Source organism: Octopus sinensis, linkage group LG1 (genome assembly GCF_006345805.1).
Source record: "Octopus sinensis linkage group LG1, ASM634580v1, whole genome shotgun sequence".
NCBI classification, from domain to species: Eukaryota; Metazoa; Mollusca; class Cephalopoda; order Octopoda; family Octopodidae; genus Octopus; species Octopus sinensis.
The window spans coordinates 183,685,106-183,795,725 of NC_042997.1; the positions used below are offsets into that span (position 1 = coordinate 183,685,106).

Genomic DNA, 110,620 nt, shown 5'->3' on the forward strand with positions numbered 1-110,620 from the left:
TTAATCAAGGTGCCACGCAGTGGAACTGAACCCGGAACTATGTTGTTGGGAAGCAAGTTTCTTGCCACACAGCCGTATGGATTGATAGATGGATTATGCATTTTTATGTCGAGCGGCTGCTAGAATAATCCTCGGCATACAGTTACCAGCTTCTCTATATTCATAGGTTTCCTTGCCTATGTCAGCCAGTTGCAGGTTGGACGGTGCTACTGTGGGTTGCATAAGTAGCCCAGGCTATCTGCTGACACCCAGGGAGAATTAGAACTCAGACCACAGAGATCCGATACGAACACTGCAAGGTATTCTATCCGAAACGATAACTACTCGTTTGTGGGTTGCACGCACGCACTTTAAAGCAAATACAAACACAAGTTCAATGTCACATGCGTATACATATATCTAGCATTGCAGACACAAGAGTACACGTCTACATCTGTGATAAGTAGAAGTCTATACAACACGTGTTCTCTTCACTTTTTCATGTAAATAAGTTCTCCCGCTCAGTTTCTTTCTTTCACTTTCACATACACTCACACAAACAATAAACACACTCTCACACACAGTAAACAATTATTCGCACTTACACGGAGAAGTCAGGTATCTATCTATCTATCTATCTATCTATCTATCTATCTATCTATCTATCTATCTATCTATCTATCTATCTATCTGTCTGTCTGTCTGTCTATCTACCTATCTGTCTGTGTATGTATGTATGTATGTATGTATGTATGTATGTACAGGGTGCGGCAGAAATACCTCCCACATTTGAAAGGTTCACAAAAGGAAAAAGAAACAACATTTATGAAAAATTAATTTTACTTTTGTTTAAACAAAGGCTTACAGTTTTTGTTACATAGAAGCATGCAAATTAGTAAATACATATACTTAAACGACATACATATACAAATACTAAAATGTTTAGTCAGCATGCTTTCATCTACGTAGCTAGTATATTTTGTATGCATGTATGTGAGTGCGGGTGCATTTCAAGAGTGTTGTTGCATGCGCGCGCTTGTGTGTGCATTTTAACAAAATCAAAAAGAGAAAAATCTCACGTTTGTGAAGATGCCCTCGAGAACATGTGCATTAAGGCCAGCTAGGAATTCTTCGAAACGTGCAGACGTTTCACGCATTTCAAAATAGCTTTTGTGGACATTGACTGTTACACACAACACAGATGCATAAATAATATTCATCGAATTTTTTTTTGGAAAATCGAAGATTTAACAAATGCGCTCAGACATTTAAACATACATACAAATACAATGTGCTTATATATATATATATATTTTTTTTTTGTGTACGCAAGGATTCTTTTTTGTCCAGGTAAATATATATTTTTTTTTGTCGCGTGTGCTCATGCACTTGAGTGTATGTATGCGATTTGTGTGTGTGTGTGTTTATGTATGTGTGTGTATGTATGTGTGCTTATTCGCGCGCTTTTATTTTCGTGTGCGTGTGATGAAGTAGCGACAGTCTGTGCGCAATATGACCGAGTGAGCGAACGAATTAATGAGCGCCATACATAGTTTCTCTCAAAAAAATTGTTTCAGGCTGAAGCTGCGAACAGTCCTAATCAAAATGAAAAGCAAGGAGATACTGGCAGGGCTTTTTAAGAAGAAAAAAAAACGTGTAAAAATGGGCTACACGGGTTTTAAGAATAGATCCCTCATTCCACGAGTAATAGAACGTGATTAACTTGTTGCTCCGGTAAATACACGTCGGCTGCTTATCTTGTCTATTTTGCTAATAGCCGAGAGGGGCGTGCTATCAACAGGCGCGTTAATCGTAATGCGAGAAGTGAGTGACTGCGGTAGACAGATGGTCTCGCAGCCAATACTGAAAAATATAAATAAATCCAAACATATTTAAAACATTTATATTTATAGACCAATGCACACGTGCACGCTTAAAACATCCTTATATTTCTTCTTCTTCTTCTTTCTTCCTTTTTCTTCTTCTTCTTCTTCTTCTTCTTCTCCTTCTTCTTCTTCTTCTTCTTCTTCTTTCTTCTTTTTTTCTTCTTCTTCTTCTTCTCCTCCTCCTTCTTCTTCTTCTTCTCCTCCTCCTTCTTTTTCTTCTTCTTCTCCTCCTCCTTTTTCTTCTTCTTCTTCTTCTTCTTCTCCCTCTCCTTCTTCTTCTCCTTCTTCTTCTTCTTCTTCTTCTCCCGCTCCTTCTTCTTCTTCTCCTTCTTCTTCTTCTTCTCCCTCTCCTTCTTCTTCTTCTTCTCCCTCTCCTTCTTCTTCTTCTTCTTCTTCTTCTTCGTCTTCTTCTTCTTCTCCCCCTCCTCCTCCTCCTCCTCCTCCTCCTCCTCTCCTCCTCCTCCTTCTTAGCTTTGTCATTTCGTAATTGGAACCAAGATAACCAAGTAAAATTAATTGAAATAGAAAAAAAAATAATAATAATGGTAAGTAAAAATCGATAATAGCCAGCGGTCAATAAATTACAACGCTTTGCAAACTTACAGGAATGGGATGAAAAATGAATTTAATTAATAAATTTAACCGTGCGCGTGCGTACGTACGTGCGTGCGTGCGTGCGTGCGTGCGTGCGTGCGTGCGTGCGTGCGTGCGTGCGTGCGTGCGTGCGCCTTAGTCTGCGCAAGTATGTGGGTGTAACGATAGACTGACCAGTTGGCGACAACTTAATTTAATTTACATTAAGAAATGGCGGGGATGGAGATTGTTATTTTTAGCTTCAATCTTTTTTCTTTTCTTTTTTTCTTTCTTCTTTTTTTCTTTCTTGTATTTATCTGGTAACATTTATGCCAAAGAAAAACAAACCTGGATATTGTTGGCATAAAATACCATTCGACAGAAATAAATGCTATACAATTTTGTAGTGTGGAGCAACGAACGTAGCTAATTAGATGAATGCATTGATAAAGGCACATATTCACATCTTCGGTTACGAAAGAGATAAGTATGAATGGCGGTTCGTTACAGAAACGTGGCTTAGTGGTTAGGGTGCTGAACTCATGATAGTAAGAGTGCGGTTTCGATTCCAGGACTGGGTGACGCTTTGTGTTCTTGAGCAAAACACTTCGTTACACGTTGCTCCAGTCCAGGTTGTTACGTAATCATCACAACAAACATGAACAATCAACGTTGCCCATTGTCTCCCTTGATACAAGGACATTCAGTAGGTTTCCCGCCACAACAAATACCTTGTACAACAACGGCAGTCTAATAAAGTATCTCGTATCGTTAACACGTTTTTTCAGTCTCTCTCATTTTCTTAATCTTTCATACTAAGTACTCACTACTTCCTTTAATACTCAATACATTATATATATATAACAACAACACAAGTGAGGAATTTATACGCCGCGGGGAAACCGGCCCTTATGAGCCGGCATGATTCGAGAAAGTAACGGGTGAGTAGAAAAGTGTCTAACTGAAAGTCTGTTAGGGACTTGGTAATGTTTGATCTGTGGATACCAAATCTCGGAAAATTTTAATTGCTTTTCTCTGTTTTAGTTGAATGAAGTTGGGAGCTAGTTCGTTGTCCCCAAACTAATCCTCAAGCTCAGCTGCCCCCGACTGCCATGCCGCGAACCAATACCGGGTCGCAAAGAAAGAATAGCTTTTTTTTTTAAATTCCACTTCTATTTTATTGACTACCGCAGTTTGCAGCGTGTTATATATTACATTTAGTATATACGTATTATACATGTAATAATTAGATTATATTTTGACTTCAAATTTTGGTATAAGGCCATCAATTTTGAGGGAGTGACTAAGTTGATTACATTGACCCCTAGTACTGAACTGGTACTTATTTTATTGGGACCGAAAGGATGAAAGGCAAAATCGACTTCGGTGGAATTTGAACTCAGAACGTAAGGACGGACGAATTGCCGCTAAGCACTTTACCTGGCGTGCTGACGATTCCGTCTGCTCACTGCCTTAACTAGATTATATTATACACTTTATTGTGATTTGTTATACGTGTGATACCCCGGTTGGTGGGGAAATTATCTTGGATCAAACCAGCTCGTGGTGCAAAAAAAAATTAACTCGAGCTGACATATTTGGTAGCACTAGCGTAGCCAGAGGGTGTGCCACCCGGGGCGGCCCTTCCGTTTGCCGCTCCCGGACCCCACAAAAAACACTTATTGCCTACGGCAATAACCTGCAACGGGAAGTGCCGCCCGGGTCGAATCACCCCCCTACCGCCCCCGCCCCCAGTTACGCTAGTGTTTGGCAGATTAGAAGAATATTTTGTTTCTATACAGTGTGTACTGATGAGTGTAAATTTTCCTGAATTTTACCGCTTTTTTATGCTTCAGTGATTTGTGGTTTAATCATCAAACACGCATAGACCCGCGAATAGGGTGTCAGGGGTGCCAGCGCATCCACTAATTTTTTTGGTGGGGAGGGGTATCGCAAATGCTTTGAACATCTTTGGTTGCACCTGGGTTTGCATCTCCTAGGCAAATTTCGTTCCCGCACTTATCCAAACACGGGATTGTAATGTCAATTTGTACGTGTACTGTGTAGGCTTAACTTGGAAGTAGACTTAAACCGTCTCAGACTTTAACACTATAACTGGCCTTGGGTGTCTTTAGTGAGCACACTCTGTAGCAGTTTGGATAAGTATATTCTACGATAACTTCGGATAGACCAAAGCTTTGTGCGAAAAATTTGGTAGACGAGAATTACATGGAAAGCCTTAAGGAGAGACTGCTCTTGTTCTTAGGTGGTAAAGTTAATCCGTTGTCTGGTTTAATACCACTATCCGACCGTTGGGTGCCTTCAGCAAATTCCACTTTGTCGCAAACATTTGGGTTAGGCTTTTGGTCTGAGAATTACTTTTTCTCATTAAGTTCGGAAATCCTGAAAAGTTATGGAAGCTGACCCTCCTACAATTAAGTAAAGCAAAAAAACAAAAAAAGCGGGGGTGGTTATTTGAACCAGGTCTTGGGTCCTCCTGTCTTACGACGAATTTCAGAAACCCGGCAAAAGGTTATGAATGTTGCTCTCTCTCCACTGACTTAGTCATATAAAAAAAAACGTATATGCAAAATAATATAGCTACCTTATAGAACTACGAAGTTTTAAAGTCAAAGTCATGTTATCATAACTGATACGTTTCCCTACATTTTTCGTCAGTTTAAATATATGTATGCTTTTGAAATTCAACTTTCTACTGCAGTAAATTTTACCCTCCGCCTCTTTGTAACCGAGATAAAAGTGGACACGATTTAATTAATAATTAGTATTCCACCTCACGAAAAAGGATCATGTCGAAAATAATCATTCAATTTTCTGTCATAATGTCAAACGGCTAAGATGCATTTCAATTACGATGCTTTTAAAACATTTAGTATAAAATGCTAATTACTTCCTAAAATTCCATATAATGATAATAATCATAATGATTACTATAGGCACAAGGCCTGAAAATTTGTGGGGGGGGTATAGTCGATTAGAGTGCCCCCCAGCGCCCCCAGTGCTTAACTGCAACTTATTTCATTGTCTCTAAAAGAATGAAATGCAAAATCGACCTCAGTGGAATTTAAAATCAGAACGTACAGATAAATGAAATGCTGCTAAGCATTTCGTCCGGTGTGGTAACGATTCTGCCAGCTCGCCATCTTTAATAGTTGTTTCAAATTTTGGCACAAGGCCAATAGTTTTAGTAGGATGGAATAATCGATTACATCGACCTCAGTATTTGAGTACTTTATTTTATCGGCTCTCGAAAGGATGAAAAGGAAAGTTGGTCGGCTTCGGTGGGACTTGAAATCAGCTGCAAAGAATCGGAAGAAATGCAGCTAAGGATTATATCCGAGGTGCTAACGATTATTATAGTTGTTGTTGTTGTTGTTGTTGTTGTCGTCGTCGTTGTTGTTGTTGTTGTTGTTGTTATTAACGATGATGATGATGATGATGATGATAATGGAGCCCTGGGAACAGTGAGCAAAAATCTGGAGAAGTAAGTGGAACAAACAGGGGCTGCAATAATGGTGGAGCACTTGCAGAAAACAACTCTGCTTGGAACAGCTCGAATACTCCGGAAGGTGCTCGAAAAATAAGAGGTGTTACCTTAGTTCACTGGCAGTAAACAGCTGTCACGTTAGAAGCTGTGCAAAAACAAGGGTATGTCAGTTTTTGACCTTAACGAGTTGAGCATGTCCCTTAGTGGCTGACGATATGTGCATCTCTGATCACGAGCAGAAGTAGTGGGGAAGCATCATAGCCATGTGTTGAGAAGGATTCTTTGGGGTTTGAATAATTCACCTCTGGAAACATGGGTGTTTCGTTCAACGTCCTTAAACAACCCTTATTCAGGGACCTTTTGAGCGGGATGGGTTACTCGATCTGAAGAAAATTCTAACTGGGCTCCACCTGCAAGGTCATGTGCTGTTTATCTTGATATGAGATCACCATGTCGCGCACATATGGTTGTGATGCATGTGCCTGGTGTACCCTTATCAGACGGGTAGTCATGATGGGTATACTGGGCTTCGTATATTTTTCCCCAGTGTCACTTTGATGGCATGCTCTGCTCGCTCACTCAATAATAATAATAATAATGGCAAACAAATATGTAGTTCGATGAAACAGGGGCCATTGTGAAAGCAAGACAAATAAAAATATTAGCCAATCCAATGAAATCTCCGAGTTGCTATTGATACAAATATGACCCTTCAGTCGCTGGTTGATCTGGACTTAAATCATTATAGCAGCTCAGGATCTTAAAAATGGTGCTAATCCTTCCTGCCGTTTTTATAGCTACAACCAGAGAAAAAAATTGACCACCCCATCTCTGGCTGTTCTATTTTGGCCTCAACTGGGTATGCTAGTCATTATGATAGATTTGGTTAGTATTAGCGGTGGGTCATATGCCGTCAGAGTAGACGATATGGTAGAAAATTAAGACATCATTCTTTTCACACTTTCGTATTCAAACTGATCAAGCTATCCAGGCCAATTGAGTAGATACTGTGGTAAAAGATAATAATGAAATGTATTCAGCAACTTATAATAATGAAGTTATTGTAAACAGTGCTCAACGTGTTTGTTCACAGATATGGAAATCCCAGGAGACTGCACACCTCTGTGAAAACGTTTTGAAGAGTGAAGAAAAATGAAGGGCTTGAAATAGCGGTCTCGATAATGTGGCGTCTAAGAACGGAGCTTTGGAGATAATATTAGAATTAAATGGCGCTCTTAAATACTAAGTTCAAATACAAGGAAATCCAAAAGTATCAGATCTATAAAAAAAAATTGTTCCCATGGGTACAACCTACATCTTAAGAAAAGCGCTGTCCATCTGAGAATATTTCAATCTTTTAAAGTCTTTCAAACTCGCAAATGTTGCAGCAAACTTCTCACGAAATCTCATTTCTCAGCAATTGGTTTTCTTTCCCTGAAATATATCATTGTTGCTCATGAATAATACACACAGCGAAAAGGGCTAACATTTTTCTTAAGGTTTTTGTGTAAGACTTGGAACAGCATGAATAAAACAGAGCAACAACAACGAAAGCATAATAATATACTCTTTTAGTCTTTTACTTGTTTCAGTCATTTGACTGCGGCCATGCTGGAGCACCGCCTTTAGTCGAGAAAATCGACCCCAAGACTTATTATTTGTAAGCCTAGTACTTATTCTATCGGTCTCTTTTGCTGAACCGCTAAGTTACGGGGACGTAAACACACCAGCATCGATTGTCAAGCGATGTTGGGGTACAGACACAAACACACAGACACGCGCATATATCTATATACATATACTTATATACGACAGGCTTCTTTCAGTCTCCGTCTACCAAATCCTCTCACAAGGCTTTTGTTGGCCCGAGGGTATAGTAGAAAACACTTGCCCAAGATGCCACGCAGTGGGACCGGACCCGGAACCATGTGGTTAGAAAGCAAGCTACTTACCACACAGCCACTCCTATATATATATAGATATATATATATAGATAGATAGATAGATAGATTGATAGATAGATAGATAGATAGATAGATAGATAGATAGATAGATAGATAGATAGATAGATAGATAGATAGATAGATAGATAGATAGATAGATAGATAAGTACAAAATGGCAAAGATAAAATTAATACGCGGTTGGATTTAAATACAAACAGAAGATTTAGATATAAGCATGTTTTTCTATGGCAAAATGGATTTAGAACAAGAAACTGCGCACAATTGCATGCAGTTAGTGATAATAAATGGTTATTGTGAAGAAGTAACTGGACGTGGCTTACATAAATTTGATCCAACAAATTATAGAAATAAAAACATAGAAACCCGCTACTAGAACAGCGAGGTAAAAAAAAAAAATAGCAGCTTGAATCCGAGCAAGAATCTGAATTGCGAGAAATACAATATTTATTTAACAAATTGGAATTAAAAAACGGAACGTAGTGAACTTGGCAGGAATATTTGTCTAGTTGCTATGGAGATTTTATAAGGTAAACAAAATTAGTAATACTTTGGTTATATCTATACATATTATGTTGGTAATAGTGAGAGAAAAGATCTTGCGCTATCACCATGACAACATTTGGTACGAAATTATAAATTCATCGGTTTGTTAAAAGATTTTGAGCATGTGTGCTTCTATATATGTATGTATTAACGTATGAATACACACACATGCACCACACACACACACACACACCACACACACACACACACACACCACACACACACATGCATACACACACACACACACACACACACACACACACACACACCACACACACACACACAGAGGAAGAGAGATGAGCCTCTCTTAGGACTAAGACTGCATTCACAAATCATTTATCATACTTCACGGGATTCTGACGCTGTATAGCACAATCCCTACAGGGATATATTTATAAATAATGTATGTATATATATGCATGTATGTATGTATGCATATACATTAGTAAATAAATGGCAAAAGAACATTATGTAATCACATTCATTGCCTTACAGTTGTTTCCGCTATAGAGAGCTGTGCACTCAGGTAATTGATGGCGTAACATCTAATAGCTTTACCAGAACTATAATTTACATTGTCACACCATCGTTCACACCCGAATGCACAGTTCCTTCTAGCAGAAACGGCTCTAAGCCAATAAATGTGATTACGTAGCTCTTGAATTTTTTTGTCGTTTACTTACTAATTTCCAAATGATTTCCGTCTGCTGCATTTCATCAACGTAGCTTTGATCGGCCTGAAGTTATGGTCTATTGCAGCCCGAGACTATACATATATACCTGCAAACTGCTGTAGATTTGCAATCAATTGCATATTCTGTCAAATGCATATTCTGTGTTCTAGGGTGTTCAGTGATGTTTTCATGCGAAAACCGGTTGCATATGCCCCTCTGATGAATCTTAATCTATCTTTTGACTTACATCAAATCACACGATCATTGCAGAGCAACTAATTCTTGATTTGCTATATGAAATATTCTGTTTCGTAACATCAGCAATAAGACTCTTCCCCAGAGATTTATGGTATAGAAATATGATTGCCATAGCATATCCTCAAGTACTGCGTTTATTATATACGAATTGGCAGACTCGCTAGAGTTCCTTACTCTTTTACTCTTTTACTTGTTTCAGTCATTTGACTGCGGCCATGCTGGAGCACCGCCTTTAGTCGAGCAAATCGACCCCAGGACTTGTTCTTTGTAAGTCTAGTACATATTCTATTGGGCCCCTTTTGCCGAACCGCTAAGTTACAGGGACGTAAACACACCAGCATCGGTTGTCAAGCGATGTTGGGTGGACAAACACAAACACAGACACGCAAACGTACACACACACACACCACACACACACACACACACACACCACACATATATATATATATATATACGACGGGCTTCTTTCAGTTTCCCTCTACCAAATCCACTCACAAGGCTTTGGTCGGCCCGAGGCTATAGTAGAAGACACTTGCCCAAGGTGCCACGCAGTGGGAATGAACCCGGAACCATGTGGTTGATAAGCAAGCTACTTACCACACAGCCACTCCTACGCCTTGCGGTATTTTTTCCAACACTTTACATTCAGAGTTCAAATTCTAAGGGTGTCGATAAAATAAAATACTAGTCTAAGGCAGAGAATTAATGGAATTGCTAGCATTTCGGGGAAAGTGGCCTGTTATATTAGTTCTAACTTTTTATGTTCTGAGTTCGAATTCTGCCGATGTCCATTTCGCCTTTTGTCCTTCAGGCATCGATAAAATAAAGTACCAGCCGAAGTATTAGGTTGCAGCCCTCAATCCCTCCTAGTATTATGTTTTTAAAGTTCAGTTAATGGGAAACAGTGCGAAAGAAGGTGTCAGTGTCGGTTTGGAATATCAAAGATACTTAAAACACGAGCGAAGTCATAGTACGATTACGAGTGACAGCCGAGTTTATTATAAATAAATAAATATGTAATGAACAGCAACAGAATAGCTAAGTGTTGTTAATTTTATATAGCAACTAGCAGCATAGCCCGGCGTTGCCCGGGTATGTAAGAGCCCCTAGTAGGCAACGACTAATCCCACTCTAGTCCTTTCCCTCTAGGGAACGAAGGCGCATGTGTATGTTGCAATGTCTTCTCTTCACTCGAATACTTCTGTGTATACGAATGTTCCTAGCTGTCCCTTTGGGCGATAAAAAGGTCGAGTTGTGTCCCCTAGACAGATTGTGTTTAATACACAAATCGGTTTGCTATGTGTGCCATATATGATTTAATTAACCGATTTTTTCCAGAACTGGGGGAACTTTTAGAAACTTTCGCTGCGTTAGTTTTGAATTATGACATTGGGCTATGTGTGTGTTAAGTTTCATCAAAATCGGTTGAAAGCCGTGGTCAGGGTGAGGGTACAACCTGACAGACACACAGACAGACAAACTGCCGTTTATATATAGAGAGATGACTAATATCGCTTTCAAATTTTGGCACAAGTCCAGCAATTTCGGCGGAGGAATAGATCGATAGGATCAACCCTAATGCTCAACTAGTACTTATTTTATCGACGTCGCTTGACAGCCAATGGTGGTGTGTTTACGTCCCCGTTACTTAGCGGTTCGGCAAAAGGGGCCCAATAGAATAAGTACTAGGCTTACAAAGAACAAGTCCTGGGGTCGATTTGCTCGACTAAAGGCGCTACTCCAGCATGGCCACAGTCACATGACTGAAACAAGTAAAATAGTAAAAGAGTAAAGAGTCCGGGAACGTTTCGAGTACCATCTCGTACGTTTCAAAAATGGAATGCGTAACAAACTCAAAACATTCGTTGGCAAAGCATATTAATTAACTAAAATACTGAGACAGCCAGTATGAGGATGAATTCTAAACGAATTTATTTGTGTTTAATAAACATATGTTCAGTTCCACTATATAAGAAGAATTTGTTTTAAACTAAACGGCTCTCTCTCTGCTCTCTAGCTTTTCCTTAGAGATTTGTTGCATGCAAATCTTCTTTTAAATGCCTTAGCATATCTCGTAGTATTGCAGACACACACACACACACACACACACACACACACACACGCACACACACATACACACACACACACATACACACACACACACATACCCATATCCATATGAGATGATACTTAAAACATTTAGCTATACAAACACACACATAAACACGGTATTTAAGAGCTCAGTTAATAATACATACATACGCCCACACTACAGCCGATTTCCCGACAACCAATGATTCGGCATTTCTTTTAATCGGGACATAATTGTGCAAGGACACTGACTTTCTCGTAGTAACTTGTCCGCTATCACGTTCTGAATTCAAATTCCGCCGAGGTCGACGACTTTTCCTTTCATCCTTTCGGGGTCGATAAACTAAGTACCAGTTGCGTACTGTGGCGATCTAATCGACTGGGCCCCTCCCCAAAAATTTCGGGCTTGTGCTTAGAGTAGGAAAGAACTTTTCCGCTATCAAACCTTCACGTTATACATTTGTTTATTCGCCAGAACCATAACATGAATGTGGAAACACTCTCCCTACAGTTAACTATAATAAACAAATGCTAACCCTCTGAGGACCTTCTTTCTGTGAAGAGCAAGACATTTGATAACAACTTTCCAGCGTAGAATTACAATGTCCCAACATGAAAGATGAAAAGATAAATATACACCCTTTGCAGTTATGTTTCTAGAGAGGTGGGGGACGGTGGGAGCCCATTAGTTAGGAGATTAACGGGTGGTAAAATATTTTTTATTTTAAATATTTATACCTTCATGTTGTGAAGGCGCATAGTTTAGTGGTTAGAGCAGTGCTTTTGAAACTTTTTGCTGGAGTGGAACCCCAAGGAAACATTCCACTGGCTCGAGGAACTCCTGTGCAATAATTTAATAGCCTTATGCACACATATCTGCACAGGAGAATTAAAAATTACTGCCGATTTTAGCAGTTTTGTAACTTCTTGCGGAACCCCTGGACTCTACTGGCGGAACCCTGGTTGAAAGCCACTGGGTTAGAGCGTCGATCTCACAATGATGAAGTTGTTAGTTGGATTCCCGGACCGGGATGTGTGTTGCGTTCTTGATCAAGACACTTTATTTCACGTTTCTCCAGCTCACTCAGCTGTAGAGAATTGCAACGTCACTGGTGCCAAACTGTACTAGCCTTTGGATAACATCGGGGACGTAGAGAGGAGAGACCGGTATGCATTGGTGAAAAGCGGCGAGCTGGCAGAATCGTTAGCACGTCGGGCGAAATGCTTAGCAGTATTTCGTCTGCCGCTACGTTGTGAGTTCAAATTCCGCCGAGGTCGACTTTACCTTTCATCCTTTCGGGGTCGATAAATTAAGTACCAGTTACGCACTAGGGTCGATGTAATCGACTTAATACCTATGTCTGTCCTTGTCTGTCCCCTCTATGTTTAGCCCCTTGTGGGTAATAAAGAAATAGGTATGCATTGGTGATCACCTGGACTTGTACCTCGGAGGAAAACTTTCTAGAGGCCCTAACCCCACCCCGAAGGTAGGGTATCTACCTTCATGATCTTTTAGCTGAAGAACTGAAAGACATGAATAAACGAAGGTGTATCGTGAAGGTTTCGTTACGAAAAAGTTATTAATAGCGTGGCACCAAATCTACTATGAATTTACATTGAATTATTACTATGTAGCTTCTGTTAATTCGCCAAAACGATTAATCCAGCAAAGGTCTGGAACCAGGGATACCGGATAATAAATATCTTTCTTTCTCCCTCTTCCATGAAGAACTAGGTACAATCACTGCACTTGCGAATTTTATCAAAGAGGATTCGAAAGCTGAGCTTAATAATGGCACAGATGCATCGCTTGTGATAGAAATTTTGTTGAGTGATACCTTTGTATAGAGGGAAAATTATTCTACCAACCAATGTGTACAATTTAAAACGACATACATATATCAATTAAGGAAAAAGTCACGCCCATTTTTGCCTTACTTTCAGTGCAATTCTTGTACGTGTACGTATAAGTACGTGTACACACACACACACACACAACACACACAATGTATGTATATATAGTGCATATTATGTGTACGTGTGTTTATATTATAATTCTCCAATTCACCTTCCTCAATACTACTACTACTACTACTACCAACAACTACTTCTACCAACTACTACTACTAATAATAATAATAATAATAATAATAATAATAATTGTTTTAAAATTTTGACACAAGGCCAGCAAGCTCGGAGGGAGGAGGCAAGTCGACTACATCGATCCCAATGCTCAACTGGCACTTATTTTATCGACCCACCAACTGGTGTTGGTGTGTGTTTACATCTTCATAACTTAGCGGTTTGGCAAACGACCGAGAGAATAAGTACCAGGTTTAAAAAAAAAAACAATACTAGGGTCGGTCAATTTGTTGGACTAAAATTCTTCAAGGCGGTGCCCCAGAATGGCCACAGTCTAATAGCTGAAACAAGTAAAGGTAAATAAAAAAAAAAAAACTTCGGTCATGAATGTACCTAGAAAGTTCCCCTCCGAGGGACAAGTTCGTAAAAGGTTGCTTATAGAAGACCAGCGGTCGCCCATGCACACCATGCCTCGTCTCTCCACGACACCGATGTCGTCCAAGGGAAAGGCCGATCATAGCTTGGCACCAATAACATCGCAATTCGTTTCTACAGTTGAGTGAACTGGAGCAACATGAAATAAAGCGACTTGCTCAAGAACACAACACACAGCTCGGTCCAGGAATCGAACTCCCTATCTCATGATTAAGAGTCCAACGCTCTAACCACCGAAACACGCGCCTTCACGAGCAGAAGCAACTAAAATGTAAGATATAAAGATATGCATGTACACATCAGCGCGCGAACACACACACACACACTACGTTGGTGAATGACAATGCATGCACTAAACTACCTTTTTATCACTGTCAATACCTCTAAACGGGTATTTATGTAATCTTACTCTTTTACTTGTTTCAGTCATTTGACTGCGGCCATGCTGGAGCACCGCCTTTAGTCGAGCAAATCGACCCCAGGACTTATTCTTTGGAGGCCTAGTACTTATTCTATCGGTCTCTTTTGCCGAACCGCTAAGTTACTGGGACGCAAACACACCAGCATCGGTTGTCAAGCGATGTTGAGGGGAACAAACACAGACGTACAAACACACACCACACACACACACACACACACACATATATATTAATATATATATTATATATATATATATATATATATATATATATATATATATACGAGGGGCTTCTTTCAGTTTCCATCTCCAAATCCACTCACAAGGCTTTGGTTGGCCCGAGGCTATAGTAGAAGACACTTGCCCAAAGTGCCACGCAGTGGGACTGAACCCGGAACCATGTGGTTAGTAAGCAAGCTACTTAGCACACAGCCACTAACATTTCACCAATTTTTTGAGTGATGGTGGAAATCACCAACGGATTGGTAGGAGCATAACTAAGAGGTGTTTCTACTTGCGGAATCCACACGCACTTGACCTGACTTTAATACACTACGAAGTTTATTTAAAGGTCAACCAAGACGTTGTTTACAACAAACCGTTTCTTTGAATGCGTTTGCTCCTCAGTTTCGCTGAACAATGCCTCTGTGTGTGTGTGTGTGTGTGTGTGTGTGTGTGTGTGTGTGTGTGTGTGTGTGTGTGTGTGTGTGTGTGTGTGTGTGTGTGTGTGTGTGTGTGTGTGTTGAAAAGGTTAAGAGGTTTCGCGCACGATTAAACTTATATTAGAAAAGAGGAGAAAACAGAATATGTTTTGAGAACTGTGTACTTACAGCAACATGTGAACTTCCAGAACTGATATCATGGAAGATTAGTCTAATTTGATTTATTTCAATTTATCTTCTCCTTTTCTTTATTTCACCATGACTAAATCGTCTTTTTAAAGCGATTAAAACCGGTAGCATAAAAATGTAAATACTTTTTTACTTTTATGCATGATAAAGTTCTGAAAGTATTTTCTTCTTTTTTGTTACATACATACATACATACATACATACATACATACATACATACATACATACATACATACATGCATACATACATACATACATACATAAAGTGGCAGACTGGCCAGGTTGCCAGCTTGCCCGATGGTAAGTGGGCCTCTGCACCATTAGAATCCATATATGGAGGCCCATGTTAGCATCTAATTATTTTAGCCTGGCTGTGTTTGTAGACAGTTGAAAATAATACCTTTAACAAAGAAAAAATTAAATGATAGCATTGTAGTTGCGAGTGGGCCTCGATGAAGTTGCGGGTGCCCCCCCCCTTGTAGTTGCAGGTGGGCCCCTTAGTCTCCTGGCAACCAATATTTTTAGATCCAGTTCGCCACTGCGTACATACATACATACAAACATTCATACATACATACATACATACATACATACATACATATATACATACGCGCGCACACGTACATGCGTGTGATTAGATGTATACAGATGGTGGAATATATAGCCCTTGGAATCCTTTTAAATACACATAGTTACGAATTTATAGGTCAGTATTGTATATATGTATACTGGTATGTTATTTAATGTTGCTGTAAATATTAGTCAGTAATCTTTTTAAAAGTCATATGTTGTAAAGAATATCAAAAAAAAACAAACAAAAAGATCTATTTAAAAAGAATCCTGCTCTCGAATATGGCTCTTGTCTATTTCGATTCAGATTGTTATGCCGAACGCAACTTTTGAAATGAAATACACCTTCAAGATATGAGCAATTCTTCCGAATTTGAACTCATTGTAATTACTGCACATGTTATTTGAGTAATGAAAGACAAGAAAGGCATTTTGAGATGAAATCCAAGTCGCGCTCATTCCGAAATTGAATCTCGTGTAAACTGCATCAATGATTCACTCAAGAAAGCTTTTGCAACGAAACTGTTTAAGTGAATGAGTGTGTTACGTAATTTTCAAATTTCCACCATCATCACTATCACTTTCTTTCCCTCCCTCCCTCTCTCTCTCTCTCTCTCTCTCTCTCTATCTATCTATCTCTCTATCTCTCTCAACGTCTCTTTATGTTTATATAAATGGTTCGCTGATTCTATCTATTCCATTATAAGAGAGAGAAAGAAGGCGGCGAGCTGGCAGACACGTTAGCGCGCCGGGCGAAATGCTTAGCGGTATTTCGTCTGTCGTTACGTTCTGAGTTCAAATTCCGCCGAGGTCGACTTTGCCTTTCATCCTTTCGGGGTCGATAAATTAAGTACCAGTTTCGCACTGAGGTCAATGTAATCGACTTAATCCCTTTGTCTCTCCTTGTTTGTCCCCTCTATGTTTAGCCTCTTGTGGGTAATAAAGAAATATATAAGAGAGAGAAAGAGAGAAAGAGAGAGAAAGAAAGAGAGAGAGAGATAGTGAAAAAGAGAGAAAATCGGAGAAATATGAAAAAGAGACTGTAAGAAGAAAATTGAGTTTGACGTATAGCCTCCATCTTTCTCTCTTTGATGTGTCCCCTAGATTCCCAATATCTTTCTATTGGACTCTTCCAGAGAGACACAAAGAGCAACAAATATTGTCATTACTATTCCATTTCAGCTATCTGTCGCAGGTCTTACATCGGAGTTTCCTTCTCCTAAAGAGATGCCTAAACAAAGACAAAGGGTCTCTCATTTTCAGCTTGTAGGGAATACGACCGTACGTAAGTAGTTGGTGACAAATGTTTCCTCAAACAGATAGGATATCAGTCAGGCTACAGAGCCTCCCACCAGACGTTTTGTCGTAGACAAAATGGCGATAAAATGGACATTCTGCAGCGAAGATGATATCCGAACGGTTGGTCAAATAAACTGGCACTAGGTCAATAAATGGGACGTTCGAGTGAACGTAAGGCCCGTGAGAATAATAATGACTGCATGATTAAAAACGAGGGCCACCAGTGTAGAGAATACGACCGTACGTAAGGAGTCTCTTCAAACAGTGAGGATATCAGTCACGCTACAAGTTGTTTGATGGTCGTTTAGTCTATTGAACTCATTCTCCCTTTGTCGTGTTTTGTTTATCGTCCTACATGGTGTTCAACGAAAACCACCCTCGTTATTGAGCAGACTTAGTAGGGGACAGCTCGACCATGCGAGAAGCTATTCTGAGTAGCATGTTACATGTCACCAGTAGCACTAAGGGTAAAGTGACATACACATATACATATGGTATTATCTACCGATGAGACATGATGTTGTAACTAAAACACTGTATAATGAGATCGGTTTGAAGGATAACCCTGAGGCGAAAGAAATAAGAACCCACAGTATGGTAGAAGCCATAGCCACTCATAATAAGTAGGAGTACTGGTGGGATGTCCTGGTGAAAGCCTCAATAAAATGTAAGCATAACAGACCTGACATTGTGATTTGGGATAGACAAGAGAAACGGTGTACAATTGTGGAAATCAGCTGTCCAGTAGATGTTAACATAAAACTAAAGATCAGCAATATAATCAATATTGTAAAACAATAGATTATAAGAAGAACATCTACTTGTAAAAGCCATGCCAAAAATAATGGCAAAACAACAATGGTTTGCTCTTTTTCTTTGTTGCACCATGTACCAGATGATGTAGAGCCGTGACAGGTAGCTTAACGCTGTGAGACCCGTCCAAGCCTTATTAGCATAGGTGTCTAAAAATTGGTGATGATGATGATAAATGGTAGTAAATATTTATGTGTATGTACATGTATGTTATCAAAATGAGGTTTTCGGGTTTCTTTTATTTTTGAAGATTCAAGTTTTCGCTTCAATCACGAAAGAATTTGTATTCACTTCGATCAATCACAAGACTAATTTTTATCCACTGTAATCTCTCTCTCTCTCTCTCTCTCTCTCTCTCTCTCTCTCTCACACACACACACACTCTCTCTCTCACACACACACACACTCTCTCTCACACACACACTCTCTCTCTCACACACACACTCTCTTTCTTTCTTTCTTTCTGTCTCTCTCCCCCTCTCTCTCTCTCTTTCCAGCTACCTCCCTCTCTCTCTCTCTCTCGTCTCTATTTAATTATTTTCATTAAAAACAATTGATTACAAAGTTTTTCTTTCAAACACTTTGAGAATATTTGCGAAAAATTTTACACAATAATTTTATCACATCAAATTACGTACAATTTTTCATCGCAACAGCGTAGGGATAGAAGGGTAAGTGAATCAGTGCAAAACAGGGCAAAACAACTGAAGCAAGTGTTAAAATACTCGTAGGCGTAGAAAATATGATTGTATCTGCTACACATGAGAGACTGACTAGGATGTCTGAAGAAGAGAATAATCTATTTCAAAACAATGCACCGAGCCAGCGTTCACAGTCTGTGAATATTCAGGTGCCAATTAATAATCAACGTTAGATGGACAGGATATACAGACAAATATCTCATGCTAATAGAATAACATACATTTGTGAAGAAATAATTTTTTTTGGCACATTTCAAGTAATGTAAGATAGAATGATAATTGTGAGAAAACGACATTCAAAAGTTATTTCATTGCATAACCAGTTTAAATATATTCTTGTGTGTAGGCATATATATATATATATATATGTAGTATTGTATGTATGTATATATATATATATATATAATATATATATATATATATATATATATATATATATATATATATATATATATATATATATATATATATATTGGTCCTGGTTGTTTCTCAGCATGGTCTTGATGATTTCCCAGCAATCCTCCTCAAATCGTGGAAGCGTGCCCTGGCAAAACCCTTCCAGATTCTCTTCCAGAGCTTTCTTGCAAATGGCAGACTGCCAAGCAATCTGAAGAAGGGAATAATTTGCCCAATCCATAAAGGGGGAAGCAGAGCAGATGCCAAAAACTATAGGCCTATCTCTCCGACTTCACACATCAGCAAAGTCATAGAACGGATAGTCAGAGGGAAACTAATCGCATTCCTTGAAGAAAATAACTTTCTGAGTGATACCCAGCATGGCTTCCGACCAGGTAGGGGCTGCCTGACTCAGCTCTTACAACATTATGACAGGGTGTTGAGGCAGTTACTCAACAACTCAAATGTGGACGTAATATACCTTGATTTTGCAAAAGTTTTTGACAAAATGGTTTATGGTATGATATGCCACAAACTGCGTGATCTCAGCATAGCTGGAAACCTTGGAGAGTGGTTACATGACTTTCTGAAAGATAGTAGTCAGGCAGTAGTGGCTAATGGATCCACCTCTATGAACACACAAATAGTGAGCGGTGTTCCACAGGGCACTGTCTTGGGACCACTGCTTTTTATAGTGGCCCTCTCAGATATGCCCTCAAGTGCCCGGATAGCCACCCTTGCAAGCTACGCAGACGATACGAAAGTCTCGCAGAAAATACAGAACCCCAGCGATGTTGCACATCTGCAGCAGGAGTTGGACTCAATTTACAGATGGGCTGAGGATAATAATATGCAGTTTAATGCTGAAAAACTGAATATGAATATGAAACTTACAGGGTACACTGATCCACAGGGAATTTCAATCCCAGAGCCTAAATCAGTGAGGGACCTGGCTATCGACATGAGTGATGATACCTCTTTCCAAGTGGCAACAAAGTGCAGACGACTGGCTGGATGGATCCTGAGAACATTCAGAACCAGAGATAAGGAAACCATAATGGTCCTATTGAGGACATTCGTCCTCAGCCGCTTGGAATACTGCTCCCAGCTTTGGTCACCCAACAGTGTAAAATTAACAGCGGACCTTAAAGCAATCCAGCGAAGATTCACAAAGAAGAATGTCTTTTTGCAACTGCTCAGCTACTGGGAAAGGCTGAAACAGCTAAGACTCTACTACTCCCTGGAGCGAATATATATATATCGTCTTGCTTTTTTTTTACCCCTCTGCGAAAAGATCTCAGAATTTTAATTGATTTGCTTTTCGCGGGAAGGAATTTTTCTTCGAAGTATACGTCTCGCTTTTATCCTTCGAAACGTTTAGTAGATGAAATCTTAGCGACTGAAGAAGGGGATTTTTCTTTGTGCTTATTGTCCTGTATCTCTCCTTTTTTTTTGCTTGTCTTGTTCCTCGGTTTGTGTCTATGTGTTTCGTCTCTCTATGTGTTCGACGTCTTTTTGGTGTCCTGTACACATATATGCGTGTATATGTACATGTAGAGGTAGGTACGTACATATATGTTTATATATATGCATATGTTCTATTTTATTATTACACGATAACGTACACGACTAAACACGCACCCTATTAAGTAAGATTGTTCTGTTTATCAAGTTAGCCTTGATATAACTCTCACGCGACTCTGCATCTTTCTTTCTTTCTCTCCCATTCCCTTTTTCGTCTTTTTTTCCCTCACTTAACTTGTCTCTTCCTCTCTCTCTCATTCTCTCTCTCCCTTTCACCATTCTTCATGGTCTCCTCGCACCATTCCCCTCTTTCTCTCTCTTCCTCTTGCTCCTCCTACCCCATTCCCGTCATCCATCTGCGACGATACTTCCGTCGTAACTGCTATCCTGTCCTTTCTCGCCCGCCTTGTAAGGCTTCTGGTCGACAAATTTTCCCTCTCTCGTCTTCCACGATAATCCAGCGTTTGCAATACTTTTTTCGTCTGGCGTTACAGCCCTTCTTATCTTGTTCTCCTTGTCCTGTCCTCACTGTTATAATTTATTTTTCCACTGTTTATATATATATATTTTACTGTTTATATGTTTGTACTGTCGTTACCGTCTTGCTTTTTTTTACCCCTCTGCGAAAAGATCTCAGAATTTTAATTGATTTGCTTTTCGCGGGAAGGAATTTTTCTTCGAAGTATACGTCTCGCTTTTATCCTTCGAAACGTTTAGTAGATGAATCTTAGCGACTGAAGAAGGGGATTTTTCTTTGTGCTTATTGTCCTGTATCTCTCCTTTTTTTTTGCTTGTCTTGTTCCTCGGTTTGTGTCTATGTGTTTCGTCTCTCTATGTGTTCGACGTCTTTTTGGTGTCCTGTACACATATATGCGTGTATATGTACATGTAGAGGTAGGTACGTACATATATGTTTATATATATGCATATGTTCTATTTTATTAACATATATATATATATATATAGGGAGAATTCACAAAAAAAAACAAATGACGAAGACGGGTGGTGTAGACAACAAACAGGTGTATTAGTATAACGCTCGAGAAGTGAAAAAGTCTTTGTTTCGAGCCTACGCTCTTCCACAGAAAGGAACACAGAAAGAAACAAGGAGAGAAAATAAAGAATGTGTAGTGGCTAGCGATCACATTGATAGGCCATTAAAATAAACACACCAGGTTGTTCATTTGCAGAATCAAGTTATTGGAGGGAAAACGAAAGAAAAAAAGACAAAAGTGTACATGGGTTGTAATCGTTCTCACAGTGATAATGCTCTTCTCAATACGTGTGACGTACCAGTTAAAACAATTTTTTGCACCTATTGCATGGATGGTAAGCCAGGGATCATTCTCATAATTTTCAATAATTTTTCTTTTTTTAGGCTGTATGGTAAGTAGCTTGCTTATTAACCACATGGTTCCGGGTTCAGTCCCACTGCATGACACCCTGGGCAAGTGTCTTCTACTATAGCCTCGAGCCGACCAAAGCCTTGTGAGTGGATTTGGTAGACGGAAACTGATAGAAGCCCGTCGTATATATATGTGTGTGTGTATATATGTTTGTGTGTCTGTGTTTGTCCCCCCTCCCAACATCGCTTGACAACCGATGCTGGTGTGTTTACGTCCCCGTAACTTAGCGGTTCGACAAAAGAGACCGATAGAATAAGTACTAGGCTTACAAAGAATAAGGGCTTACAAGAATAAGGATAGAATAAGTACTAGGCTTACAATCGACTAAAGGTGGTGCTCCAGCATGGCCACAGTCAAATGACTGAAACAAGTAAAAAAGTAAAAGAGTAAAGAGAGTGCTCCTACAATCACTGGTATTGTAACCGCTTTGGAATTCCATTTTTTTATTTTTTTCGATTTCAATGAGAAAATCTTTATATTTTCTGAACTTGTCAAATTCTTTTGCCGAGATATTATGATCACAGGAATACTCATGTCGATCAATAAACAAACTTTATTGTTTTGGTCTTTCACAACAATATCTGGTTTATTAGCTTTGATGTTCAGGGCGTATGTACTGGAAAGTTTCAAAGAATCGTTATATTTTCTCCTTCAGTTACAGCCTTTGTGGGGGAAACTTATACCACTTTTCAACAGTTTTGGTTTTATAATGCCAACATATTAACTAGTGTAAATACTGACCAACTCTGTCATGTCTTGAGTTATACTCCACTGGTGCTAAAACTTTACATCCAAAGATTAGGCGGACCACTGTTTCAATCTCATGATTGTAGATTATTATTATTATTATTATTATTATTATTATTATTATTATCATTATTATTATTATTATTATTATTATTATTATTGAGTGAGAGCAGTGCAGTTCATGCTATCAAAGTGACACTGGGGTAAAATATACGAACCCAATATACCCATCATGATACCCGTCTGATAAGGTACACCAGGCACATGCATCACGACCATATGTGCCGCGACATGGTGATCTCATATCAAGATAAACAGCACATGACCTTGCAGGTGGGGCCCAGTTAGAATTTTCTTCAGGTTGAGTAGCCCATCCCACTCAAAAGGTCCCTGAATAAGGGTTGTTTAAGGATGTTGAAAGAACCACCCATGTTTCCAGAGGTGAATTATTCAAACCCCAAAGAATCCCTCTCCATACATGGCTATGATGCTCCCCCACTACTTCTGCTCGTGATCAGAGATGCACATATCGTCAGCCACTAAGGGACATGCTGAACTAGTTAAAGTCAAACAAATGACAAGCAAATCTGTGGTATAGAGCAGAATATTTGCTGTAGCCCATCTTTTATACGAAGACAAAACAATGTACATGATAACACTTCCAATCAGTTAAGATCAGAAGCCATGAGAGCCACTGCCTGGTACTGCATCAGGGCATTTATTATTATTATTATTATTATATTATTATTACGACTTTACCTTTCATTCTTTCGGGGTCGATAAAATAAGTACCAGTTGAGCACTGGAGTTGATGTAATCTCTTAATCCCTTCCCCCAAATTTGAGGCCTTATGCTTCCAGTACAGAGGATTATTATTATTATTATTCAGTAGTTTTATTTTTATAGCGTGCTTTCACTTCACTACCGAGCGCAGCTCTGTGTGCCTTGGGTATGTGCTGTGATTTGTTGTGATGCTCTGATGGTTATTGTATGGAAAGTGTTCTGCGTAGGATGTGTGCAGTGCCTAGTAGTGCAATTTTCTGTATGTTATATGTGTTTGTAAGTCCTGGTGTTTTTGTTATTATTATTATTATTATTATTATTATTATTATTATTATTATTATTACTATTATTATTATTTAGGCGACGAGCTAGCAGAACGTAGCGGCAGACGAAATAATAATAATAATAATAAAATAATAATAATAATAATAATAATAATAATAATAATAATAATAATAATAATACTCTGTACTGGAAGCATAAGGCCTCAAATTTGGGGGAAGGGATTAAGAGAATACATCAACTCCAGTGATCAACTGGGCGAAATGCTTAGCGATATTTCGTCTGCCGCTACCTTCTGAGTTCAAATTCCGCCGAAGTCAACTTTGCCTTTCATCCTTTCGGGGTCGATTAAATAAGTACCAGTTACGCACTGGAGTCGATATAATCGATTTATCCGTTTGTCTGTCCTTGTTTGTTCCCTCTGTGTTTAGCCCCTTGTGGGGAGTAAAGAAATAGGTATTTCGTCTGCCGTTACGTTGTGAGTTCAAATTCCGCCAAGGTCGATTTTGCGTTTCATCCTTCCGGGGTTGATAAAATAAGTACCATTGAAGGCGGTGAGCTAGTAGAGTCGTTACCACGCCGGGCGAAATGCTTAGCGGCATTTCATCCGTCTTTACATTCTGAGCTCAAATTTCACCGAGGTCGACTTTGTCTTTCATCCTTTCGGGGCCGATAAAATAAGTACAAGTTGAGTACTGGGGTCGATGTAATCGACTTATCTCCTCCCCCAACTTGCTAGCTTTGCGCCAAAATTTGAAACCATTGTTATTATTAAGGCGGCGAGCTGGCAGAATCATTAGCGTGTCGGGCAAAATACTTAACAGTATTTTTTCAGACTCTTTACATCCCAAGTTCAAATCTCGCTGTGGTCAACTTTGCCTTTCATCCTTTTTGGGGCAATGAAATAAACACTTAAGCACTGGGGGCTCAATATAATCAACTAACACCCTGCTCTTAAAACCGCTGGCTTGAGCCAAAATTTGAAACAATTATTATCATTATTGTTTTCGTTTGCACTTCGACTACCATTTCCTCATTATCATTCAGCTTTTGAATTAGTTTTTTTTTTTTTTGGTTTTATCGTTCCTTTTTCTTTTTCTTTTTCTTTTGCAAACAAAATATATAATTGTAGAGTTCCAACGTTAAAGAACATAGACTCTAATTTGGGTCGCAATTAAATGAGGCGGAAAATAACTAACATGCTCGAACTGGCAAGTTTACAACGCTGGGCTTATATGTTTTTTACGTCAGCTTATCGCGTGTTTTTCGCCTTATGAAAGAAAGCATCACCAGAAACTCTTTGATTATTACCTGAATAGCGTTACCATATCTCACCAAAAATACACAAAATTTGGCGTCTGTTCATTTCTTCACTTTTATTATTGGTTACATATGATATTATTGGCTACATATGTTAAATTTGCTGGGGTTTTTTTTTTTTTTGTTAGTAAGCTCCATCTATTTCATTTCTTCCATAGAAATTTGTAAACTAAATGAACTCGGCCCCATTTCTTCATAAAATCACTGTTTAAAAATTATAAATTAAATTTTATTATTTTAAATTCTGTTTTGTAACAACCATCTCCGCAATAAACGTTCTGCTTTTGAAGAAGTTCATACTCACAGAAATTCAAATTAATACATGGATTCGTTTTTTTTATTTCTTTATTGCCCACAGGAGGCTAAACATATAGGGGACAAACAAGGGGACTAAGTCGATTACATCGACCCCAGAGCCTAACTGGTACTTATTTAATCGACCCCGAAAGGATGAAAGGCAAAGTCGACCTCGGCGGAATTTGAACTCAGAACGTAACGGCAAATGAAATACTGCTAAGCATTTCGCTCAGCGTGCTAACGTTTCTGACAGAGCGGGTTCGTTTTTAATAGGATCGAGACTGATTTTTGCACGGAAGAATATAAATGATTGGATCATTGTTACTAGTGCTTATTTCATCGACACCAAAAAATTACCAGCTCAGTCAATTTCTGGAGGAATTTCATCTTAGAAAGCGAAGCTAAACAAAGTTCTGTAATGCATTTTTGTTTGAATTTGTTTTCGATTCTCGGTTAGATTTACTTCACTTTACGTGTGCTGTTTATGTTAATGGAATGATACGAACATTACAATATCTGTTTCAGTGTCTTCCATAGAGTAAGGGATAGGTTCTCGAGCTCTCTCTCTTTTACTCTTTTACTTGTTTCAGTCATTTGACTGCGGTCATGCTGGAGCACCGCCTTTAGTCGAGCAAATCGACCCCGGGACTTATTCTTTGTAAGCCCAGTACTTATTCTAGCGGTCTCCTTTGCCGAACTGCTAAGTTACGGGGACGTAAACACACCAGCATCGGTTGTCAAGCAATGCTAGGGAGACAACACAGACACACACGCATATATATATATATATATATATATATATATATATATATATATACATATATACGACAGGCTTCTTTCAGTTTCCGTCTACCAAATCCACTCACAGGTATTGGTCGGCCGGGGCTATAGCAGAAGACACTTGCCCAAGATGCCACGCAGTGGACTGAACCCGTAACCATGTGGTGGTTAGCAAGCTACTTACCACACAGCCACTCCTGCGCCTATTGACTTTTGCTGAGCAGTTTCAATTCGCCCATACCACTAATTACAAAAATATTGCATAACAACTTATTGCTTTGCTAGTAAAATTATATAACTTGACTCTTGCAGAATTAGTATAGCGGAAAACTTATGCGAAATCATTAGTGTCGAATTTTCCAATTGATTTGAACTACCTACTAATAATTTTATTTAATGATGGTAGACTTGTTTAAAAACAAACAAATTAAATCGACAGAGATTGTTAAAATTATATGTGTCTACAATCTATCGTTGACGTAAGACAGCGAGCTGGTAGAATCGTTAGCACGCTGGACGAAAAATGCTTAGCGATATTCCGCCCGTCGCTACGTTCTGAGTTCAAATTCTGCTTAGGTCAACTTTGCCTTTCATCCATTCGGGGTCGATAAACTAAGTACCAGTGAAACATTGGGGTCGATATTATCGACTAATCCCCTGTCCCAAAATTTCAGGTCTTATGCCTATAGTAGAAAGGATTGACATAGCAATGAAAATGAATGTGGCTTTAATAACGGAAACTCCATTGCAACTTACACGTTATACTGACACAAGAACACTTTTGCCAAGCGAGGGATTGCTCTACGTTTTCTAAGTTGTTTATCTAATTGTAATATAAATCATTATTATAATTTTTGTGTAAATCTGTCTTTTTGTAACTCGCAACTCTCCCTGCTCTGCCGCTCTCTCTCTCTTTCTCTCTCTCTCTCTCTCTCTCTCTCTAGATATATATATATATATATATATATATATATATCTATATATATATATATATATATATATATATATATTACATTGGCGTAGCTAATAGGGAAGCAAGGTAAGTGACTGCTCCCTACGAGCACATTTTTCAAAATTGGCCCCCTTTCAACATTTTATATCTTAGATAACTTAGATTGGTTTCAGCCATTATCGGCCCAGACCATGACTAACTCAATAGCGCGACCTGCAAAAGTCTTTTAGTAAATTATTTCGGGAAACGCAGAGAGGTGTTGTTGGTTGAGACGTACCCAGGTGTAGGTGGTAACTACTTATATCAGTAGTGTATAAGTTTCATACATAATGACACAGTTACTAAAACGTGAAATTAATGAATATACAATTTCGTATATTATAACTAATGAAGTATTTCGTGTACAATATATGAGAAATGAGCTTTCTGTGGTTTTAGGGTAGGGTCTGAAGAGAAGGGAATAACATATAATTCCTTGTCGATTATTCAGTTTACCAATTTCTCAGTTTATTGCAAAATGCACCATTCCCTCTTCCTCCTTCCCTCGCCATTTTGGAGAAACAGATTTGGATGCTTTCATAAAAGGAAGAAGTTTAGAGCATTGAAGTTACTTAAACGGTTAGTGAGATCAGTTAATTGTAGCATACATCTCTCTTCAATTAGAAAATTAACTTAATCTATTTTTGTTTTCGATTTTTTTTTTGTTTTGTTTTTTTTTGCTACGATAAAAATTTCAATTTTTTCTTATCATGAAATTCCATATCCTTCCATGAAAATTCCAACGTGACTGTCATTTAGTTTTTTCCGTGCATCAGTAAGGTTTTGATAGATTCCACTGTTTTGTACAAGAATAAATCCTGGGGTCGATTTGCTCGACTAAAGGCGGTGCTCCAGCATGGCCGCAGTCAAATGGCTGAAACGAGTAAAAGAGTAAAAGAATAAACCTCTACAATACACAGCATATTTTAAACAATTTTTCATATAATTCCTAATATTTAATCATAAAATATAATAGTTGCTTTTAGACATTGAAGGACAATTAGGGTCCTTCAATGTAAAGGCCCCCCTAGTAAAATAAGGATCAAAGGGGTGCATAGATTAAAAAAAGAAAAAAGAAATGGTTGAGAGCCACCGCTGTAATGAAATGATAAACATTTGTTGAATTAGATTTAATGAAATTCACGATCTTAATAATCTGCATAAAACCTCTCTCATGCAATTGTTTAAATGTGGTACACAAACCACCGTACTTTCCTGTCGTGTTAGTAGCACCGTCTGTACATATTACGGTAATTATACTCACATGCATTGTTATCCGTAGGAAAATGTAAAAGTTAGAGAATTTCCCTTGATTGCAGGTTGCAGCAGCAAGGCCAAACGAAACAAAAGGTCTTCGTGAAATTTATTTCGATAAAAACTCTGTAGTGTAATGGTTAACACTCTAGACTGTATTCCAGCGGTAGAACCTAAACGTCTATATCATTTTTATAGGCGTATGCGTGGCGGTGTGATAAAATGTTTACTTCCCAGTCACATAGTTTCAGGTTCAGTCCCACTGTGTGGCACTATGAGCAAATGTTCTCTGTCATACACTCAGGCCGACCAAAGCCTTGCGAGTGTATTTGGTAGGCGGAAACTGAAAGAAGCCGTCTTGTGTATATAGGCGTAGGAGTTACTGTGTGGTAAGTAGCTTGCTTACGAACCACATGTTTCCGGGTTCAGTCCCACTGTGTGGCACTTTGGGCAAGTGTCTTCTACTATAGCCTTGGACTGACCAAAGCCTTGTGAGTGGATTTGGTAGACGGAAACTGAAAGAAGACTGTCGTATATATATATATATATATATGTATCTATATGTGTGTGTGTGTGTGTGTGTGTGTGTGTGTGTGTTTGTGTGTCTGTGTTTGTCCCCCAACATCGCTTGACAACCGATAGAATAAGTACTAGGCTTACAAAGAACAAGTCCTGGGGTCAATTTGCTCGACTAAAGGCGGTGCTCCAGCATGGCCACAGTCACATGACTGAAACAAGTAAAAGAGTATATGTGTGTGTGTGTTTCACCACCGCTTGATAACGGTGTTGGTGTGTTTACATCCCAGTAAATTAGTGATTCGGCATGAGACACCGATAGAATAAGCACCAGGCTTCAAAAATAAGTACTGGGGTCGATTTGTTCAGCTAAATCCTTCAAGACGGTACCCCAGCATGGCCACAGTCTGGCGAATAAAACAAAAGGTAACAGGTAAAGAAAAGGTATTGAATACACGTAGCATAACGCGTATACTTGGCTTATAACATCGGTGCTCTTATCTGGCTATATCACAAAGTACATAAGTTGTGGATGTAGAGATCACAGATCTAGAGTCAACTTAGAACGATCTTGAAGATCTACTAGTAAAACCTTTTATATGGTATCTTTTAGTTGTTTCAATGATAGGACTGCAGCCATGCTGGGGCACCACCACCATCACTGGTTTTGAGAGACATTCCGCTCAAACTAGAGCACAAGAAAGCATTGTCTGTATACACGGACGACATCATGATCGAATTGCTAAAGATCTCAGAAATCAAAGTGATAAACTCTATTCTAAAAAGGAATACGAGGTGGGGATGTTTTCGGTTTGAACAGCAGTTTTTAAAATAATTTCCACGTAACTAAACACTTTTAAACTTCGTATACTGGTAGAATGGGTTTATAAAATATCTTTTTCTCTTGGCTTTATTAAGAAAATTCTATAGTTTGTAAGATATTTGTTTTTCTTCAATTTCTGCAATTTCAACCAATCAATGACGTCTATTGAGGTGAAAACATTCTGTACCGTATGAATATGTCCCTCGTTTAAGAAACAGATCGGGTTTATTTACATTTCTGAAGAAAAAAAAGATACCCTTCCCCCACCCCTAACTCTAAAACAGATTGAAATGCAATAGATCGATACTAGGGTCATACTTATGGGTGACAATTTCATATGACACGGCTAGAAAAAACTGCCGTTCAAACCGAAAAGATCCGCACCACCACCATCACTGGTTTTGAGACATTCCGCTGAAACTGGAGTGCAAGAAAGCATTGTCTGTATACACGGACGGCATCACGATTGTGTTGCTAAACATCTCAGAAATCAAAGTGATAAACTCTACACTAAAAAGGAAAACGAGGTGGTTAAATGAATGTCTATTAATCAGGATAAATTAGTGGGCTTGCGACTCGATAAGTGGGCCCACAAGTCCATATAAGCCAGTGTCAGTCACTCAACTAATAAGGTGATTATGGTTTGACTTTGTCCAAACTTCCAGGCTGAAAATAAATTATCCTTGAAATGTGGTGGACCAATACATCACCACCATAATATATTATCGTTTTACTTCCGACTTTGCCCCTTGTCACATCTGATCAAAGTGGAACGTCAGCTCTTTCTCTACCTTTAGGAACTAAAGTTACGACATCTGCAAGGATACACGTACTTAGACCAGGCGTGGTCGTCTTTTATCAATCATGTTTACTTTCCTCCCCTTCCGCAGCAATAGGGAAGACTGAGATGCAAAATTAGTGTTGGGTCGCTAAGTTTTGTTATGGTGAAAATAAGTATTTAACCATTTCAATGCTATGCAAAAACGGTTGCATTGTTTGTGATAAAGCGCGTGCACTAAGGCAGAAAGATATGAAAGTCGCTTGATAGATGAGAGAAACGCAATGCGGTAACAAATTAGCCAATAAAGTCACTTGTGGTCATTTGGAAACTGTAGTGGGTGCGTTCTATCCACTCCCAAGATGAGCCCTGCGATATGAAGTGACTGCTGCAGCATGTTGCTGGCTATTCTCCACGGCAACGTCGTCGCGGTCATTACCGCAGGACACTGCTGAGCACACCATTTGTCCTGGGTTATGCGAACCACTGCTTTACCCACTCCCTTTTTTCTCTTTCTTTTCCTTTCTTATCTCTCTTTTCTTTTTTTTCTTGTTGCTTTGTATTTAAATTGTGTGAATAATAAATATTTCGCTAACTGATTAGTGGGCCCAGTAGACTGAAGATAGCAGACTTCAAACCCTACTTTTTCAGCAGAAGAGATGAACTCTCTCTTTTACTCTTTTACTTGTTTCAGTCATCTGACTGCGGTCATGCTGGAGCACCGCCTTTAGTCGATCAAATCGACCCCGGGACTTATTCTTTGTAAGCCCAGTACTTATTCTATCGGTCTCTTTTACCGAACCGCTAAGTGACGGGGACGTAAACACACCAGCATCGGTTGTCAAGCAATGCTAGGGGGACAAACACAGACAAATCCAATCACAAGGCTTTGGTCGGCCCGGGGCTATAGCAGAAGACACTTGCCCAAGTTGCCACGCAGTGGGACTGAACCCGGAACCATGTGGTTAGTAAGCAAGCTACTTACCACACAGCCACTCCTGCGCCTATACCAACTGTAAGAAGAAAATAAAAAGTACATTTACCAAAAATAGTAGCGAGTTAGACGTGGCTCGTACAAGGTACAATCACAAGAAGGCGCTTGCTTTGAAATTGAAAGACAGAATTTTGTGAGGTATCATGATTTGCACAATGTAGCTTCTCTCTTTTGAAACAGTTAGATATCTATCTATCTATCTATCTATCTATCTATCTATCTATCTATCCATCTATCTATTCATCCATCTATCTATCCATCCATCTATCTATCTATCTATTCATCCATCTATCTATCCATCCATCTATCTATCTATCTATTCATCCATCTATCTATCCATCCATCTATCTATCTATCTATTCATCCATCTATCTATTTATCTATTCATCCATCCATCTATCTATCCATCAATTTATCCATCTATCTAGATGGATAGATAGATAGATAGATAGATAGATACGTGTGCGCGCATGTGTTAGATTTGTTTATCTTAATGCAAAAATCCCACTGTTTATGTTTCATCTTTGCAATGCAAATAAAGAAATCAACACCATTATTATTTATTTGAGTGGTTGATGACGGAACTGGGAGTGCAAAATGCCAAGTTGTATTTAATTACATCTCTCCACTGTGGATTTAAATCCTATCTATACCAACTTTGTTACTTGTTTTCCACACCCCAAAGTAAATAAAAACAAACCAGCTACACGGGTTGATATAATCCTTAAAAATCACCCAGTGGCCAACGTAAGAAATCTGTTTTATTTATTAGATAATCGTAAGGCGTCACGCTGGTAAAATCGTTACCGCGTCGAACAAATATTCATAGTTTTATTTCTTCCATCTCTTTGCATCCGATTTCAAATGCCGCCAAAGTCGACTTTGCCTTTCATCCTTTCAGAGTCAAGTACTTGGGGAGGATGGGGGTGGTGGTTTCGATGTAACGTAAATCCTTGAGTATAATACGCAGGGGATTTTTAGGGGGGGCTGTACCTCTGAAAAACCTAAACCTTGTGTATAATACGCACCCCTTCTCTAACTTGAGTCGTGCGTAATTAAGCCAGCAGCAAGCACCTAGTCGAACAAACACTTCTGCGCATGCGTAATACAATAATGGTGATGTTCTTAACTGTTATATGGGAATGTAAATATGTTTGCAAATTGTTTTTGTTATATGTTATTCTGTGTTCTGAATACTTTTATTTTAATAAATGATGCTTATTGCAAGTTATGGATGATTCTTTTATGACTTCATTTCTTTCAGGTTCAGCTTAAGGTATTTTCGCGCCCGACATCACAAAATGCGTCTGAATAAACATTGCCGGACAGCAAATAGAGACTCAGGCATTGCTTAGAAAATATTTTTCATTTTTAACTTCGTATATAGTACGCACTAGGGATTTTGACCTTTAAATTTTGAGAAAAAAATGCGGATTATATTTGAGGATTTACGGTAATCGACTCTCCCACTTCCTTCAAAATTACTGGCCTTGAGCCTACAATTAGAAAGCACCCACAACGACAATACTTTCAACCCACTATTTGACAAGTATTTTATTTTATCATCCCCCGAAAGGATGTAAAACAGTGTTAAGACTTGGGGAGATATGAACTCAGAACGTAGAGAACCAGAAGAAATACTGCAAAACTTTTCGTCTAAAACTCTAAAATTCTGTGAAGTACCTGTAATTTATTTATTTAAATGTTTACTTCTTTTTTTTTTTTTAGAATTTCGATTCACGTTGACAATCCAAATTTAGTTCGTGGTGGAGACAATTTCATTTCCATTACAGTGTCAGTAACCTAACATTTTAAAAGGTGATGATTGAGAAATGAATATTGCATTTCCTTTCTGCATCCTGCCTCCGGGATGTGAGATTGTGACAAGCATTACAAGTATATGATTTTAATGTAAAAAAAATTACAGAGGTACAATGATATGTTTCTATCGTTTGTGTGTGTGTGTGCGTGCGTGCGCGTTTCTGAACCTTTGCTAAGGTTTCCTTGAAGACCATAAAATGTTACTCAGTAGAATTTGTTAAACCAATAAATAAAATTTATTCAAATAAAATTCTTTACACACATGCATCTTTCTCTCTCTCTCTCTCTCTCTCTCTCTACATACATACATATGTGTGTGTATATATATATAAATTAAATTAGAGATAAAACCACTATTAGGCAACTCAGTGATAGACATAAACCAAAACTTAAAAAACAAAAATAAATATAATTAATATAATATACAATATATATATAAAATATAAAATATTAAAATTTGAAATTTTTAAATTTATATTTATAAATTTTTATATTTAAACATTTTTTAATTTCTAAACTTGAAAATTTTTTTTAACTAACCAAAAAGTATAAAAAAGTTAAATATAAGATAATATATATATATATATATATATATATATATATATACACATACACACACATGTATACATATATATATATATTATATATATATATATATATATATATATATACACATACACACACATGTATACATATATATATATATATATATATATATATATATATATATATATTATATATATACTTTTCCCCTTTCTCATAGTGTAAAATCAGTGCAGTAACTGTAAATATTATAAACATGGCAACATGCCTCCTCTGCAATATAAACCTCCAAGCTGCTTTACATTGAAATATTTTTGACTTGGGAAAATATAAAGATTACACAAAAAGATAGTGAAAATAGGATGATTTCAAAATATTTTTGCTAGCTAACTTAGACAAAGATAATTACATCTTGTTTATCTTACTTGGAAAAAAAGACAAACCTATCACTTTTTAGTGATGTTATATGGAGTACAGGCGTCATATTAGAAATGTAGAAAAATATTGACTCAGCTGCACAGATGCAGCTATTTGAGAGAGTTGGGTGTTTGTCTACTTGATAGAAAAGCTTGATAGTGCAGTGTGCCACAGGCAATTGTATCTAACTCTCGGTGCCTTAGTTCATATAGCTTTTATTGTTTAGTAGCCAGGTCAGCCCTAATTGAGCAAACCTATGATCAAAGGCATTCTAACATGATTGTTTTGTGTTTTTATAGCTACATGGAACTATATCTTCCTATTATCATTTCTTCAACCAAGACAGCATAATGTTATTTGAGAGAGATTTGGCTATCATTTCTAGCAAACACACAGAGGTTTCTTTGTTGGTTCATTTGCATATCTGTTAAAATACAAATGAAAAGCTCACTGCTGTAATGAGTGGGAAGACTGCATTACTGACAATTGTTTCATTAACTTACAGTACTGAGTTCAAATCTCAGCAGAAAAAATCCACAATAGAACAGATTTTGCAATTTAGAGAAAAAAATATCTGATTTTTTCAAAAGCTGTAAAGATTGGAATAAGTTCCATCGTGCTTTATCTCTGAACGCAAGGATCCTCTGAAGAGCAAGTAATATGCTCAAATATTGAAGCTTCTATTCAGTTATTACTATGCAGAACAAATAATTGCTCCACCTCTGTTTCAGTTATTCCCTACATTAAGCAGTGAGTTGGCAGAATCATTAAATCAGCATTTGTTATGACTTTGTACTCAGAGTTCAATCCTGCTGAGGTCAACTTTGTCTTTTATTCTTTTGGGGTTGATAAAAAGATACCAATCCTGGGTGGTGAAGTGGCAGAAAAGTGAGAGCATTGGATTGGATGCCTTGTGGTATTTGTTCCAGCTGTCTGCATTGTAAGTTCAAATCTCACCATGACCTATTTGTGTATATAACAAGGTTTCTACCTAGATTTGAACCATCTTACTCAAATTTTCAGTTTAGAACCACTATTTTTATTGCCATAAAAGGCAGGACCCACTCTGTGGATGGAATTATATCACCATAAAAGGTATGAATATCTACATAAGCATGATTTGACCTATCAATATTGGCTAGCATGTAACCAATAAAGTAGTAAACTTAAAAGAAAGTTGAGTGGATCGCGGTTTCGATTCCCAGACCAGGCATTGTGAGTGTTAATTGAGCGAAAACACCTAAAGCTCCACAAGGCTCCAGCAGGGGGTGATGGCGATCCCTGCTGTACTAAGGAAATGGCGGTGCCCCAGCATGGCCACAGCTTGTGAGCTGAAACTAGATGAAATGAAATTGTATTTCCAAAGGTTCTAGAAGTTTTCCTCAAGGTTATAAAAAGTTGGAGTACCTAACTCCATGACAGAATTACTTCAAGTGCTACATGAAACTCTATCATTCAGTTCTATGAAAGGTGGTCTTACTTTCTTCTACTTGTTTTGCATAACATGCTTTGTATATCTGATCAGCAAAAGAAAATCTACCTTGTGTGGGAATGCTGACATAAATACCTATCTATATAGATGCAAATATCTTTCCATATAATTACTTGCTCTGTTCTGTTTATAATAACTATGTACAATTATTATAAAACATTATTAAATGAAGCATTTTTTCTATCCAATGCAGAGTAAACATTTAAATGTTGCATATGCATGATCTTCAAACTTTGAGTCCCACAGAGGCAATGACTTGCTATGCTTGAGAGGACCTGTCAAGTCAAGTGTGCCCATACTGGTGGCACATACAGAATACATTCCAAGCATTGGGCCTCATAGAGGTAAAGTAGCTGAGTTCCTTTCAAGTGTTGGGCCTCACAGAGGCAAAGTGGCTGAGTTCCTTTTGAGCATTGAGCCTCACGGAGGCAATGACAAAGATCTTTGACATTATGTAGTTCTTGAGAAGACCCATCAAAATTGCAGTTGTGACAGATTCCGGTGTCATGTAATTTAGTGATTTGGCATATAACATCAATAAAATAAGTACCAGACTTTAAAAAAAGTAATGGGGTTGATGTAAACAAACCAATACAAGTTGTCAAACAGTGGTGAGGGACATACATAAAGACACAAACATAGATGTATATACATATATACAACAAGCTTCTTTCAGTTTCTATCCACCAAATTCATTCACAAAGCTTTCATTGGCCCAGAGCTATATTAGAAAACATCTGCCTAAGGTGTCACACAGTGAGGAAGACAGAAACTTTTTGAAAATTGTTGTAACAGGTGACAAATTATGGGTCTATGGATATGAGCCTGAAATGAAGGCAAAAATCAAATCCCACCTGAAAGGAACAAAATTTCAAGTCATTGAAGAAATCCAAGAGAACACAACAAGACAACTGCTTGCTATCCCCAAAAAGAAGTTCCAGGAATGCTTCCATCAATGGAAATAACACTGGATAAAGTGTATGGTTCCAGAAGGAGACTACTTCAAAGGAAATTAAATGCTGAATTGATATGGGTTGTAGTGTTTTTATAATACCAGTCCCGATACTTTTTGATCAGACCCTGTATTGCCCCCCCCCCCCACCCATTCATTAAAATCTTTCCTGGTCTCTCCAGTGAGTGAGCCTTGAGGTTTGACCTCACACATTTTCCAGTGTCTTCCTCTTTCACGAGTACCCTCTATCAACTGCCCTTTTTCACAAGGTACTACTTGTTTTATATGTGGCCAGTATTACAGTTCACTTATGGCCAAGCTTTCAAGCAGCCTAATATTACACATCCACCAGATCATGATCTCCTCCGTACATCTTCTGTATTCAATAATGCTCTTAATACCATCTCATTTTTTTACATTCTATTATTCAAACATTATGCCTTTAACCCTTTCGGTACCATATTTATTTTGAGATGCTCTGTGTTTCTTTCTATTACTTTAAATATAACAAAGAATTTAGTAAAATAACTTCGTTATCATTCAGCTAGTGTTAGGAACATAAATTGTGACTAAGGTTTGATGGAAGATTTTAATTCAAAACTTATGAAAACAAGACATTTGTTTCAGTCGGGTTGGTAACAAAAGGGTTAATACGAAGGCGAACCTTTTATAGACAGCAACTTTCTAATCATTTTTCATTACCCTGGCAACTATGCTTTACACTGAGTGCTAATTAGATCACCTAAGTAACTATCAACCACATTTAGTGAGTAGTCCATAATACAGTATACAAGAAAGGAGACTGCACTGGTTTGGTCATATGATGTGGATGGATGAGGAAACTTGCATAAAGAAGTGTCAATCACTTAACGTGAAGAACAATTGTGGAAGAGGAAGGCCCAGGAAACACTCAAAACACTGAGCCTTATAAAGGAAATTACATAGGATTAAGATATGTGGCACACTGCTGCACTCAAGAAGACCTATTTTTTTACCACCCACAAGGGGCCAAACACAAAGAGGACAAACGGACCAAGTCGATTACATCAACCCCTGTGCATAACTGGTACTTATTTAATTGACCCCGAAAGGATGAAAGGCAAAGTAGACCTCGGCGGAATTTGAACTCAGAATGTAACAGCAGACGAAATAGCACTAAGCATTTCGCCCAGCGTGCTAACGTTTCTACCAGCTCAAGAAGACTTGCCCACCACAACAGAATTAAAATCCTAAGGCAAAGATGCCATGTAAATAGCATTGGTATGGGTGCCAGTGCCACATAAAAAGCACTGGTGTTGGTTGGTGCCATGTAAAAAACACAGGTGATGATACCATGTAGAAAGCATCCAATACACTCATAAAGTAGTTGGTGTTAGGAAGAACATCCAGTTGTAGAAACCAAACCAAACTAGACTATGGAACCTGATGTGGCCCATGGCCTTGCCAGTTACTGTCAAGCCATCCAGCCCATGTCAGCATGGAAAACAGACAGTAAATGTTGATGATGATGATGTACTTCTAGTGCTTACTATTCATGTACAGTATCTCATTTAAATGCCTGGTTCTGTCAACCTGCTGAAAATCACACACTCTTTGTTACTACCATGCTGGTCTTTACTCTGTGTGCCTTAAATCATGCTCTAGACCTCTAAACTATATTTTCCAGGTATTTTTTGTTCTGAAATTAGCCAACAGATTCTGTCATGAAAATGAGGTCATCAACAAATAAAGGTTCCCAAGGACGACTGTGAAAGTGAGATCCTGACACTTTTGTAACATTGACATAATTCTGATTGCATTATTATGTGAAACAATAAGGAAAACAGCTAAACAGAAAGCAATCACACTTCCAAAACCTGTATTTCTGGAAATCATAAGCAAAATCCAAAGTTTGCGTTAAATTAGTGTCTAAAATTAACTACAATTATCACAAAATAACACAGGATAAAAATACAAATAACGAGATAAATAAATTAGCTATATTGAAATTATAGATTCAACTTTTGATACAAGGCCAGCATTTCCGGGATAGGAATAAGTCAATTACATCGACCCCAGTGCACAACTGGTACTTATATCATCAACCCCAAAAAGATGAAAAGCAAAGTTGACCTCTGTGACATTTGAACTCAGAACAAAGTTGGAAGAAATGCCACTAAGCATTTTCTCTGGCATAGTAATGATTTTGCCGGCTTGTAGCCTTAAGCTACATTGCTGTGGTTTTCAACCAAGGTCTATTTAAGATTTTGTTGTTAAAATTCATTTGCAAGTAGCATGCTTACAAACCACATGGTTCCGGGTTCAGTCCCACTGCCGTGGCACCTTGTGCAAGTGTCTTCTTCTATAGCCTCGGGCCAACCAAAGCCTTGTGAGTGGATTTGGTAGACGGAAACTGAAAGAAGCCTGTCGTATATATGTATATATATATATGTGTGTGTGTTTGTCCCCACCAACATCGCTTGACAACCAATGCTGGTGTGTTTACGTCCCCGTAACTTAGCGGTTCGGCAAAAAGAGACCGATAAAATAAGTCTTGGGGTGGTTTTGCTCGACTAAAGACGGTGCTCCAGCATGGCCGCAGTCAAATGACTGAAACAAGTAAAAGAATAAACTTCTACAATACACAGCATATTTAACAATTTTTCATATAATTCCTAATATTTAATCATAAAATATAATAGTTGTTTTTAGACATTGAAGGACAATTAGGGTTCTCCTTCCCAGCAGCCCCCCCTAGTAAAATAAGGATCAAAGGAAATAACAATGGTTGAGAGCCACCGCTATAATGAAATGATAAACATTCAAAATTCAACAATGCGATGTACTGTCAGGTTGTCTCCCTTGCAGATGTTACAGCAAGATTATTTTCCCTCATTTTTGGATGTTGGATTGACAGAATCATCAGTGTTGAACAAAATGCTTTGCAATATTTGTTTGGAGTTCAGGTTGATGTTATATGCCAGATCACTAAATTACAGAGATGTAAACAAACCAATACCAGTTGTCAAATAGTGGTGAGGGACATACATAAAGACATCAATCCTGCCCAGATGATTTGTTGATTTTTGCCTTTCATCTTTCTGGAGTCAATAAAGTACCAGTCAAGTATTAAGGTCAATATAAATCGAGTGAAACCCACTCCCAAATTCATGGCCATATGTCTATGTAAGAAATAATTTTGCTGCATTTTCATATAAAAAAAAGCAAAACTTGAATGGGAAAAAATCTTCCTAAATTGTTTCTACCAAGCTGTCATTTCAATTCAAATATATTTTAACGAACATTCATGTGATATTTTATAGTTTTTATTTTGTTAGTTTTTTTTGTCCTGTTGATGTCAGTCTACTTTTCATTCCCACCATTCTTTCTTTAGTCTCTCATTTAGCAAAAGCTAATAAACTTAATACCTCAGTAATTTTCAGACACTTTCGTAAAGTAGAATATAATAGACTGAGAATGGTTTGATTGAATATCCCATTTCCATAACAATTCATCCTGTATTACTCAAACTTCTAGTTTACCCACAACTTAGACTTTCAGTGCAATCACAAGTCATCAACCTTAAAGCCAAAAAAAAAAAAAAAGAAAACCTATTCACACTGATGGATAGCTGGTCCAGTGAGAGCCCTCTTACAATGTCAATGATAGATGGTTGAACCCCGACCTGGTCTCAGTTGGGGAACAACTGGGCTTGTGGCTTTTATAGTAAGGTATAACTAAAGCTGGCATTGTATGATACAATCATTATGGAGAAGAGAAAATTATTTTCTCATTGCTCAGCTAGAAAAAAAAATACAAGCGAGGCTGTCAAAGTGTAGTTACACTGGTAGAGCCTACAGAACATCTAGACATGAACATTGCCCTTTTCAAGCCTAGCTAGGTTCATGGGCCTGGTTTCCCGGTTTCTGTGGTGTATATATTCCCCCCCCCCAGCTGGATGGGATGCCAGTACATCACAGCGTTACTCAAGAAACAGGAAGAGAGAGTGAGAGAAAGTTGTGACAAAAGAGTACAACAGGAGTTGCGACCACCCCCTGCTGGAGCCTCGTGGAGCTTTTAGGTGTTTTCGCTCAAAACACACAACGCCTAGTCTGGGAATCGAAACTGCGAGTCCACTGCCCTAACCACTGGGCCATTGCGCCTCCACAAATAAATGCGCCCTTTTAAAAGCTTAGCCAGGCTCATGGGCTCGGTTTCAATGGCGTATGTGTTCCCCAGCTGGGCAGGACGCCAGTCCATTGCAGCGTTACTCATTTTTGCCAGCTGAGTGGACTGGAGCAACGTGAAATGAAGTGTTTTGCTCAAGAACACAACACATCGCCCGGTCCAGGAATTGAAACCACAATCTTACGATCATGATGCTGACACCCTAACCACTTAGCCACGTGCCTCCACATCTAGACATGAACAAGATACTAAATAGCCTTCTTTAAATAACAGGCAAAATGCTGAAGAGAATGTTGTATTGTCAGACAATGCTGTGCACTAAAGGCATATTTAATGGATTACAAGTTGTATACTGTATAGAATGGCTAGTTTCAGGTGTGGTTCATCAGCTCACCTGTATGACGAGTGCTTGGGCTGTGGTTTGTTTAAGATCATCCCTCAACTGTTTCTGAAATCTGATGAAATCCATCTATTCAGTGGCAGACATAAATATTTGATTTACAATTAGAACTTCTTAAATAAAAAATAATATTCTATGTTAGCCAAATTCATCTTAATAATACCAGTCATCCTTTAAGGCTATGTTGTAATTCTGACATTTTTTTTCCAGATTGCCAATGAAAATTTAATCAATTTAACCATCACCTCCAGCTTTCCTGTGTTTGTATATTTTCTTTATTTTAAAGTTTATTTTTTTAATGACTGGATGTTTTTCATGATGCTAACCCCTAATAATATCTATTTTGCAAGAATCTGAAGCAAGCAGAGTTATGTACCTTGTCAAGTTCAGTATTACAGCATCTGCAGTATATTAACTCTCGATAATCCAGAGTGTATCTTGATTGTAAAAAAGGAACACCAGATACTGGCATGCTGTAAAATTAAAAAGCTGACAGTAGAATTATCTGGCAGAAAAAAAAAACCCACCCTGCTTCAAAATTGAACCCATTCAACCTGTGCATGCATGGAAAGACATAAAATGATCACTGTCTAACATCTTAATACATTCTTCTTCTTCGCCCTTTTCAAGCCTAGCCAGGCTCATGGGCCCGGTTTCCTGGTTTCTGTGGCGCATGTGTCCCCCCCAGCTGGATGGGACGCCAGTCCATTGCAGCATTACCCAAGAAACAGGAAGAGAGAGTGAGAGAAAGTTGTGGTGAAAGAGTACAACAGGGGTCGCCACCACCCCCTGTCAGAGCCTCGTGGAGCTTTTAGGTGTTTTTGCTCAATAAACACACACAACGCCCGGTCTGGGAATCAAAACTGCGATCCTCCAACCATGAGTCCACTGCCATAACCACTGGGCCATTGTGCCTCCACTCTTAATACATTAGAACCCATTATTTGGTAGCTCACCCAGCTAGATATAGCAGCCAAAATATCCTTCGAATTATATTTTACTTTCTTCAAAGAACAAAGGTTCACTGGAAAATGCATTCTCTGGCATATACACAGAAGCAATTGTTATCATTTGGATGAAACAAACAACGTTACTGATAATCCAAACCAGAACGTATCGGAATATTTATTGGTATTTAAATAACTTAATTTTAATGTCAATTGAGCTAAAGGAGAGATAATTGACCTATGGATGTCAACTAATCTTTTGAAGAACAAAATTTCTCAAAGCTCTTTTGAAAACTATCATTAAATCAAGTTTGACAAAATATTTTCAAAATAATAATTTCAAATTTTGACACAAGGCCCGTAATTTTAGGGGAGGGAGGTAGCTGACTGCACCAACCTGTGCTCAATTGGTACTCGTTTTATTGACTCCAAAAGGATGAGAGGCAAAGTCAACCTCTGTGAATTTAAACTCAGAATGTAATGATTTGAAAGAAATACTAAGCATTTTGTTAGTCACTTTGGCAATTCTTATTTCTTTATTGCCCACAAGGGGCTAAACAGAAGGGACAAACAAGGCCAGACAAACGGATTAAGCCGATTACATCGACCCCAGTGCGTAACTGGTACTTAATTTATCGACCCCGAAAGATGAAAAGCAAAGTTGACCTTGGCGGAATTTGAACTCAGAACGTAACGGCAGACGAAATACGGCTACACATTTCGCCAGGCGTGCTAACGTTTCTGCCAGACGAAATACCTATTTCTTTACAGCCCACAAGGAGCTAAACACAGAGAGGACAAACAAGGACAGACAAATGGATTAAGTCGATTATATTGACCCCAGTGTGTAACTGGTACTTATTTAATCGACCCCAAAAGGATGAAAGGCAAAGTCGACTTCGGCGGAATTTGAACTCCGAACATAGCGGCAGAAGAAATACCGCAAAGTATTTCGCCCGGCATGCTAACGTTTCTGCCAGCTCATCACTTCAGCAATTCTGCTGGCTCAAAACCTTCAAAATATTTTAACAATATCAAAACTAAATTTTACTGTTGTGACCAAGTCAAACTGTTTTGTGTTTTATGAATAGTATTGGGACACATCTCTAGAAAAGATGACAAACCGCTCTTGCTTACTCAATTAACTGAAATCAAAATAGATACCATGCTAATGCTACAAGTAGCAAGAACATAGTGTAACTGAAGAGTTTATTATTAGCTTAAGTATTCAGCTCTAATCCTCCTCCTATACTCATCAGTGACTAAAGTAGAAATGGTTTGACTAGTTTTATTATTTTATCCAAAAATGGTCAAAAGCAGTATCCAGATGACTTAATATTGAATCAGAACCATCAACTAATGAATAAATAGACTACTATATAAATTCATATATAAGTCACACCCATTTTATGTTTGGCTTCAGCCTTTCTCCCATACATGTCTCATGTTACTTTTCATGAATATAATTTGCACATTTATAGGTGCAGGAGTGGCTGTGTGGTAAGTAGCTTGCTTACCAATCACGTGGTTCTGGGTTCAGTCCCACTGCATGGCACCTTGTGAGTGGATTTGGTAGATGGAAACTGAAAGAAGTCCGTCGTATATGTATATATAGGCGCAGGAGTGGCTGTGTGGTAAGTAGCTTGCTTACCAACCACATGGTTCTGGGTTCAGTCCCACTGCATGGCACCTTGGTCAAGTGTCGACTACTATAACCTCGGGTTGACCAAAGCCTTGTGAGTGGATTTGGTAGATGGAAATTGAAAGAAGCCTGTCGTATATATATATATATATATATATACATGTGTGTGTGTGTGTGTGTGTTTGTCCTCCCAACATCGCTTGATAACCGATGCTGGTGTTTGCATTCCCGTAACTTAGCAGTTCGGCAAAAGAGACTGATAGAATAAGTACTAAGCTTACAAAGAATAAGTCCTGAGGTTGATTTGCTCGACTAAAGGCGGTGTTCCAGCATGGCCGCAGTCAAATGACTGAAACAAGTAAAATAGTATTTAGCTGAAATAATCCAAATCATTGCTAATACAGTCTAGCAGCCTCAGAACCAGCTATCATAGCAATGTGTCTTTGTAACCTGCATCTGGAACAAACCAAGTACTTTTAAACTTTCAGTCTTGATTGATCAATAAATTGCACATCCAATTGACCAACAGAAAACTGTACATATGTATGTATATCTTACCAGCGTCGCCTTGCTGACACTTGTACCGGTGACACATGAAAAAACATTCAAGCGAGGTTGTTGCCAGTGCCGCTGGACTGGCTCCTGTGCAGGTGGCACGCAAAAAACACTATTTGAGTGTGGCCATTGCCAGTACCGCCTGACTGGCCCTCATGCCAATGGCACGTAAAAGCACCCACAACACTCTCAGAGTGGTTGGCATTAGGAAGAGCATCCAGCTGTAGAAACTCTGCCAGATCAGATTGGAGCCTGGTGCAGCCATCTGGTCCGCCAGTCCTCAGTCAAATCATCCAACCCATGCTAGCATGGAAAGTGGACGCTAAATGATGATGATGATGATGATCTTGACACGACATGACAGTTGAAAGTAAGTGCCACCATCATTCAAGTAGTGTCATATTTCAAATCTATTGACATGCTTACACATATCTGACCTTGAGAATATATTACCTTGCTTGGAAACATGTGAGGGTTGGTGAGAGGAAGTACATCTGGCTGTAGAAAATCTGCCTTAACAAATTCTGACCCATGCAGCATGGAAAAGTAGATGCAAAACAATAATGATTATGAACATTATTAAAAACACATTTACAATGACTTTATGACTCCTCAGAATTATTATTGACAGTCTATTGGTCAATCACTGCTATCATTTCTTTGATGTAATGCGAGCCTATTTCTGTTCATAAATCTTGAGGAACCTGTGTAATATTATACTTGCATCAATGAGTAGCTGTGTGGTAAGTAGCTTGCTTACCAACCACATGGTTCTGGGTTCAGTCCCACTACGTGGCACCTTGAGCAAGTGTCTTCTACTATAGCCTCAGGCCAACCAAAGCCTTGTGAGTGGATTTGGTAGACAGAAACTGAAAGAAGCCCGTCGTATATATGTATATATATATGTGTGTGCGTGTATGTTTGTCCCCCTAACATTGCTTGACAACCGATGCTGGTGCGTTTATGTCCCCGTCACTTAGCGGTTCGGCAAAAGAGACCAATAGAATAAGTACTGGACTTTATAAAGAATAAGTCCCGGGGTCGAGTTACTCGACTAAAGGCAGTGCTCCAGCATGGCCGCAGTCAAAATGACTGAAACAAGTAAAGAGTATATGACAAGGAAGTCCATTCAAAAAGAGACACGGTAGCCTGGTGTAGTCTTCTACCTGGTTGGCTCCTGTCAACCATTCTACCCATGCATGCATGGAAGACAGGATGATAATGATGATGATGATACTATTCTGTCAATTGTAATGCTTATTAATTCATATTGTTTAGAATTAATAATTAATAATAATCTCACCGGCTCTAGTCAAACCGTCCAACCCATGCCAGCATAGAAAGCGGATATTAAATGATGATGATGACAGTTATCCTATCCAAAACAGAAATATCTTTCTAAAAAATATTTCTGCTAAAAACCTGTTAAATATAATTTAAGTCTCGATAATTATTCAAATAAAAAAAGACAAACACATGCATACATTAAATTATATATATTTAAATATTATATCTTTTTTATCTTTAACTGTCTGTATTTCCAGTTTGATTGGGCATTTTAAGATGTAACTAAGCATTTCTTCAGTGTAGCCTTGCAAAAAATATATTTTTTGTGGTAAGAGATTTTGAGAAATTAATGCTGCAATGACAATTAAATTATGGCGCCTCTTTATGATAACTTCTGACATGAGTAACTGAGGCCATGTACCGTGCATAAATCGACGAATGAAGACATCATCAACTGTGACTTCAGAAGCTCTTCTTCCTTCCTCGTGAAGAGTGGCTGAAAGAGAAGAAAACATGATTAAGTCAAGTTCAGTATAAATATCTTTATTGGTAAAATTAATTTAAATGTCATTAGAGGCAAAAGTGACAAAGCAAGTACATATTTAAATTATTGATACTCATTTTCTTACTGGGCAGTTTTGTTCTGAAATCCTTAAGACAATAAGTCTACAAAAGATTTGTGGGATCTTTTCGGTTTGAACGGCAGTTTTTTCTAGCGGTGTCATATGAAATTGTCGTCCATAATTATGACCCTAGTATTGATCTAATGCATTTCAATCTGTTTTAGGGTTAGAGGGAAGGGTATCTATTTTTCTTCACAAATGCAAATAAACCCAATCTGTTTCTTAAATGAGGGACATATTCATACGGCAGAGAATGTTTTTCACCTCAATAGATGTCATTAATTGGTTGAAATTGCAGAAATTGAAGAAAAACAAACAACAAATATCTTACAAACTATAGAATTTTCTCAATAAAGCCAAGAGAAAAAGATATTTTATAAACACATTCTACTAGTATACGAAGTTTAAAAGTGTTTAGTTACGTGGAAATTTTTAAAAACTGCTGTTCAAACCGAAAAGATCCGATTTAGAAAGCAAAGATATCTCTTAGACAATACATAAAAAAGAGAGTTCCAACACACCACATCAGCCAGTAACAGGAGTGAATAAAAGAAGCAAAATTTAAAACACACATACATATATACAAGTATAACTGAGAAAGTGTCACTCTTTAAATTGACCTAAGTCTTAGAAACAAGCAATACATTTATTCATTCAGAAATAATATAAGCAAACATTATGTGTGTGAGATGACCCGGCAGGACAAGTGAGACCATAACCCGTGGCCTCTACATGGGATGTAGCCAGTCCACTTATGCATACCTTTCCTTCTTGGGACACAAAACTCTACTTGTGAAGACTTGTTGAGGCAAGTGAAAATCAAAATCGAAATCGATCAACATCAATGGAATTTGTATCTGTGATACCAGTGTCAGTGGTACGTAAGAGAACCATCCGAACATGGCCGTTGCCAGCGCCGCCTCGACTGGCCTCGTGCCGGTGGCACATAAAAAGCACCCACTACACTTACGGAGTGGTTGGCGTTAGGAAGGGCATCCAGCTGTAGAAACACTGCCAGATCAGACTGGGCCTGGTGCAGCCTTCTGGCTTCCCAGACCCCAGTTGAACCGTCCAACCCTTGCTAGCATGGAAAGTGGACGCTAAACGATGATGATGATGATTATCATTAGCATTTTAACATTGGTTTCTCCATGCTGGCATGGCTTGGCTATGTCCACAGTACAGCATGTCATTATGATTTTCAAGATCTTATCTTTACCTCCAGAACTCTCCAATGAACCCTCATCATCTCATTACATGACATGTCCATACTAGGGAAACCATCTCATGTATACTTCAGCTAGGTGTTTTCATGTTTTTTTTTACCAATCCTGTGCTCTGCCCTCTGTACAAATTATGTTGGATATCAAAGCAATCATTTACTCTCTGCAGTTTTTCCAGTCACTTCAATCCATTATCTCTCTTTTTACACAAGCTTCATTACAGTCTGCCTTTAGCATGGAGAGAGTAAGGAGAGAAAGAGAGAGAGAAAAGGTTTGCTGGTGTGTAGTCCTTGCTTGTCATGTAGTGGTTGACTGAACAAATGATGCAGTCCACAGATGCAGTACCTGGATAAACCATACCTGTTTCTGCTTGAGGACTACTTGTCTGGTATAACAGACATCTTTAAATCACTGAAGAACAAATAATGCAATTTTTATGGCACAATTTAAAACTGCATTACTTTATCTCATTAACTGATTGCTTCTCAGCAGACTATTTCCACAAGGTTCCTTGTGGCAGAAGCTGAGCTGGCAGAAACGTTAGCACGCTGGGCGAAATGCTTAGCGGTATTTCGTCTGCCGCTACGTTCCGAGTTCAAATTCCGCCAAGGTCGACTTTGCCTTTCATCCTTTCGGGTTCAATTAAATAAGTACCAGTTACGCACTGGGGTCAATATAATCGACTTAATCAGTGTGTCTGTCCTTGTTTGTCCTCTCTGTGCTTAGCCCCTTGTGGGGAGTAAAGAAATAGGTAATAAATGCTTATTGGAGTTTTACTTGTGTTTTGCATCAGACAATTGTTCTAGGACTGGCATCTGTTGCCAAAGCTCAATGAATGCAAAACTGAAAGACGTCTATTCAAAATTCTATCAAAACAATATTTCAGAATGCTCTTTTCAAAGATATCTACTGCCAATATAATACATATTTCTTTACTACCCACAAGGGGCTAAACACAGAGAGGACAAACAAGGACAGACGAACGGATTAAGTCGATTATATCGACCCCAGTATGTAACTGGTACTTATTTAATCGACCCCGAAAGGATGAAAGGCAAAGTCGACCCCAGCGGAATTTGAACTCAGAACGTAGCAGCAGACGAAATACTGCTAAGCATTTCACCCGGCATGCTAACGCTTCTGCCAGCTTGCCGCCTTATAATACAACCAGATCGCCTTACTGGCACTTGTGCTGGTGGTATGTGTAAAAGGATTCGAGCGAGGTCATTGCCAGTAACCGCCTGACTGGCCCCCATGCCGGTGGCACATAAAAAGCACCCACTACACTCTGAGAGTGGTTGGCATTAGGAAGGGCATCCAGCTGTAGAAACTCTGCCAAATCAAGATTGGAGCCTGGTGCAGCCATCTGGTTCGCCAACCCTCAGTCAAAATCGTCCAACCCATGCTAGCATGGAAAGCGGATGTTAAACGATGATGATGATGATGATTTCATTAATAATCTGACTACAAATTAGTATAAAACCATTTCATGCCAGTGGAGTCAGTTCTCTCTTGCCGTTCAAAGGTTTCATCTCAGGATCTCAACTCCAACTTACAAAGTACTCCTGAAAACTTAATGGAAAGGCTCTCCCTCATAAGCCAATCTTGTAAAGTGTTGTATACGGTCTAGCTTTCATCACATTTAGTAGAGTTGCTTTAAACTAGCGCTAATGTTCATTTATACCAAGTAACTAAGAAATCAAAAGAACAATCACACAACAGATCTGACAAATTTCCATCAGCTTTCAACCACTTTTCTTCACAGTTACTGAAAATTTTAACTCTGCAACATTGCATTACTTTGAAAGCTGTTAGAAAATAGATACTAATTTTATTTCATAACAGAGTAGTAAAAACTTGGTGTGCAGCTTAAGAAACTAAGTCAATTATACGACATGTAGAAAAATAGAAAAATAACTAAATCACTCACTAGTGTTCCAAGAATTCCAAGACTTTGTTACACCAATTAGGTAAGGAGGTTGAGACTGTTCATATGTTAAAGGCTTGTCTTGACGGAGTGAAATTTTTGGCTGACCAGCACGTACGTTTTTGGTAAGAACAGAAGATTTGCTGAATTGTCTTTGGATGTTATAAGTTAATCCATGATTACTCAAAGTTTGGGATTTTAACTGAAACAAAGAAATTTATTGTAAGTAGAATTCTAAAGAATGAAAATTATTATAAAACCTATGCATGCATAAATTGTAATTCTTCAAATTATTCCTATAATGATGGAGTGGTTCCTAATTAAGAAACAGCTCCGTTATTTCAATTTAAACATTGAAACATCAATAATTGTTCATGGTTACATGCTAACCCTTTTCTGAAATTTTGCACATTTTCACCATTTGGCTTATAAATTGAACTTACAGAATAAATGTTCAATGGTTCTAATCTTGGAAAACAAGCTTAAAATTACTGATTTCTAATAATGGTACAAGGGTCACATTTGAAGGAGGCTGAATATAGTAGGTTAAATCAATCACAGTAATCAGCTTCCTCAAACAATTAGTGAAATCAAGTGTAAATGATTACAAATCATCATTTAATGTCTGTTCCAGGCTGGCATGATTTGGATGGTTTGATAGGATCTGATAGGTTTCAAGACAGCATTGTGCTCCAGTGTCTGCTTTGGCATGGTTTATATGGCTGGATGCCCTTCTTAGGGACAATTTTATAGCATGTACTGAGTGCCATTTTTTTCTGACACTAGCACTAGTGCAGTCACTATGCATAGTGCAAGACAAGATGCCCTTCAACTGAATGGCACTACAGAAGGGAGGGAGGTAACTTTATGTTATGAGAAAGAGAAGAGGCCAAAACAGGTTTCTTGCTGTAGGGGAGCTACGCAGCTACTCACACTACAGAAGAGAGAGTGGAAGCAATCAGGGTGGAACTGGAAAGCGATGAAAATAGTGATGAGATGTCAAGGTGAACTCTTAAGACATGAGGTGAGTAGAAGTGAGAGGGAACAGAACAGGAAGTGTGGGTGGGGTAGAAATTGCAAGAGTGTATCGGAGAATAAGAGATTGTCAGAAATAGGGAATGGGTGAGAGGTTGAATGTTATGAAGAACAAGTGTTGAGGAATGATGACTAGAGAAGGTAGGGTAAAGGAAAGAATAAGTGTAGAAACTGAGTAGGATTGAGGGGTGACCAATGATACAGAAGTTGAAGTGAAACAGGAGAGAAAAGATGACTGACAGTGCGGCAACGGTGGTGGGGAATGAAGAGCAGTTGAGTAGTAACAAAAATAAGGATACAATGGACAGTAAAAAGAGAGAATGAGCAAAAGGGAAAGTGGGAGATGATGAGTGGTTGAGTAGGTTGTTTGGGATAGAGCAAGAGAATGGGGAGACTTATGGTGGATGAGAGTATTAAGAAGGAAAGGTGAATAACAGTGAAATGGTTCCAATAATAAAGAGGGGTAAGTGGTAACAGGAAAATTCTGAAGTATGCAATTCTGTTCACACTTAATTACAGCAGCAGAATCGTGCAGTTTGAGGGATGATGATTGGTAAGAATGTGTTAAAGAAGAAACTCGATGTGATGGGCGGAGGAGTTGTGCATATTTGTACACACAGTGTCTCCAAAATCTCAGCTTCGCTGAGGTGAACAAGTCTCCTAAAGAACAGTATACTTCTAGTCATCCCAGTCCTTTGCCATTTCCATGTGAGATTCAAGGTCCTGCAATCAGTCTTCACCACTTTGTCTTCCTGGGTTTCCCTCTTCTGCAAACACCATCCACAATGAGTGAGCAGCACTTTTTTATGAAGGCTATCTTCATCACAAAAGTCCATACCAGCACAGTCTTCTTCCTTGTACACTATATCTAATTCCCCTTATGCCTAGTTTTTCTTTCAATGCATATATATTTTGTTGTTCATGTACACTTACTTTGCACATCCAGTGGAGCATGCTATCTTCATTTTTTTCCCCAGTTATATCATGTCCTCTGCATGCAGTATCATACATTCTGTCCTTCACTCTTTGGGAAAAGACCCTTGTTGTCAATAGTGATGATACCTCAGTGAATTTTTTTTCCATCCTGTTCTTATCCTGGCTGCTATACTTTCAGAGCAATCACCTCCCCCTGCTAATTACAGCTCCTAGGTAACAGAAGCTATCAACTACTTCTAGTGAGCCATCTGGGCAGTTAAGAGAGACTATTTTTGGTGTGCTCATAGTATGTATCTGTCATTTATGAACCTGACTTTTTCTGTTAGTCTGCCTGTGATTCTACTACATCTCTTGTGTGTCCATAGTTTACATTAGGCATAGTGTATGGAGTATATAGCTACTCCTTTTCTGTATGCATAGCAGGACCATTTCCCTGAAGATACCAGAGTCCTATATTCTTTCCTACATAACCATATGTGCGTAACATGGTGATCTCATATCAAGATAAACTGCGCATTACCTTGCAGAATTTTCATCGGGTTGAGTAGTCCAACCCACTCAAAAGGTCCCTGAATAAGGGTTATTTAAGGATGCTGAATGAAACACCCATGTTTCCAAAGGTGAATTATCCAAACCCCAAAGAATTTCTCTCAGAACATAGTTATGATGCTCCCCAACAACTTCTGCTCATGATCAGAGACGTACATATCATCAGCCACTAAGGGACATGCTCAACTTGTTAAGGTTAAAAACTGACAAGCAAATCTGTGATATTGAGCAGAATACTTGTTGTAGCCAATCTTTTATACCAAGACAAAACAATGTACATGATAACACTTCCAATCAGTTAAGATCAGAAGCCATGAGAGCCACTGCCTGGTCTCACTTAGGAAATAAAGCTTTGATAATTTGATATCATCTAGACATGATGTTAGCAAGTGTCTGTGCCTAGCCCCAAGTAAGATGCATTTCTCTGAGCTTACTCTGAACTGTTCTATCACAGTTTTTCTGTAGTCGTCCAGATGTTCACTTCCAGGTAATGTCCATCTTAACATTACCATTGATATCTTCTCTCAGGCCATTCAGTGTGTGTAACCTAGCCATCTGTGCCACTGGAATTTATTCCAAATACCATACTACTGCAACCAATTTTGCAGTACAGCTCCTCCTTTAACACTTTGCTGTGCCCAAAGATGCAACATATTTTCATCAGGCACCTACTGCAGAAAGAACTAATTTTTTTCATGTCTTCCTTTACACTCTCTAGCATTCTGACTCCTAAATTAGAACAGACTCACTGTTTTTATAGGTTCAATCTTAGTCCAAAGCCCATGAGCTTTGTTAAACCTTGCTTGGATGTCTCTTTTTGTTGTTAACTACTGATAAGGCTTCCTAGATATGTCAAGTTCTCCATATAGACTAGTGGTTCAGTACTGGCAGTGATAGGTACAGGGTTCCTGGATTTTTGAGGTACACATGTTAGAACTTGTCTGCCTTGCATAATTGCTCAGCCTTCGGTAGGTGATCTTTCTTTAAGGAGAGGGCTACCAAATCATCCACATTGTCAAGACTTTGCAAATGGAGAAGTGTCAACTGGATGCCTTAGCCTTATCTGATATGGTTTTTACACATGATCCAGTTGATGATAGAAACATCTTTGTCACACACTGGATTCCACTGAAAAATCATTTAGAGAGTACTATGTTGTCATTGACCATACTGCATTCAAAATAGTTATAGAAGAGATTTATCAGGATAATGATCTTCTCAAGGACTTCAAATGAATCTTTTAAAAGTAAATGACTACATTTGGTTGTTTCTTTCAATGGGTTTCCCCAGTGCACACTGCCAAAAGCCTTTCTGAAGTATATCAAAGTTGATGAAAGAAAGGACATTCTCTTCAATGCAAAGATCTGATCAAGCTATCAAATACTTTTCCTAGATCCCTTTTTCTCTTCCCTCAGCTTGTGTCAATTGCTGTTTCAACTTGGAGCTTTTAATGGAACTGATGTATTCAGTGACTACAAGAGTTACAGTGAGGCTGAAAGACCACAAGGTGAAAAATGTTGAACAGCAACAAATGTATTAGGCTATAAGAATAAGGGATGGTTAGCATCTAAAATATAGCAGAAAATGGGAGGAAAAAAAAACAGCTGAAAGCCAATATTTTGGACACCAAGTTTATAAATTACAGAAGTTCCAGGAGCAGATTCAACAAGGATATAAGACCAAGGACAAAGAGGTGAAAAGGTGTGTCACAAAAGATTAAATTTCTTTTATTGAGAAAGTAGTAAGTGAAGCTGAGCAGGCTGCAGTCAGTGGGAGAGATGAGTATTTTTTTTATAAGATCAGTAGACAGCTTTGTGACAGCTATAACAGCCAGTCAGCCTTGGCCAGAGTCAAAGATGGCATCATCACAATACTGGAAAATGCCTGAAAGTCATGATGAAGGAGGAAAGTGGACAAGGATGAAAAAATTTAAAAAACAGAACTCATAAACATACAATAGCCTTCAACCGGCATACACTACACCATCATTTTTATGCGCTACATTACATAGGAGATAAAACCTACATAGGGACAGGGGAACATTAAGCCTTTGGAGGTGTTCATGGGAAAGACATCTGATAGAGGTCAGAGGATAGATAAAGACTTCCTGTACTGGGGGTGGGCACACTGCAAAACAGCAAAAACTCAGGCTGCCAGTGTGAGAGAATATCGATGGTAACAATGAGATAGAATTGGGCATTTGAATTCTTAATTAGAGCTGTAACCAAGAGTTTTCGGTCAGCCAAACTGTGACAAAAATAAATGAACGTGAAAGAGAGGGAGAGTTGGCTCAAGCAAAGGGATCTTAAATTTTTTTTTCTTTCTCTCTAACTATACAGCGTGGAAGACGAGAATAATGAAATGAACTAATAAGGTAATTATAATCTATGCTGAAAAAAGAAGTTTAGATGTGTACAAGGTTGCTTATCTGAACATCTGATTTTCTACTCCTTTTGGCGAGGTGTTCAAATATGAGGTAGGGAAATCTGAATGAGCTAGTTTATATAGGATGGGGGAGCAGAGGTAAAGTATTGGGAGAAGTAAGTGGTTATCATGGGCCGTGACTGCTGAGGACATGCATAAGCTTGCAAGGAATGAAGCCAGTATACTCCACTGGATGTGTAATGTCAGTGTGCATACACAACAGAGTGTAAGCACACTGAGAGAAAAGTTGGACTCAAGAATAATAAGATATGGTGTGCAAGAGACACGACTGCACTGGTATGGTCATGTGTTGCATATGGATGAGGACTGCTGCGTGAAAAAGTGTCACACCCTAGCAGTAGAGGGGCACCTGTGGAAGAGGTAGACCCAGGAAGACCTGGGATGAGGTGGTAAAGAATCGCCTTCGAACATTGGGCCTCACTGAGGCGATGACAAATGACCAAGACCTTTGGAGATATGCTGTGCTTGAGAAGACCCAACAAGCCAAGTGAGTTTGTAACTGTGGCCTATGCTAGTGCAGCATAACCAGCCCATTTAAGAGTATCCTTCAATCATTAGGCAATAAACTGCACTTACGAAGACCTATTAAGGCAAGTGAAATCGTTGTTGTGGCCGAATACAGTGCTGCCTGATTGGCACCTGTGCACGCAAAAAGCACTATTCAAGCGTGATTGATGCCAGTGCTGCCTGACTGGTCCTGTGCCGGTGGCATGTAAAAAGCACCATTTGAGTGTGGCCAAAGCCAATGCTGCCTGACTGGCTCTTGTGCCAGCAGCATGTAAAAAGCACCATTCAAGCATGGTCGATGCCAGTACTGCCTGACTGGCCCTCGCGCCGGTGGCACGTAAAAAGCACCCACTCTCAGAATGGTTGGCATTAGGAAGGACATCCAACTGTAGAAACTTTGCCAGATTGGATTGGAGGCTGGTGCAGCCTTCTGGCTTGCCAGCCCTCAGTCAAACCGTCCAACCCATGCCAGCATGGAAAGCAGATGTTAAACAATGTTGGTGATGAATAGTATAAAATGTTGAAAAATACCAGGAAAAAAAGATATCAAAATTTCATTTTCTTTATAACAGCTATTCTGAAAGTCTAATCCCAAATACTGTTGTAAATACATTTTGGGAAAGGAAATCTTGTAAAAAGAATTCTGATTTCCATATATCCTAATTCTGTTTGGGTACTATCTTTGTATGATATATTAAATGCCCATTAACTAACACTGCCATCCTACTTCTCTTTCAATTAGGGTAACCATGTACCTTCCTGACATAAAGCTACCTTCCTCAATACTACCCCCACTCCCACCTCAGTTGAGAAGTTTTGAGCCAATACCACATAAAAAGCACCAGTACATTCTGTAAAGTAGTTGGTGTTAGGAAGAGCATCCAACCATAGAAACCACGCTAAAGCAGAGACTGGAACTTGTAGTCCTTTTAACTTGCCAGCTGCTGCCAAACTGTCCAACTCCATGCCATCAGCATGGAAAACAAACATTAAATGAATATCCAGATATTCCTTTCTCTGGAACTTCTCTTTGGCCATATCTTTCCATATTAATCTACAACCATGTCATGATTAGTTGTATTGACTTCATACTGCTATCCAACCCTTCAAAAACACAGGGTTATAAAGGTTCCATCCAAACATCACATATATTTTACTGGTTTCAGTCATTGAACTGTGACTGTACTGGGACACTGCCTTCAACACGAGCATATGACATAGTGGTTAAGAGCACAGGCTACTAACCCTAAGATTCCAAGTTCGATTCCAAGCAGTGACCATAATAATAATAATAATATCGAAAAATACCTTAGGAATGAGAACCCAGGTTGGAAATTTCCCCAAGACACTTGATGAAGGCTGGAGGTTATATCAGCCGAAACGTTGTGTTAACAACAAACAAGATGAGGACAAATAACTGTCAAATGTAGATAATGTAAATCAACTCCATTACTTATTTTTTAAAGTCTAGAACTTATTCTATCGGTTCCTTTTACTGAAATGCTATGTTAAGAGAACATATATATAATCATCGTCGTGTGGTAAGTAGCTTGCTTACCAACCACATGGTTCCCAGTCCAGTCCCACTGCGTGGCACCTTGGGCAAGTGTCTTCTACTATAGCCTCGGGCCGACCAAAGTCTTGTGAGTGGATTTGGTAGACGGAAACTGAAAGAAGCCCATCGTATATAAGTATATATGTGTGTGTGTCCCCACAACATCGTTTGACAACTGATGCTGGTGTGTTTAGGTCCCTGTAACTTAGTGGTTCGGCAAAAGAGACCAATAGAATAAATACTAGGCTTACAAAGAATAAATCCTGGGGTCAATTTGATTCGACTAAAGGCGGTGCTCCAGCATGGTCACAGTCAAATGATTGAAACAAGTAAAAGAAAATAAAGAATATATATTATCATCATCTACTTCTCCATGATTGCATGGGTGAGATGGGATCTGTTGGGGTAAATTTTCAACGGCTGGATGCTCTACCTCTTGCTAACCCTTACCTACTTCCAAGTAAGGTCATATTCTCCATGATCAGGAAAGTTTTCAAGAAAGATTGGAAACGAAAGTCACCGCTTGTATGAGTGACATTTGGTTACACCTATCACACGTAGTCAAGGCATGGAGATAGTAACCAACACACACTACATGCTCCCATACAATTTCTGTCAAAATTCATTCACAAGGCATCGGCCAGTCCGGAGCTATAGTAGAAGATACTTGCCCAAGTTGTGCAATGGGACTGAACCTGAAACCTCGTGGTTACAAAGTGAGTTCCTTAACCACACAGGCAATACTTAATATTCAGTGAAGATTGTCAATTTGTAGAGAACAGGTGTTTCTGAGATTCACACAACAATTTCGTCTTAAGCCTGCCTTCTGAAAGCGAGGTGGTTCTTAGAGCAGTACAAATACCCCAAAGTTTGAGGAAATAGAGAAAGAGGGTAGCAATGAAAGGTCCCAGTTTTTAACTCAAATATATCAGCCCGTGCACAGATGGGGTATAAGTCTCACAAGATATTTAAAATACTTTTTTTTTTTTGCAAAGGAAGTTTTGCTTAAAAAAAAAAAATTGTCCTCTTTTAGACATTCTGAAGAGAAAAAAAAATGTATGAATACGAGATTACTTGTTTCTGAGCACCTCTTAGATGTTGGGATCGATTCAGTTCCAAGATGAAATTCGTAATCTTACGTCCGAAGAAATGAATATCTTACCCGCGTTGACGAACAGAACATGGAAGCATCGAGAACGACCGTTCCATAGTAACTTAGTTCCATTGGCAAAATAGTAAATTGTAATACAACTTGTAGGCAATCTTTCGTTTTGGGTCTGCGAGGCAATGTTGGCAATCAAAATTACTCAATTTGTGAAACAACAGTTCTTACGTACGGTCATTATATTAGACCAGATTTTGAGTAATACCGGCATAAGTACTAATTCTTAGTAATGCTTAATATTTTACAAACTGAGTAATAAATTATCAACATATAAGAAATAATTAGCAGAACTGAATCAAGTAATATTTCTGATCCAAGAGTTCACGATCATCAACTGTCTAGTTCTCGTAGGGTCAATTGTAAATAAAAAGGTTATGCTACAATGTCCAAAACCGGCTTAATCCTTATATATATATTTAAAAATAAAAAAGGCACTGTCATACTTTTAGTTGTCAGAAGACTTTCCTCCTGACAACTAAAAGCATGACAGTGCCAAAAAAAACAAGTTCACGTTTTCTATGGATACAATACAAACTTATGGTTTATTAATTATTTTGCTATCAACGTTATCACTAACTGCCCTTGAGCAAATGAACCTAATACTGTGAGTAAAGGGCACCTCCAGGCTGCAGTATTCACAAAAACCATGCCATCAAAAACTTTGTGCCAAATGCTAAGCACCCTCGTTAATTTTCTGTCCTTTAGAAGCATTAAAAAAATCAAAATGACAGAGGTGTGATACGATATATCCTTTTGATAACAGTAATATTTATTTAGTAACGAATCAAATGTTATTAGAGAATAAATAATGAAATAACACAAAATAAACATCAAGCAACAAGTATAAACATCTTTTAGGTAATTCAGAAGTTTTACAATAAGCAATACATAGGTACTAGTAAAATACATATGCTTTATAATAACCAATCACCTCCTACGGTATTACATAATTTTGACGCTTTTTTTACTCCGAGTAAACATATAACAGTAATAAAAGGACTTGGAGTAAGACTAGTTAAAAATACCGTAGTTTATACGCAAATTATGTTACATAATATAAATTAAAAAAACAATTATAAATCGCGTATAGAGTGTCGGTTTAGAGCAAACGGTGAAATTCCCACAATAATTTAACGAATACGAATGTTAGTTCATTTTATAACTTACCGTTCTCATGAAAGAACTGCAAAGATACGAAGACATAATTTCAGCTTCGATTACGTTTGCCGATCGCTGACAATATTGAGAAAAACGCATGCGTGTCAAAGACACGTTGGTAGCGACAGTGTGCTACGCTACTTACCATTGGACGAACGGAAAATATCGACCAATAAAATTGCTTCGCTCAAATTCACTTCGGTCCTCGCCTACAATTAGTGCAGCCATTTTGTTTTGATGTGCAAACCCAACGAAAGGTAAATGAATTAAGTCGCTTCACAATTTTTACACAGAACTTTGTGGGATTATTTTTTGGGGCCATGAAATAGCTGTTTTAATTCTTGTTAATGTTCATCGAGTATTTCCTATTAATAATTTCGTTTTAACTTAACGCTTTCTCAAATTTATGCTCTATATTAGTCCGATAATTTAAAGAACTGTTGACGTACATATGTATATATATATATTATATATACATATATATCAACAGATGTAATTGAATACATTGAATATATCACTAGTTACCTATACCTTACATATATTTATCTATCTACTCAAAAGAAATATTTAAAGTTATGTAATTATCTAATTAAAATGCTTATGATCATACCAGTTCTTCATCTCAATTGTTTTAAAAATAAAATTCAGCTGTTTCCTCCTCTCTTTTGTTCTCGTTAAATTCAAAATATGACAAATATTTCACCACATAATTCGACCTATCTCTCCTCTTCTCGTCTACGTATGTATTTATACTTCACTTGCAGATAGAAGCTGTACATACGACTTAGGATTGGGTGTCAACTTTAGAGATTGTGATTCGTAACTGGGCGTACGCTAAAATATTTCGCCAATACGTTTATTACTTTACTGAATTATAATCTTTGATTATGAGACATGTTCTTGATGAGCGAATTAGACAAGATAAACGATCAGTTACCAGACTCATTAAACGCAAACTTCTGTTTAATTTTTGGCAAAAGTTTCTTTTCCCCTTCATGAATATAAGTGTCAAAAAATTCATCTTGTGATTGAATTCGTATCTAGTTTTCAACTTTGAACTTTGTATACGTATTTGAGTATCTCTTTTGTTCATGTTAGCTGAGTAACATATAAATTATGGAAATTTAAAGGATTTCCATTCAGTTGTATTTCAAATTATTTTCGGAAATTCCTATTGAAACTAATTATTTTGTGGCTCTCCTTATCTAATCTAAACAGTAAACGAGAATTGTAAAGAACAAAATCTGTTATATGTGAATTTATTATTCTTATCTTTATATATATAACGTTCATAGTTGATATAATTAAATGAATACTTATTACTGTATTGTTAGTTGCTCTCTTCAAAAGACAATTCTGGTGAAGATCGCCTTCGATACTAACTTTTTGACGAATCAGCATAAAAAGGGGAAATATCCCCACCCTACACTGTGATAGTAATGAGTTAAGATTGTTTACAAACAGGTTTAATCGTATACAAGATTGTCGACAAATCGTAAATTGTTATTCAGTCTCCGTTTTACTTATGTCAACATGAACGCCTATCAATTTCATTACGATTAATCTCAATATCGTTTCTTTTACTTTTTATTGTTAATTCACTGTGAACTAGGTTGTATTTTAGATGTGTTTTGCTTTAATTTATGGGAAATTGTTAATTTATTTTAAACAATTATTTGCAGATGATAATTATACACTTCATAGTTATTTCTGTCACATTCATGTGAAAATAAATATCAGTTGCTCAGATGCAACTAGTTTTTAACCAGATTTCATTACCTTATCACACTTCAGATAATAATCCAACTTTTTTTTTTATCATTTTGGCTGAATGGGTTTAAATATTTTCAATTTTAATATATCGCATACTTAAATTTGTGTCAATAAACCTAAATTCTTTGCATTACAGCATTTCTGCAACTAGCTAGTCAACTTCAGTTGTCTGTCATCGTTTAGTTCATTACACATCTTTAATAAAGGTTTCTTTTTGTTTCCGCTAATCCTGTCACGAGTATAACATAAAAAATTCGAGTTATTCAAATTATTAAACTGGTTTTCGTAAATCTCTTTGTACGTTTGTATATTTACTTTGGTATAAGAACTTTTTTTGTTTACATTGTATAATTTTATATTTTATGATTTATATTCATAATTTCATTTTATTTTTACTATTAGGTCTCAAGTATGTTTATGATTGAATGGATTACCAACATCCTAAATTTTATGGGTAAGAAGAAAAAAATACTTAATCATTATGTTTATCAAATTGATGGAGGGTTTAATATTTAAGAATGCTCAAACTACTACCAGTAATAATAGTAATGTGATTTCGATTGATCTCTTTCATTTTACTAATTTATTACTGTTGAGGATAGCTTACTGCTACAGTTGAGTTCGTTTCTCAATAACTGGTATCTTACAAACGAGTGACATAGTGTGTGTGTGTGTGTTATAACCAGAAAACTGAGAATGTTCTCTGTATAGAGTTTAGGTTAAGTGACCAAACAGATTTTGTTGGTCAGAAACCTACAGCAACGTTATATTTTAGAAACGAGACATTCAAATAAAATTTCTTTTGAAGATTTAACAGTGTTCGTGCTTAAAAAAAAATAAAAGCATGTGAACACACACCTCTTTTATATATTAGATAAAATATAAGAGCATAGGAATGATCGTGTGAACAAATAGTCTTTCAGGAGCAAGTAACTCATTATTTTCACTTAATCTTTGCAAGATCTATTTTTACAACTGATCCAGCTGCTGAAAATGTGAAAAATTTGGAACTACTGTTATGATTTATTTCAAGGCTTATATTTTATCAATAAATAAGTACTATTTACCACAGAAGTTGTCATCAGTAGGAAGGGTATCCAGCTGTGAAAAAGCTATTGCCTCCATTAGGAATAAAAAAAAGTATGAATGCAAAATAGCAAGGCTCTGGATGTCAGTTCTTGTTGAATTCAGTTTGGAGTATGATTTTTATTGCCATATTTGACCACCCACTCTTGCAGTGATTCTCAGCATTATGTAACTCAACACCATCTTTTACTGGAATTGTATTTTTACAAACACCCCATCCTTGCATTGGTAATCGAACACATAAATTTTGTGCAGTGATTTATTATCTATATATTCTCATATTTTTCTATCGATCATCATATTTAACGTCCATGTTCTTCCTTTTAGACACTTGCATGGACTAGTACTTCTATGCTAAACTTAGAGAAATTACTAAAGAAAGTGTCAAATTCACCACAAAACCAAGGACTTATATTTATGAAATTATATTTAGATTTGCATTATTGGTGTACATGAATAAAAACAAAATAAAGAACACTACAATTTAAATTTTAAATGAAATACTATTAAGGTTTTGTAACTGATGTTAGTAAATCAAATCCATATGCCTGTATGTGATTATTTTTAAGATTAAAAAAAAGTAAATATAAATTAATTCAAGATACTCAATAAATCCTCATATTTCAAAAACAATATCAACAATTGAAAAATAGTACTGGTTTCAACATTGGTGATTTTTGTTTCTTTAATGGAGTTTCACATTACTGTGGTTCAACCCACATTATTCGAATTTTAGGAAATGTACAGAACACAGATGTCATGGGTGCAAGTCACTGTCATCTCCATGATTGGAGCAATGTCCTCCATAAAATATTTTTTTGTGAAAAAGAAGCCATGACAGATTATATAATCTGAAAGATAAGCTGAACAAGAAAAATCACAAATGCTTATCCTTATATATGAAATTTTGAATTTAGTTCTCAGACCCACCCACCCACCCCAGTCCTACCTTTGTGGAGCACATGTTGGGAACCACTGCTATAAATCAATGTGGTAGTTTATGTAGAGAACTAACACGTGTATATGGTTAAAAAAATTTTTTTTTTAAATCAGACCACTGGTGCAAAAGAAAATATGGTGCAAAATGCGCTTAAGACCACTAAAATGTAAAACCTTGCAAAGAGAATTTCAAATTGATCATACTCACCTAAAATTAAATTCTAAAATAATGTATATCATTCAGTTAAGTAATTTCCCTATATTTTTACTTAATCTAGAAAGCTTAATTTTCTTTTAAAGATCAGTTTAAAACAAACTACACGTATCCAAATGGAATGTAAATTAAATAGAATTTCTGATATCGTGCTTTATTTATCTATGACTGGTATCATTTTAGAGGAATTTAAATTTTGCATATTTTTCTGCAGTTATGTCAAACAAACTTATTTCAATTGAAAATCTCAAGTTAGCAATTCAGTTTTATTTATGTAAAAAGAGTACAATATCTAATATATGTCACGTGATAAATTATTTATTAATGACTAATTGGTTTGTGTACCAGAAAGTTTAGTTAAAGAATTGTAGTGTTACCAGTTTGAAAGCCTCATTATATGTACTAATTATGTGGCATGTTGCCAATAAGTGTAGTTATATCTTAGTTTTTCAGGCAGAAAAATCACTTTATAACTAATTTAAGTTTTTGTTTGTTTTTACTCTAGCAACTTAAATTATAGAATCAAATAGAAAATAAGTGCTACGGTTCTGCTAATCTTGAATTTAAACTTTCCTTTCATACATACCAAAGAACAGTTTAAAATTTTGTGAGGTGCTGGCATGGCTGTGTGGTGTAAAAGTCTACTTCTCAATCATGTGGTTTTGAGTTCAGTTCCACTGAACTGCACTTTGTGTCTTCCACAATAACCCTGGGCTAACCAAATCCTTGTAAGTGGGTTCATTGAACAGAAATTAAATGAAGCTCATTGTACATGTGTGTTTGTTTCTCTTTGTCCTGACATTGTGTGATAGTTGTAAAGAAGCATCACCATCCTACAAGTGATGATATTCATCTCCAATCTTCTGTGTAAACATGTCTGGCCACAGTGAAATATTACCTTGCTTAGAAACAGGTGAGTTATGGCAACAGGAAGGACATCCAGCTGTAGAAAATCTGCCTCAACAAATTCCATATGAGCATGAATAAGGAGATGTTAAAACAGTGATGAGGATGATTAATTCTTTGCTACTTACTTTGTGCCGGTGGTACGTAAAAAGCACCATCTGAACGTGGCCGATGCCAGTGCCACCTTAACTGGCTTCTGTGCTGGTGGCAACGTAAAAAGCACCAACCATTCGTGGCCGCTGCCAGCCTTCCCTGACACGTAAAAAGCACCCACTACACTCACGGAGTGGTTGGCGTTAGGAAGGGCATCCAGCTGTAGAAACACTACCAGTTCAGACTGGAACCTGGTGCAGCCTCCTGACTTTCCAGACCCCAGTTGAACCATCCAACCCGTGCGAGCACGGAAAACGGACATTAAACGATGATAATGATGATGATGAATACATTCAGATCCCATTAAATTATCAGATGTATTTGACCTTGTATCATTTACTAACTTAGGTAATATAAATAATAGAAGATTTGTTTCTATGTATGTGGTCATTACTTGAATATTTTGCACTCATGACTATTGTAATCAACAGTATCTGAAAGAATTCACAAGAATTTTGTTTTCATTCTATTGCATTTAATTTTCCATAAGTATTGTTATTCATCTGATGCATGACATTTTTAACTGTTGATCTACATAATAGTAGTTAACATATTTAAATTAGGGAGCATTAAAATGTTAGAAAATAACTTTGATGTCAAATCATAAGAAAGAAAAGGTCTAAATGCTTTGACACAAAAAATGTGACCTAACTTCAGTAGTTTCTGAGGTACCACAAGCAGACTGACATGCTATCAAACAAGCAAACTTGACAAAGATTAGGAGCAATGGTGGTTAGTGATGCACAGAAAATAGTGGATAGATATTGGTAGGTGTCAAACAATTTGGACATGGGTCTGGATAAGATGGTGTTAAGGATATTTGATGTGTTAGCACCCACACCAGGCATAACTGCAGGGTAAGAAGCTTGCTTCTCAACCATTTGATTCTGGGTTCAGTCCCACTGTGTGGCACCCTGGGCAAGTGTCTTCTACTATAGCCTTGGGCCAACCAAAGCCTTGTGAGTGGATTTGGTAGATAGAAACTGAAAGAAGCCTATTGTGTGTGTGTTTGTAACCCACCATAGCTTAACAACCGATTGTGGTGTGTTTACATCCCTGTAATTTAGCAGTTCAGCAAAAGAGACTGCTAGAATAAGTATTAGGCTTCAAAAAAATAACAAGTTCTAGGGTAAGTTCATTCGACTAAAACCCTTCAAGGTGGTGCCCCAGCATGGCCGCAGTCAAATGATTGAAACAAGTAAAATCTTAAAACAAAGATAAAGATATTGTCTTATACAGTTAGAAGTTTCATTTGTAATAATAATACTATTATTTTTCTCTTCATCTCTTCATGGAGAGACAGAGAAAAATTTCTTTGATTTTGTTCATCTGTTTTTGATTAATTTCATTCTTAACCCGTTTCAGCTTATTGTGTATTAGATGTCACTAATATGCTGGTTTCAGGCATGTTGGAGCTGTGACTCGGAGTAATAAAAGTAACAAAACATACATCCCTTTGGCCAAGTGCTTAAATGAATAATGACCTTATCTTGACATGAACCAACTGGAAATAACTTTTAAAAATAAAAAAATTAAGAATTTCTACTTCATAATCTTTAAAATGTAGCAGTTTTGAGACACTGGTAATCTTTCAGCATAATGAAAAAATAATATGCCAAATCATTTTTTCATTTTCGGTTTAAAATGCCTTTAGAATTGGGTTTTAAAAAAAAATTTTTTTAATTATTATTCTACTCAGGCTTTGTTTGGTGATAAGTCTGCAATTTTGCTTTATCCAGTTTTGTTGAAGTATAATTAAAACTATTAATTGTGGAGATACTAAAAGCCTATTAACTAGACTTACTTTCAAATATATAAGTTCACAAATTATCTTGTCTTTAGTAAACTTCTACTTAGCTATTGCCCTTACTTGAGAAAACCTCATTTCAAATAAGTTTGAGAGTGCATTATAATAGAGCTTCATAATATCCATTAAATTCTTATTCAAATTAATACCTGTCTTAAGAGTTGCAGTACTTGTACTTTATTAGCATGGTTTTCAATGAAAAATTAATCTTTGGATTCATTTTGGCTACACACTTGAAATGTTTATTAAATTCTTTGAGGAATTAACAATCCTTATTACCAGTTTAGGCTTCAGAGTGTAATAAAGGGTTTGTTTCTTTCTACTGGAACAGAGACACTGTAAAGGAAAAGAACCACTAACAACCAAAACAATAACTATGAACATAATAAGAAAATACACTTTTAATTTAGAATAGTAGTTTTCAACTGGGACCCATATGACCCTTAAGGGTCCATATAAGATTTTTGAGGATCCATGTTGGCAAAATAGTAAATTGGGGACCCACAATAGTCTCTTAAGGGGTGATGAAAAAATTTTGCCTTAGATGTATTTATTGCAAGAAACGGCATTGACCTACACGAGTTAATGTATGAAAAGCAAAAAGGGAATTTTTGAAAGAAGTATCTATGAAAAACATCGAATGGCCATGGGTATCCACCAGATAAAGTAGTAATCAAAGGATTTCATAGGTAAATAAGTAATGGTTAATAACTACTGACTTGGACTTTTTTCATATTCAGGTTTCAAAAAACATTCAAGCGAGGTTGTGGCCAGTGATGCTGGACTGGCTCCTGTGCAGGTGGCACATAAAAAGCACCATTTGAGCATGGCCATTGCCAGTACCGCCTAGCTTGCCCTCGTGCCAGTGGCACGTAAAAGCACCTACTACACTCTTGGAGTGGTTGGCGTTAGGAAGGGCATCCAGCTGTAGAAACTCTGCCAGATCAGATTGGAGCCTGGTGCAGCCATCTGGTTCGCCAGACCTTAGACAAATCGCCCAACCCAAGCTAGCATGGAAAGCAGACGTTAAATGATGATGTTTCAGTATGAAATTTATTTTAGACAATGTCAAGCTTAGATGCAATAATATTTATCTCATCACATTTGGAGAGTAATTTGATGGCAAGATCCTTATTTTATTTATGTTGAGTTTATTGAAAAGCTATTGGAAGCAAGGACAGTTTTTAACATAAATTAAAAATCAATATTCTCTAGTAATTTTACCACTGAAATTTTTCACCTGTTCATTGGATCGGGATATTTTTGATGCAGTTACTCTGCTAGTTAAATACTATTTTACTACTGTTCCTTTTCAGCAATGGTTTTGGTACACAGCGTTGATTTTTATAATTCTGTAAATAATAATAATAGTATTTTATAAGCTTAAATCTTGTAAGCAATCACTGTGTAATGACTGAAGAAAATAGTTTAATAATGGGGCATATACGCCCTCAATGGAAAAAGTAGGTTTTCCTGTATTTGTGGGACACAAACCCATATCTATTATTCTTATCTCTGAGTAGGGGCAAACATTTGGTAGAAGTGTTTAATTTCATTTCAATAATGACTTTTGTATTTATGAAATGTTTTGAGATACATCATTAAAATGTTAATTCTCTTGTACAGACATTTTAAATTAAAGCTTGTATAGAGAAACAAAGGAAAGCAAAATTTTCTTTAAAGTATAACTTAGTTTTATTTTTGTTTTCAGGTTTGTATAAAAAATCTGGCAAACTCGTATTTCTTGGCCTGGACAATGCTGGAAAGACTACATTATTACACATGCTCAAAGATGAGCGAATGGCACAACATGTACCAACATTACATCCCAGTAAGATAATCTCATATTCAATATGCATTTTTTTTTATTGCTACTTACAAGTTTATTAAATTTTATTTTTTGAAAATTGTATGTTCTATTTTTATCTTTTTTATGGTAATTGACTTGTTTTCATATATATCATTAAAAATATAAATCATTGTCATCAGCAAAATATTGACGTCATTTGTTTTCATGGTTTGAACGTCATTTCACCTGCTGTTGCAGTCTCTCGTCATTTAGTTTATGTTACAATAAGAAAACTAATTTTCTTGTGGTGTGGTTTCTATGGCCAGATATCTTTTTCATAACCAGTAACTTTACAACATAGACTGGGTGCATTTTATCTTGTTTCCAACATCAGAAAGATTATCTACAAGAGGACTAAAACCCCTCCTCTATCCCATATCATCTTTTTTTCTTTTCTTTTTTTTTTCATGCCTCTACATGGGTTGATTGCATTATGGTTGAGACACCACATCTCTTCATGTTATGCATATCTATAATATATAAATTTATTTCGAATATGGTTAAAAGGGACATTCAGTCAGAGACTGATGGCATATTTAGTGACTATTGTGTTTAAAAGAATCATAATTTCTGGCATAATATAATTCTAAATACTTAATCTCTGTGGTGTAATACACATCATCATCATGTGTAGGTAGGATAACAAAAAAAAATATTTTAAATCTTTTTTCAACTTTCTTAATCTTTATATCCATATTGGTTCCACAGTCCCTTTGAAAAAGACATGGTGGAATAAATGTCCTGGGATATATTGATAATATTGTATTGCTCTCTCTCTATCTATATATATATATATATATCTATATATATATATATATAAACAACCCTCCTCTTCTCAGGCGCCGAATCCCCCCCGTCTCCCCCCCCCCCCCACATCTCCTTCCCAGTTTTCAGAGTTGGCACTATCAATGTTGGTACATTGACAGGCAAGTCTAGTGAGATTGTAGAGATGCTAGAGAGAAGACAGGTTGATGTATGCTGCATACAAGAGGTAAGATGGAGAGATGCTTCGGCTAGGGTCCTCACGGGCAAGGCACTTAGGTACAAACTCTACTGGCAAGGTAACGCGGAAGGTGTAGGGGGTGTAGGCATTCTCCTTGCGGAGGAATGGGTGGATAAGGTCATAGAGGTTGTCAGGGTTTGTGATAGAGTGCTTAAGCTCAGGTTGGTCCTACAGAGTGGCACAGCTATGATTATCTCAGCCTATGCCCCACAAGCGGGACTACCAAATGATCAGAAGGACAACTTTTATGATACCCTTCTGCAGGCTACTTCAAAGACTAGTAACAAGGACCTCATCTTTGTAGGTGGAGATTTTAATGGGCATGTTGGGCGGGAATCGGGTATCTTCACTGGGGTACATGGTGGCTATGGTATTGGCACCAGAAATGATGAGGGAACTAGACTGCTGGAATTCTGTGATGCATGTAACCTTTCAATCTGCAACACTAACTTCAAGAAGCCAGTCTGCCACCTTATAACTTATCAGTCAGGAGACTCCGCTAGCCAAATAGACTTCATCCTCACCAGACAACGGGATGCAGGGTTGCTCTTGAATACAAAGACCCTCCCGGGTGAAGAATGTATCCCTCAGCATAGACTAATCATCAGTGACTTTAAGCTTGAGGCCAGAAGGACTCCAAGAAACAAACCAATCCAGAAAAGAAGGATTTGGAGGCTAAAGAACCCTTCGCATGGTCAGAAATTTAGGGACATACTCATCAAGAAATTTGATGAGAGGGAGGAGGAGCTTCAGACGTCAGACATAGAAGGTAGCTGGGAATTCCTACGGGACAGCTTGTTGAGTGCCACAGACCAAGTCTGTGGATGGTGCAAAGTCCCTTCCAGACCTAGAATTACGTGGTGGTGGAATAGTGCAGTAGATAAAGCCATCTGTGAAAAGAGACGGGCCTGGAAGGATGGGGGCAGCAGGGAACTGTACCAGATAGCCAAAAGGGAGGCTGGGCGGCAGGTATACATTGCCAAAGATGTAGCAGAAAAGAAGAAGTTTGCCAATGTCCAGCGTCGCGAGGATCAAAGAGCTGAAGTATTTCGGATTGCCAGACAGTGTGTCAGAGAAAATAGCGATGTTATAGGAGAGAAATGTGTCCGCATGGATGATGGGGCACTTGCTTTTACTACTAGTGAAAAGAAAGAGGCTTGGAGAAGCCATTATGAAAGACTGCTGAATGAGGAGAATGAATGGGAGGAGGAGAGCCTGCCAAATGTTGACCCAGTAGAGGGACCAGCTACCCGAATAGACAGCTCCCTTGTAGATAAGGCAATTAAGGATATGAAACCAGGCAAAGCCCCTGGCCTATCAGGAATCAGTGCTGAGATGCTTAAAACAGCTGGCTATGTGGGCTATGCCATAGTCACCCGCATTGTAAACCAGGTAGTTCACAATGGAGTCATACCCAATGACTGGTGCAGCAGCACCATAGTCAACTGCTACAAGGGTAAGGGTGATGCTCTAGATAGAAATAACTACAGAGGTATCAAACTGTTGGACCAGGTGATGAAGGTCTCAGAGAAGGTCATAACCAATCTCATTAGGGAGAGAATTTGTTTAGATGAAATGCAGTTCGGTTTTGTACCAGGTAGAAGCACCACTGATGCTATATTCCTGGTCCGACAACTGCAGGAGAAGTACCTAGCTAAAGATAAACCCCTCTACATAGCTTTTGTAGACTTGGAGAAAGCCTTTGACAGGGTTCCCCGTTCCCTTATCTGGTGGTCGATGCGGAAACTGGAGATTGAAGAATGGCTAATAAGGGCTGTACAGGCTCTATACAGAGAGGCTGTCAGCAAGGTTAGGATTGGCAACGAATATAGTGAAGAATTCCGGGTAGAAGTAGGTGTGCACCAGGGCTCAGCCCTCAGTCCCCTTTTATTCATCATAGTCCTTCAGGCAATAACAGAGGAATTCAAAACGGGATGCCCCTGGGAGCTCCTCTATGCCGATGACCTAGCTCTCATAGCAGAATCACTACCGGAACTAGAAGAGAAATTTCGGGTGTGGAAGCAAGGGTTGGAATCAAAGGGCCTTAGAATAAATGTAGCAAAGACCAAAGTATTAGTAAGCAGCAAGAGGTACTCAGCACACATCCCCTCGGGTAGGTGGCCCTGCTCAACCTGTAGGAAAGGAACAGGTAGAAACTCCATAAGATGCACCCAATGTAAGTTATAGACACATAAGAGGTGCAGCAACATTAAAGGGAAATTAACAGATAAGATAGCTTTCATGTGCGGCAGATGCACAGGGACAATAGACACAACAGACACTCAGAAAACAGATTCCATCACACTCCAGGGAGAGAAACTAGAAGTAGTTGATAGTTTCCGCTACCTGGGTGACCAAGTTAGTAGCGGAGGTGGATGCACAGAGAGTATCACCACTAGAATACGAATAGCCTGGGCAAAGTTCAGAAAGCTCCTACCCCTACTGGCAACAAAAGGTCTCTCCCTCAGAGCAAAAGGTAGATTGTATGATGCATGTGTGCGAACTGCCATGCTTCACGGTAATGAAACATGGGCTGTGACTGCAGAAGACATGCGTAGACTTGAAAGAAATGAAGCTAGCATGATCCGCTGGATGTGTAGTGTCAGTGTGCATGCAAAACAGTGTAAGTATCCTGAGAGAAATGCTGGATATAAGAAGCATCAGATGTGGTGTGCAAGAGCGACGCTTGCGATGGTATGGTCATGTGCTGCGGATGGATGAAGAGAGATGTGTGAAGAAGTGCCACTCCCAAACAGTTGAAGGTATCAGGGGGAGAGGTAGACCCAGGAAGACATGGGATGAGGTGGTCAAGCATGACCTCAGAGCATTGGGCCTCACTGAGGCAATGGCAAAGGACCGAGATCTCTGGAGATATGCTGTGACTACAAAGACCCGGGCTGCTTTCTGCAGCAATTCCACATACCCCCTACCCATTCTAAGTACCCCGATCCCCAAAGTACCCCGGACCTCGTTGCCCCCGTGCTGCTGACACGTTAAAATGCTCGAACCGATCGTGACGATGCCGGACCCTCCGGCCCCTGTGCAGGTGGCACGTAAAAAGCACCCAATCCACTCACGGAGTGGTTGGCGTTAGGAAGGGCATCCAGCCGTAGAAACTCTGCCAGATTCAGACTGGAGCCTGGAGCGGCCCCTGGCTTCCCAGACCCGGTCGAACCGTCCAACCCGTGCTAGCGCGGAAAGCGGACGTTAAACGATGATGATGATGATATATATATATATATATATACATATATATATATATATATATAGAGAGAGAGAGAGAGAGGGCTGTATGGTAAGAAGCCTGCTTCCCAACTACATGATTTTGGTTTGCCCCACTGCATGGCATCTTGGGCAATTGTCTTCTACTATAGCCAAGTACTAGGCTTAGAAATAAGTCCTGGGAGCAATATTTTTCGACTAAAACTCTTAAGGTGGTGCTCTTGCATGACCACAATCAAATGATTGAGACAAGTAAAAGAACAAAAGAATATATATATATATATGTGTCGGTGGCACATAAAAAACACCATCCGAGCGTGGCCGTCTGCCAGCCTCGTCTGGCACCTGTGTCGGTGGCACATAAAATCACCCACTACACTCTCGGAGTGGTTGGCGTTAGGAAGGACATCCAGCTGTAGAAACACTGCCAGATCTGACTGGCCTGGTGCAGCCTTCGGGCTTGCCAGACCCCAGTTGAACCGTCCAACCCATGCTAGCATGGAAAGCGGACGTTAAACGATGATGATGATGATGATAATTATTAATAGTAGGGAATATAAATTCCAAGGTAACAGGGGAAAACAAACTCAATTTAGTAATGGTAAGTAGCTTGCTTACAAACCACATGGTTCTAGGTTCAGTCCCACTGCGTGGCACCTTGGGCAAGTGTCTTCTACTATAGCCTCAGGCCGACCAAAGCCTTGTGAGTGGATTTGGTAGACGGAAACTGAAAGAGCCTGTCGTATATATGTATATTTATATATATGTGTGTGTGTCTGTGTTTGTTCCCCCAACATCGCTTGACAACTGATGCTGGTGTGTTTATGTCCCCGTAACTTAGTGATTTCGGCAAAAGAGACTGATAGAATAAGTACTAGGCTTACAAAGAATAAGTCCTGGGGTCGATTTGCTCGACTAAAGGCGATGCTCCAGCCTGGCCACAGTCAAATGACTGAAACAAATAAAAGAGTGAAGAGTAGAGTAAGAGACAGAACCTCCATAAAGTAATTCAGTTAATAATGAAAGATATTATCTATAATAAAATAAAAATTTTTAACATTATACTAAATACTTTTAAAAAAATACACATTAAATGACATTATTATTAATATTGTGCTAAAGATTTCTATACTAAATAATACACGTTATGTGTTTATTTTTAATGAGTATTATTTAGTATAGAAATTTGGTGGCACGTAAAAAGCACCATCCGATCATGGCCGTTTGCCAGCCTCGTCTGGCACCTGTGCTGGTGGCACGTAAAAAGCACCCACTACACTCATGGAGTGGTTGGCGTTAGGAAGGGCATCCAGTCGTAGAAACACTGCCAGATCAGACTGGGCCTGTTGCAGCCTTCTGGCTTCCCAGACCCCAGTTGCACCGTCCAACCCATGCCAGCATGGAAAGCGGACACTAAACGATGATGATGATGAATGTTAGTAATAATATATTTAAATTTATATTTTATTATTGATGATATCTTTCATTAACTGAATTACTTTATGGAGGTTCTGTCTCTTAATTATACATATATATATATATACACACACACATCAGTCAGAGGTTGTTGACCTGTTTAGTAACTGCTGTACAAAATTGCAATTTTTAACATTCTAAATACTACTTTATATTTCTAATGTGTTTATATAATAAAGAAAAACTTCATGCAAAATAAATTATTTATTCAGTTCTACCTACTTTTCAATACCTGGCCACATTATCAGTGTTGTATTGTAGAGTCACTACGTATTTTGCATCTTATCACATATACCTTCATTCAGCCTACCCATCAGTTACCTCTTTCAATCCAGAGCCATCTAACTGCTTTCTCAGTAGCCTGTATACTGTTCTTATGGTTTTTCTACAGCTCCTTCCTGCAACAGTTTACCACCAAATCTTGCTGCTTAGCTTTCTTCTTTCATGCCTCCTCCATTCTGTCCTCCAGGGTACAGTTAATTCCAATAGAATTTGTTGCCTATATATTCAAAATTAACTATTTACTAATATTCTGGTTGGCTGATCTCACAGAAGAATAATAAAAAAATTATCAATCAAGTAATAAAGGCAGAGCTTTTATTAATTCCAGTTTTGTGAAATGATTAGCAAATATTCAGTAGATTTTTAACATCTGAAACCTCAGATCAGAAATTACAAAATTAAAAAATCTGAAGTATTCCTAAAAGTAGACATCTGGTTTTCATTTGACATGTAACTTAATACTTGTCATTCTCTTTCCTCTCTCTCTCACACATGAAATTACTCTTTTTACTTGTAACCATGTGACCATTTTCTCTCTCTTTTTTCCTTTTTATTTTAAAAAATACATAATTTTCAAATTAAAATGTTCTTGACCAATGTTTATTTAAACTTAATGTTAATCCAAATATTAATAACTCTTCATATGTTCATTTTTTGTCTTTAGCGTCTGAAGAGTTAACAATGGGTGGCATGAGATTTACAACATTCGATTTAGGAGGACATCAACAAGGTATTTTGTTTACTTTTGCTCTGCTTTACATATTCTAATAAAAAAATTTTAATGAATTCTATATTTTAGGCTGGAGTCATTTATAAACCTTCAGTTTATAAGATTAATTTCAACCAAAAGTTCTTGATCAAAATCTTATGCCATTGATTCACTTACTGACAAATAAGCTGTGGGATATCAAGCAATTTAGTTTCCCTTTCAAGTTTTTAATTAGATAAGTTATTAACCTACTGATCCCCGTGCTGATGGCACGTAAAAAGCATCATCCAAACATGGCCGATGCCAGCGCTGCTTTGACCGGCTTCTGTACTGGTGGCACGTAAAAAGCACCAACTGATCGTGGTCATTGCCAGCCTCCTCTGGCCCCTGTGCCAGTGGCACGTAAAAAAACCCACTACACCCTCTGAGTGATTGGTATTAGGAAGGGCATCCAACTGTAGAAATACTGCCAGATCAAACTGGAGCCTGGTGCAGCCTCCTGGCTTCCCAGACCCCAGTCGAACCGTCTAACCCATGCCAGCTTGGAAAACGGATGTTAAACGATGATGATATTGACATCACCACTCTTATGGTAACTTCATAGTACAACTTCTACAAGCATACTAAACATTGTTGTTGGGATTATTTTTTCTGTAATTTATCAGACATTTCTTTTCTCATGCTGGCTGGGCACAACATGATCAAGACAGTTGCAACTTACCCATGTAGATAAAGTACCTTTTTCTACAATTTATTTTCTAAGTTTAAGATATATGTTAAGATGGTTTAGTTGTAATATCACTATGAAAATTTACATCTTATTATTAAGTTTTCATTGTATCTATTAATTTTTTTTTCTTTCTATAGTTAGACGAGTTTGGAAAGATTATTTCCCAGCAGTGGATGGTATTGTATTTCTTGTTGATGTTTGTGATAAGGAGAGGTTCATTGAAGCAAAAGCTGAATTGGATGTAAGTTAAATTAATTTGGTTTCTAATAACATAAAATTGTTTTTATTTTTATCCCATTTGAACTTTTGTTTTTGACAATAGTGTTGATATTTATTTTATCCAAAAACAGTTTGTTTGATTGCTGTATTAGTATTGTCAAGTCACTCATGCGAAGACATGCTGTTTGGATTCAGTTGTGCTTCATAAGGTAAAATCAATTTGCTGGAACATGAATTTCGCAAGCAAAATCCAACCTTCTCAACAATGATTATTTGTAGTTGGTATTTTCAGGTTATTTTGCTAATGTCTTTGAGGAGTTATATTCAATAAGGAAAATGCGTGATGGACATCTTTTCATATCAGTTTTTCAGTCACCATTACTGGCATCAATTAAATGTTAACACAGACATGTATTCTAACTATTATAAGAACAGTTTGCATTTATTTACATTGTGATACATTTCTTATATCCAATATTCTGCATTATAATTAGTTTGCTCATTTACTATTAAGTCTCTTAACTGGAACAAATAGGTATGGTTTAAATGCAGAATTATCAAATCTCATGCATAATTTATACATAACCCAACCATAAAGATTAACCTTCAAATTGCATTTTCCTTTCTGTTAATCCTTAATACAGAGTCTGCTGACAGATGAACAAGTTGCTAATGCTCCTATTTTAATTCTTGGTAATAAAATTGATAAAGCAGGAGCTGCCAGTGAAGATGAAATTCGCATTAGTTTTGGATTACATGCTCAAACAACAGGAAAGGTAATATTTTATTCTAACTTTTTTTTTTTATTCTTCCATCCCCTTTTTAGATCTTCCTTCTCAAGACTATACAATTTTGCAATTACTTTGAGTTACATCATCATCATCATCATCGTCGTTTAACGTCCGTTCTCCATGCTAGCATGGGTTGGACGGTTCGACCGGGGTTCTGGGAAGCCAGAAGGCTGCACCAGGCTCCAGTCTAATTTGGCAATGTTTCTACGGCTGGATGCCCTTCCTAACGCCAACCACTCCGTGAGTGTAGTGGGTGCTTTTTACGTGCCACCTGCACAGGTGCCAGGCGGGGCTGGCAACGGCCACGGTCAGATTGGTGTATTTTATGTGCCACCGGCACGGAAGCCAGTCGAGGCGGTGCTGGCATCGGCCACGAGTCGGATAGTGCTTTTTACGTACCACCAGACCAGGGATCCTGGCTGGTTCAATTCGATTTCGATTTCGCTTGCCCCAACATGTCTTCACAAGCAAAGGGGTTAACTTCATAATTCAAACTTTTGAGTTACCATTTAGCTTTTCAATATATTTCATCATTTTCATTGTTTTCCTTACTTTTCTTTATACTATCCCAATTCAGAATTTTCTGTATGTTAAGGTTTTTTTTACACTATATTCTCAATGATTAACAAATATTAGATTAACAAGCTAATATATGTGCACTTTTTGAAATTGGTTATTCATGTTGCTTTTTCTCGTTCTTTGATTCTCTTTCCTACATTAAAATTTCGAGTTTGTGGGTCCCAATCAAGTGGTTTGGGATTCAGTCCTACCTTGTGGCAACTTAGGTAACTGTGTAATACTATAGACTTGAGCCAGCCAAAATCTTGTGAGTGAATAAATCACGTGTTGCATCAGCACAAGGTTTCTGTTTCAATCTTAAGATGGTGAGATGTGCTTTCAATGAGATTTTGTTGCTCTTGAGCAACTGCATAGAGACCTACCTTGTTGGGTTGAGTAAATAATTAGATAATCTGATTGAAGTAGAGGCACCAGCCTAGATTTCTTGGAATCACTCTTTAGATAATCTCAAATATCATCATCATTGTCTAACATCCGCTTTCCATGCTAGCATGGGTTGGGCGATTTTGACTGAGGGCTGGCAAACTAGAAGGCTGCACCAGGCTCCAATCTTGATCTGGCAGAGTTTCTACAGCTGGATGCCCTTCTTAATGCCAACCACTCTGAGAATGTTGTGGGTGCTTTTTATGTGCCACCGGCACGGGGGCCAGTCAGGCAGTACTGTCAATGACCTCGCTCGAATCTTTTTACACATGCCACCAGCACAGGTGCCAGTAAGGCGACGTTGGTAATGATCGTGCTCGAATGGTGCCCTTTTACGTGTCACCGATACGGAAGCCAGTTGGCTGCTCTGGCAACGATCACACTCGGATGGTGCTCTTGGCACCCTACTAACACAGGCACAAGTGCCAGTAAGGCAATGCTGGTAATGATCACACTCGAATGGTGCCCTTTTATGTGCCACTGGCACAGAAGCCGGTTAGCCGCTCTGTCAAACGATCACACTCGTATGGTACTATATTATTCCATTTCATTATTGTATGATTATAGTGCTCTTCAATAAATTCTTTATCATTGTCATTTTGTTTAATGCAAAAAGGATAAAAAAATAGACATAGTTTTGCAAGAGTTTGCAAGTACTGGCTTGTGATTTGGCCTAGATCTTAGCTTATATTATAAAACGGTAAATGACTTACGTTTTCCCTATTTTTCAGTTATTTACAGTTTGATTTTATTTCTTTTCAGGGTACTAGCCCCCGCAGTGAATTGCATGGCCGACCTATGGAACTGTTTATGTGCAGCATCCTAAAACGACAAGGCTATGGAGAGGGCTTTCGGTGGATGGCCCAATATATTAAATGACTTGTGTTTACTTTAGTTGGAAGTGGACTTCAAATAATTAGCCTGTGAAAAAAAAAAAGAAAGAAAGAAAATGACAATTAAACAGGGATTTTGTTTGACAACAGACTGGTTCTAGGTGCATGATTGAAAAAAAGTACTATTCACCCTCCATTTCATAACATGACAGACTCTGACACTGACAGATTTTCCTGAAATTTCCCTTCTAACTTTTTGTTTTAAGTTGCGATGACAACTGGAAATATGCTAATGTTTTGATTGGCTGGTGATGGTTGTCCACTCATTTGCCATGTAGTTGTTCTTTTCTAACAAAACATCAGAATTAAATTAAAATTTATAAATTACAATGCTTTTAATGCATTGTTATTTCTCTAACAGAATTTATGGGATTTTTAAAAAGTTTTTTTTTAACTAATTAAAGAACTTAGTTTAAAATCTAATTTAGCAAAGTTAACGCACTTTTTTTCCTCTGTTTTTTCCTCACAATTTTCTAATTAATTGTGGCTTCATCTGATGTTAAAAAATTTCTATATTTGCTAATATCATAGGTTTTCTTTGAAATACAAATCAATTTCTTACTCATTATCTTTGTTATGGGTATTTTTTTTAATTTGAAATTTGGTTATTCCTACAACCCTTGCATTAATTATTCCAAAGTTGTTTATTTTTCAAATGAATATATATTTATGTGTTAATGATTTTTAATCTTAACTTCCATGAAACTTCTCCGCTGAGATCTGAATTTAAGTTAACATTGAGAACTGTACTGTACTTTCCTCTTTTTCTAAACAATTCAATTATAAATTTAGCAAATTTCGTTTTGATTAGAGCAATTTCCAATTCTCACATTGCTTATTTTCATTTTGTCGTGTGAAAGTGCCTTTGCCAAACTGAATTGACTAAGAATGTTGATTATGCTCTGCTCAATGTTTTGACATGCAACATAACACCTCTTAAAGAAGGTGCATCTGGTTGACAAAACAACAATGAATTCGTATCAAGTGTCTTTTGTATGGCTCTTAATTTGTCAAGCAATCCAATGCAAATATCATGTGATCTTCAAAGGAAGAAAGTATCAGTGTAAATCTCTTGAGCTATTTTCTAGAAACTATTTTTCTTCCTCTTTGAGAACTATGAATTGCTCAAGTGTCTGTTTGGATGTAAATTTATGTAGTTATCTGTATTCTTTGATGGATTTAAAGAGAAAAAAAAATTGAGCAAATCTGGATCTTCAGTAATAATTTGTTTTGTGGAAATTAAAGCTATGTTGTGCACATTCTAAGAGATTCTAATGAAAAGTCAACAAAGATTCTATTTGACTGCTGGCACAAATACAATGGGAGATTCACTCATTTCTTGAGCGATGTGTGGAAGGAGTTATTTTTGTTTCAGTAAGTACTTAATAACTAAATCAAACCAATTTAGGCTTCAAGATATATATCTCTACATCTCAGTACATTTGTTTTTTAAATATCTGATCTGCATAGTTACTAATCTTAATCTTAATTTTTTTTTCTTTTTAGTGTGATTATTTGAGTAAAATTTTAGGATATTATTAAAAAAATTAACTTTCTTTGCTTAATAAATCATTTATATATATATATATATATGTGAATGATTATCACAATTGAGATTGAAATGGGATGGTAACATACTCATTTCCTTCTTGAATGCTCATCTAAATTTTCTAATTTGTTAATTCTTGAAATGTAATTATCTTGAAGTGAGTTTCCCCTCCCCCTTCTTTAAATATTAACTTCATCTACAATGTATTTTCCTGCTAAATGGGGAAAAATTACATTCGAAAGGAATTAAAGTTGATTATTGTTTAAAAATACTTTTTCTTTTCATTTTTTTGATCCCCTGTTCTCTCAAACATATCAGCTTGTGGAAAAGGCATCCTGTTGTGTAGAGACTTTAGAATATTTTTGAAAGTAAATGGCTAAATCTGTGGAAACCTTGACAAAAAAGTCTTGTAATTTAGTTACAGCCCTATAAGTTCTGCATTCAAATCCTGCCAAGGTGGACTTTCATCTCTTCGTGATTCTATAAAATAAATAGCAATTGATTATTGGGATTGATTAAATCAACTATACTCTATTACAAAATTTGTTTCCAAGTTAGAAATCACTATGATTATTAGTTTTATCAGATTTGTTTAATTTTTGGAGGTATAGTTGATGCATCCACATAGCTTTATTATTGTTTATTACTATGGTCAAATAGAGGATTGAATATAGGAATATAGATGACATGTATTTATTATATCAAGACTACCCTTCCAAAACTGTTTTACCTTAATGTTAATGCAATATCACTTCCTGTCTTGATCTTGTATAAAATTACATTTTATACAACCACTGCAGCTCAACACTTTTTTTTTTTTGCTTCCTACACATACATTTGCATAACTCCTCTAGAAATCACAAAAAGACTCAAAATTACTCTTACGCTTCTACTGTTGAAGAACTTTATTACATTGAACACTAGACTATAGTGATTGCTGACATCTGCTTTTAGGGTTTTTTTAGTACATAAGCTAGTTAAGCTGAACAATACATTTTGAGATAGAACATATATTCCATACCTATATTCCTAATGGCTCCAGAAATCCTTATTTTATCAGCAATTTCTTTTTGGTATAACATTTTCTGACCTTTTTATCAAAAGGAGCCTGATAAGAAGCCTGTTACCTCATTCATTTGGATCCCAGCAAGTGTGAGTTGAATATATCAAACTCGGAGTTCTCTAAATCTGGAGAGTATGAAATACAAAATTTACTGATACAGGTTTCTTTTGTCTACACCAGTTAGTTTATGCAAAAATTACAACTCTGCCCAGTTACTTCTCAAATTTGCCTATCCTTAAAATTTCTCTCCTCAAACCCTGATTCCTATGGTATAGCTAATTTTATTGTGTAAACCCTTTTATTATCTTATACTGCCTTTGTTTCAATTAATTTTTAAAGTAATGAAGAATTTAGTAAAATAGCAGTCATTATTAACCTTTTAGTTACTGTATTTATCTTGAGTTGCTCTCTCTTTCTTTCAATTACTTTAAATATAACAAAGGATTTAGTAAAATAACTTAGTCGTCATTCAGCTGGTGTTAGGAACATAAATTGTGACTAAGGTTTGGTGGAAGATTTTAATTCAAAACTTATGAAAACAAGACATTTGTACTCGGAGCCAGAGCCGGTTTCAACCGAGTTGGTAACAAAAGGGTTAAGCTTATATTTGGAGAATAAGTTAACATGAAATTTTGATGGATGGCTATATGATCCAAAATCAAGACGTTGGTATCAAAAAACCAGAAATTCTCTCAGGTAGTTTAATATCAAATGGGTTAAATTAGTGAAGCTATTCCTAGTGCATTGAGAATATTAGTAGAGTAAGTTCAACTATCTGAACAGGTCAAAAATTTGACTTCTTGGTTGTCCAGGCTATCTTCAAGAACCAGTTTGTCAAAAATCCTGCTTTTGTGAAATTATAATTTACATTGATTACACACCAACAGTTTGTAGAGAAATATATACATATAAATGTGGCTAGATTCAAAATTAGGATTTTCATTGATTTGAAAATCCAACTATTATTACTTGGAACTAAAACTTCCTATTCAGGTATTTAATCTGAGAATAGGATGTCTGTTAATTATACAAGAGAGTAAATAATTTGTTGACAAATGATTTCCTTCCCTACATTTTTATCAACTATTTATATCTTAAGTATGAGATCTATTTAATCATTTACGTAGATATGCTTATTTTGCAGATAAAAATTGATTTAAGGATTTCTCATGACAAAATTCAAAAACAAAAACAATTATACTCTCATCACTTATGGATTAATGCTATCAACTTCTCAGATGACCATTTATAATGCAGAATAAAATTGAGTCTTCCTTTAAAAAAAAATAATAAATAAAAGATCATTACCCAGAGATGTTTGTCCTCATAGCATTAAAGTTTTTAAAACTAGCTTTTGTGTTCTTGGTTTACTTACTGGATACTGTAGGAGAATTAGTATTTTACAGTAACATCAATTAAAGATTCAATCTCAGTTCTAAACTTACATTATCCTGGAGATAAAACACTATACCAGGAGCATATTATTTATAGTTAATACTGTTTTAATGGGTGTCCATATTTTTTCTTGCTGCCCTTATTTTTATATAAAATTTTGTATCTATCTAAATTGTGTTATATGTTACATTTATATTTCTAAATTAAAACCCTTGATATTTGCTTAGAGTTGATGAAATATTTACTTGGAACATTGGTAGTTTCACAATGTCAACTCATCATCCAAAATAATGTAGTAATACTAGTTTTTTAGGTTACAAAAATATCCCAAGGAAATATGGTTTGGGTTTGTATCAGCAAAAACTTTACATAATGTATGATTCTTGAGTATGTTGTGGAGAGAACTAACTTGCCTACGATATGTTTAAACCAAGATTTCAATTACTGCTTTGATCCATAGTTTAGATTGTTCAGCTATTGTCAAATTGATTTCTTTTCAGCAAATATACTGTGAAGACTATGTCAAAAGTTGTTTCATGTTCTCTCAAGATTTGCAAGTGTTTTGTGTATCTTGCAGTACTGGCAGTTTTAGTAAAATCTTCATTACAATTAATCCTAATCAAATATAAAAATACAGCAACATGTCAAAATGTCATTGTTAAGGCCCAGGTTATGTTCCTCCAAGCAGACCTAAGACATATTCTGTCAGTCGTGCATAAAAGTGTGATCTGCAGATCGTAACAGTATTACTAGCAGGCCATACAAGCACCTAGCTGTTTGCTCATAATGGTTGGGCTGTTTTTAGTTTAATCTAGTTCAATTTCGATCAAGCAAAATACATTAATGTAGTCTGGGGAGAGTCATTTTCTTTTTGTGCCTTATAATTTAACACTCACCAGTAAAATTTTTACTTTATTAAGTGGAAATTTTACCGGTGAGTGTGTTAAATTATAAGGCACAAAAAGAAAATGACTCTCCCCAGACACAGAATATGTTTCAACACACGAACTCACATAAAGAATCTTGCAAACCAGATCCAAAAACGAAACAATGTAGTCATTCCGTCTTTTAGGAATATCACTAAGACCAGAAAATATTTCCGTCCTCTCCTTTTAAGACAACAGGGTATTGCTTTGGAGTAAGGTTTGGCTGTTATTTCTTGGGCTGTAACGTAATGGTTCCTTCGTTGGTATATGCTATTTTTTTATATATATTTCTTTGGGGTCAGTTTTGTATGAGCTGATGGACGTTAGGATTAACTAGAGAATGGAGAGAAAGCGTGTTGGTGATGTCATGATTGTAAGCATTTGAAAAAGCTGTGATGTTAACATAAAGTCTGTATAACCTTGTTCTATATTTAGTTCTTGTGTTCAATATGTGACGTAAACTATTAAAATACAATCATAAATCGAAGGGAAGTTACTCCTACTACTATCGATTCTTTTATATACTTCATTTAGTGAACTACATACATATAGTCAGAATTTCGTGATCTATTTAACGTATTTGTGAAACAATGTAACTTCCTTTCTTATGTACATTTTAACTGTCAATTTTTCGGTTTTCCCATATCTATCCTTATTTGATTTATTAAACCTTAATGAGCAATTTAATCATTCAAACTTATGGAATTGAAGGAAGCAAAATTAAAAATGAACTTAGTAAAACTTCTAATTTACAAGTACATGAAGATAAATTATTTTTAGTTGTGTTAAATTTAGCACACAAAAATGAAAACGATTTTTATATAGAATTCATGTCAAATTTGTGCTCCATTTTCTAGAGAAGGTCGATTAGAAAAATGTAAGGTTGTACTTTCGAAGTATCTAGATTGGCATGTATTAATAATCTATATTTCTTACATAGTCGAAGTAATCAAACGTTAAAAACAATTTTTTAAAATATCAGTTACTGTATTGATTTCAAATTAGACAATCAGGACATATATTCATGTCTTAATCTGCGCAATGGACGGGCCTGCACGAATAGAAGCCAAAACTCCTTCATCACATTCCCTCTTCTTTAAAAAAAATGGACACTGAATAAAATACTCTTAAATACAGTGTCTCGCCCCTTTCTCCGTGTGTTTTGCTTTTATAGAGACATCGACGATCATAACCTCCAAGCCAAAGTCTGAAGGTTCACGACTAAATAGCAAATGCTTTTCTTGTGAGATTTTGACATTATTTAAAAAAGGTCATCTTTGATTACTTTCTTAACCGAAACTTTTTGAATGTAGTTTATGGGCTTTTGGCCAGTCATATCTGAATCATACTGAAGCTATCGTTTGAAAAACACGCGGTATGTATTAACATATGCTATAGACAGAAGAACTATTGATTGTCATTGTACGTATGAAATACTCTTAAACAATCTCAGAAACCATTGCCACGGAGTTTTTAGAGGTTGGGTTACTGGTAATGATGGACAACACTTCGTTAACAACAGAAACTCTATTCACTGCAAAAAGAATTTTCCATATTGATCTGTGAATGAAGAATACAAATAATTTATATACAAAGGAATAGATACACTCAGCAGTTATGACGATAGATGATTAGTGTAGCTCCGAGACTACATTGTCAGGATTGGATAAAAATTATGCTAAATTTATGACAGCAAATCTGTGGCTGCCAGCTATTCGGCTGAAATTAGTTATTAAAACTATATGCAAATGGTTGGAGGATGAAAATATGAGTGCGAAGTTCGGGAAACGACTGTTTTTCCTTCTGTATCTGCAAAGGGTAGTGGATAACATGAGAATTGAGCTGCCACTGCAAAAGGATCGACATTCTCTGGCGAGAGTTGCGGCGCATCTCACCCGGCCGCAAAATTTTTTTTCCCCACGATAGTTCCGGACCCCAGTAATGAACTCATTTGCATACAGTCCAACAAAACATTCGGGAATGTGTTAAAAACAACCAATCTCGGATCTTTTCCTTTTGATCGGTAGGTCGATAAATTAATTTTTTTTTTAACTAAATACTTTCAAATTTCGGATACTTGTAGAATGTGTCATATAGAACATCTGTTACTCTTACCGCTGTTGAGAGAAGTTTCTATTTACGAAGTTATTTCGTGTTAAAGTTGTCGTATTTGGGTAATTTCAGCCAATCAATGACGTCTATTGAGCTGAATAAAGTTACTGCTGTTGTTTATCAACAACTTCCGGCGGTGTAACCCACCCACCCATTTTCTCGCAAATTAGGGGGGGGGGCAAAAAACCGGCTTTTCGGATACGGGAATTCCAGAAAATTGCCAAGAATCGGAATTTTGAAATTTTTTGCACCTCCCTTACCCTCCCCGCTCCGATTTCTTCCTTTTTCGCTTTTTTCCGTAACCCTAAAACCCCAAGCCTAACCCTAAAGCTAAAACCGGTACAAACTCACGAAGGATGTCATAAATAACAATGACAAACGAAATATACACTGCCGATAGTTGTTGTTGACAAACAACAGCAGTAATTTTATTCAGCTGAATACACGTCACTGATTGGTTGAAATTACCGAAATACGACAACTTTAACACGAAATAACTTCGTAAATAGAAACTTTTCTCAACAACGCTAAGGGTAAAATATGTTTTATATGACACATTCTACCAGTATCCGAAATTTGAAAGTGTTTAGTTAAAAAAAAAGAACTAATTTATCGACCTGCCGATCAAAAGGAAACGATCCCAATCTCTTGGTAAAACACATTCTACCAAGTAAGCTTAAGACGAAGAACGGTGTTGTAAGTCGACCGATCGCCAAGTTATGCCTGATTTTAGGAAACAAGTAATTAGATAGATTTGCATCTATATTATCGGATTTTGTTAGGGCCCCCATATGGTAAAGATGTGGGTAGAGGGTGATGTGCTGACAACCCTCTCCTCTTACTGTTTTACGAAGTAAACAACACGAATAACTACGCAGAGGCAGCCATGGTTGAAACAAGAACAAACATTAAAAAGAGAAAAGAAGCATGGTCATTCCTTACCCAAGTGACCTTATCTTATCGCCCATCACTTGTTATGCGCTCATAAATTAGTTTGATAGTTGAGCTCTGATTGGCTGTATGCAAATGAGTTCATAACTAGGGTCTGAAACTCGTGGTGGTGGGGGAAAAATTGGCCGCCTACGACACTCTGGCCAGTGTTGGCGCCAAAAGCTCGTCTATTTATAGTTTCCTTAGCAGGGTTCCAGATGGTTGAATCACGTGATGGTTCAATGCTGATTGGTCAGTTAATCCGCCGATCACGTAAAACAGTTGTTATTAAGACGTGAGTCTTACTCGACAATTCAGTTTCGAATCAGCTACGTTATTTAATAGGTGATATTATTATTAACAGAAGTAGCGAGCTGGCAGAATCGTTAACACGCCGGACAAAGTGCTTAGCGTCATTTTCGTCCGTCTTTACATTCTGAGTTCAAATTCCGCCAAGGTTGACTTGGCCTTTCATCCTTTCAGGGTCGATAACATAAGTACCAGTTAAGCACTGGAGCCAATGGAGTCGACTTACCCTCTTCCCCGAATTTGCTGGACTTGTACCAAAGTTTGAAACCAACAGAAAAAACGTTCTCTCAGCCTCAGTATTTATCGAAAATCTTATTTTATTTTATTTTATTTATTTATTTTTGTCATATGGAAGCAAAAAAAAATTAGTTTACGGATCTGAACGCTCACATCTTTTCAAAGTTGGCGATTCTGGGTTCATTTGACAAGTGTTTGTTACTACAGTCTCGGGTCAATGAAATTTTGTGAATGAAACTTGGTAAATGGGACTGTGTTAAAGCCTGCCGGAGAGGCTGTTCCATTTAGGGAATTGTTGACTTAATCCGGCGTCCGGTTTAACATCATTAACAGGTCCATTAGTGCGGAGTCCACTCTATTACAACTATTCAAGCCAGAACTACGATTAGAGGATGACTTTCTCCCACCAGTCTCGGGGCACAAAAACGTCTTGGGCGCTAGTTTTCCTACTTTAAGACATCAAAATATTAATAAATAATAAATTAATAAATAAAATTAATGAATAAAAAGCCCATTAGTATTGCAAGTAAAGTAAAATAACAACAATTAAAAAGCGAACCGGATTACTAAGTCGATTCACCAGGAATTTATTTTTACAATCCGATGTTCACCATAGCTTGGATGAAGGAATGGTGATTATGAATTAAAAGCGGCGGGGGAGGTCAACGATGCACGAAAATGTATTATCTTTTATTAATGCAACAATACTATAAGAATATCGAATCAATTTAACCGGGTGCTTTTCACTTTATTCACAAACAATATTTTCGGTCACATTTACTCAATATATTTTATAATAGTCATCACTTAATGTATTTGTTGTGTAATTCCCCAGATCAAACAGATCTATAATATATTGATTGTGTTGCCGAACTCAAACTTGTACACTTCTATATTATTTGTCGACTTTTAATACAAATGTACTTTTAAAATCAATAACCTCCGAAGTGAATACTATATTGTTTGTGTCTAAAACCGGTTGGCGGAATTAAGTTGTGCTAATTCTTTTATTAATTTCAGTCATAAACAGCGACTCAATGGTTGAGTTTACGTCAGCAGTTCTATTCACACCAGTATTATAAACATTCTTTCGAGGTCGAAAACGATCATCTCCCAGATTTAGTAAAGCACTCTTCGAGTTGATATGCTATAAGATAGATGCCTCAGAGCATGAATCATGTTATTGATCAAGTCCTTTCCCTCCAGATGAAATCCACGGAACATCAAATGATAATTAGTTTCCTGACACTGAATAAATTCCCCCATGAAGGAAATGCTCTTAATTTAAGCCAACTTAAATTTTCTTTCAAACGGTTTTTAAAAGTCAAATTAGAATACTCAGAGGATAGAAATTATATTTATATCAATTACACGGCATTAGAAAAGTTGTACATGTCGGTATGAAGATAAAAAGGTGGTAAAACAAGATTGGAAGCGAGGATAAATGATATATTGAAACAAAATCCTAAGCCAGAACAGCGAAAACCTGTAGATTCAAACAAAATGATAAGGAAGAATTCAGTGAATCGGGTAGTTTATTCTGAACAAATCACTAAACATCAGTAATACAAAGGCTCCTGAAGATCGGATGAAGATTTAACTCTATAAACCTTTATATGATTAACTTTTATTTATGAAAATAAAGAATTATCAATGTTCTCAATTATCAATTATCAATGTTTTTTTTTAGGGGTGGGATTCAAAAATAATTCAATTTTATGATCTTTATGTCAAAACCGAAAAGTCCTCCACACGAGGTAAACTTAAGCCCGCCTCGTGAAGATTATTGGCTACACAGGCGCGCATGTGCATGTGTGTATATGCAAAACGCAAGACAAGAGCACACAGTATTTGAAAGTTTATATTTGATGGAAAACGGTGCATTCACACTATTGTTATTCAGAATTTTACAGACTGTCTAACGTAGGCATTTAAGCCGAAACTTTGAAGTCACTGTCAACCTTTTCCTTGTAAAAATATAACATGAAGCTCTACTTAGAGGCATTGAGTAATCTGTGATGTATCTCGAGCGTGAGCGCCTAGAGCAGCCTTTAAGTTTTCCACCCCCACTGAATTCAATACAACGGACTAGTGTAGTAGACCCAAAAATGCTCTCCATAAAAAGCGTCGCCCGGAGCGGACCGTTGCCCCTACCCGCCAGCTACACTACTGTTAGTGACTCTTCAATTAATGTTTGGGATCTTTTCGCTTTGACCGGCAGATTTTTAAAATAATTTCTTTGTAACTAAACACTCTTAAACTTTGTAAACTAAACACTTTTAAACTTCGTATACTGGTAGAATCTGCCGGTCAAAGCGAAAAGATCCAATGTTTGTTTTTATGTGTGGGTGAGAGAGAAGGGGCGTGACCCAGTGGTTAGTATTGCTCACACGATCGTGAGATCGTCGTAGGTTCGATTGAGCAAAACACTCTGCGATCAATTCGACATCTGACATGTGACACACCGTGCACATGTATTGGCAATATCGATTTCACGGAGCTAACGAACAGTACAGAGATTTGATCGCCATACAAACTTGTGTAAGAAATTGCAGAACCCTCATATGTCTAATATGACAGGGAAGTCTACGATTGTTCGATCAATCGATGGACATGCCAAGTCTACAGACGCTGGCGATCATGGCCCTCTATGCCAAAGTTTAAAGATACAAGATTTTCCTTGGAAAAGGGTTTTCTGTGACACATGCCTAGGGGCAAGTCCTCTTCCGCGTCCTGATTACTTAGCCATAAGACCATATATATATATATTGTATGTATATGTGTGTGTATGTACAGGTGCGGTAGAAATACCTCCCACATTTGAAAGGTTCACAAAAGGAAAAAGAAACAACATTTATGAAAAATTAATTTTACTGTTGTTTAAACAAAAGCTTAGTTTCTGTTCATTAGCTAAATGAAAACATCATTGACACTTGCATAAGTTCATTAGCAAAACATAGGTGAATGTTTAAAATGTGGGAGGTATTTTTGCCGCACCCTGTACATATATATATATATATATATATAGAAAGAAAGAGAGAGAGAGAGATATATAATGTATGTATGTGGAGGGGTAGGATCGAGTAGCCATTCCGTTTGTTACTCAAACATTGCGCGTCTAGAGCTACATTGACCATACGTCTCTCATTTTAAGTAGGTGGATGTAGTTTGAGGAAAATTTGGTTGCTATTTCTGGCATATCGAACAAACACATTATCGTTTCATCTGCCACCTACGTTGCAAAGCATGAATGTTACCAGCTGTGGCTCTTTACAGTTAATCAAATATAGATTGCTATGGAATACTTCATAAAATATTTCCCTAATTTTCTAGAACTAGAAAAACTCATCAGTAGGTCTTCAAGATGATTTAGCTGAACTGAATTGGCGTGCATTTTTATATATCTAGTCCTGCATTTTTGGATAACAGAAAATGTTAGATAAATTGACACGTCGTAAGTATTCACTGCAACTATACAACTTAATGTGTAGTTAGTTGATGCTATTTCTTACTAACGTTCATTACTTAATAGTAATTTGCGTTATTTCCCCCTTTTTAACAAAGGTGGTGAGGTGAAGTTATAGTTGATTGGGTTCGTCCCTTTGAGAAACGAAATGCATAAATGACTTCGGTCTGTATTTGAACTCAAGACCATGAACTTACAGAAACTACAAACTTATTAAACTTTTGGACTGTTTATACTTACTAATTTCCGGCGTGGATTACAACTAGTTTCCTTATAACCTACTCTTCACTGCAAACTTAGTTTGGGTATAAAGTTTGCATCGTGACGGGTATCGTAAGACAAGTAATTCGTGGTAATCAATTGCCGTGTAAAAAAGTATTATTGACAATTAAAAAAAAGAGGTCGTGTTGATGGTAGAGAGAACGAAATGAAAAACAGAAGCAATTGCTAGAAACTTTCTTTCTTTCTTTCTCTCTATTTGAAGTTAATTAGACTTGAAACGTAAATAGGTTTATGAGGTCATTGTGACGTTGAATAGAAACAGCATTTCAAGGTAACGGACTCCACCGACTCAAAGACAGTAGGGGACTTTATCATTTCGGAAATTTGGAGTTTTACGAAAAGAAATTTGATTTTCTGAGCGTTATATCCCCAGTTTTATCCAAATAATCTTTAAATTTTAAAATTCAAATTCTTCTCGTTCTTCGAGAACCTTTTTTTTAAATTTATTTATTTTAAGTTTATCTAACCAAAGTGCAACATGCCGTTCAACAAGGTAGGAATTCTGCTTTTTGAAGACAAGTACATTGTAATAAACAGCTTTAATTTTTAATATTAGGCTTTTTTATTACAAGTTCCTTTATGAATTTCTATAACTTGAATAGATATAATGTTTATTATAAATTTTATTTCCATCTAAAATGTAAATCTTTTAGAACATTGTCATTTCATAAGAATTTGCTGACAAATTCTTAAATTAGCATAAACATTTATTTGCATGAAAGAAAATTACGGAAGAACTTTATTCTACTTCTTCCAAATCTTTCTGCTAAAATTGAATTAAAACCATTTCTGGGGAAGAAAGAGAGAGAGAGAGAGAGAAACAATGTAGCACCAAGCCCTTTAACTCGTCGCACACCACAAAGTTCAACGGAAAAACTTCTATGTATTGTGTTCTGAAACTAGATTAAAGACACCCAGACAGGACATTGTAGCAAATTTCATTTCAAATTTCTTACTGAAGTGTGTAATTTAGGAAATGTTAGTGATAGCAGTTTCTTCTGTTCTTAATATTCACAAATAAACTATTTATCTGTGACCTTATTTTCTAAAAATTCTACAACTATTTTATTTTCATATAAACTTAGATATGTTTCGACCAAAGATTGGTCCAGGCCATGTCTAACTTAATAGCACCACCTGATAGGATTATTCGAATCCTGTTTAAGTCAAGTTTTGTTCAAGTAGTGAGTTCTTGTTGGGTGAGTTGTATCCAGTTTTGTTCAGGTAGTGAGTTCTTGTTGGGTGAGTTGTATCCAATTATGGGTGGCTTATCTGGTATTCTTTGAAGGAATCTATCCAGACTCTGTTTAAAGTTGATGGGATCCTTTTCCTCTTTGATCTCCCTCGGGACAATGTTAAATAGGGCAAGGCCTGTTGAGGAAAAGAAATTATGTTGCAGTGTACATGTATGTTGTGATCTTGAATTGTGCAGGGGACGTATAGCCCGTGGTCCAAGTCTTGGATATATAGTATATAAACATATACATTTTTTAGAATATTGTCATTTTACAAGATTGCTGGCAAACTGCACAAACTTTCATAAAATTTAATATTAGTATCGAATAGGTGTGTCATTTAGACCTTATAGTGTTATGGCAATAGAATATTCATACCTATGATATGATGGAAGTTCAAATTCATCACACCATACTTTATACGTAACGCCTACTCTGTAACTATTTATACTACTACGATTTTGTCGTTTTTGTTAAAAACCTATATATTGATATTTGACAAAGACGATTTCATATCACCATACTGTGGCTTTTTATTCAGCCTTGTGAATTTTAAACTTCAGTTATAACTTCAGCAATAATTGGTATGACTTTAATGATGATTTCTAACTTAGGCACAAGACCAACAATTTTGAGGGGAAGGGATTAGTCAATACCATCAACCCCAGTACTTGACTAGTACTTTATTTTATTGACGCAAAGTTGATGCTGGAAGAATGGATGGTACTGAAGGGATGAAAGGGAAAGTAAACATGGTGGAGTGGATGAAAGGTAAAGTTGATCCTGGCGGGATTTGAACATAGAATGTAAAGAGAACAAATGCTGGAAAGCAGTTTTTCCAGTGCTCTAACCATTCAGCCAGCTCAATACTTTCGTAAATCTTTAATAGTGATAAACAATAATACAAATCAATAGGCGCAGGAGTTTACCAACCACATGGTTCCGGGTTCAGTCCCACTGCGTGACATCTTGGGCAAGTGTCTTCTACTATAGCCTCGGGCCGACCAAAGCCTTGTGAGTGGATTTGGTAGACGGAAACTGAAAGAAGTCCGTCGTATGTATGTATATATGTATGTGTGTGTGCGTGTATGTTTGTCTTTGTCCCCCTAGCATTGCTTGACAACCGATGCTGGTGTGTTTATGTCCCCGTCACTTAGCGGTTCGGCAAAAGAGACCAATAGAATAAGTATTGGGCTTACAAAGAATAAGTCCCGGGATCGAGTTGCTCGATTAAAGGCGGTGCTCCCGCATGGCCGCAGTCAAATGACTGAAACAAAGAGTAAACTAGTATTTTAACAATAAGTTATAATTTAATGAAATTATTGTATACAGTGCTCAGATGCACCACAACTTGTCGAAAATACGTATAAAGCATATGCAGTAATGTACTGGGAAGTGAACAGTATATGAGTCAGATACATGCTTGCGTGTGTATGGAGGGAGAAAATCAGGTGTAGTGTTGGCGAATCTCAGGAAGCATGGAAGTTTTGAAGGATGCAGTGCTCCGGCAACTAACAACTGATGCTGGCAGTTTGTTCCATGCTTCAGCAACTCTTAGCGTGATAAAATGTTTCCGAAAGTCATGGGAGCTGTGCTGTTTTCTAACTTTGTAAATATGTTCACGGGTGTTAAACAGATGGAGTTTGAGTGCTCAGAGTTATTGTTAGTAAGATGGTTAATAATTTTATGGGTGTCTGCCAAGTCAGCTGCCAGACGTCGGAGTTTCAATGTGTCCATGCCCAGGGAAGTAAGGCGTTCAGAATATGGCAAATGCCTGATGGAGGGTATTCTCTTGGTTGCATGTCTCTGAACGGTTTCCAGACGATTAATATCCTGGGCAAGATAGGGGTTTATTATTCCTATGATTTAATGAAAATCGCAATAAAATGAAGAGCTGCAGTGAGCAAGTGACTATAGAATGCATCTTTGTTCTATTTATTGTTGAAATGAAAACTGATAATTACTTTGTGGGTTTTCATAAGTGAGATTGCATTTTCATTCACAAGAAAGAATGCACAATGTGTTGCAAGGTCAAAAAGTCTGCCAACATTGTACAATACTTGTGTCGTATTGCTCCAAACAAGTAGGTTGAAATTTTGTACTATGATGATTAATAATATTAATGATTTCCTGTCATAGACACATCAACCAATCATTCAAATTGACTTGATATATAGATTTTCTGCATATTTTTTTCACATGCTAAAATAAAAGAATATTTAAATATGCATTGCTCGCTTTTCTTTTTTTTTTTTCTAATGACTGATTTGAGTGTTTCAATAATAGTGCAAGAAGTTGCTGGACTGGTTTAAATTCAGTATTAATAGTATCCTTCTCTTTAGTAATTCTTTAGTTCTATAGTTTGCTATAGCAACCAGCTGTGCCACTCCATTGTGCTATATGATGCTATTCATGACATAAAGTCTTTACTAAAAGAAGATAAAAAAAAAAGAAATTGGTATAGACTAGATAACAGCAGTATATCCATGACACTTTGGTCAGCTGCCTGAAATGATTTGACCAGCTGTAGCTTTCCATTGATGTGTCCACTTCTAAAGATTGTTTCTAATTTCTCAAACTTTGAATACAATCTAAATTAGAACCACTTCTACTAATTCCAAAGGCCCGCCAAGATTTTGTACTGTTATCTACTAAGGCACTGGCTAAACTGCATCGACCCAACAAGTTAGAAATTAAAAACTAGACTGGGATCAAGAGCAACAGACATTGCCTAGCTCTCTCTCTCTCTCTCTCCCCGCCCTCTCTCTCTTGCTAGACATTAAATGATGATGGTGATATAGCCATCTGAGAATCCATAAGTCAGGAAAAAATGCACTAATATATTTGTCAGTAGAGTGGGTATAATAATCTAAGTGTACAGTATTATATATCCATAGCAGTTGATCTTAGCAACTGGTTTCGCACAGGGAATTCAATGGAATTATTAGGTAATAGTCTGTGCTCTTCAGATATGACAGTTATAACTGCCATCTCTGATCGGCCATAATGGATATATAATACCGTATACTTCGATTAATCATCATCATCATTTAACGTCCGTTTTCCGTGCTAGCATGGGTTGGATGGTTCGACCGGGATCTAGGAAGCCAGGAGGCTGCACCAGGCTCCAGTCTGATCTGGCAGTGTTTCTACAGCTGGATGCCCTTCCTAATGCCAACCACCCCGTGAGTGTAGTGGGTGCTTTTTACCTGCCACTGGTACAGGTGCTAGGGGATGCTAGCAGTGGCCACGATTGGTTGGTGCTTTTTACGTGCCACCGGCACAGAAGCCAGTCATGGTGGCGCTGGCATCGACCACGTTCGGATGGTACTTTTTACGTGCCTGATCAGATTGGAGTCTGGTGCAGCCATCTGGTTCACCAGACCTCTGTCAAATCATCCAACCCATGCTAGCATGGAAAGCGGACATTAAACAATGATGATCTGGATGTTGTTTAGATGGAGATCAAAAAGACAATAAAAGAAAGTAGATACAAAACATATATAATGGATGCCAATTCTTCACCCTTGAAATATTTTGCCTAATTTACTTTAAATTATAATTGATTGAATTACGAGTATCAAAATTTTTCCTGACTAATTCTTTAGCACGCCAACAGATGGCAGCACACGGTTGCATGTGCAGTGACCTTCATGAGGAAATGTGCTGAGTGACTTCACTGTTTACTTCGCAAGTTGTGAAATTTGTGTTTTTGTGATCACACGAATGCTGTAGTCTGTGATTTTTGTCATGAACAGGAACAAAGAGCTAATCAAAAATTTTGAATTAAACTTGGGAAGTCTGCTAGAGTCACTGAGTATGCTTCAGCAAGCTTACAGAGATGAGGCAATGGATCATATCATAGTTGCAGGAGTGGCTGTGTGGTAAGTAGCTTGCTTACCAACCACATGGTTCTGGGTTCATTCCCACTGCGTGGTACCTTGGCCAAGTGTCTCCTACTATAGCCTCGGGCCGACCAAGGTCTTGTGAGTGGATTTGGTAGACGGAAGCTGAAAGAAGCCCGTTGTATATATGTATATATATGTGAGTGTCTGTGTTTGTCTCTCCACCCCCAACATCACTTGACAACCGATGCTGTTGTGTTTACATCCCCATAACTTAGCAGTTCGGCAAAAGAGACCGATAGAATAAGTACTAGGCTTACAAAGAATAAGTCCTGGGATCGATTTGCTCTACTAAAGGCGATGCTCCAGCATGGCCGCAGTCAAATTGACTGAAACAAGTAAAAGAGTAAAAGAATGTTTCAAGCTGCACAGGTGCTTTAGAAATGGAAGAGCATCCCTGGAAGATGATGAGTGATCTAGAAGACCTGCCATAAGCATCACCCCTGGAAGTGTGGAGAAAATTCATCATCTTCTGCATGAGAATCATCAGAAGACAATCAATGACATTGCTCATATTGTTGGTCTGTCATATGGGTCTGTGCAGGGAAGGCAGCGAGCTGGCAGAAACGTTAGCATGCTGGGCGAAATGTGTAGCCATATTTCATCTGCAGTTACGTTCTGAGTTCAAATTCCTGTGAGGTCGACTTTGCCTTTCATCCTTTCGGGGTCAATAGATTAAGTACCAGTTACACACTGGGGTCAATGTAATCGACTTAATACCTATGTATGTCCTTGTTTGGCCCCGTGTGGGTAATAAAGAAATATGTATTTCGTCTACCATTACGTTCTGAGTTCAAATTCCGCCGAGGTTGACTTTGCCTTTCATCCTTTTGGGGTCGATAAATTGAGTACCAGTTACGCACTGGGGTTGATGTAATCAACTTAATCCCTTTGTCTGTCCTTGTTTGTCCCCTCTATGTTTAGCCCCTTCTGGGTAATAAAGAAACATATGGATCTGTGCAGGCATTGTTTCAACTGGCATGGGTACTTCAAAAGCAGAAGAATGTCCCTGGAAGGCCCTGCCATGAGCGTCACTCTCAGAAATGTGGTATTGAGAACTTGTCCCCCTCTCCAGGGTCAAACCATCAATCAAAAGTTCTACTATGACATTTTGAAGCATTTGATGGAGGGCATTTGGCAAAAGCTACTGGATTCGTGGAGCACAAAGAATTGGATTTCTCAGAGCGCCAATGCACCATCACCAAGCTCTCTTCACTCATGAGTTCCTCATAAAAAATAACATGGTATCACTTCCACATCTACCCTGTTCACCAGATTTGGTACCTGCAGGCCTCCATCTCTTCCCCAAGAAGAAAATGCAGCTCAATGGTCACTGTTTTAACACTGTTGTTGAGATCTAGAGCAAATTGCAGAAGGTCCTTGACTTGCTTACAGAAAACAACTTCCATGCTGGATTCCAAAAGTGACAGGAACGCTGGGACCAGTGTATTGCTGTGCAAGGTGTCTATTTTGAAGGAGATGTTAAACTTAGGTAAATAAGTTATTTTTTATTAAACACTAGCAGTATCGCCCGGCGTTGCTCGGGTTTGTAAGGGAAATAATTATATAAGCATTTTTAGAGATGTAAAGTATAATAGCCATCTCAATATGGCTAACCACAAAGGGGGAGGGGTGTTACTGTAGCTTTTTACGTTCTGAGATTTAATAATAAATTTTAGAGAGTTACTTCCCTTATATATGTCAAAAATGGATTAAAAATGGGAAAAATTGATGGTAAATTTTTTTTTAAATCGTAGACTCATCGTAGACGCGCGCTAATACCCAGACGGTCTCGATATGAATCACGACTATAAGATACCCGGTTTTGGTTAAACTGCACCGCAAAATGTGGGAGTAGTTAGGAATCTAAATCGTAGGAGACAGACACACAACCTCACTTTTATATATAAAGATTTCCTCTATTTACATAATATTGAGGTCTCTTTCTTTCTTTTGTTATCTTACTGTTTTTACCAATATACATATATATATATATACAGAGATGTACTTGCATAGCAAGTGACTTGATCTGAGATCGTGTGCTGGAACGAAAACAGTTGCAGCGTTGAAGGTGTTTATAAGCCATTTAAGAAACACACAAAAACCGTTAGATTCACTTCAACATTTAAATTTAATTTGTCAAAATATTTTCGTCGCTTTGAGACCGCGACCTGTTAGCACGATATTTTTGTCAGTGAACAGGTCGCGGTCTCAAAGCGACGAAAATATTTTGGCAAATTAAATTTAAATGTTGAAGTGAATGTAACGGTTTTTGTGTGTTTCTTAAATGGCTTACAAACACCTTCTACGCTGCAATATATATATACACACATATATATATATGTAACGGGAATGTATGTGTGTATATGTGTATGCATGTATGTGTGTGTGTGTGCGTGTCTGTGCTTGTGATTGTCCTCCACCACTGCTTGACAACGAATGTTGGTTTGTTTACATCCCTGTCACCTAGTGGTTTGACAAAGGAAACAGATAGAATAAGTACAATGCTTACAAAAATAAAACTGGAGTTGATTCATTAAACTACAATTCTTCAAGGCATTGCCCCAGCATGGCCACAGACCAATGGCTGGAAAAAGCAGAAGAATAAAAGAATACATTCTCTGCTTTGGTCATATGTTGAAGGCATGAGAAAGCTTGAGTTTACATGAGAAGGCCTAACAGACCTGGTAGAAACAGCAGCCAAATCTCCCTCAAATCACACCTTACTGTCTTATGTATGTATATATATATGAGCCAATGAGGGGGACCTCTACATGGTAGCTAGACCTGGTAGAAATAGCAGCCAAATTTCCCCCAAATCACACCTTACTGTCTTATCTATGTATATATGTATGTATGAGCCTATGATGGAGACCCCTACATGGCAGCTAGACCTGGTAGAAATAGCAGCCAAATTTCCCCCAAATCACACCTTACTGTCTTATCTATGTATATATGTATGTATGAGCCTATGAGGGAGACCCCTACATGGCAGCTAGACCTGGTAGAAATAGCAGCCAAATTTCCCCCAAATCACACCTTACTGTCTTATCTATGTATATATGTATGTATGAGCCTATGAGGGAGACCCCTACATGGCAGCTAGACATGGTAGAAATAGCAGCCAAATCTCCCTCAAATCACACCTTACTGTCTTATCTTTCTGCTACTTGGATATAGGTGTTATATTCGTCATAAAAAACTTTCCTGTCACACACTCACGCACACACACACACACACACACACACACGCACCCTCACACACACACACACACGCGCACACCCACACACACCCACTCACACACACGCACGTTAGCTTACAATTTTATTTATATATTTGCGTGTCTGTGTGGAAAGAGGAAGTGGGAGGCAGAGTGAAAGAATCACTCACTACAGTAAGTCAATTACTTTCATTTTATTCGTTGCCCACTGTGTGTGTGCGTTTGCGTGTGCTGTAAACCAGACTAAGAAAAGCATTTGACACACACACCAGAATGTGAGTTTTCTGTAAATTTTGCTTAACTGGAGTTTAAATTTTAAAAACTGGACCTGGCATGACGCGATGCATTGTACTGTTAAAAATGCAAGGTAAATTGTAATTGAAGAAATCCTATATTGTAGATTTGTATAACTCCCAAAGGGAGGCAGATAAAATCTGCCTTTTATAATAAGAGATAACTAGTCCAGGAACCTTTTGATACCACCTCATATTATAGGCCTAGTGGTTAGAGCAGCAGACTCGCAGTCAAGGGACTGCAGGTTCAAATCTCAGACTGGGCGATGTGTGTGTTTATGAGCGAAACACCTAAGCTCCATGCGGCTCCAGCAGAAGGTAATGGCGAACCTCTGCTGACTCTTTCGCTACAACTTTCTCTCACTCTTTCCTCCTGTATCTTGCAGCTCACCTGTGACGGACCGGCGTCCCGTCCAGGTGGGGAAGCTATATGCCAATGAAACCAGGAAACCGGCCCTTATGAGCCAGGCATGGCTCAAGAAAGAACAAACAAAAAAACATAATAGTAAAATACTAATGACTAATGTCATAAATTACCTTTGTGAAAACTTTGAAGTACAGATTTTTATAAACTATTGTTATCAACTGTGAACTTGTAGAAGTTTATTGCAAAAGTTATAAGTGAGAAGAAATAATCAAGCATAGGGTGGCGAGCTGGCTGAAATGTTAGCACACCGAGCAAAATGCCATTTTCGTCTGCCATTACATTCTGGGTTCAAATTCTGCCGAGGTCGACTTTGCCTTTCATCCTTTCAGGGGTCGATTAAATAAGTACCAGTTACGCACTGGGGTTGATATAATCGACTTAATCCATTTATCTGTCCTTGTTTGTCCCCTCTATGTTTAGCCCCTTGTGGGCAATAAAGAAATAGGTATTTCGTCTGCCGCTACGTTCTGAGTTCAAGTTCTGCCAAGGTTGATTTTGCCTTTCATCCTTTCGGGGTCAATAAATTAAGTACCAGTTACGCACTGGGGTCGATATAATCGACTTAATCCGTTTGTCTGTCCTTGTTTGTCCCCTCTGTGTATAGCCCCTTGTGGGTAGTAAAGAAATAAGACATAATCAATCATTGTACTATTACTTACTGGCACTTTGTCAGTTACAGCAATGAGGGTTCCAGTTGATCTAGTCAGTGGAACAGCCTCCCTGTAAAATTAATGTGCAAGTGGCTGAGCACTCCACAAACACATGTACCTTTAATGTAGTTCTCGGGGAGATTCAGCACACAGAGTGTGACAAGGCTGGCCCATTGAAACACAAGTACTACTCATTTTTACCAGCTAAGTGGACTGAAACAATGTGAAATAAAGTGTCTTGTTCAAGGATGCAATTAGCTGCCAGGAATGGAACTCACAACTGTTGTATGGGTCTGTGTAGTCAATGTTTCAACTGGCATACTCTCTCTTTTACTTGTTTCAGTCATTTGACTGTGGCCATGCTGGAGCACTGCCTTTAGTCAAGCAAATCGACCCCAGAACTTATTCTTTGTAAGCCTAGTACTTATTCTATCGGTCTCTTTTTGCAGAACCGCTAAGTTACGGGGACTTAAACACACCAGCATCGGTTGTCAAGCGATGTTGGGGGGACAAACACAGACACACAAACATACACACACATACATATACGGGCACTTCAAAAGCAGAAGAATGCACCTGGAAGACCTGCCATGAGTGTCACTCTCAGAAATGTGGTATTGTGCATTGAGAATTTGTCTCCCAGGGTCAAGCTGAATACCATAACCATTAAGCCACAAGCCTTCACAGCATTTTATTATATTACTTGCAAGTATCCAATCTGAATCTTAGTTCTTGGCTTTTAAATCCTTCCAGAGCTGACTGTCCTTTCATCACTCAAGAAACTACAAAATGGTACCAATAATATTCTAAAACGCATGCAGTTAACTATGTCACTTTCTTTAGTGAAAAATATTCTATAGTTTTTTTTAGAGAAATAAATATTGTATCGTGAATTACATAGGATACTATAAAGCATGATAACCAGATAAATCCTTGTATGAAAGCATTCTTATACATTGAAAATATATTCCCATACTCAGACATATCTTAAGTTTAGTTGTAGAATAATAATATTAGAGCAGATATGAGCATTAATCAATTTTCTTCTCCTTATAAATCTGAGGCATTATACTTACCTTAAAAAGATAAAATATGACACCTTATTAGAGAGACAATGATAGCTAAGACATTAAAATGCCTTATGATAAAGCACTATCATCCTTCTAGTTTCTTCATTTAAAACCCTTTGGGACTTTATCCAATGTGACTCTGAGGTCAATAAAATAAGTAATGCAATATGATTAAAACATTAGCTTTGTGCAGAGGTAAGAAACCAACTTGTACATCTAGATGTGATTTCATTGTAATTTACCATGTGTAGCAGCATTTTTATGTCCAATTTTCTATTCTGACATGGGTTGGATGGTTTATCTATGACTGTTTTACAACTACATGGCCTTCCTTGTCACCAAGTCTTTTAATAACTCCTTACAACACTCATAGATGCTATGTAATTATTCTAAAATTGGAATACACAAAGTAAAAGTAAAAAAAAATGGTAATGGTTACCTCCTGAAGTCATGCTGATTTGTAATGGCTGGTTTCCTCGTTTTCATGGTGTATAAATTCCCTACCTGAAGGGACCCCTGTCTTTTGCAGAATAACTCATTTTTGCCAGCTGAGTGGACTGGAGCAACATGAAATGAAGTGTTTTGCTCAGGAACACAATGCATTACCCGGTCCAGGAATTGAAACCACAATCTTACAATCATAAGTCCAAAACCATGCCTCCACTAATACGCAAAATAATGTAATTCTTCAGCAAAATTACTGGAAAATAAAATATGGAACCTATCTTTGATTCTTAATTGAAATATACATATTGATTGTGCTAATATTACTTGTCAATAAAGGTATTTCCCCAAGCCCCGTAAACTTTAAGGGTGTTAAAGTTGTTAGGTCATTTTACACAGTTATGTTTCATAGCACATTTCTAGTAATATTGGTAAGCAGTTGATAAAATTAATTAATTTTATATTCTTTTCCAGATGAATTTGGGAATTAGTTCTGATGTCTTAAATCTATGGTGAGTTGAGATCCATACAAATATCAAAATTAACAGAGCCAGATATAAAGAGTTGTATAGAATCTGATAGCTTTATGAGGTTTATGTGTCTATTTATCACACACACACACACAAAAGTATGTTAGCATGCATGAATGACAGAGTATTAACCCTTTAGTGTTTAAACCGGCCAAATCCGGCCCAATATATTCTACATGTTTTATATTCAAACTGGCGATATCTAGCCTCTCACTCCTAACCTACAATGCCATTCTGAAAATAAACAATCACATCATTGAAACCTCAAAGCTATAAGATAATGCATGATTAATTCAAAACAATTTGAGTGAAAAAGTATTACATTTAACAGCGTATTCTGAACACTAAAGGGGTAAAGAGCTGAGAGAAAAACTGATTAAAAGAGAGATGACTGCACTGGTATGGACATGTGTGTGGAGGATGACAACTATATAAAGAAATGCTGCATGCTTAAAGTGAACGGATCCTTTGGGAAAGAGAGATCAAGAAAGAATTAGGGTGAAGTGGTGAGGACTGATCTCAAGAATTTGCATTTCACATATAAAGGATTGTGTTGACCAGGGATTCATAGTATTGGAGAAGAATTGATTATGGAAAACCCAACCAACAGTACAATTGCAATAGATTGAAAGTGACAAAAATGGTGTGAAATCGATCAATGGAAATTGCAGCTGAGTTACCAGTGCCGGTGGCACGTAAGAGAACCATCCATTCGTGACCGTTGCCAGCGCTGCCCCGTCTGGCCTCGTGCCGGTGGCACGTAAAAAGCACGATCCGTTCGTGTCCGTTGCCAGCCTCGCCTGGCCCCCGTGCCGGTGGCACGTAAAAGCACCATCCGCTCGTGTCCGTTGCCAACCTCGCCTGGCCCCCGTGTCGGTGGCACGTAAAAGCACCATCCGTTCGTGTCCGTTGCCAACCTCGCCGGGCCCCCGTGCCGGTGGCACGTAAAAGCACCATCCGTTCGTGGCCATTTGCCAGTTCCGTCTGGCACCTGTGCGGGTGGCACGTAAAAAGCACCCACTACACTCATGGAGTGGTTGGCGTTAGGAAGGGCATCCAGCCGTAGAAACACTGCCAGATCAGACTGGGCCTGGTGCAGCCTCCTGGCTTCCCAGACCCCAGTTGAACCGTTCAACCCATGCTAGCATGGAAAGCAGACGCTAAATGATGATGATGATGATGTATGTTTGAGAATGTGCCTGCACACACACACACACATAGTGAAGGTGCATGGATCAGTGGTTAGAGCATTGAGCTTACGATCGTGAGGTTGTGAGCTCGAATCCCAGACTGGGCTACATGTTGTGTTCTTGAGCAAGACACTTTACTTCACATTGCTCCAGTTCACTCAGCTGTAGAAACGAGTTGCGATGTCACGGGTGCCAAGCTGTATCAGCCTTTGCCTTTCCCTTGGATGACACTGGTGGTGTGGAGAGGGGATGCTGGTATGCATGGGTGACTGCTGGTCTTCCATAAACAACCTTGCCCGGACTTGTGCCTGGGAGGGTAACTTTCTCGGTGCAATCCCATGGTCAGTGTCGTGACTGAAGGAGGTCTCAGATATATCAATACAGATGATTGTTATCAAAATTCAAGCTTCTTTTTTTATTAATTTGTTCAAAATTATAAAACAATATTTCCTGCTATTTAAAAATAGAAATGGAAGGGCTTATGTAGCAAGTCTTAATAAACCTTTACTGGCGGTAATATGATGTCATGGTCATTTTGGCAGAATAGATATAACTATTAGATTTCCCATTGGTTAAAATTACTGCCCATATTTGAATTATAACTTTCGTCAAAGAGAAATCTTTCACGAAATATGCATCTTAGAATTCAGATATGGGCAGTAATTTTAACCAATGGGAAACTAATAGTTATACCTATTCAGCCAACATTACTACAACATCATATTACCGCTGATAAAGGTTTCTTAAGACTTGCTACAATATATACATATATATTTTATATGTATATATGTGTTAAAATAAACAACAAGGATACCCAGAGGTAATGCAGTATGATCGTTTCACACAACTCCATTTAATTGAACAATGCAGCCTTTACATCAATTTAAATGATAAAACTAGTCTATAAATTAAAACTGACCCCATATAAAAGTGACAAGCAAAATCTGTAACAAGTCTTTCTTCGTGATAACTTAGTAGCTTCTAAGTGGAAGGAAAGGCAGCATGTTCTTTATCTCCTTAACTTTTTGGAGATTTTAGGTAAAAGTATACTAATGTGTCCATCTGTTTTAATTTAATTAAATTCTATGTCTTTGTGCAGCTGAGGATTGCTCTACATTTAAATTGATGTAATGGTTGCATTGTTCAATTATATGGAGTTGCATGAAATGATCGTACTGCATTACATCTGGATATCCTTGTTGCTTATTTTGATTTTAATCACTTTATTTTGAAATTGTATGGATAATACGGTGCTAAATTCTGGTGCCACAACCTAAGTACCATATTCATATGAATCTAAATTTTTGCTGAACTCATATGTGTATATATATATATATATAGAGAGAGAGAGAGAGTTCTCTGGAAGTGTGCTGTGCGCGAGAAGACCCGGCAGGACAAGTGAGTCCATAATCCGTGGCCTTCTACATGGGATGGAGCCAGCCTACGTATGCATACCTTCCCTTCTTGGGACACAAAACTCTACTTGTGAAGACCTGTTGAGGCAAGTGAGGATCAGAATCGAAATCGATCAATGGAAATTGCAGATATGTTACCAGTGCCAGTGGCATGTCGAAACTCTACTTGTGAAGACCCGTTGAGGCAAGTGAGGATCAGAATGGAAATCGATCAATGGAAATTGCAGATGTGTTACCAGTGCCGGTGGCATGTAAGAGAACCTTCCGTTTCGCGACCGTTGCCAGCACCGCCCCGTTTCGTGTCCGTTGCCAGCCTCGCCTGGCCCTCGTGCCGGTGGCACATAAAAAGCACCATCCGTTCGTGGCCGTTTGCCAGCTCTGTCTGGCACCTGTGCGGGTGGCACGTAAAAAGCACCCACTACACTCACGGAGTGGTTGGCGTTAGGAAGGGCATCCAGCCGTAGAAACACTGCCAGATTTGACTGGGCCTGATGAAGCCTTCTGGCTTCACAGACCCCAATTGAACCGTCCAACCCATGCTAGCATGGAAAACGGACGCTAAACGACGATGATGATGATGATGATGATAGAGAGAGAGAGAGAGAGAGAAAAAAATAAGTTCAAAAAAGAACAATTCAAACTTTTTGAGAGGTCCAAAAAGAGAGAAAGAATGATTTCTAATAAAAATTCATCATATTCATAAAAATACAGCCAGAGCAAGTAATAAGCATATGAAAATAGTAGTTGAAAAATATTGTTATAGGTATAAATATACCATAAACAATTTTAGAAAAGTGGAGGAGAAAATGGTGTTGCATCAAAATTAGATTTAATACAAAATAGGATTCAATACATATGTGTGTTTCAAAGGACAATACAAATATGTAAGAAAAAAATTATAATCATAGTAATTATAATTAAATTTATGCATTGTCAGTCTCATCAGTGTGAAGAATTTTTGGAAGGACATCAAAAAAGGTTTAATAAAATAAAGTAAATTAAAATAAGATACAATACAAAAGGGGTAATAGGGAAAAATCAGATATTTACAAGCAAGTGGTAAAAGGGAAAAAATAATTGTAATAATAATAGTGAGAGAGACGAAAGAGAAAAAAAACAGACATAGCAATGTGTATGCATGTCTATATGTGCAGTAAACTGTAACATAAAAATAATTTAATTGAACAATGCAATCATTATATCAGTGAGTGCATTGTTCAATTAAATGGAGTTGCATGAAATGATTGTACTGCATTACCTCTAGATATCCTTGTTGTTTATTTTGATTTTAATCACCTTACTTCGAAATTGTATGGATAATACCATACTAAATTCTGGTGCCTCAACTTAAGTACATTATTCATCGCATCGACTGGCCTCCGTGCTGTGGGCACATGACAAACACCATCCGATCGTGGCCGTTCGCCAGCCTCATCTAGCACCTGTGTCGGTGGCACATAAAAACACCATCCGAAGACCCGGCAAGACTAGTCAGGCCATAACCCATGGCCCCTACCTGGGACGTAGTCAGTCCACCTGTGCATACCTTCCTTCTTGTGACACTTGTGAAGACCTGTTGAGGCAAGTGAAAATCAAATCAAAACAAATCAAAATAGATGAACATCAATGGAATCTGTATCTTTGTGGTACCAGTGCCGGTGGCACACACTTTGTGGTACCAGTGCCGGTGGCACACAAGAGAACCATCCGAACGTGGCCGTAGCCAGTTCCGCATCGACCGGCCTCCGTGCTGTGGGCACATAACAAACACCATCCGATCATGGCCGTTCGCCAGCCTCATCTGGCACCTGTGTCGGTGGCACATAAAAACACCTTCCGAAGACCCGGCAAGACTAGTCAGTCCACCTGTGCATACCTTCCTTCTTGTGACACTTGTGAAGACCGGTTGAGGCAAGTGAAAATCAAATCAAATCAAATCAAAATAGACAAAATAGATGAACATCAATGGAATTTGTATCTTGTGGTACCAGTGCCTGTGGTACCAGTGCCTGTGGCACACAAGAAATCCATCAGTGCCGTAGTCAGTGCGGTGGGCACATGACAAACACCATCCGATCGTGGCCGTTCGCCAGCCTCATCTAGCACCTGTGTCGGTGGCACATAAAAACACCATCCGAAGACCCGGCAAGACTAGTCAGGCCATAACCCATGGCCCCTACCTGGGACGTAGTCAGTCCACCTGTGCATACCTTCCTTCTTGTGACACTTGTGAAGACCTGTTGAGGCAAGTGAAAATCAAATCAAAACAAATCAAAATAGATGAACATCAATGGAATTTGTATCTTTGTGGTACCAGTGCCGGTGGCACGTGGCACATAAGAAAACCATCCGAACGTGGCCGTAGCCAGTACCGCATCGACTGGCCTCCGTGCTGTGGGCACGTAACAAGCACCATCCGATCGTGGCCGTTTGCCAGCCTCATCTGGCACCTGTGTCGGTGGCACATAAAAACACCATCCGAGCGTGGCCGTCTGCCAGCCTCGTCTGGCACCTGTGTTGGTGGCACATAAAAACACCATCCGAGCGTGGCCGTCTGCCAGCCTCGTCTGGCACCTGTGTCGGTGGCACATAAAAACACCATCCGAGCGTGGCCGTCTGCCAGCCTCGTCTGGCACCTGTGTCGGTGGCACATAAAAAACACCATCCGAGCGTGGCCGTTTGCCAGCCTCGTCTGGCACCTGTGTCGGTGGCACATAAAATCACCCACTACACTCTCGGAGTGGTTGGCGTTAGGAAGGGCATCCAGCTGTAGAAACACTGCCAGATCTGACTGAACTGGTGCAGCTTTCGGGCTCCCCAGACCCCAGTTGAACCGTCCAACCCATGCTAGCATGGAAAGCGGACGTTAAATGATGATGATGATGATGATGATGATGATATATATATGTACGTATATATATATATGTGTACGTATATATATATATAAATATATATATATATATGTGTGTGTATGTATATATGTACGTATATATATATGTGTATGTATATATGTACGTATATATATATATGTGTGTGTATGTATATATGTATGTATGTATATATGTACGTATGTATATATGTACGTATATATATATATATTATATATATATATATATATATATATATATGTGTGTATATATGTACGTATATTTATATGTATATGTACATATATATATTTATGAATATATGTATATATCTATATGTGTGTGTGTGTATATATATATATATATATATATGTATATGTATGTATATATATATGTGTGTGTGTCTGTATATATAGATATATTTATATGTACATCTGTGAAAAAAAATTATAATGGTATGCCCTATAATTTGAAAATCTATATGGTCGTATTCATCTGAGAGCGCTCTACTTCAAATTGATGTAATGTCTTCATTGATTGATTAGCTTGCAATGCTCGTTGCAGCAGAAATTTCTGTAAGCTACTAAAGCTCATTGCATAATTTTGCATAATCTCCTGTTCCCTTGTCTTTTATGTATTCTCATTCACATGTGTAGGAAATTTTTGTTTTTATTTATAGGTCAAATAGACCATAAAAATCGTTTTCTTTAATAGGTATCCATGTTTCTGTTTCTCCTACATGAAGAAGTTACAAGAATATCCCAAGAGAAATATTTATCTCAACCACAGTAACTCATTTTTCTCACTCAATCTAGCTTATCAGATCTTTTCGGTTTGAACGGCAGTTTTTTAGATTAATTTCCACGTAACTAAACACTTTTAAATTTCGTATACTGGTAGAATGTGTTTATAAAACATCTTTTTCTCTTGGCTTTATTGAGAAAATTATATCGTTTGTAAGATATTTGTTGTTCTTTTTCTTCAATTTCTGCAATTTCAACCAATCAATGACGTCTATTGAGGTGAAAACATTCTGTGCCGTATGAATATGTCCCTCGTTTAAGAAACAGATTGGGTTTATTTACATTTCTGAAGAAGAAAAGATACCCTTCCCTCCACCCCTAACCCTAACCCTGAAAAAAACATTGAAATGCAATAGATCAATACTAGGGTCATAATTATGAGTGACAATTTCATATGACACCGCTAGAAAAAACTGCCGTTCAAACAGAAAAGATCCAGCCTATCAAATTAATCACAGTAGGACACCTTTTCAATAATCACGACACACAGTATGAATCTTTGTTACCTACTCTTTGTCAACCCCCACCACACATAAATAAACATTTCAATGATCAAGAATAACAACAAATTTTACTACTGTTGTTTCATTATTAACAATTATTTCACTTTCACTTTCAACAGGCCAATTATTCGGCAAGCAGCAACTCCTCTAACGCCCTATGAAACAGAATATTTACAACCTTATCTTGCATTTCCCAGAAACTATGCTTGTTATCCAAAGGAGAAAGATGTACTAGGTGCTAGCTTTCATGATGGAAACATACCAAAATATCTATATATTGCTAAGTTCCCAGGACATCAAAATCTGACGACAGCTCTATGCATGATTACTCAAACAATACTCAGCAATATTGAGGAATGGGATGAGCATACACTTGATCGGATTTTGGTCAACGGATGTAAATTACATGAAAAATGCCTGAAGAGACGCCAAGCAATAAACGATGCATATTCATTAGAAATCCGGCATTTACCAACATTTATGGTATATGATAATTCATGCACATTTCAAATTGTATATAGCAACCCAACATATGGAAATATAATGAGTGACTGTAAAGGAACTGAGAAAAGGAAGACTTTGTATAATGCATTGAGTAGTGCATTCTTTCAAAGAATTCATGGTGTGATTTTAAAACTGCAAGGTTTTGCTATGAGTATAGTTCGTCATAAAGCATCAATTTTCTATCTATTCGATAGCTTTCCAAAAGATAACATTGGCAGATTTGACCGATTTGGTACGGCCAAATTGCTTAAATTTTGTCATTTGAAAGCACTTGCGAAATACATAGAGAATGAATTTTTGTGGGCACTTCCATTCACATTAGTTTCTATTCGAATGGTACGCATAAATTTATGAAATCATTACAGATAAATATTTATTATTTAAGAAAAAAAAAAACTCACCTACACATAATACCCTCACAAAAAAAAATGTACTAGTGTAATAAACATTGGAAGAAAATGTTGACATAAAAAAAAAGTGAACTATATATTACCTTTGTTATTTTCACATGACCCTTGTTTTTCATAGCTGCACTCATCATACATATTGAGTACTCATTTCAACTATGGTCTTTCCAGTCCATAAGTGGTAAAACTACAAAAGCCAAGTACAGAGGTTTATCTTTGGCTAGGTATTTCTCCTGCAGCTGTCTTACCAGAAATATAGCATCAGTGGTGCTTTTCCCTGGCACGAACCTAAACTGACTCTCTCCCTTATTAGTTGGGCTATGACCCTCTCCGTGACCTTCATTACCTGATCCAACAACTTGATACCTCTGTAATTATTTGTATCTAGAGCATCACCTTTACTTTTGTAGCAGTTGACTATAGTGCTGTTACATTGAAGGTGGCAAGCTGGCAAAAATGCTTAGCGGTATTTCGTCTGTCGTTACATTATAAGTTCAAATTCCGCCAAGGTCGACTTTGCCTTTCATCCTTTTGGGGTTGATAAATAAAGTACCAGTTTCGCACTGGGGTCGATGTAATCGACTTAATCCCTCTGTCTGTCCTTGTTTGTCCCCTCTATGTTTAGCCCCTTGTGGGTAGTAAAGAAATATATGGTGCTGCTACACCAATCATTTGGTTATGCCTATAGCTATGGGCATCTTTCTGTCCTTGTCTTGATATATGATCGATGTAAATGAGTATAATTGTCATATTGAATGAATATAATTGTCATAAACAGTGTCGTTCGTTTCTAGTATTCTGTGAAAATGACTGGTCATGAGGAGATATTACTTTGCTTGGAAATAGGTAAGGTTCAATGACAGGAAGGGCATCAAGATATTGAAAATTTCAACAAACTGACCAATTCACGCAATGATGGAAAAGTGGATGTTAATACAATGATTACCCCCTGCT

General features: G+C 37.7%; 4 protein-coding genes across 8 annotated transcripts in view; 2 read left to right on the top strand and 2 right to left on the bottom strand.

The window, feature by feature from the left end:
* Nucleotides 1–1,830, bottom strand: part of LOC115218751 (testis-specific serine/threonine-protein kinase 6-like) — a 61,130-nt gene extending 59,300 nt beyond the window's left edge. For all 4 annotated transcript variants that reach the window (XM_029788664.2, XM_036507550.1, XM_036507561.1 and 1 more), the window contains exon 1: nt 1,059–1,830. The gene's annotated coding sequence lies outside the window, so the exon portion shown is untranslated. The remainder of the gene's footprint in view (nt 1–1,058) is intronic.
* A 44,124-nt stretch (nt 1,831–45,954) lies between these two features.
* LOC115210403 (28S ribosomal protein S24, mitochondrial) lies at nt 45,955–59,039 on the bottom strand. The gene is made up of 3 exons (XM_029779003.2): nt 58,893–59,039; nt 49,537–49,735; nt 45,955–46,256 (listed from the first exon to the last, which is right to left on the bottom strand). Exons 1-3 carry the CDS (start codon nt 58,980–58,982, stop codon nt 45,964–45,966), a joined length of 582 nt encoding a protein of 193 aa, XP_029634863.1. The 5' UTR covers nt 58,983–59,039; the 3' UTR covers nt 45,955–45,963.
* Nucleotides 59,040–59,041: 2 nt separating this feature from the next.
* LOC115210396 (GTP-binding protein SAR1b) lies at nt 59,042–79,757 on the top strand. 2 transcript variants are annotated; one of them, XM_029778991.2, is made up of 7 exons: nt 59,042–59,140; nt 61,059–61,110; nt 67,473–67,592; nt 74,258–74,323; nt 75,170–75,273; nt 75,896–76,027; nt 77,807–79,757. In XM_029778991.2, exons 2-7 carry the CDS (start codon nt 61,068–61,070, stop codon nt 77,921–77,923), a joined length of 582 nt encoding a protein of 193 aa, XP_029634851.1. In that variant the 5' UTR covers nt 59,042–59,140; nt 61,059–61,067; the 3' UTR covers nt 77,924–79,757. The 2 variants fall into 2 exon arrangements, with proteins under 2 accessions (XP_029634851.1, XP_036363465.1); XM_036507572.1 differs by lacking the exon at nt 77,807–79,757 and adding an exon at nt 76,520–76,545 and having other exon boundaries at nt 75,896–76,124.
* Nucleotides 79,758–90,436: 10,679 nt separating this feature from the next.
* LOC115230483 lies at nt 90,437–109,743 on the top strand. The gene is made up of 3 exons (XM_029800678.2): nt 90,437–90,699; nt 101,925–101,962; nt 108,875–109,743. The coding sequence occupies exons 1-3, from the start codon at nt 90,685–90,687 to the stop codon at nt 109,611–109,613; spliced, it is 792 nt and encodes a 263-aa protein (XP_029656538.1). The 5' UTR covers nt 90,437–90,684; the 3' UTR covers nt 109,614–109,743.
* Nucleotides 109,744–110,620: the final 877 nt, after the last annotated feature.

Bases quoted from the DNA above. Each gene is read 5' to 3' on its own strand.
- LOC115210403 (XM_029779003.2), bottom strand. From the start codon at position 58,982: ATGCGTTTTTCTCAATATTGTCAGCGATCGGCAAACGTAATCGAAGCT. The intron at 49,736-58,892 runs GTAAGTTATAAA...TCTTTGTTTCAG, and splicing joins GCAGTTCTTTCATGAGAACG to TTAAAATCCCAAACTTTGAG. The intron at 46,257-49,536 runs GTGAGTGATTTA...CTTCTCTTTCAG, and splicing joins TTGGAATTCTTGGAACACTA to CCACTCTTCACGAGGAAGGA.
- LOC115210396 (XM_029778991.2), top strand. From the start codon at position 61,068: ATGTTTATGATTGAATGGATTACCAACATCCTAAATTTTATGG. The intron at 75,274-75,895 runs GTAAGTTAAATT...TCCTTAATACAG, and splicing joins AAGCAAAAGCTGAATTGGAT to AGTCTGCTGACAGATGAACA. The intron at 76,028-77,806 runs GTAATATTTTAT...ATTTCTTTTCAG, and splicing joins ATGCTCAAACAACAGGAAAG to GGTACTAGCCCCCGCAGTGA.
- LOC115230483 (XM_029800678.2), top strand. The intron at 101,963-108,874 runs GTGAGTTGAGAT...CACTTTCAACAG, and splicing joins TCTGATGTCTTAAATCTATG to GCCAATTATTCGGCAAGCAG.